Genomic DNA, 135,338 nt, shown 5'->3' on the forward strand with positions numbered 1-135,338 from the left:
ATACCAGGATTTGAATTAGAAGATGCAAGTGTCCAACTTCAATTTGGTTTCTAAAACATGTAGTTAAAGCACCTTAATGCTGCAATAATAAATGAAAGCTTGAGATTCATCACGTCTCATGCCAGCTGGGTCAGAGGATGGCTGCCTCCTTCAAAGGATCAGCTACTTTTACTTTTACCGAGGTCCCCAGCCTACCCTTCCCTTTCATATCTAACTGTCTGGTGTTGGAAAGCGTTTGGTTTGCAATCCCTGCTTACAGGCTGTTTTATTTATTATCCATGGAAAGACATTGGCCTTAATTAAATTACTTCCATCCAGTGGTCCTCTCTGATGGAAGAGGCACAGATTTCCCAGTTATTTTCACCAGAAATGCATTTTATACTCTTATTGGGATTAAGCCCTGTAGCTTGTGAAACAGCAAGTCTATTAGGTTCACAGAGAAGATCTGTCTATATCAAAGACATTCTTGTAACTCAACTAATTTTTGACACTCAGAAACTAATTTTTGACACTCAGAAAATAGAGTACTTCAAATGATTAAAATAATTAGTAAAATTCTTTGTCTTAAGATTCTGTGGGCTCTCAGGATTTCTAAAGTCTTCTCTACTGTGAGCTAATCCACCCATGTCAGCCTCCACTGCTTTTGCCATGTCATCTCTCTAAGCAGGACAGTCTCCTCGGGCCCTCTAAATATTCAGAATCTTTCTTTTTAGACTCAGTTTAATTCTCAGCTTCTGCCCTGGCTAAGGGGACAACATTATTCAATTTGTCTGTGACAATCCCAGAGGAATTATTAACAGTATTTCTATTGTTCTCAAAAGTGTCCATGTTTGAGTCCTACCCCCAGCAACCTCAGTCCATAGTGATACCTGTGTTTGTGATGATCATAACACAGAAGGGCCCATGTTCTAGAGTTTAACAATTACAATTTTCTTATTACATAGCAGATTCTTTGAGTAGAAAGATTTCTTTTTATCAACATCAAATATAATGGGAAAAAATAAGAATACACAGAAAAGCTATACAAAAAAGATATTAATGATCCAGATAACCATGATAGTGTGATCACTCACCTAGAGCCAGAAATCCTGGAATGCAAAGTCAAGTGGACCTTAGAAAGCATCAATATGAACAAAGCTAGTGGAGGTGATGGAATTCCAGCTGAGTTATTTCAAGTCATAAAAGATGATTCTGTGAAAGTGCTGCATCAATATACCAGCAAATTTGGAAAACTCAGCAGTGGCCACAGGACTAGAAAAGGCCAGCTTTCATTTCAACTCCAAAGAAAAGCAATGTCAAAGAACGTTCAAACTACTGCACAATTGCACTCATCTCACACACTAGCAAAGTAATGCTCAAAATTCTCCAAGCTAGGCTTTAATAGTATGTGAATTGAAAACTTCCAGATGTTCAAGCTGGATTTAGAAAAGGCAGAGGATCCAGAAATCAAATTACCACCATCGGTTGGATCATTGAAAAAGCAAGGGAGTTCCAGAAAAACATCTACCTTTGCTTAATTGACTATGTCAAAGCCTTTGTGTGGATCACAACAAATTGTGGAAAATTCTGAAAGAGATGGGAATACCAGATCACCTGACCTGCCTCCCGAGAAATCTGTATGCAGGTCAAGAAGCATCAGTTAGAACTGGACATGGAACAACAGACTGGTTCTGAATCGGGAAAGGAGTACATCAAGGCTGTATATTGTCACCCTGCTTATTTAACTTCTATGCAGACTACATCATAAGAGATACTGGACTGGATGAATCATAAGCTGCAAGCAAGATTGCTGGAAGAAATATCAATAACCTCAGATATGCAGATGACACCACCCTTATGGCAGAAAGCAAAGAAGAACTAAAGAGCCTCTTGATGAAAGTGAAAGAGGAGAGCGAAAAGTTGGTTTAAAGGTCAACATTCAGAAAACTAAGATCATGGCATCTGGTCCCATCATTTTATGGCAAATAGATGGAGAAACGGTGGAAACAGTGACAGACTATATTTTTGGGGGTTCCAAAATCACTTCAGGTGTTGACTGTAGCCTTGAAATTAAAAGATGCTTGCTCCTTGGAAGAAAAGTTAGGACCAACCTAGACAGCATATTAAATAGCAGAGACACTACTTTGCCAACAAAGGTCCATCTAGTCAAAGCTATGGTTTTTCCAGTAGTCATGTATGGATGTGAGAGTTGGACTATAAAGAAAGCTGAGCACTGAAGAATAGATGCTTTTGAACTGTGGTTTTGGAGAAGACTCTTGAGAGTCTCTTGGACAGCAAGGAGATCCAACCAGTCTATCTTAAAAAGTAAATCAGTCCTGAATATTTATTGGAAGGACTGATGCTGAAGCTGAAACTCCCAACACTTTGGCCACCTGAAGTGAAGAACTGACTCATTTGAAAAGACTCTGATGCTGGGAAAGATTGAAGGAGGGAGGAGAAAGAGACGACAGAGGATGAGATGGTTGGATGGCATCACCGACTCAATGGACATGAGTTTTAGTAAACTCCAGGAGTTGGTTATGGACAGGAAGACCTGGCGTGCTGCAGTCAGTGGGGTCGCAAAGAGTCGAACACAATTGAGTGACCGAACTATCTGAACTGAACTGAATATTCTATTGTTTTTATATGCCATATTTGCTTTTTTTTATATTTTATTTTTAAATTTTAAATTTATTTTAATTGGAGGCTAATTACTTTACAATATTGTGTTGGTTTTGCCATACATCAACATGAATCCACCACGGGTGTACACGTGTTCCCCATCCTGAACCCCCCTCCCACCTCCGTCCCCATACCATCCCTCTGGTTCATCCCAGTGCACCAGCCGCAAGCATCCTGTATCCTGCATCAAACCTGGACTGGTGATTCGTTTCATATATGATATTATACATATCTCAATGCCATATCTGCTGTATCTGTTCCTCTGTTGATGGACACTTAAGTTGTTTTCATAACTTGGCATTATAAATAATGCTGCTGTGAGCATTGGGGTACCTGTGTCTTTCTGAATTAGTGTTCTTGTTTTTTCAGATATACACACAGGAGTCAAATTGCTGGGTCATATGGTAGTTTCTATTTTTAGAGAGTAGGTTTACTTTTGCCTGATTTTTTTCTTGCTTCTAAGTTAGTCTTGACTAATTGTTCCTTTTACCCAAGTTCAAAGTGCACATTCCCAGACTAAGCACGGGCTGCTATATAATTAGTGAAAACATATGACACAGAAGTCAATCCTGAGAAACAGTTCTCTCAAGGTCTATTAAAACATCTTCCAGATGAGTGTTCACAGCAAGTGCTTGAATATATGAGAAGTTGAATGATTCTGTGTAAAATTGTCTTAAAGTTTCCTGTATATTATTTAGACTGGATTTCTTGATAACAATAGATTGCGCTATTTTAGGTAGCAATTAGGTACTATTAGGTACCTATTTTAGGTAGCAAATCACTTGAATACTTATTTAGGTTGATTTTGGATAGTTTCTTTTATTTTTTAATGGTATTTTTTGTTTTGTTTTTAGGAGAAGCATAGCCTCAAAGGTTAGAAATCTCTAGGTTTTTCTAGAAATTTCTGAGGCTTCAACATTTTTTCAAAGGAAAAAGTTAACATGTGTTCTGAAAAGAAACTCTAAATCAGGACTGGAGATACAGGGAGATAAAGAATGTAATAGCTGGAAGAGATATGAGATCATGTAATATAAATCTTTGACTTTTAAAGGATGAATAATGAAGGCTGCAAGGCTAAGTTTACTTATTTGGAGGTTGCCCACAGAGAATTCGTTAGGCGATGAGGAAGGATGAGAGGCTCTAGTCATAGTCATCTGGGGCTTCCCATGTGGCTCAAGTGGTAAAGAATCCACCTGCCAATGTAGGAGTCACAGGAGACTCGGGTTTGATCGCCGGGTCAGGAAGATCTCCTGGAGAAGGAAATGGCAACCCATTCCAGTATTCTTGCCTGGGGAATCCCATGGACAGAGCAGCCTTGAGGGCTGCAATCTGTAGGATCACTGAGAGTGAGACACGACTGAGCACTCACACACAGCCACAGTCACAAAAGAGTTGAAAAATGGAAGGAACTTTCAAACTTGTAGTAACTACGCAGGTACAATACATATTTAGTAAGCAACTGGAATGCTTCTCTCAACATGAAAAAGTTGACCCATCAGCTGTCTCAGTGACATATTAACTAAGCCAACAGGAAAAATTTAAAGAGCAAAGGTAAGATGTAAAGAGTTATCATGAGGCTGCCAGACCAAGAGAGTGTTACTATAAGAGATGAAAATCAAGCACTAGTCTTTTATAAAAGCATGGATAGGGGACTGGCAGATGGCTGCCTTGGATCCTTTAGATATGGAGTGAAGCTTGACATTGAAAGAGATTAAATTGACCATTAAAAGACAAAATTTATATACATCCAAAGTTTAGAATGATGCTCCAAGTAGCATGAAAATCGGATGCAGAGACTTGAAGGTGTAAGAGACCATGGGTTTTGTTTCCAGTTTTTAAAGGAATCTCCACAGTGTTCTCCACAGTGGCTGTACCAGTTTGCATTGCCACCAACAATGTAAGAGTGTTCCCTCTTCTGCACACCTTCTCCAGAATTTATTGGACTTTTTAATGATGGCCATTCTGACAAGCAAGAGATGACACCTTATTATGGTTTTGATTTGCATTTCTCGAATAATGAGTGATGTTGAGCATCTTTTCATTGACCCAGCAATCCCACTGCTGGACATATACCCCAAGGAAACCAGAATTGAAAGGGACACACATACCCCAAAATTCATTGCAGCACTGTTTACAATAGCTAGGACATGGAAGGAACCTAGGTGTCCATCAGCAGATAAATGGATCCTTAAGTTGTAGTACATATACACAATAGAATATTCAGTTCAGTTCAGTTGCTCAGTCATGTCTGACTCTTCGTGACCCCAAGAATCGCAGCACGCCAGGCCTCCCTGTCCATCACCAACTCCCGGAGTTCACACAAACTCATGTCCATTGAGTCCGTGATGCCATCCAGCCATCTCATCCTCTGTCGTCCCCTTCTCCTCCTGCCCCCAATCCCTCCCAGCATCAGAGTCTTTTCCAATGAGTCAACTCTTCACATGAGGTGGCCAAAGTACTGGAGTTTCAGCTTTAGCATCATTCCTTCCAAATAAATCCCAGGGCTGATCTCCTTCAGAATGGATTGGTTGGATCTCCTTGCAGTCCAAGGGACTCTCAGGAGTCTTCTCCAACACCACAGTTCAAAAGCATCAATTCTTTGGCGATCAGCCTTCTTCACAGTCCAACTCTCGCATCCATACATGACCACAGGAAAAACCATAGCCTTGATGAGATGGACCTTTGTTGGCAAAGTAATGTCTCTACTTTTGAATATGCTATCTAGGTTGGTCATAACTTTCCTTCCAAGGAATAAGCATCTTTTAATTTTGTGGCTGATCACTCAGCTATAAAAAGGAATGCATTTGACCCAGGTGTAATGAGGTGGATGAAACTGGAACCTATTATACAGAGAGATGCAGGTCAGAAAGAGAAAAACAAATACTGAATATTAACACATATTTATGGAATTTAGAAAGACAATAACAATGATCCTACATGCAGGGCAGCAAAGGAGATATAAATGTAAAGAATGGACTTTTGGACTCAGTGGGAGAAGGTAAGAGTGGTATGATTTGAGAGAATATATTACTATATGTAAAATAGATGATCAGTGCTTGCACTAAGTTTGATGCATGAAGCAAGGCACCCAAAGCCAGTGCTCTGGGACAATTCAGAGGGATGGGGTGAGGAGGGAGGTGGGAGGGTGGTTCAGGATGGGGAAACACTATGTACCCATGGCTGATTCATGTCGATGTATGGCAAAAACCATCACCATATTGTAAAGTAATTATCTTCCAGTTTAAATAGATAAGTTAATTTAAAAAAGAAAGGGAATATGGGTTTTATGAGGGGGGGAGAATAGACTGCAGATAATTTGTTGGGAAACTGCTTTACAGAAAAACATCAAAGATGAAACAGGGCAGTGCAGAAAGATGAGGCTGAAAACACAGACTGGCATTCTATTCTGTAAGGCCTTTCAAATTATGTATGGATATTGGACATTTTTTTTTCCATAGTGAAGAGGCACTGATATGTCAAAACAGGAGAAAAATGTGGTCAGATTCTTTTGGGAAGATCTCTTTGGTGTCATTGCAGAGGATGTATCATTGGAGAAGGTGTTAGGGATGGAAACATAGACCAGTTATGAGGCCAGTGATAGTAAGGGAAGGCGAGTTTGAATAGAGAGCAGTGGTCATGGAGATGAGGGAGACATGAGATTTGAGAGCATTGCAGGGATAGAGAAGAGGCTCCATGATGGACGAAGTGGGGAATGGGGATGAGAGAATAGAATTGACATAATGTCCGGATCCCTGGTTAATGGGGACTGGGAGCCTTCTTGATGCCGTGAAAAAGTGACCCTATGTTCTAGTTTGGGACTCTCCTAGTTTTAGTACTGAAAGTCTCATGTCACAGAAGACTCTCAGTCCTGGGAAAACGGGTACAATTTGTCACCTTAGTTATGAGCCTGATATGCTGGCCCCTCAGGTCACCACAGACATCTTCATGGCCACTAAACTGCCACTCTGCCCTCAATCTCTGCCAAGTTTTCTGAATTAATGTATTTGTATCACACTCACAGTTCCTGATCCAGGAATGGATTACTCACCTGGGCAAGACAGCTGCCTCAGCTCATGGACGAATTGGCTGAAGACCCTCCTTTTGGTGGCTGCACCCTGTTTACCACATTCCCAATGAAGACAAGGCAGGACACTCAGAAGTGACTCTGGCCCCTGTGTCTTTAGGTGGCCTCAGGCTTGGAGCCCTGTGCCTTCCTCACTGTGTATGTGGGTGCTCAGTGGCTCAGTCATGTCCAACTCTCTGTGACCCCATGGATTGTATAGCCTGCCAGGCTCCTCTGTCCATGGGATTGTCTAGGCAAGATACTGGAGTGGGCTGCCAATCCTCCCTCAGGGGATCTTCCCAACCAAGGACTGAACCCGCATCTCCTGCATTGGAAGATGGATTCTTTACTTCTGCTCAATCATGGTACCCAATTATGCTGTCTGTGGGAAGTCAGATTAGTGGTGACTTGGGGGCAGGGGAAGCACCAGCTCTGGAATCACACAGGTCTGGATCTGAACTTCGTATGAGCGACCTCAAGCAATTGACGTAACCTCTTGGAGCCTCATCTGTAACAATGAGACTTTTGTTGGAAATCAAAGGCATGACAAAATATAAAATACTAGCCATCAGTAATTTGATTTATTTTACCTTGGTCTTTATAATTTCAGATGATGTCTCCCCCTGAGGAGAGAGGCTGAGGTTCAATTCAGACTGTCAGCCTTGGTGCTTCCTGGTCAAGCTTCTCTATTTTCCCAGCAGACTCTACTGGAATCACTGAGTGGCTGCTGTTGAATATGCCCAAGAGGTAACATCCCTACAGGAGTAAAGAAAAGAATGAAAAGCCTGGAAGAAATCCGTTAGGAGTTTCCAGTACTATTAGGTTCACACTGACTCCACATGTGATTTTCTGGATGTCTATTTATAGAGTCACACACAGGCATTCACACATGTTTAATATTGATAACATGTCTGTTCTAGAAAACATGAGCGTCTCTAATTCTTAAATAATGACTGATGAATAATCCATTTTTCTTTGGTGAAATCAGTGACACAATAATAGCCAATGCTTCTTATCCAGACAAATGCATATTTTGAAGTATAGAAGAACTGATTGGTGAAGTTGAAAGTAACTTACACCTTAGAAAACACCATTTATGTCTTTTTTACCATTTATGCAGCCAAGAAGTAGAAAAGTAGACATATTCATATGTGCAATCTAAATTTCTGTGAAGGACAATTTCAACAATTTTATAGGAAATGTGATTTTATGCTCAAAGACATAGGAAAAGACCATCCTGATTGTCAACAAGGCAAAAGTCATTGCTATTAACTTTATATCAGTAAGTGAGATGTCAATATTGAATCAGATTCTAGAATGGAGACATTCTAGAAAGGGAGACAGTTGAGTAGGCCTGAGTTCATGACAGTATCCAAAAGCTACTTTCCACTGCAAAAGTGTCAGCTTGAAGGAAGGTACTTGGAGAAGGGAATCTGTTGAATACATTATCAATTATTTTGAATAAAAACATGGAGGACACTATCATTAAATATGTTTATAGCATGCATATGATAAATGGCCCAAGTCATGGCAATTTAAAGTATGTGTAAAAATCTAACAAGATGGAAATTAGTAGGGAAAATTTGTGTGTTTATTAAGATGACAAGCTAGAGATTACTTAGCTACAGCACATATCCAAATTTATGGCATAGCAAGGTAAAAATATTAGAGCAATGAAATGGGGTGAATGTAGCTGGCATTGCTCTAGGAATCACATCGAGAACCAGGGAGGTGATATTCCAGTTCTGCTTCTGTGTGCCCAGCAGCATATGCAATAGAGCATGAAACTCATGCACTAACCAGGGCTATAGAATAATAAAAAAAAATAGTCCATGTCCTTAATTTAAGATGATCTCCCAGGATAGCAAAGAAACTTAAAATCTGAGACTGAGACAGTGTTGAAGCAAATGGGTAAGGGAAGAGTTCAAATATTTAAAGCTGTCATATGCAGGAGTAGCTTGATTTTCCCCTTAGTGGTCCCCCAAAGCAGAATTCAAACAGTAAGTGGAAGCTACAGGAAGGCAAATTTTGGCTCAATGTCTAAGGGGAGAAATCTAAGGAGAAGAGTGGGGCTATTTAAATATGGAATGAGGGGTGAATCATCCATCATTAGAGGCATTCAAGAATGGGCTGGGAAAGAATGGGTTTTTTTGTTTGTTTGTTTTGGCACTAATATTTCCTGTGAGACTGGAAGAATTTTCCTACCCGGAGATGCTATAATTCTCTAAAAGTAGAGAAAAACGCATTTGATCAAGACTTTTGCTGTGAAATTTTATAATTTATTTTAGGGACTATGAAAATGGAGATTATTATGAGAGACAGCAGAGTACTCAGGATTAATTGCTCTCCAGGAGCACTTGTCTTGTTCTTGGCTATGTACACACTGCCTTCCCCATTGGAGAGCAGGTCCCTTGTGAAGAATCTGATGATGTGAAGAAAACGCAGTCTCTCATTCACATCAATGTACTCACTACAAGAGTCCATTTTTATCAGTCCCATTTCTTTTAAAACCTCCTAGAATTCAAGCCATTCCTCACCCCTATTATTTTATATCATGTTTATCCAGGTCAAAAGTGTTAATTAAGCTGAACCCTCATGGCTTGTCCTCTAATGTGGTTTAACTCTGCTGCTGCTGCTAAGTCGCTGCAGTCATCTCCGACTCTGTGTGACCCCACAGACGGCAGCCCACCAGGCTCCCCCATCCCCGGCATTCTCCAGGCAAGAACACTGGAGTGGGTTGCCATTGCCTTCTCCGGTTTAACTCTACAGTCCTACAAATGAAGAAGAGAATGTTGTTCTGAAAATGTACCTCTGTGAGTCTTTGAAAAATGGAGAAAGCCTAAATAACTTATATTCTATTCTTTGCACTGATCACTGAGGAAGGCTTTCTTATTCTTTGGAACTGTTAATTCAAATGGGTATATCACTGCAAAATCACTGCAGATGGTGACTGCAGCCATGAAATTAAAAAGATGCTTACTCCTTGGAAGGAAAGTTATGACCAACCTAGACAGCATATTAAAAAGCAGAGACATCACTTTTCAACAAAGGTCCGTCTAGCCAAGGCTATGGTTTTTCCAGGAGTCATGTATGGATGTGAGAGTTGGACTATAAAGAAAGCTGAGCACTGAAGAATTGATGCTTTTGAACTGTGGTATTGGAAGGACTGATGCTGAAGCTGAAACTCCAATACTTTGGCCACCTGATGTGAAGAACTGACTCATTGGAAAAGATCCTGATGCCTGAAAGATTGAGGACAGGAGGAGAAGGGGATGACAGAGGATGAGATGGTTGGATGGCATCATCGACTCAATGGACATGAGTTTGAGTAAACTCCAGGAGTTGGTGATGGACAGGGAGGCCTGACGTGCTGCAGTCCTTGGGGTCACAAAGAGTTGGGCACGACTGAGTGACTGAACTGAACTGAAATAACTTATCAGAATAAACATTGGTATGTTTCTTCATAAAGCTGTAAGTAAGGCACATACTTCCTTCCCCTAAGCAATAAGTTTCCTCTATAAGCAACTATTTGGACCAAAAGCCACCAAACTCAAATAGTAATGGAGAAGTCAAGTGGTAAAGAGCAGTGACTGCTGTAGCTATGCCAACAGAAATTTACTGCAGGAGGGCACCCTGGCTGACTTTCTGTATTCATGTTAATGACACACTTAGATAAAAATTAGGTAAAAAATGAAATATTCCACACTTAGGTAAAAATTAATTTCTAAAGAAGATGGGTCAGCTTGACAGTAAGCTGGATTGTGTCAATGCCACTCACTACACTTAAAATGAAATCACTGTTAGAAATTTTACCTTTTCATTGTCATCAAGGCCAGGAGATGTATCAAGCTCAAATGGACAATATATTTGGAGGCAAAAATGAAGGGAGAAATACCAACGTTTTTCCCAAGAGAGAAAAATGGACCCATTTGTCTATGAGCAACAAAACAGTGAATTCATAGCAGCACTGAGATTCCTAGGGGAAAAATTTGACCTTTAAATTGGTCTTTCTGCTGCTGCTGCTGCTAAGTCACTTCAGTCGTGTCCGACTCTGTGTGACCCCATAGACAGCAGCCCACCAGGCTCCCCCGTCCCTGGGATTCTCCAGGCAAGAACACTGGAGTGGGTTGCCATTTCCTTCTCCAATGCATGAAAGTGAAAAGTGAAAGTGAAGTCACTCAGTCGTGTCCGACTCTTAGCAACCCCACGGTCTCTCTGGCTTTACACAAAAGCAGTTTCTGATTGCCTATTTGAACCTTATAAAATTGTTATGACTTCACAAAAGGAGCGAACACTTGGATCCGCCAGGGTCATAGCATGGTTCTATGTGATTTATGTCATTGAATCTTCAGCTTCCATTTTTTTTTGGAGTCCTAGAATTATAGCAATCCTCTCACAGCACCTCAAACTCTGATCTGCCTTCCACTCAGGGACTGACAAGAAAGGCTGCATCTGGGAGTCCTGGTTCACCTCTGAATTCCCTGGAAATTCTCATAAGGAGTCCCACACTGTCTCCTATGTGAAGACTGCTGGAATAGGACTATTACATAATGTAACGAGGCAGGGTGGTGAGGGACAAGCAGGGAGCAGGAGGACTCAGAGTTCTAGACATTCTTGTATAGCCTGATTAGGTCTCCTTTTCTAACAATGGGCTAAGTATTCTGGTATGTCTTTTCTCTTCCCCTCTTTCCAGCATCCCATGCCTCCTCCCTCCATTCCTGAATTTTCCCCTCTCATCCCCCAGAGAACTCAAGGTAAAGACATAGTCAAGCTTGGTCAAGAGGAAAAAACCTCCCATCCACCCCAGTGGAGGGTGTGACTGGTTGTGTATGAGCAAGAGTACTAAAGTGTTCAGGCAGCTGCTGTTCTTGCCAAAAATAGATCCTCCTCTTGTGGAATTTGCTTTGCTTCTCAGTTCATGGGAGTTCAGGTCACCACCTCATGGGACACAGTTCAATCTTCATCTGTTCAGTCAGGCATTTACTTCATGGTATTAGAGGAATGATTATTGAGGTTGTGGTTAATAATGAATGATACCATTTTAGGAGTCCAGGGAGTGGTTCATGAACTTGGAGTCTCTAGGGTAGATTACCCTATCCTGGATAATGCCTTTATCCTTTAGTTTAGAAAATGAAAATCAAAACTGATACAGTTAACTGATGTGGACCTGGAAATTTCACTTTCATCAAGATAGTTCATCACCTTAAAGAATAGAAAAGTAAGCATGAAGAAATAAAAAATGCTAAAAAGTGCCAAAGTAAATGACTGCTGCTGCTGCTGCGTCACTTCATTCGTGTCCGACCCTGTGCAACCCCATAGATGGCAGCCCACCAGGCTCCCCCATCCCTGGGATTCTCCAGGCAAGAACACTGGAGTGGGTTGCCATTTCCTTCTCCAATGCATGAAAGTGAAGTCGCTCAGTCATGTCTGACTCTTAGCGACCCCATGGATTGCAGCCTACCAGGCTCCTCCATCCATGGGATTTTCCAGGCAAGAGTACTGGAGTGGGGTGCCATTGCCTTCTCCAAGTAAATGACTACTGGACGCCAATTAGGAGGGGGAAAATTATCTTAGTTTTCACAGTATCTGAAAAGGTTTTAGGGCAAAGCTCACATATGGAACTCAGGGAGTAAACACTTCACAGTGCGGTGTCTGGAAATGATAGAAGTTATGATAATAACGAGAATACATAAATGGGATACATAAGTGAGTTTCAAAAAGAGGAACTAGTCAAGGCATAGAAGCAAATGACTGTGAAGAGAAAATACTTGCATACCTGCCTCGATAGTGTAAGAAAGAGCAATTAAGTAAAACTGGCATGCACTTTGAACTCAACAAATTTTAAGAATGAAAACAGGCACTCATAATTGAAGGAAATGCAATATTTTTATATACAAATATGCCTGACTTCGGAGAAGGCAATGGCACCCCACTCCAGTACTCTTGCCTGGAAAACCCCATGGACGGAGGAGCCTGGTAGGCTGCAGTTCATGGGGTCGCTAAGAGTCAGACATGACTGAGCGACTTCACTTTCACTTTTCACTTTCATGCATTGGAGAAGGAAATGGCAACCCACTCCAGTGTTCTTGCCTGGAGAATCCCAGGGATGGGGGAGCCTGGTGGGCTGCCATCTACGGGGTCACACAGAGCCGGACATGACTGAGGTGACTTAGCAGCAGTAGCAGCATGCCTGACTTCATTCACCAACAATAAAAGCATGTTGATTCTTTTTCCTTAGTCAAAGCATACACTAAGCATACACACTTTTTATCTAAGTATTTATGGGTACATTTGCAATGGAGAAATATTCCCCTGTTGCACACACCATATGTAGTTTTTCTTTGAAAACCTAAATATTTAACTGAAGAACTGCTCCTGTAATCCATACTATGTAAGCAATGAGGTTAATTGGTTCCTATCTATCTGTACTTATAGGCCAATATAGAGAAATTTTTCACTGAGTCAAGCGAAAGTCCCTTTGCTTGTCACTTTGCTAGGGACATAAAGTAAGTAAACTAATATCCCCGTTTATTCACAGAGTTAGCAAGTTTATTGAGGATTTTAGATTGATATGCATTATTAAAATAGTAATTAATGTCAGATTTTCTACTCACAAGCTAAAATGCATCTTACAGGTACTATGTTAATGATTCTCAAATTTTAGCATGCAGGGAGCCAACAAAACATGACCCAATAGGGCAGGGACTCTGCACTCTTGTCAAGCACTCTAGGTTATTTGAATACAGTTGGCTGGAGGAGCTTCCCAGGTGAGTCCATGAAGACTCAGAAGTTGTCAGGATGGATTTATAGAAAGCAGCTGATTTGAGATGAGTGTACTGGGTCAAATTTCAAGGATAGTGAGATTTAAAGACAGAGAGGAAAGTCTTTTCTTAGAAGAGGGAAAGGCCTGAAGAAGAGCACAAATTTGAGAGTAAATGTGGCATAATAAAGGGCCAACCAGAAAACAAGCCTGAGAGAAGTATGAAAGTTGGCACTAAAAGCTGGTTTCCACTCCCCTTACATGAATTATCTACACAACTCAGGTGTCTAACGTCTACACGAACATAACCAGAATATATACCGAAGGAATCTTTCTTTCTCTTTATGCCTGAACCTGATTTTCACATATGTGCTTAATCGCTTTGTCATGTCCAACTCTTTGCGACCCCTTGGACTGTAGCCTGCCAGGCTCCTCTGTCTATGGAATTCTCCAGGCCAGAATACTGGAGTGGGTAGCCATTCCCTTCTCCAGAGGATCTGCCTGACCCAGGGATCAAAGCCAGGTCTCCTGCATTGCAAGTGGATTCTTTACCATCTGAGCCACCAGAGAAGCCTGATTTTCACTTATTATGCCCAATTATAAGGCTTGATGGGCATTAAGAATGGAAGCCCTAGAGCTACAATTGCTAAGCCAACCAAATTGTGTACCTGTAGACAAATGCTAGATTTGATGGGTTAGTGTTTAGTGTCAAATTAATAGTTATTATGGCAGAAGAATGGCATAGTACCCCGCCAAAAAAAAAAAAAAACAACCAAACCCACATCTTAGGTGCCAGAAATAACTGAATTTAATCATTGTCATACCACTTACTAGTGAAGACATTAAAGTTGGTCTCTTTGGAATTTTAATTTCCAAATCTGTCGAAGAGAATTATAAAAGCACATACAATTCCTATGTATTGGATTTTGAAGAGTGAATGAGATGGTAAATCTGACAAAGTAGCTGGCAGTGAATGAATGAACAATATTTGTAATATTTTCTATTTATAAAGATGTTTTAAATGGATTAATCCATGGTTATACAATGATATGATTTGTTTTAGATTAGATAGAGAAAACATCACAATTGTGATATAGGGCTTCCCTGGAGGCTGAGACAGTAAAGAATTTGCCTGCAATGCAGAAGACCCAGATTCCATCCCTGGGTTGGGAAGATCTCCTGGAGAAGGAAATGGAAACCCACTCCAGTATTCTTGCCTAGAGAATCCCATGGACAGAGGAGCCTGACGGGCAAGAGTCCACCAGGTCACAAAGAATTGGACACGACTAAGAGACTAACGCTTTCACTTCACTTTCATTTTCAAAAGAGATTTACACTTTTCTGTGCAAATAAGAGGTGAAATTTGACAACTGTATAACTGTTTAGCAATGTGATGTGTTGTGAAATACACCTTAAGATACGTTTCTAAAGGGCCCAAAGTCTCCCACTCGAGCTTCACTCCCTGCTGGTGCTCACAGAGGTATCCAGTCATATCAGTCATTCATGGTTAGTGTGAATTGTTTGGTCAAATCTTGTGACTTAGTGACAGTGGAGAGAAAACTCCTGAAACAGGAGATTGGCTGGATGTAAAGAAAAGATAGAACCATTCTGTAATAAGGAGCAGCCACAGAAGATGAAGCTGGCTAGATCCTCAGGCCATCATAGGGGAGGTCCTGCAAAAACTGGTCTGGTGAGAAATGGGAACCAGAATAAGAAAATGACGCGAAGAATGGAGGCCCTGATGAAACATCAAGTGTTTTTCCTGTCGTCTCCTTCTCGCGGGAGTACCACCGTTCCCTGCATGCATAGGCCTTCATTTCTATTAAATATCACACAAATGCCTTTTCCTTTTTGGTGTCATCTCACAGAGCAAAATCTTCTATGATGAGAAAGTGAGGCTCAAATGGTCTCACCAGGTGGCCAAAGGAAATCTGAGAACAGAAATGATTTCTCCAAAAAATATATATTAAAAAAGCATGCAATGAACTGCACAGAGTATGATACAGGAAAAAAAGTATCAAAGGTGTTTAAAGTAACTCGTTCCTTTCACGTGATTTTTAACACTATGATTGCTGCTCCTTTACTCACTATCTACTATATTATTTATAATTACCCTCCTTTTTTTTCACCTGAGAAACTCAAGATGTAATGTGCCTTTCTGGTTTGCAAACTTTTTTTTTCTGTTTACTATTCTGATTTTCCTGAATCACTATAGATGATATATCTTTAGAAATTTAGACTTGTAGAGGGAAAAGGTGTTTTCCCATCTACATTAACAATACAGTGAGGTGAGTTTTGTTGAAAGAATTCTCTTTCTTGATGGGAAAAAAAAAGCAGAGTTACATTAGTGGGGAATTAGAAATAAGATATACATGTTAATCATAGATTGCATAACAGTAAAGTTATTTGTCACAAGAGAAATTGAGTATAGGATGGTGCAGTGGCAAAGAATCTGCCTGCCAATGCAAGAGACGCAGGAGATGTGGGTTTGATCCCCGGGTTGGGGAAGATACCCTGAAGTAAGAAATGGCAACCCACTCTAGTATTCTTGCCTGGAGAATCCCACGCACAGAGGAGCCTGGTGAGCTACAGTCCATGGGATCACAAAGAGTCAGACACAACCGAGCAGCTGAGCACACAACACACACAGAAGGAAATGTGTTTGGTTTATACCCAGGGCTAGTTTAGTTGAGGTTCACTGGACGATTAATTTACCAGACAATGAGAAACTAATCAATGACTCCCTAGCCCTAAGGTGTTCCAAAACATACCCTTGCTATTGCTGTCAGAACAGTTCCCATCCACACACACACACACACACACTCTCTCCCTCTCTCTCTCCCTCTCTCTCTCCCTCTCTCTCTCCTTGGATGACCCTAATGACTCATCTCTGCACAAATTTCCTGGTAATTATCTAGTCAATCCAGCCAATATATCAGCACAATAGTATCAACTCAATCCCGAAAAAGTCTTACAGGTGAGGGCTGTAAAACTTTATGATAACTTGGTTTCCTATCCAAAGAGAACATAGCGTCCAAGAAATACATAGAACTGTGCATTTAAACAGTGAAAAAAGTATTGCATACCTGGGTGTGGTATTGGGGCTTCCCAGGTGAGATGCTAGTGGTAAAGAACTTGCCTGCCAATGCAGGAAACACAGGAGACACAGCTTCGATCCCTGGATTGGGAAGATTCCCGGGAGAAGGACATGACAACCCACTCCAGTATTCTTGCCTGGAGAATCCCATGGACAGAGGAGCCTGGCAGGATACAGTCTATAGGGTTGCAAAGAGTCAGGCACAACTGAAGCTTCTACATAGTATGTACGCACAGGTGTGATATTGGGGATCTATTAGCTATCAGAAGCATCGGTATTTATCTTTTGAATGAGAACAGAGAAGTTCTGAATGAGAAGTCAGGAGCTCTCCTCGGAGCCAAACTCCACAAAGCCAGTGGACTCTCAATATCTTATCTGAGCAGGCCCAGGAAAACCCATCTGTACCCAAAACTTGCCTTTCACATTGGAATTCCTACTCCTGGGGTTGCTATTTCAATTCACAAACTGAAAATGTACTTCATTGGAAAGGATACTGGAGGCACCCAGTAAAGCCTTGCTCAAGGTGCCACCCAAGGGTGGAGCCTCAAAATCAGGGGACATCAAAAGGTGGGGAGGAACCTCCTTGTGGGCAGATTCAATCCATCGCATGGTTTTGCCTCCCAAACTTAGACAGTTTCTATTCCAGTTACAATACACAAACTAAATAAGGACAGTTTTTGCCTTTCAAGAACCCTAGCAGAAAATGGTCTTTGATTTCTCACACTCTTGGTCTTATCTCTCCATGTGAATTGTGACAGTAAAACAATAAAAATTGAGATTTAATTTTAACTCATGTTGGTGAGTCTGAGGCAGTAAATGAAGATGATGAGCTAGAGAAATATTAAGCCAGGTCGGTTATTTAATGCCTGCCCTTTATTTGAGGAGAACACTATTGAAGGCACCTGTGCAAGACAATGAAATTCTTCAGTTATATTTTAGTTTATCGCCGGCTTCTCCTTATAGTTTTCACTCTGTTGATTTTATTGCCATTGCCACTCATCCTCCGCTCGAAGGTAAGGGATGGGCTGGTGGGCTTTCTGAGGTATCTAATTGTCCTTTATTGTTGCTATGCAATTATCTGTCTGAAAGGGTGGTGACACCTTGGGCTTGAAATCAGGATGGTTGTACATTGTATTTTGCCCATTTTTCTCCCTTTTAATGATTAATGCTGTTGATTTTCAGTGTGATTAACTAGAATAATTAAATAGTATATTCAATCAGAATTGCTCTCTGCTTGGCGACCAGATAAGGAGAAGAAAAAACGAATCATGACCCTTGAGATCCTGTTGGTCAAGTTATCAATCTCCAGGGAGCATCCCAGGTTAACACAGCCCCTTGCCCTGAGACTAGGCAGCAATGTGGCACTGGGGGAAAGAGCTCAGAGGACAACTGGAATTCCTAGGGGTGATCTGTGCTATGTGCTTAGCCTCTTCAGTCATGTCCAGCTCTGTGACCCCATGGACTGTAGCCCGCCAGACTCCTCTGTCCATGGCATTCTCCCAGAAAGGTGATCTAGCGCAAATTAATTTACTGGGCACTTCCATGCTTTGGTGTAGGCCATCGAACCCCCTGGAAGTGCTGCAGCCCTTGGGGTCACAAAGAGTTGGACACAACCTAGCAAATGAACAACACAAGAACATGAGAGAAGAAGGCACTGAAAGCAGGAAGTAGTTTTCCTTGTTTAATCAGAAAATCTAACACATTATTGCACATGTTCTGATCGTTTGAGATTTTATTTTTTTGTGTGTGTTCTTGTAGGGATTTTTCGGTTTCCTTTAAGTATGGTCAATCTATTAAGTGTGGAAATATAAACCCAATGCATTTTTATTACCTTGGTAAAATGATTTGTATCTGCAAACATTTAGTGAATACCTTATTTGTGACAGGTGTGACAAGGGTCTCTTGGTGGCAAGAGAACAGTCTCCAGAGCCAAGCTCTCTGCTTTAGGTCCCAGGTTTCCACTTAGAAACTGTGTGACCTGGAAAAATTAATTGCCCTTTCTGTGCTTCTATTTTCTCCTATGTAAAATTGGGATTGTAATGGGCTTGTTGTAAGGATTAAGTGAATGAGCACTCATCAAGAACTTACTTGGAACTATGGCTGGCACACAGTATGTGGGTTACTGAGAATCTCCCCAAATCTGTTAACCCTACGATGGTGCAGTTCCTACCCTATGATGCCTTTTCTCTGAGTAGAAGAAAACCTTCCTGAGGTTCTTCTCTAACAAGTATTAACCAAGGTTATATGAGTCTGGGTAAAAATAGAACCACAGTGATTGTAACACTCCAGCCTCCCTCAGCAGTCTGCCACTGGTCTGAAGGAAAATTGTCGTTCAGTCACTAAGTTGTGTCTGACTCTGCAACTGCATGGACTGCAGTATGCCAGGCTTCTCTGTCCTTCACTATCTTCTAGAGTTTACTCATATTCATGTCCTTTGAGTCAGTGATGCCATCCAACCATCTCATCCTCTGTCCCCTCCTTCTCCTCCTGCCCTCAATCTTTCCCAGCATCAGGGTCTTTTCCAGTGAGTGGGCTCTTTGCACCAGGTGGTCAAAGGATTGGAGCTTCAGCTTCAGCATCAATCCTTCCCAATGAATATTCAGGGCTGATTTCCTTTAGGATTGAGTGGTTGGATCTCCTTGCTGTCCAAGGGACTCTTAAGAGTCTTCTCCAGCACCACAGTCCAAAAGCATCAATTCTTCAGTGCTCAGCCTTCTTTATGGTCCAACTTTCACATGTGTACATGACTACTGGAAAAACCATAGCTTTGACTATACAGACCTTTGTCGGCAAAGTGATGTCTCTGCTTTTTAATAAGCTGTCTAGTTTGGTCAGCTTTTCTTCTAAGCCTTTTTCATTACAGTGTGAAGGAAAGTGAGATGAGATAATGGAAAGTCCTTTTTGGTTCTGCCAAGTTCTTTACCAACAAAGCTGGTGAGGGGCCTGGCCTTGGCTGCCCACAGCTTCAAGCTGTCACCTGGTGCGGGGTAGTGGGAGAAAGAATGACCACCAGGGGCCTCTCAGGCTGGGTCTCTCTCAGCACTGAGGTCTCATAGCACCCTGAGGTGGGAGGGAAGAACTCCCCTCCCCCACTTTTTATCAGACATTGTTCTGAACCTCCAGATTCTTAGAGAATTTCTAGTGAAAACAGCAGGCAGCCTCCATTGTCCTCGGTTTGGTGGGTTTTGTTTTCAAATTCCAAGTGATTCATCCTCCCCTCTTCCCCCTGCCCCTCCTACCCCAGCTAGCTCTGAGGACTCCTCTGAGTCTCTGGCGGCCACTAGACGACAAATGTGAAGTACAGACACAAGTCTCTCATCTGAATGCCTCCTCCTCCACCCCCTTCAAAGATCATCACTCCTTTTCGTGTTCATGATGGCCTTCTTTTTTCAACTCCCCTGGTCCTACATGTCCCCCAGACCTGGCTGACTCTTACCATGAGTACCTCCTGATTCATACCCGGACCCCTGCTATATTTTAATATTTCTGGTTACTCTCAGCATAAAGTCCTTACTTATGGCTGAGAAAGCAAGTTAAACCAGTCAAGACAAACTTTGTCCATGACTGTGTATCATCTGTGCTGCTCCTTTGACATATACATGCTTGACACTTTGCTTATCTTAACATAATTTTCAAAGAAAATGAATATAAACTCTTTGCAAGAGAAGGGCAAGTAAATAAATAAAAAGCAACGTTCTCTGTGCATGATTCATTAACCAGAAAAAGTGTACTCTTGCTAAGCAATGTGGTCATTGATTTTTTTTTTTTTTTCCAAAGTGCTATGTCAAGAGTACATTAGGTCTGTGGGGAAACCTGGCATCAAGTTGCATTTGATGAACTCTGTCCTCTTTCTTTTCTCTCTAATCAACTCATTTATTAAAACTCAATTAACATTATTGGGAGGATTTTTCCAAGTACAGTAACATAATTTCCTCTTTTTTTGCTACTTTAAATGCATATTTAACCATTCAATCAACTGTTAATTAAACTCACAGTATATTATTTTAACTGTTGCTTACAATGAAAGCAGAACTTTCTTTCAGAGAACTTAGGACTTTAGAAGGTATAAAATTTAAGTAGAGGCTACTTTGATATGGGTTGAAATCATTGTATTGTAACTTTCAGGCTACCAAACTGTGAAGCCTGTACTTCTAAACACATAGTAACAGAACAACTAAAGAGTTCAAGCAAACAAAAAGTCAATTTTGCTTCATAAAAACACAATAAATCTATATGATGGTGGAACTAATAAACAATAAGTTATTGACTGATTTTTTTTTCATTTCCCTGCTGAATTTTGAGTTGCTTCTGTAGACAGGCCTTAACCCTTAGCTTAATTCAACCTTAATTAAAAAATGGAGCTTCAAAGATGAGAGCCCGTAAGTGGCTTTATCATGTAATGTTCAAAAAGGAGGGGAAGGGCTTTGCTTTGCAGAGCTTGCTTCTGTTCCAGGCATTCTACCAGCTGCTTTATCCAAGTTATCTTATTTAACCTTCATTACAAACCAAGAAGACAATCATAAATGTCCTAGCATTCTCATTTTACATTTGCAGAAATTGATGTTCAAAGACATGTGACCCAGCAAAGGCCACAGGGATGGGGTTGAAATGGGATTTGAACTCAGGTTCTGTCAGAACTCAGAATTCATGCTTTAATAGTGGTTTGGTTTTACCCTTTTCTATATTTTGTATTTTTGAAGACTTGCCTTTTATTTTAAATAGTCACAAAATTTGTGGCTTGATACTCATTTAGCAACAACTCAGGCATAACGCCTCACCCATAATGCTTTAGAGAAGAGGTATATATTAGCCACTTCCTTGATTGACCTCAGGCAACTCAACTTCTTAAAGGTAGACAAGTGCAGTAATTCTAAACCCTGGGGATGGACCTAGGAGAGCTGGAGGAAGGGTCTCATGTATGTCATCTGCTGAATGTCCCAGAGTCCCAGCTCTACAAGCTGGTGCAATCAACTTCTCAGGATGTGATCCCCCTTCCCTTTACACTGGATGTTTACCACGAGTCATGGCATTAAGTTGGCATCTTAAAATTTTTAGATGGAAGAGATTTTGCAACTGTGTATTTTCATGTTTTCATGGAAATAATATTTTATAGCAAAAGAAAATATGCATCACTCCAGAAACCTATGGGTCTAAGTCAGACAGAAATTCAAATTGAGTCCTTATGAATTAGGTATTGTAATTGGTCAAATTTTGAAGATTAGAATTGGAGATAGAAACAAGTCAATAGCTTACCAAAAACAAAAAACAAAAAAAAAAAGAAAAAAAACACAAACAATAGCTTACCAATACGTGGCTCTACAGATGTCCAGCCAACATCTGTCTGACTCCAGAGCCATGATCTCAACCACAGCTAAATATCTGTGTCCTTATGTCTTCCAAGGGGAATAAGTATACTCCTGATACATTGGTATAAAGGTCACTTTACTGAAGGAATTTTATCTTCTTATTGCTTTACATGAAACATCAGAAATACTGTCCTTTTAATCATCACATAAGTGTAAAGGTAGTCCCAGTCCTTCCCCAGTTAGTAGTTGGGTGCTATGTGCTCAGCTGCTCAGTTGTGTCTGATTCTTTGCAAGCCCCTGGACTGTAGCCCTCCAGGCTCCTCTATCCATGGGATTTTGTAGGCAAAACTATTGGAACGGGTTGCCATTTCTTCCTCCAGGGAATCTTCCTGACCCAGGGATCGAACCCATGTCTCTTGCATTTCCTGCATTGGTAGGTAGTTTCTTTACCACTGAGCCACCTGGGAAGCTCCCAATTAGTAGTTAGTGGTCAGTAAAAGAAGCCTGTGATGTAATTGATGTTTATGTAAATGAATAAAATTAATCATTGAAACTGAATTTTTTTCTCTTTGGAGAGGAACTATCTTAAATATTTCCAGATAAAAACTTGTTAAAATTGGCCTAGGCTACATGCCTTAGTTCCACTGATATTCCCCGTGCAACATTATTCTTTTACGACTATTTTTAGCAGCTTGTTAATTTTATTCTTCTCAGAACTCTGTGCTATTTCCTTGCTTATTTTTCTAGTTCTTGGCTCTTTGTATTTCTTGTGATGGAACAACATGATAAAAAGAAGGCCAGGTTTGTCTGACGAGTCGTAAGGGAAGAAAATTGAACAATAATATTTTCTGTTTGCAGAGTGCGTCTCTTACTGGCATGTCAGTCCCCCTGGTTTATGTGTTCATTATGGATCCCCGCTTTTTTCAGGAAGACAGTCCCACAGATATTGAGCAGCATTCCCTAGTTGATTGGTTGTAAATCCAAGACCAGATTTCAGGTTTCTGTCAGATACTTCAGGATTTCTCGGGAAAATATTTTATGCCAGGAGAAAGTTGAAGAGAGGAGAGGGAGAGTCAGCTGAACAGAGTCTTAGTACGCTGTACCAGCCCCAGTCAGCGATGGAAGAAACACGGCTGAGAGGGCCACCTCTGCGTGGCCACCTCTGTGTCTGTGGCTGTCGTGGGCTGCTTCTGTTTCTTCCACAGTCTATGCCTCTGATGCATCTTGAATCTTGAAGTTATAATAGAAATTATGATACGTAAAAGAAATAATACATAAGGAGAGACTTAGGTGCTCCATCTGGAAAAACTAAACAGATGGGAGAAATATAGCACTTGTAAAGAAATGTAAACCTTAAAGGGATAAAGGCTCTGATGGAAGAGGGGAACTGATAGGTTGAGAAGCCTGACAAAGGAAAGGAAAATGAGTGGGAGAGAATTTTAAAAGACCACAAGTGAGAGAAGAGGGAGGAAAGGAACTCTGAGAAAACATAAGGAACTTCTAAAGGGGCAAATGAAATTGGATATTGTTTCCAATGTTGGTCTAAAATATTGTAGGGATTTAAATAAAGGGGTGTGTGCATGCTAAGTCATTTCAGTCACCTCCGACTCTTTGCAATCCCATCGACTGTAGCCCACCAGGCTCCTCTGTCTATGGAATGCTGCAGGCAAGAATACTAGAGTGCGTTGCCATGCCCTTCTCCAGGGGATCTTCTGGACCCAGGGATTGACCTCACATCTCTTATGTCTCCTGCATTGGCAAGTGGGTTCTTTTACCACTAGTGCCACCTGGGAAGCCCAAGATAAAGGGGTAAATGCTATAAATGCCAAGAAAATGAGTATTTTAGATACAAAAGAGCATCAGAATGATGGAGGGCAAGAAAAGAAAGAAAACATAGAATCATGCTGATGGTAATGTTGTAGGAGATGAACAAAACCAAGAAATCCAAATGTGATAAATACTTATTTCATGAATATTTGATGAGAACTTTTGAGGCCCAAAGTATGGTGCTCAGTGAACAGTAGCATCTTATGCAGCTTAAATTAATGTTTCTGCTTTCAAGTAGCTTGCAAGGTTGCTGAAAAGTTAATATATACCATGGCCAGCATTCATCACAAAATAAGGTTGTATATAAATCCATGCCAGTGATGGAAACAAATCACGTATTTTATCAGCGTGTAGTTAAAGGGTGAATGTATCTAGGGAAGCAACATTCACCATCCCCTCCCATTCCCCTACTGTGCACGGTCCCACTTGCCTACAACGAGCTGCTCCTTCTATGTTCTTTATGTCAGAGAATCGGCTACCCCTCATCCAGGTCTGCAATCTGTGCGTCACGTCAGATCCCTCAGCTTTTCCTAAGCCCACATCACTCTGTTTACGTTGCTTTACCTCCTGAATCCACCTGCCTCGCATTGAATCTTCATTTCCGTTCCTGCTGGCACTGTTCTCCTCTAGGCTGCCTTCATCTCTCTCTTTCATAGACCATTTCATACTGTTTCCCCCTGAAGTCTCCTGCCAGAGGACTATTTTTAAAATGTCAGCCTCATCCTATTGCATTTACCGCTGCTCCTAATTCTTCCATGGGCTTCCCAGGTGGCTCAGTGGGTAAAAACACAGGCAGATGCGGGTTTGATCCCTGAGTTGGGAATATCCCCTGGAGGGGCACATGGAAACCCACTCCAGTATTCTTGCCTGGAGAATCCCATGGAGAGAGGAGCCTGGCGGGATACAGTCTGTAGGGTTGCAAAGAGTCAGACGCAACTGAAAGGACTGCAACTCACTGGTACTACTTCTTCTGTGGCTCCCTTTTGCGGAAAGGGGGAAATATCTAACAGAACTTGTAGATATGACGGATCTTGGGATTTTGCCATTTCTTTGTCCTAATAGCCCTCCCCTTAGAAAGCATCACTACAAACAAAGCTAGTGGAGGTAATGGAATTCCAGTTGAGCTATTTCAAATTCTGAAAGATGATGCTGTGAAGTGCTGCACTCAATATGCCAGCACATTTGGAAAACTCAGCAGTGGCCACAGGACTGGAAAAGGTCAGTTTTCATTCCAGTCCCACAGAAAGGCAATGCCAAAGAATGCTCAAACTACCGCACAATTGCACTCATCTCACATGCTAGTAAAGGAATGCTCAAAATTCTCCAAGCCAGGCTTCAGCAATACGCGAACCGTGAACTTCCTGATGTTCAAGCTGGTTTTAGAAAAGGCAGAGGAACCAGAGATCAAATTGCCAACATCTGCTGGGTCATGGAAAAAGCAAGAGAGTTCCAGAAAAACATCTATTTCTGCTTTATTGACTATGCCAAAGCCTTTGACTGTGTGGATCACAATAAGCTGTGGAAAATTCTGAAAGAGATGGGAATACCAGACCACCTGACCTGCCTCTTGAGAAATCTGTATGTGGGTCAGGAAGCAACAGTTAGAACTGGACATGGAACAGCAGACTGGTTCCAAATAGGAAAAGGAGTACGTCAAGGTTGTATACTGTCACCCTGCTTATTTAACTTATATGCAGAGTACATTATGAGAAACACTGGGCTAGAAGAAGCACAAGCTGGAATCAAGATTGCCAGGAGAAATATCAGTAACCTCAAATATGCAGATGACACCACCCTTATGGCAGAAAGTGAAGAGGAACTCAAAAGCCTCTTGATGAAAGTGAAAGTGGAGAGTGAAAAAGTTGGCTTAAAGCTCAACATTCAGAAAATGAAGATCATGGCATCTGGTTCCATCACTTTATGGGAAATAGATGGGGAAACAGTGGAAACAGCGGCAGACTTTATTTTTGGGGGCTCCAAAATCACTGCAGATGGTGATTGTAGCCATGAAATAAAAAGATGCTTACTCTTTGGAAGGAAAGTTATGACCAACCTAGATAGCATATTCAAAAGCAGAGACATTACTTTGCCAACAAAGGTCCATCTAGTCAAGGCTATGGTTTTTCCTGTGGTCATGTATGGATGTGAAACTTGGACTGTGAAGAAGGCTGAGCACTGAAGAATTGATGCTTTTGAACTGTGGTGTTGGAGAAGACTCTTGAGAGTCCCTTGGACTGCAAGGAGATCCAACCAGTCCATTCTGAAGGAGATCAGCCCTGGGATTTCTTTGGAAGGAATGATGCTAAAGCTGAAACTCCAGTACTTTGGCCACCTCATGCGAAGAGTTGACTCATTGGAAAAGACTCTGATGCTGGGAGGGATTGGGGGCAGGAGGAGAAGGGGATGACAGAGGATGAGATGGCTGGATGGCATCACTGACTCGATGGACGTGAACTCTGGGAGTTGGTGATGGACAGGGAGGCCTGGCGTGCTGTGATTCATGGGGTTGCAAAGAGTCGGACACGACTGAGCGACTGAACTGAACTGAACTGAATAGCCCTCCCCAAAGCCCCCAATATCTAGTTCCTTCATTCACATTTCACTATCTATGCCCCTAGAGTACCCATGACTATTCTTGCCTTTCTGAATTTCATGTGGTGTGTCCTCTTCATGGAGTGCCCTCTCACCTCTCACTCCTCTCACCCTGTGCTTGCTAGGAAAGGGAGCTCAGGCTGTGATACAAACAGAATCATTCTCCATGCGCTCACTGCATGATTGTGAAGACATCAGCCTCCTCTGTACTGTGTATTCCATTTTGCCTTTATCTTCACTTCCCCCTCTACACTGCAGATACTTCAAGAGCACGGAACATGCTGTTTCCTTGTTTCCTCTGGCCCAAGCACAAGGCCTGACCTACAGTAGATGGTTGATAACTGTGCTGAACGAATGGATTAAAGATCTCTCATGGCAGAAGGATGCAAATACCTGAGCTAGATCATGTAGGAAGCAGAGGATATAGGAGCAAGGAGATGATGAAAGGAAGGAACTTCAAATAGAGTGTAAGAGCCACTAAGGGTCAGAACAAGAATGTAGGTAGATGTATCAGGTGAATGGGGATATGTCTCTTCCACGAAGCTCTTCTCTTCAAGATACATTTTTATACTCTGTTTGGTAATGATAATGTAAGTGAATGTCTACTATCTGTTTGGTAATGATAATGTAAGTGAATGTCTACTATCTGTTTGGTAATGATAATGTAAGTGAATGTCTACTATCAGCCTCCAACAACCATTAGAGTAGTCAATATTAACCCCATTTTACAGATGAGCAAGCAGATACTCAAAGAGGTTAAGCAATTTGCCCAAAGTCACACGGTCTCTAAGGGGAGTGAGGATTTACAAACAAGCTGTCTGACTCCCAAACGCATCGATGCTATTGCTTCCTTACTGCGATTTACATCAGATTTTTAAAAGCTTGTGCACTGCTGTTCTTGCATTTGTAATTACTAGAACACATATTGAGATGAGGTCTCCCACTGGATGGCAGAGCAACCGTGACACAGGGTAAACAGATCATGTGAGCAAGAAATAGACATTGGTTGTTTCAAGTTGCTGAGATTTAACCTAGGCTGTCCCATCTTATCTAGCATATTCTGAAAAACTCCATAACTGGTTCTGTCACACTGACCCCTGGTCCCTGCCCTCATCTCTAAATTGAATAAGACTCTTACAAGAGTTTTGAACGTTGTCTGTGAATTGGCTGCCCCAGGCTCAGCTGAGGTACTTGTGGGTGTGAAGTCCAGGATGCTGCACGGTTAAGACGCATCATGACTCTGAAGCAGTTAACCCATGGCCAGCATTTTTAGTCACACCCTAGCATGTCGTCAGGTTGGAGAGCAAGGTGATCTCTGGCTGTTTCCAGTTCTGCTGTGTGCGTGGGATGTGAACACAGAACATCTCCATTGCTAATTGGTTTCGGAAGTTAAATGAAAAGGAAATAAAAATTCCCTTGTAATTGACATAGTGGAGCTGCTAATTGCCTTCCCTTGCTACCCATTGGGCTGAAAACGAATAAGAAATGCTAATTATTTTTCCTTAACTTTGTAGTTGAGCTTCTTACTCTCCGTCTTCCAATCTGAGGCCAGTTGGAGTCACTTTAAGGTTTTCCGTTAATATGGATTGAGTCTTGAGAAATTCTTGCCACAGTAGGAATTGCAAAGCCCTTTGCAAAAATGCAAAGCCCTGTACAGGCTCTGTCATATAATAATAGTGTTTTTCTTGTAGCACACAGATTCATAATGCGTGATTTTTCTTTCTCCCATCTTAATTGCTGTGCGTTCTCTTTGAAAATCAAATGCTGTGACTGAGGCTTGTGATCGGTCCTACTTTTCTCAAGCTGTGCTGAGAGACCGTACCCACATATGTACTAATTCCACATACGCCAAATTACTCCCTAATATCAGTCAGTGTGTCACTAAAAATGAGAAGAGGTGAAAAACTGTATTTTAAAGGCTAATTTATATTTCAATTCTATCCAGAACTATAATTTAAAAGAGAACTGAGGTGATTTTTAAATATAATCAACCACATTTCCCAAGATAATTTGACACTCAGAACTTTAGTCAGAGGGGAGTCATTATCCACATTGCCTTGTCATAGCAGCATTTGCCTTTTCTGCCTCTGTAGCAAGTTCCTGGCTGCACTTACTTGGGGTGGTTAAAACTAGATACAATGATGATATTGTGAAATGAGGAAGTGACCCTGGCAAGTAAAAGGTTTAGTTCCAATTCAAGCTTATTAGCAAAAGAGATGAAAACCTCAGGAGAACTATAAAGACGATTTACCCATCATCAGTTCAGTCGCTCAGTTGTGTCCGACTTGTGGGCATCAAAATATCCAGTAGATATTTCTTTTCTTCAAGTAGAAAAGAAAATAGAAAAGAGAACAAGGAAAAGAAAAGAGAGTCCTAGACTAAATAATTTATGCCTAGTAGAATACAGGGATCTTCTATCTTGGGATCAAGGTTTGTTGTTTAGTCACTCAATAGTGTCCGACTCTTGGACTGTAGCCCTTGGACTGTAGCCTGTCAGGCTCCTCTGTCCTTGGGATTTCCCAGGCAAGTTTACTGGAGTGGGTTACCATCTCCTTCTCCAGAGGATCTTCCCAACCTAGGGATTGAACCCTCATCTCCTGCATTGACAGTTGGGTTCTTTACCACTGAGGCACTGAAAAAGCCCAGGGGTCAGATATCTGAATAAAAACAGTGGTAGAAAAGACACAGAGGAAAAAAGCTTCAATCATTTAATAAATATTATCGGGCACTTACTATATGCCAACCATTGTTTTAAGTGCTTGGAACAGGGTAGTAAATGAAATATAGGATGTGCTCTCATGAATATACTTGGGTAGAACTCTACTACATATTATTAGTAATGTGATTGTTGATCCTTAATTCAACATGGAATTAAAATACCTACTTTATAGAATTTGGGGAAAGACTACACAAAACAAGTATTATATGTGGTATGTCACAGGCATTCATAAATGTTATTGTCCCCTCCTCTTAATCAAGTCAGAAGAACAGATTTGTCTCTTTACTCAGCAAATATCTTCACCTTTGAAATAAGGTTTCCTATCTATAAAGACTATGGTCAGCAGTCTGGATGAAATTTGTACAATGAAGTCCCCTCCACCCTATTCTCCACCATAAACACAACGCTGATAAACATTTTGATAAACCAAAATGGATCAGAAAAGCAAGCAAGGAGAGCAAACATGAGAAGTTGTGATCTAAAGTGCTCCCACGTCATTCTGGGGTCAGAATTAATTTCAGTGTCACAAACTAAGTGCTAGAGAGTGATTTTCTTGGCAGCTATGAATGACCAAACAAAAAAGCTAGGCTGACCGCTGTCTGTGGAAGCATTCAGAGGAAGCAGTTTCTGCCCAGCCCCCAGCCAGAACTGACCCAAACTTCCTGATCCAGCGAGATGGCCGGATTTGCATTGTTCTGGCAGGACTGAACCTCAGGCTGACAAGATAGAGCACATACTGGACTGCAAGCTGGGACTGGCTGTAGGCAACTGTAAAACTTTTAGGAGTACAGAAGGAAACAATACAGAAACAAAACAACTACATGCAGGCTCAATCTGAAAACAAAATTTCAAAATGCAGTAAGACAATCAAGAAGATCTGACAATGAAACCAACACGGAGATGGAAACACTTCAAATAGGATAAAAGTAATAGGGAAATCAGTAGATGAGAAATGGGGGAAGGGATCCATAATAAGTAACACGTTGTTTTTGAAATAGAAATGTATCAATTACACCAACAAATTGAATAATCTAGAAATGGATAAGTTTCCAGAAACATACAACCCATGAAGATGGAGTCATAAACAGAAAATCCTCAACAGAGCAATAAAGAGTGTGAGGTGCTTGAATCATAATCAAAAACTTCCTAACAAAGAAAAGCCCAGGCTCAGAGCTTCACTGGTAAATTCTACCAAATATTTTTTGAAAGAATTAATGCCAATCCTTTCCAAACTCTTCCAAAAAATTAAAGAGGAGTGAACACTTCCAAACTGATTTTATGAGGTCAACATCCTGATACCAGAGTCAGGCAAAGAGTTAATACAATGAAAGACAATCACAGGTTCATATCCCTATAAACATGCACATAAAAATCCTCAACAAATACTAGCTGATCAAACTCATTAGCACATTAAAAGGATCATACAACATGACCAGGTGGGATTTATCCCTGGGATACCAGGATGATTCAATACACACAAATCAGTTAATGTGGTGTATCACATTAATAGAATGAAGGATTTTTTTTAAAAAATTACACAATCATCTCCAGCTGCATGCAACAAATTCTGGTAAATTCTCTTTTCATTTTTTTTCTGTTACAAATATTTTCTAATTTTCCTGGTTATGACTTAGATACATCCATCATTTAAAGTAGACATTTACTTTCCAAATACATGGGGTTTTCAAAGTAAAAATAATTATCACATGACCATCCCAATAGATGCAGACAAATCATTAATAAAATTCAACATCCTTTCATGATAAAAAAAAAAAACTCTCAACAAATTGAGTGTGCAAGGAATGAACCTCGGCATAATAAGGGATGTATATAACAAGCCCGCATATAACACCATCCTCAATGGTGAAAAACTGAAAGCTTTTCTATAAGATTAGAAGTAAGACAAGGATGCCACTCTTACCACTTCTATTTAATACAGTACTAGAAGTCCTAACTGGAGAAGGCAATGGCAACCCACTCCAGTACTCTTGCCTGGAAAATCCCATGGACTGAGGAGCCTGGTAGGCTGCAGTCCATGGGGTCGCTAAGAGTCAGACACGACTGAGCGACTTCACTTTCACTTTTCACTTTTCACTTTCATGCATTGGAGAAGGAAATGGCAACCCATTCCAGTGTTCTTGCCTGGAGAATCCCAGGGACGGGGGAGCCTGGTGGGCTGCCGTCTATGGGGTCGTACAAAGTCGGACACGACTGAAGCGACTTAGCAGCAGCAGCAGCAGCAGCAGCAGCAGGAGTCCTAACTAGAGCAATTAGGCAAGAAAGAAAATAAAAGTCATCAAATTGGAAAGACGTAAATGATCTTATGTGTAGAAAACCATAAATACTCTACAAAAAACTTAGAACTAATAAACTAATTTAGTAAAGTTGCAGGATACAAAATCAATGTTAAAATAAATTGTTTTCTACATGTTAACAACTATCAGAAAAGAAAGTTAAGAAACCAATCCCATTTAAAATAGCATCAAAAATAATAAAATACTTAGTAATAAACTTAACCAAGGAGTTTAACCTTCTACACCGAAAACTATAAAACACTGATGAAAGAAATGAATGGAGACACACATAAATAGAAAGACATCTCATTTCATGGATTAGAAGATTTAATATTGCTAAAATATGTCCATCTACCCAAAGCAATCTACAAATTCAGTGCTATCCACATCAAAATTGCAAAGTTTTTTTTACAGAAATACATAAAACACCCTTAAAATTCATATGTAATCACAAAACTTTGAATAATCAAAGGTATCTGAGCAAAGAGAATAAAGCTTGAGGCATCACACTTCCTGAGTTCAAAATACATGACAACACTACAGCAAATAAACAGTATCGTACTGGCAGAAAGACAGATACTTAGACTAATGAAACAGAATAGAGAGTTCAGAAATAAACCCATTCATATATGGTCAACTGATCTGTGACAAGAGTATCAAGAATATGCAATAGACAGAGAACTTGAATGCACATTCTCCAAAGATAATATACAAATGAGCAACAGACAAATGAAAAGGTACTCAATATCATTGATCATCAGGGAAATGCAAATCAAAGCCACAGCAAGTTATCATCTCACATCTGTTAGGATGGCTTTTACTTTTTTCAAAAAAAAAGATAAGTGTTGGTGATAATGTGGAGAAATCGGTACCTTTGTACACTGCTAATGAAAATGTAAAATGATGCTGTCACTATGGAAAACAGTACGGAGGCTTCTCACAAAATGAAAAATCGTTACCATATGTATGATCCAACTATCTCACCTATAGATATATAGCCAAAAGAAAAGAAATCAGGATATTGAAGAAGTATTTGTACTTCCATGTTCATTGTAGTATTATTAACAGTATCCAAAACATGGGAATAACCTAAATGTCCATGGGCTGATGAATGGATAAAGGAAATGTCGTATGTATAGACAAAAGAATATTATTCAGTCTTAAAGAAAAAGAGGCAATCCTGTCATCTGCAGCTACATGGATGAACTGGGAGGATATTATGCTGAGAAATAAACCAGTGATGGAAAAAATACTTATGATTCCACTTTTATGAGGCATATGAAATAGACAAGCTCATAAAAATATAGAGTAGAATGGTGGTTGCCAAAAGTGAATGGATGGGGAGTTGTTCAAAGGGGAAAGTTTCAGTTATGCAAGATGAATAAGTTCTAGAAATCTGCTGAACAACACGGTATCCATAGTTAATATTGTACTGTACACTTAGAATTTTTAAGAATGTAGATCTCATGTTATGTGTCTTTAACACATACACAGAAACAAACAAAACCCAAAATGGGGCCTGAGGAAACTTTTGGACATGACGGATATGTTCATTACCTTGATTGTGGTGATAGCTGCACAAGTATCCACGTATGTCCAAAACTCAACAAATTGTATACAATATACATGTACAGTATTTTGTGCATCAATTAATCCTCATTTTTAAAAGAAATATAAAGCAAGAACAGGCAAATAAAAAAAATGGCTAGTTAGAAATCACAGAAATGAAAAAGTCTTCTCTGAAATTAAAAAGAATTCAAAATTTAAAAACTTAAGATGAAACTATAAACTTTAACCTGAGTATACTTGAAGACATACTCAGTGAACTAAGAAAGAATACTAGGAATTCACCTAAAAATCAGACATAATAAGTAAACACGTTTTACACGAAAGAATGATTTGAAGGTAGATTCAGAATCCCCAACACACATGTGAAAGGTATTCTTGAAAAAGAGAGACTAGAAGAGAGATTATATTCAGAGTAATAATGGCTAAATTTTTCAGAATTAGAAAAGATATGAATCCTCAAACAGACCATTTCCAAGTAAAAAATAATTTAATTAAATATTAGTCCATGTTTAGATACATCATAAATGAAACTTTGAAGGAGAAAACCATCGAAGGAGACAAATTTAAAGCTACCAAACTATAAAGAGAAAAAAATGTATACAAAAGGATGATAATTAATTTCTTATTTTTTTTCAACAGTAATGAAGATATCTAGTAAGGATTCAGTTTAGGTCAGTTCAGTTCAGTCGCTCAGTTGTGTCTGACTCTTTGTGAACCCATGGACTACAGCACGCCAGGCCTCCCTGTCCATCACCAATTCCCGGAGTTTATCCAAACTCATGTCCATTGAGTCGGTGATGCCATCCAACCATCTCATCTTCTGTCGTCCCCTTCTCCTGTCCTCAATCTTTCCCAGCATCAGGGTCTTCTCCAATGAGTCAATTCTTCGTTATCAGGTGGCCAAAGTATTGGAGTTTCAACTTCAACATCAGTCCTTCCAATGAACACCCAGGACTGATCTCCTTTAGAATGGACTGGTTGGATCTCCTTGCAGTCCAAGGGACTCTCAAGAGTCTTCTCCAACACCACAGTTCAAAAGCATCAATTCTTTGGTGCTCAGCTTTCCTTATAGTCCAACTCTCACACCCATACATGACTACTGGAAAAACCATAGCCTTGACTAGACAGACCTTTGTTGGCAAAGTAATGTCTCTGCTTTTTGATCTGCTGTCTAGGTTGGTCATAACTTTCCTTCCAAGGAGTAAGCGTCTTATAATTTCATGGCTGCTGTCACCATCTGCAGTGATTTTGGAGTCCCCCAAAATAAAGCCTGCCACCATTTGCACTGTTTCCCCATCTATTTGCCATGAAGTGATGGGATCAGATGCCATGATCTTAGTTTTCTGAATGTTGAGCTTTAAGCCAACTTTTTAATCTCTTCTTTCACTTTTATCAAGAGGCTCTTTAGTTCTTCTTCACTTTCTGCCATAAGGGTGGTGTCATCTGCATATCTGAGGTTATTGATATTTCTCCCAGCAATCTTGATTCCAGCTTGTGCTTCTTCCAGCCCAGCCGTTTCTCATGATGTACTCTGCATATAAATTAAATAAGCAGGGTGACAATATACAGCCTTGACATTCTCCTTTTCCTATTTGGAACCAGTCTGTTGTTCCATGTCCAGTTCTAATTGGACGTACAGGTTTATCAAGAGGCAGGTCAGGTGGTCTGGTGTTCCCATCTCTTTCAGAATTTTCCACAGTTTGTTGTGATCCACAGAGTCAAACGCTTTGGTATAGTCAATAAAGCAGAAATAGATGTTTTTCTGGAACTCTCCTGCTTTTTTGATGATCCAGTGGATGATGGCAATTTGATCTCTGGTTTTTCTGCCTTTTCTAAAACCAGCTTGAACATTTGGAAATTCACAGTTCACATATTGTTGAAGCCTGGCTTGGAGAATACAAGACCCTTATGGAGAAAACTACAAAATATTATAAAAAGAGTTTAATGAATACCTAAATGAAAGAAGAGTTCATAGATGAGAATATTTTAAGGCCATTTCTTATTTTATAAATTTCATGTAATTTGAATAAAAATCTAAAATTCCAAAAGTAGAAGCCTAAAACTATCAAGACAACTTTGAAAAATTATAAAATATGGGACCTGAGTTACCGATTGTAAAACTGATTGAAAAGCTGTAGTAGTTAAAAGAGTTTAATAATTCTGCAGTTCACCACCTATTGAAAGGTGGTGGGGGTGTAAGTGATTGAGATACAGAGTCCATAAACGCATGTGTCTGCATTTGTAGAAATTTGCCACAGGAGATATGTAGTAGCATGAGTTAGTGGGCAAATATGGACCTTCTAATTAAAAAGAAATCAGGACATTTTGATTATCCATTTAGAAAACAGGCACTGGACTCCTATACAAATCAATTTAGGTCCACATTTGAAAAAAAAATTTTTTTTTTAATTTTAGAAAAAAAATATGGGAATGCAATATGTATAGAAAGAATTTCTCATACAGGATAGTAAAAACACAAAACATAACAGAAGGGACTTTAAAATAACTGAATCAAAATTAAAATCTTATCATCCAGAAACACAGTAAATCAAATTTCATAGATAAGTCAGAGGCTAAGAATAATATTTATAAATATACATATATAAAGAAATATTAAGAACCTAAAAATAACCTCACAAATTCACAATAAAAAGAAACAACAGAAACACGAGAAAACACCATAAACGAGGTAATTTTCGGGAGAGGAACAATTATGTTCAACAACCATGAAAAAATACTTCAATGGTATTCAGGCAAATGCAAATTAAATTAAGAAGAACTTTCCATACTATCAGACTTCAAATAAATAAATTACTCCAATATACCAGTGGCTGGTTAAATGGAACTTTCTTACATTTTTGGTGCTAATACTGTATAAACTGATGCAACCGTCTTGCATAGCAGTTGGGCAATATCGGTAAGGTTCCAATGCATCCTTTCCACTCAGAAATTTTGATAATTAATTTCATATAATAGCTTAGACAATTTCTTTCTTATATTCACATATAACTAGGTATAAAGATGTTCTTAGCATTATAATAATGAAAAATTGAGGGAAAGAGCCCTAAACAGCCATCAATAGAAAAAAATGGACAAATGAACTGTAAGATATTTGTAAAAAGAAATTCTATATCCATTTAAAAAAATTAACAGTAAGTCTATATGTATCAACATGAACACATTTGAAATCAATAAAACATTGAGTGAAAAAGCAAGTTGAAAAATCACACAGAGTGAAATAAGCCAGAAGGAGAAAAATAAATATCAAATATTAACACATATATGTGCAATATGAAAAACTGGTATAGACAATCTGATCTACAAAGGAAAAATAGATGCAGTTGTAGAGAACAAATGTATGGCTACCAAGCAGGGAGGTTGGATGAACTGAGAGATTGGGATTGACATGTAACACTACTGATAACATGTATAAAACAGATAACTAATTATAACCTACTGTATAGCACAGGGAAGTTTATTCAATTCTCTGTGGTGATCTAATGGAAAGGAAATTCAAAAAAGAGGGAATTATGTATATGTATAGCTGATTTACTTTGCTATACAGTAGAAACTCACACAATATTCCAATAAAATGCTTTTAAATATGTATGTGTGCTAGATCACTTCAGTCATGTCTGACTCTGCAGCCCAATACATGGTATTTTTCAGGCAAGAATACTGGAGTGGGTTGCCATGTCTTCCTCCAGGGGATCATCCCAACCCAGGGATTGAACTGGCATCTCATGTCATACACACCAAAAATCTTTTTTAATCTCAAAACCATATGTTGTTTATTAATATAGTAATGTCTACATGTAATAAAATCATGAATGCATGGATAGAAACCCAAATGAGCAATCAAGGGTTGATTCTGGAAGGGTAAAGTAAGATTTGCAAGGAAGAGCAGGTAGGCAGCATTTTTTATTACCCGATATTTTACTCAAATGACATCTAAGGCCAAACAGGTAAGAGAATTCATGAGATGATGCAGAGGTGCCAGGAAAAACTGAGAAGCACGAGTCAGTCTCTAAAGGGGAATTATTGGAGTCCTCAAGTCTGGAGAATTGTTGACTTGGAAGAATATGATCCCAATGTTACCAAAATCCTCAGTTTTTCAAGAGGAGCCAAAAATTTGAGTTTTGTTTCTAATATGAAATCTGCTGGTTTGCAAATCTTGACTCAAATGTACACACGCCACCCCCCACCCCCCACCACACACACACAGTTGTAAGTCAAATAAACTGCATTTTCTTCTTAGATGTGGTCATCAGTTTGCAACTGTTTAGTCTACATAATCAATCTAGGTTTAAAGTGTCCATTCCAGAATATGGTCACAGGCAGGTAGAAGCTATCACTTAAGAGTATTGGAGGCTCACTGGGATGACTACCTGTTAAGGATTAGAGTTTAGAAAACCAGTGTATGAGGAGCAGGGATCAGAATTCATATATGAAGAAGGAATGTAGATAAGACTCTTTAGAAATATTTTAGGAAGTACTGGAGTGAGTCATATTATAGTTAAAGTGAAGGTGGCCTTCAATGCAAGTTTTGGATTCTTTTCAGTAAACAATTCAAAAATTACTCACATGACCATTTTAAATTATGTATGGGCCAGTTAAAACATGAAAGATGTCTTGACAAGCTAAAGATTTAACACTTGAAATTTTGCCCCCAAATTTGCCCCATCTGAGCAGACTATCAATGTCTAGCTGAAGTAGACCCATGTGGAAATGAAATTTCAACACTATGGCAGTGATTTTGTGTGGTAAACAGAATTTGCTGGCATCATATTCTTTTTATTTTTCTGATGTTTTAGCAGTTCCTTGTAGAAGGGTGCTCCAGACAGTTGTCAGGGTAGCTAGTCCCAATCCAGCCTCATGCAAGGGAATGAAAAAAATGAATTAAATTTTTGGAAAGTCAACTGGTGTTGGAGCAGATTTGCCTATAGTGGAGGAATTGGAGTGGAGGCTGAAGGGTAGAGTCGAGAGGTAAAACGACAGTGGGGTGGATCAGATCAAGAGACTGGTTGAAAGTGGAAATGTTAGTTGTTCAGTTGTGTCCAGCTCTTTTGCGACTCCATGGACTGTAGCCCGCCAGGCTCCTCTGTCCATGGAATTCTCCAGGCAAGAATACTGGAATGGGTAGCCATTTCCTTCTTCAGGGGATCTTCGCGACTTAGAGATCAAATCTGGCTCTCCTGCATTGCAGGCGGATTCTTTACCATCTGAGCCCCCAGGGAAGCCCAAGAGACTGGTTGGCTGTGATTAAAAGGCAAGATAGTAAAAAGGTCCATTTTATCTTTGAAATCTAGGTCCTTGTAAGTATGATAGAAAACATAGAGTCACAATGAAGAGTGTGGGGGTTATACACGTGTTTTAATAGGCTTCCCAGGTGGCACAGTGGTAAAGAATCTGTCTGCCAATGCAGGAGATGCAAGAGATGCGGGTACAATCCATGGATTGGGAAGGTCCCTGGAGTAGGAAATGGTAAGCCATTCCAGTGTCTTTCCTGGAAATCTCCATAGAGGAGGAGCCTGGCGGGTTATAGTCCATGAGGTCACAAAGAGTCAGAGATACGGCTGAGAGGCTGAGCACACACACATGTGTTCTAACTAAGAGAAAAAGCAGACCTGGTCTTTCTCCAACACTGGCATTTTAAGTTAAGCACATATTCACAGATTCTCTCCAGAGCAAGTCAGAGAGATTTAGTCAAGGCTCAGCTTTGTTCCACTGTTTTATTGTTTGTCAAGATTATAGAGGTAGACTTTGTATAAAATTGTCAACATCAAAACACCTTTATTCTTTCTCCTTGAAAAAGCACAATAAAGATATGACACAATCGTGTCTTATTAAGAATTTCTTCGAAACTCCCTGAAAGTGCAGGAATGCTGGGTGAGTTAAAGACCAGGCCCAGAGGACTCACCATGAGATAGATGAATCAGAGGGCAACAAAACTAGAAATGCTACTGCTTTGGGAAAACCTTAAATAAAAGACCTCGTTAAACTCAGACAGCAGTTTGAGTTTTTTAAATTTGTAAATTTTGAGTTTTATAAATTTCTAAATTTTTCAAATGCAGCTCAGAATTTGCAGAGATTAATCAATGTGAGAACAAACATGTAAGATATGCTGCCCTTTATTAATCATTTAGTACATAGTGGCATCATATAAAAATTATTTATGTAAGCCAAGGTAAAAGTGTTAGTCACTCAGTCATGTCCAACTCTTTGTAATCCATGGACTGTAGCATGCCAGTCTCCTCTATCCATGGAATTCTCCAGTCAAGATTACTGGAGTGGGTAGCCATGCCCTTCTCAAGGGATCTTCCTGACCCAGTGATTGAACCCGGGTCTCTTGCATTGCAGGCAGCTTCTTTACCATCTGAGCCACTAGGGAGGCCCAATATAAGGATAAATTTCAACCATTCTTTAACAATGCCCTAAGCCAGAAACCCACAGATTTACACCTGGCAAAGCAAAAAACTACATTAAGAGCCTCTATCCTATTTAGTTCCCTGTGTCTCCATAGAAGCTCAACTGTCTTTCTAAAAAAGCCAAACAGAAGACTCTTCGCCTCCAGGTCTGCATCACTTAGGAGCAAATTCAGTCTTATCCATGCACATAACTAGGCAGTGTCCTTCTTTCTATGCAAAAAAGTACATCTAACTTTTTCTTCTGGATTGACTTCCCTTTTTAGTACAGAGAGAGAAAAGTTGGTGTGCATGAGTCCCACCAAACTAGAAACAAGGAAATGCAGTTAAAAGGAAGGGTGTGAATTTTACAAGCCACAGGAAAGTAAGGGCTGCTGCTGCTGCTGCTGCTAAGTCGCTTCAGTCGTGTCCGACTCTGTGCAACCCCATAGACGGCAGCCCACCAGGCTCCCCCATCCCTGGGATTCTCCAGGCAAGAACACTGGAGTGGGTTGCCATTTCCTTCTCCAAAGCATGAAAGTGAAAAGTGAAAGTGAAGTCGCTTAGTCGTGTCCGACTCTTAGCGACCCCATGGACTGCAGCCCACCAGGCTCCTCCATCCATGGGATTTTCCAGCCCAGAGCACTGAAGTGGGGTGCCATTGCCTTCTCCAAAGTAAGGGCAAACACCCATAAACGCTGACATGAGCACAGAAAATTGACGACATACTGTTACCTAGTTTGAAGGAAATGTGAAGAAAATATAACAAACGAGGATGTTTTTATGTCATTGGTTTATTATGTGTATTAAATTTTGACTCTTCAGTTCGGTTCAGTTCAGTTGCTCAGTCGTGTCCAACTCTTTGTGACCCATGAATCACAGCACTCCAGGCCTCCCTGTCCATCACCATCTCCCAGAGTTCACTCAAACTCACGTCCATCGAGTCAGTGATGACATCCAGCCATCTTATCCTCTGTCATCCCCTTCTCTTCCTGCCCCCAATCCCTCCCAGCATCAGAGTCTTTTCCAATGAGTCAACTCTTCGCATGAGGTGGCCAAAGTACTGGAGTTTCAGCTTCAGCATCATTCCTTCCAAAGAACACCCAGGACTGATCTCCTTTAGGATGGACTGGTTGGATCTCCTTGGAATCAAGGGACTCTCAAGAGTCTTCTCCAACACCACAGTTCAAAAGCCTCAATTCTTCAGCCCTCAGCCTTCTTCACAGTCCAACTCTCACATCCATACATGACCACTGGAAAAACCATAGCCTTGACTAGACGGACCTTTGTTGGCAAAGTAATGTTTCTGCTTTTCAATATGCTATCTAGGTTGGTCATAACTTTTCTTCCAAGGCTTAGAGACCCTCAGAAATAACCATTTGCTGCCCTATTCTAAGGTGCAGAGACCTGCGGAGTTTCTTCTTACTTTCTCTATTCAGCAAATGTGACTGCGATTTGAACAATGATTTCTCAGCCTTGTTATTTCACCTGACATATTGCTTTTGTTCTGTCCAGGAAGCAGAATGTGCCTACACCCTCTTTGTCATCGCCATATTCTGGCTGACAGAAGCTTTGCCTTTGTCCATAACAGCGTTGCTGCCTGGCTTAATGTTCCCGATGTTTGGGATCATGACTTCCAAAGAAGTAAGTTCTCCTGCAAATGTTTGACTTAATTAGATTCCCTATTTTGTGCTGATACTTCCAGTGAGAAAGTTGTATTTAAAAGGAGCAGCACTCTATCCTAAAGGAAATCAACCTGAATATTCATTAGAAGGACTGAAGCTGAAGTAGAAGCTCCGATACTTTGGCCACATGATGAGAAGAACTGACTCATTGGAAAAGACCTTGATGTTGGGAAAGAATGAAGGCAGGAGGAGAAAGGGGCGACAGAGAATGAGATGGTTGGATGACATCATCAACTCAATGGACGTGAGTTTGAGCAAACTCAGGGAGATAGTAATGGACAGGGAAGCCTGGCGTGCTGCAGTCCATGGGGTTGCAAAGAGTTGAGCACGACTTAATGACACAACTTAGTAACTGAACAACAAAAACATCCTGTTGGTAAGGCTTCCACATAAGTCCTCCAGACTTCCAGCTATGCCTTGCCTCTAGAATTCTGCATATGTGTCCACCTTCAGGCTGTGGTTACTTGAACTGTGAGTGTCAGTAGAAGAAATGCATGTCTGATCTTTCCAGGCTGTGATCTATGCCCGGTGCCTCCCTCCTAGCAAAAGGGCCAGTTCTTTCACATCCTGCATCAGCTTTTTCTAGTCAACAAAATTCGGCCTCATACAGTGTTGGAAAAGTAATTTTTTTTTTAATGAAGAAAAAGCTTCCCTGTTTGCTTTTCCAGAAACCTGCCATTTCAGAAGATAAAGCCAACGTAACTTTCATGTGTATTTCCTTTTTGTTCTTACTGAGAGGAGTTTATTCATGCTGAGAGGTGTTTCTTACCTTTACACAATCTAAGGGTACTCATCTGAAGAAAATGGATTCAGTTTCCCATTAAAAGCATGAAATGCATTGAAGCCAGAATATCTGTCTCCATGCAAGTCTCTGCCACTCAGCATACAACTGCCTAGACCTCAGCTGAAACATTCTCAGGAAAGATGGCACATTCCAATGCCAGGCATGTAATTTATCCCCTGTATTTCTGTCTTCTGCTTGGGTACAGCACCACTATCATAAAGTTCATCTGTCCAATATTGTGGGTGGAGATTTCTTTAAAAAACTAACCCATGACACAGGTCTTTTTTTTTTTTTTTTCGTAGTTGAAATATAACCCACAATACAGTTTTTTGTGTCCCCTGCCCCCCGTGGGAGAGGATTTCAACACAGCCTTGTGATTCAATTTAAGCCAAGTATTTCGTAAAGTCAGGACTCTTGAATATCACTATGAGGTACTTTAAAATAAGGTTTCTATGATTAGATAAGTTTGAAAACTATGTAGCATAGGGTATCCCCCTCTTTGAGAGTGAGAGTTTACACTGGTGTTTAAAGATTTGGAGAAGGCCTACAAGAAATAAAATTGTAGAATCTTAAGAAATTCTGTTTTCTAAACTTATTTGACCACAGAAACTTTTTTTGAAAAAGAAAAATATTAATGTACCTCTCAGAGAATTCTTTTGTAAATCCTGCTACAAATGGTTGCCCAAGTGTCTGTATGCTCTACTAATCGCCATTCAAAATACAGAAGAATGACTGCAGTCTGGGCATAATGAAGACATTGGTGAGCCAGAGCTTGACCTGAGACTTTTCCTCATCATAGCCATGGCCAGTCTGCTATAGGATTGCAAACTAATTAGCCCCAGTTTACAGATGGAGAAACTAAGGAATAGAAGGCACATGCCTGAGGTTACTCAGGTATGTAAAAACTCAGTATATGGGTACCCTCTCTCTATGTATATTTTTTCTTAATACTACTTTTTCTGGATAAGAATGTGGAACTGATTTACATTTGTATTCACATACATCTGCATTCCTTCCAACAAAATAGAAAGATTATGTAGTTGAAGGTCAGAGTTAGGAGCAGCAAAATAATGCCTTTCTGGTGCAATGTTGTTTTTCCCTCGTCAGCATAAATACTCACGGGTTTAATTGTAATTTCAGGTGGCATCTGCTTATTTCAAAGATTTTCACCTACTGCTGATTGGAGTCATCTGTTTAGCAACATCCATAGAAAAATGGAATCTGCACAAAAGGATTGCTCTGAGAATGGTGATGATGGTGGGTGTGAACCCAGCATGGTAAGTACTGTGTTTACTGCTCCAGGTTTACATTCCATACGGACCATTTTTGTACAGAGCAAATAACCAGATAAGTAATGCACATCCAGGCAATCATTTGTATGACAGTGTAATTTCATGATTTTTTTTTTCCCTCTGCAAAAATGAAAGTGATATAAAGGGTACTTGAATTGGAGGTGAAACAAACTTTAATTTCACTGCAAGTCTAATTACAGGGAGATTGGAATAAGTGCACACAACTCTTTCACCTTTTATGCTCTGTAAGAGTCAAAGCTGAGAGAAGCCTGAACCTCAACAAACAAGATTGAAAGACTTCAGACTAGCTTTCAGTACTATCTTGTTTATTGGGCTGATTACACATTCAAGACTTGTTGAAGAGTATCCTTGATCATCAGGAAGGATGTTAAGAACCAAAGACAAAGACGTTTACTGACAAAATACAAATATGTGCAGAAAAATTCCAAGGTGAACATTTCTCTTTTTAAATGAATTGTTCCAGAGTAAAACAATCAATTAAGAAGTTTCATCTATAGAATGTGAAATCACTCATTGGACTGATTTTGCCCACTAAAATAAATTTTGCCCACCAAAATCCATTACATTAATTGGCCATTTTGGTTTTAATTCTAGCTCTTGTTAGGAACATAGATGGAAACTAAAAAAAAAAAACACAAAAAACAAAACTCCAGTGTCATAATCATTTACATAATGGCATTATGCTTTAAAACCTTAGGTGATTCTTCCCAGCTCATCTTTCTTAAAACATAAGAAAATTTATTGAATTATGCTGCATAATTCATGTCAGGGTATAACAATGTCTGTGTTTATCATTTATGGGGCACACTCTTTTGTAAATAGAAAAAGCATTCAGTATATCAGATGAAGCCTATTTTGTACAAACATCTGTAACTTAAAAATTTTAGAACATGTATGTATTAAGGACGTTTCACTCTTAAAATGAAATGGTGTCCCATGCGCTTGAAGTGCTACAGAAATGTGTCTCTTTTCCTTGGCCATCTGCTCACTGGCCCCAGGGGGTAGAGTCTGCACAGTGGGTCAGGGTCCTGTCCATTTCACCACTAAGTGATTTTTCAAGTTAAGGTATTTTCATCACAAAAAAGTTTTACCAGTTCCCAATCTATTTGTACTGAGAGATTTGTATTGAGAGATTGTTTTGCCAATGCCTTAAGTTGAAATGGTTTCTATTTTTTAATTAAGAATAGTTTATTGTTTAGGCAGTTTTCTTAAAAGTTTTGTTTCATTTTTCACATAGAAAATATCCACCTTATCTGTAGTTGGAATGTAGAATGTGAAATTTTTCTTGTAGATCTATTTCAAAAGAAAGAGAATTTCATAAATGGTTCTATATGGAAAGACATGCATCTGAATGATATTCTCGGACCTCCTACTCAAAAGAGATTGTGTTTTTTCCCCCAGTTGTGATTCTGAAAGCTTATAGACATGGTTTAAAAGCTTATAATTTTAGGTATGTTATTTTTTAAGGGAGAAGGATTACTCTATTTGTATGAGGAGACAATGTAATACATCCAGCTCTTGACAACAGGCAGGAATGTCAGATTCAGGAGAGCATGAATAATTGAATCTACAGAAAATTCTGAAACCTCATTTTAGCTAGTGATTTTAACCATTTCCTCTACCCACCGTATACTGAACCAGAGTAATAAACAAGTAAAAAGCAGATTTATAAATATTAACCTCCTTCCTTGCCCTTGTTCTTCCTTGGCACATACACAAATAGAGATATGACCCAAATATAAAAGAAAGAATAAGGGATCCTAAATGCGAATGCCAATTTCACCATATTTTACTAGTATTTGAAGATGGGCCATCTTTAAAGGGCATTTGAATATTGGTATAATATTATAAGCTGTTACACCATCTACCAACTTGCAGTTTGATTATAAGTTTTATCATTTTTTCTGGTTTGGAGAGAAGACTCTTACAGTTTCCAGGGAGACAAACCTCATAATAAGTCCTGTCTTACATGTGCCATTTGGATTTCTACCTGTCTATCCTGTTTTCAGAGTTCTTTACCTGGATGGAACTTTAACTGTCTTTATGTTTTGTAAAAACGACTTCTCAACTCACAAACAACATCCTTTACAGGTAAGTACTACAGAGCTGGTGAAGCTAGAGAGCACAATTCATACTGAAGGCCCTCTTGTTTCAGGCTGTCCTTGGGGTTCATGAGCAGTACCGCCTTCCTGTCGATGTGGCTTAGCAACACCTCTACTGCTGCCATGGTGATGCCCATCGTGGAGGCTGTGGCCCAGCAGGTCATCAGTGCAGAAGCAGAGGTGGAGGCTACTCAGATGACTTACTTCAGTGGATCTACCAACCAGGCACTGGAAATAGATGGTATCACATTTGCTTTGGCCACGGTGGGATCTAGCTATCTGGGCAATGGGATAAACTCAAGGATTATATTTTGAATTAATTATCCATACAGGCATGATATGAATTCAACCTTACTCTACCTCTATTTCCCAGTATTTATACAAGGGAGTTATATTACCCAAATATTTTACCTTCAATTAATGGCTGAATTTACATTCTCTGACAAAAGGGGAAGAAAAAGAATGACTTTTCTATACTTCAATCAATCTGATAAAACTCTCTTTTATGTCTTTATCAGTAGACTCAGGTTACTCTTTTACCCTGAAATGACTTTCCTGCATAATTTGTGAACCTTTAATTCCTGTATTCTATTTGGAGACAGCATCACATTCTACCTTGGTTATTTCTGGTTCTGATAAACTGCTTTGATTTAGTGAGAAAAATGTTGGGAGGATATTGGTGTTTGTAAAACACTTTATTATGATGAAGGTTATGTCAGTACAAAGTGAATTGGTTTATTTTCAGCCTCTCATAATGCTTCCACCTTCACACACACACACATACACTGATAATCCTTCATTTTAATTTTTTTTCTATTTAATGTTTTGCAGAAAGTATTAACGGACAAGAAGCAAATGAGAGAAAAGAGAAAACAAAACCAGTTCCAGGGTAAAGAATATTATTTTGATTAGGATTTTCAGAATTATATTTTAATGAAATTATAAACTGGGTAAATTTATTTTTCAGATACAGTAATGATGCAGGGAAAATTTCAAGCAAGATGGAGCTGGAAAAGGTACATTAAATTTGATTCTCTCTAAATAATTATACATGAAATTATATTAGATCTGCAGTTAGATATGTATGCATTTTAAAATCTGTTACTTGCTTCCTTGTCTATGAATTACTTTACTTGCCTACGTCAAAGCATGGTGTGATGGTTTGATAAGCCTTCATGGGTGGACTGAAATCAAAATCCTCATAGAAAAAGTTTTAGGCTCTGAAATCAGCATCATTTTCTCTTTTTAACAGATACCATAGTGATGGCAGTTTGCATATGTAATTTAAAGAAATATAATGCTAGCCTCAGAATATTGTTTCATTTTCTTATCAAAATCTTGCTGCCTTTTTATTAAGCACATTCTATTACTTCCAGGTTATGAACTTACAGCAACTCCTATTCGTATAATTACAACCCAGTTATCTTTAGTGTCCTTCTTGCTAGTAAATTCTAGTAGAATTCATAAGCTGCTACCGTCAAATGAAGATGGAGGCACTGTTTGTAGCCATTCTGGCTATTAAAGGAAGGAATAAGACTTTTGTAAACTATCCCGTAGAATTCATTTTCCCAGAATAAATCAATATAAAAATACTATACTAGGTTTTACTGGGAGAAATATATCTCAAGACCGCTGAAAAGTAAACCTGCACAGAAATAGTCCTACAGTAACCATGGCATTAGAAATATGAGAGTGGGGCATATGTTCCTTCCTCAGGCTATAATGCATTAGCATGCAACTGAATAGGAAAAAGAAAACCATCTTGTTATTTACAGAAATCTTTAAGGAAGAGTGATTTTTATGTAAAGAGAAAACTAATGTAGTGATAAGTTTTATACCACTAGCTACAGTGTACTTAAGGGTTTTTAGGATGAGAATTCAATACCTATTTCTGAAAATATTATCATCTTTAGGGAGGGAAATAATTCTTTTAGGACATAGAAAATCAGCAGTCTGCCATGTGTATTACAGAAAAATGCATCAGAAATGAGCTTTAAAAACTGTTGGGTATACTTGCACTCACTTGGTAACTCTCTTGGGGTCATCTTTAGAAACCCAGTTTTCTGGTGTGATGCTTAAATTTGAGATCAAGACCCTTCCAATGGTTTGGTTATCCAGCACTGTCCCAGGCGTGGTAGGAAAGTCTATGGATGAAAAGACCTCCTCTTTACCATGAGCAGCTCAAAACAGCAAACTGTGACATAAATACCACACCAAGGGTATACACAGAGACCAGATCTCCCAGAAGCTGAAACAACTAGCTCAGTCTGGGAATATTGCCAAGAGGGAATGCGAGGTCAAGAAATCTGAGTCTGGAGGGAAGATGGCACTCACAGTCAGAAATATGCGCCCTCCATGTGTGCAAGGACCAGGCCTACTTTGCTCCCCATTTAACACCCTACCACATTCCTCTGCTGACAGAGAGTAAGTATTCAATAGATAATTATCTTGGCTAATTAATGAAGGAATGAAAAAAGAAGAGGTAATGTAATCAGAGAATACATAAAATTCAAAGACCCCAAAATGTAGAGAGGGGATTTTTCAGGAAGCATGTCCAGTGTAGGTGCCAGGGATGAGCTGTGGAAAGTGAAATGTTTGGAGAGGTTGGGCCAGGTGAAAAATAGTAGTTTGTGCCATGCAAAGGATCCTAGTTTATCTTAAGGGAAATGGAAAGCTTTGAAGCCAGGAGGCAGTATGGTAAATTCTGCCCTTTGAGAAGCTTACTGTGGGAACAAAGTGAAGGACAGAGGGTATGGGCCTAACTGGACTTTCTGATTAATATGACTCTGTGGATGGAAGTGATAAAAGCATGGAAGATGCCTCTGTTACAGAAAGATAGATAAAAGGAGGTTTGTGATGCCACTGAGGAAGGAATAAGTTTTCAACAGGGAAATGTGAGATAACTGGGGTCTATTTTAGGCAGTAAAGATAATAAGTTCTGAGTTTGGTAGAGAAGAGCTAGGCCTTTGAACAATGATTCTATGGTCATTCTATAACTTCATATATAAAATTTTAGCTTGGTGTAAAAGAAAAATTAAGGGATAACTTTTTGCTCTAATAAAGTGCTATTTATAGGGGGTCACATGAAAGTATTTTTCACATACTGTACATTTAAGATAGATTTTTATTTTTGACAATTACAAATCTCAGATATAAACATAGTAGATTATTATACCATGTTGTTATAATAAACTGCACCTGTTCTTGATTTAAACTGGATAATTAAAGATTAATGATTATGTATGTATCTACTTGTATCCACTTAATCTAGCTATAAAATGGAAGGAATATTTATATTCATAATGTTTCAGTCTTCTGCTTTTTTCATCAAGTAGATAAGACATTTTATTGAATTAAATTAAATCCTGTGTGGTTTGGCTTTGAATGTGAACTACAAGTCAAAAAAAATCCAAATACTCTTTTTGAGAGAGGATGGTTTAAAATAAATTTCAAAGAAGAAAAAGAAGAAACAAAAGGACATAGAGTTTTTTGGTAATTTATACCATTTTGCCATGTTTTTACACATTTGAATCACCAACATGTTGATTTGATACACCTACATATTGAAAAGTGATCACCATCATAACTTTATTTAACACCTCCATCATATTATATAATTACCATTTATTGCAGTGTGAACGTTCAAAATTTACTCTCTTAGCAACTTTCAACTAATGTATATAATGTTATTAATTATAATAATCCTGCATTAGATACCTGGAACTTACTCATCTTAAAACTGGAAGCAGGTACCCTTTAAACTTTATCTCCCCATTCCCCCTGCTCTCCCCTCTAACCCCTGGTAAGCAACACTCTACTCTCCATTCTATGCGTTCAGCTTTTATGGATTTCCCATATCAATGATCGTTGTTGTTATTTAGTCACTAAGTCCTGTCTGACTCTTTTGCTACCCCATGGACTTTGTCCTACCAGGCTCCTCTGTCCATGGGATTTCCCAGGCAAGAATATTGGAGTGGGTTGCCATTTCCTTCTCCAGGGGATCTTCCCAACCCAGCAATCGAACCCACATCTCCTGCATTGGCAGGCAGATTCTTTATCACTGAGCCACCAGGGAAGCCCCTGTAAAAGTGTTACCATGCAGTATTTGTCTTTCCCTGCCCGACTTACTTCACTTAGCATAAAGCTATTATAATGATTGCCATTTCAGCAGTTTGAAATGATAACTCACTGTGCTTTTGATTTGCATTCCTCTGATGATTAGTGATGTTAAGCACCTTTTCATGTACCTGTTGACCACTTGGATGTCTTCTTTGTGAACTTGTCTTTTCAGTTCCTCTGCCTGTTTTTCAGTTGGATTGTCTGGGAGGTTATTCTGTTTGCTTGTTTGATTGGTTGGTTGTTTTTGCTAGTGAGTTGTATGAGTTCTTTGTAAACGTTATCAGTCCTAAAATTCTTGTTACTAGAATTGCAAAGTATTGGTATAGATGATAATGATAATTTGATAGTAATTTTCCTATTGCTGCTGCTACAGCAGCCAGTGGTGATGATTATATGTTGGTTTTGAACCTGATGGATATTCATCAGTTCCTCAGATTTCAGAAATGATTCAGGAGCTCTCCTATCTGAGTCTCATTCCTAAGCTGCATACATGAAAAAGATTCACAGTGTTCCCTTTTCACCATAGGCAATGGCCCAAACATTAGCAGAGCTCCCTACTCATGCCCAGAATAAAAATGGTAGGTAGGTATTTAGCCCATAAATTCTTTATTACTCCAAAAGTAGCTGAAATATTTTTAGAGAAGAAAAGGAACAAGAAGAAAGGAAGATCCCAAAAGACACTGACATATATGAGGGAATATTTGTCAGGTTCCAGTGGAGCAGTTAGAAGACCAATCATCACTCATATTATTTCCATAAGAAATGAATTTCAGGTATCCAGAAATCAATTTTTACATACCAAAAGAAGAATCAAGCTGCTATGTTTTTTCCTTTTTTCAAGCACTGGTATTAATCAAAGAAATATCTCAGATTTTTACACTGGCTCAATTTCTAAACCTCCAGGCATCTTTGAATGAAAGGAATTGGAAATTCAGTATGTTTTTAATGAAAGGCCTAAAATAATTGTTTTCCATTCATCTTATATAATTTGTAGTTTCCCCAAAAGGAAAAGTTCAAAGGAAAATTTCCTTGAACAAATTGAATCTTGCTTTTAATTAGATGTTGTTTAGTTTGGTGGTGAAATCCTTATTATTCGAAATCGAATTCTATAAAACAGCACTCTCTAATATTCTCTAAGAATTCTAAGACCCCTATAAAAGTAATAAGCATGGTTCATACTATCATGGACTAGGGGTGTTATTTCTGCCAAGTAGGGAGATATCAATTCTAGAATATCTGGCCCCTAGATCAAATGCGGAAATGGCATTTTAAATTAGGTCAGGTAGGTGCTACAAACAGAAGTTCTAAATTGCTTTTCCCTTTTCCTAGACCAGGCGAAGTTAGTTGGCCAGCAGAGCCAGTTTTTAGCACCGCTGAGACCTCACTTGACACAACCTACTATGGGTTTCCTCTACCCATCCAGCCAAATTCTGCAGGTTATAAAGATGTGAGCAGAGAGAAAGAGAAAGGCTATCACATACCCTTTAGGAATCACAGCATCACCAAAAGGCAAGAGATAACAAGGGTTGTTGAAGAAAAGGGAACCCCTATGGATTGTTGGTGGGAATATTAACTGGCGCAACCACTATAGGAAACAATGGATCAAAATACTAAAACAGGATCTAGCAATCCCACTACAGGGTATATATTCAAAGGAAATGAAAACAGGATCTTGAAGAGATATCTGCACTCACACTGTAGCATTATTCACAATAGCCAAAATATGGAAAAAATGAATGAATGGATTAAGAAGATGTGGTATGCATATACCATGGTATATTATTAAGCCATGAGAAAAAAAAAGGCAATTCTGCCATTCCAATTACATGGATGAACTTTGAGTGCAGTATGCTAAGTAAAATAAGCCAGGCACCTCCTCCTAAGTCACTTCAGTCGTGTCCGACTCTGTGCGACCCCATAGACGGCAGCCCACCAGGCTCCCTCATCCCTGGGATTCTCCAGGCAAGAACACTGGAGTGGGTTGCCATTTCCTTCTCCAATGCATGAAAGTGAAAAGTGAAAGTGAAGTCGCTCAGTCGTGTCCGACCCTCAGCGACCCCACGGACCGCAGCCTTCCAGGCTCCTCCATCCATGGGATTTTCCAGGCAAAAGTACTGGAGTGGGGTGCCACTGCCTTCTCCGAAGCCAGGCATAGAAGGACAAATACTGCATGGTTTCATTTATATATTGAATCTTGAAAATAAAAGTAAAACTCATAGAAATAAAGAATAGAAAATTGGTTCCCAGGAGCCAGGGGGTGGGAGTGGGTAAATAGGGAGATATTAGCAATAGGGTATAAGCATTTGGCTATAAGATAAATAAGGTCTGAGGACCTAATATAAAACATGGGGACTAGAGGTGATACTATTACTGTATGGTTGAGATTGGTTAAGGGACTGATACTTGAATGTGTCACCAATGAGAGAGAGAGAGAGAGAGGAAGTGGGGGACACATGCTGTAACTGAAGTATTTAAGGGCTGGGTGGGAATAATCTTTTCATAATGCATATGTAGATAAGATCACCATGATGTACACTTTAAATATCTTATGATTTTATTTGTCAGTTATACCTCAATAAAGTTGAAAGAGATCATAAGATATTTAAAGTATGCATTGGTGATTTGAAGAAGTATTCATGGTGAAATGGTTTCCCCTATCTGCTTGATTGGCATATTGATTGCCTCACATATTTATCTTTTTTTTTTTTTTTTTTGAGAGCATTTAAGTTCTACTCTTGGCAAATTTCAATTGTTGAGTGTAGTGATGTCACCTCTAGTCACCGTGTCTAGTCAATGGCTTCTCAGTCCTTACTCATAGCTGAAAGTTTATACATTTTACTTGGTTTTTTTTTAACTTGGCAGTTTTCTGCACCTCTGGGAACACAAGATGAAGTTGAAGTTTTAAAGGAAATTATAACTATTCTGCTCACTAATCCAATTTATGAGAACTCATGCCATTCAGTTGAGAATCTGGAAGCCTCATTATCAATGGTATTAAATCGGAACAAGGGATGATATTTCTGACATATAGTGGGATTCAGGTGGTGCTGATTCAGGTACTGGGATTCACCATGCAGGTGGTGCTTTCCTGGTGGCTCAGTGGTAAAGAATCTGCTGCAATGCAGGAGACTCAAAGATCTAGGCTCAATCCCTGGGTCGGGAAGATCCCCTGGAGGAGGAAATGGCAACCCACTCCAGTGTTCTTGCCTGGGAAATCCCATGGACAGAGGAGCCTGATGGCCTACAGTCCATAGGGTCACAGAAGAGTTGGATACAACTGAGAGACTAAATAACAACAATAAAAAATAGGTGGTGAGGTGAATTCACTTCTGAATAATTTATTTTGACATTCATAAAAAAAGAAGAATCATAGCAGCAGCCTGTGAGCACAGCCTCACTCAAGATTTTAACGTTTATTGTAGTCAAAACCCTAGCTGGGCTCCATTGGTTTACTTAGCTGGGTTTCCACAAAACATTTTGTTATTAACGAAATAATTGACTATTGATAATGCATTTTCTTCTATATATCACTTAATTTTGAACCACAAAAACGTGGTTCTTCACCTTTTATATTGTGGAAATATTATCTAGCAAGTATCATGAGCTTTGCCATGTTGGAAGTAACTGTACTTTCCCCTAACTGTACAGTAAACCTCCATAAAATAAACCTCCCATAGAATTTATTCTAATACTGTGTTTGTTTTGTCTCCTAAAATTCTCAACAATATTTTTCTTTTCATAGTCCAATGATATTCCCTAACAAAAGGGTACATTTATTTTGTTCCCAAATTTTTTCTCATGTATCTTGATTGTGAAATATTTTAATATATATATATATATATAAAGAATGTAACAAAAATTTTAAAGAAGATGATAAAATGGTTTATATCAACACCCCAGCTTAAGAAAAAGGACATAACAATTTCTAAAAATCCCCATGAGCTCTTCTTTGATTCCATTTCCTTTCCTCACACAATCATATCCAACCCCTTATGGAGGCAGCCACAGTCTCCAGAATTTCAAGTTAATCATTTTCTTGTTCTCTTTTCAGTATTACCGCTTCTATTAATTACTTCTTCATCTCAACAAACACCCAAAATAACAATAGTTTTAATAAGATAGAAATAGGCTGGTATAATGGTTCCACAGTCATGATGACCTTGACTATTTCTATTTCTGCTCTGCCGTCATCAGCACTTGACGGCTACCTCACGCTCAAGATGGCTGCCTTCTTGCCCTCTGTCCATTCTGTCTTCCAGCTACTGGGAAACAGAAAGGAGAACTCGAAAGGCAGAACAGACATATACTTAGCAATTCTTCCATTACTTTCCTGGGTTTAGAATTAGTCACATTTCTAATTTCTCCTTGAGTTTTAGTTGTATTTTTCTAGGAACTTATGCAGCCATCTCAAATTTAGTTGCATGTTGTTTTTAATAGTCTCTTATTACCTATTTAATTTCTATAGTATTTTTAGTTATATATCTTTTCATTCCTACTATTAGAATATTTTTTTCCAAAAGTGTACATTTTATAAGTCTGCCAAAGAACCAACTTTTGGCTCTTTTGATCCTATTTCATGTTATACATTATTAGTTTCTTCTTTTTATTACTTTGTTCTGTCTACTTCATCTTTCCATTTAGTTTTGCTACTTTTAAAATATAAATTTGCATTATTTGTTTGAACTTTTTCTTCTCTTCCAAAGTAAAAATTTGAGGAGACAAACTTTCTTCCATTTCTTCCACTTTACTTGTATTCTATATTTTTCAGTTTTTTGTGTCTTCTGATTTCCATTATATTAGTCTTTGATCCATGGGCTGCTTAGATGTATGTCTTAAATTTTGAAATAAATGAAATGTTTGTAGCTGCTTCTTGTTTTTTATTTCTAACATAAATTCCCTGTGGTCAAAAGCTTGTCTGTATGACATCAGTTCTTCTAAACTTGCTGAGGCAGATTTGTGGACTAGCCATGGCCAATTGTGATAAATATTTCATTTTACTTAAAAAGAACTGCATATTTTCAACTTATTGGGTGCAGTATTTTCTAAGCCTTTTAGATCAAGTTTGCCAGTTGTGATTTTCAAGTTGTCTGTGACCTAACAATTTTTGTCTGGCTAGCCAGCAACGAATGCAACTGTTTTGTTAACATCTCCCTCTATGATGTGAATATGTCTATGTCTCCTGATCTGTCAGTTTTGGTTTCTGTATAATCTTAGATTATTCAGATTATGTTATTACACCCCTATAAGTTTGGAATATTTATATATTCCTGGCTAAGTAATGCTTTTACCATTTTGCCTGTCCCTTTTAATCAATGGTCGGAGAAGGCGATGGCACCCACTCCAGTGCTCTTGCCTGGAAAATCCCATGGACGGAGGAGCCTGGTGGGCTGCAGTCCATGAGGTCGCTAAGAGTCGGACACAACTGAGCAACTTCACTTTCACTTTTCAGCAACTTCACTCCCACTTTTCAGCAACTTCACTTTCACTTTTCACTTTCATGCATTGGAGAAGGAAATGGCAACCCACTCCAGTGTTCTTGCCCTGGAGAATCCCAGGGACAGGGGAGCCTGGTGGGCTGCCATCTATGGGGTCTCACAGAGTCAGACACGACTGAAGTGACTTAGCAGCAGCAGCAGCAGCAGTTTAATCAATGGTAATATTTTGGAATCTTAGTGTTTGTCTGATGAAAGTGTAATAGCAATACTAGCTTTCTTTAAGCTAGTGTTTACTTGGCATTACTTCTGTCCTTTCAGTTTCAATAGTTCTATGTCCTTATACTTTAGATGTTTCTCTTATAAAAAGCATATTATTGGCTTTTGCATTTTTATTCAGGTTAGAAAATTTTGCCTGACAAGATTGATCCACTTGAACTTTCTGTGACCTTATAAGTTTAGAGTAATTTTTAGTGCCAGATTTCTATGTTTTTCAAGTAATTATTCTTTCCATCTCTCTTTCCTGCATTATTTTGCAGTTGTTATCTTTTTGTTCTTTGGTTTTTTAATATAATCCTACACAGACACACACACACACACACACACACACACACACACACACACTTGTACTGATGTCCTGTGCTGCTATGTTATTTATATTTCAGTCATTTTTTACCACTATAAAAGAGCAGAATCTTTTTTTCAATAGCATGTATGTTTTGATTTTTTGTTCTTCACTAAGAAATTACAAAGGAAGCTTCTAAATACTTAACAGGATATAACATTTTGTAAAATAAATAATGGATTTAATTGATTTTCAGCATTGATGAAAACAGAATTTTTGAAAAGTCCTGTTTTCTGTGCTAAATTTTAAAAACCTATTCATTATACTATTACTATTAATGTATAAACTAACATCCTGATTCACACTATGCATCATAATTCTTTATTAACTATAATGGATAGAAATCCTCATTCAAGGAATCTTGCTGATAACTTCAAATTTGTTACCAGCTCTTCTGAGTCATTCAGGTTATTGCTGATTAGATCCTTACCAGATCTTCATGAAGAGTTTACATCAAGGGCAGGAGAAGGATGTCCTCTTACATTTTCTTGTGTTGTCTTCATTATAGGGTTTTTTTAAGTAACTTCCTGTAGAAATCACTTAAAGCTAGAAGCACATTGTGGAAGGACTGGTTGAATTAAAGCTAGAAAGGATCATTTGTTATCCTCTTAACCAAGACCATATAAACTCAGCACGTCAAGAGTGAGCACGGTTGCATGGCCCTACTGTCACTGTCTATGCACTCTGGAGCTTTCCTCTCCTTTCCCTGTTTTCTCCATCATCCCCCAGAGTGGATGCCATCGAGACACGAAGGTCAATTTGTGCAAGAATTATTAGTCAAGAATCATTTATTTACTTGTATTTTAAAGTTAAAAGAGAAATATCACATCTTCCAATAAGATGGCAGATTAAAAAGGTCCATTTATCTTCACTCTATCCTGAATCTCATTAAAAAAAGAACAGACTTTTTAAGGTAAAGTCACAATTATAAAAATGTCAAGTGAGAAGATGACAGCAAAATCACTTTGGAACCTGGAAAGTTAAAGAATAGGTGGGAAATGCCTCAATTAGTCAATGAAAGTGGAATTCTAGTTAACAGTGAGGAAAGAAAATAAGCAATCGAATTTACCTACCAGTAGCCCTCAAAGTTTTTAAAATGTTGAAAAGTGAGGGAACTTAAACAATTGTTTAAGAAACAGTTGAATACACAATTTTCTCCCGCAAGTCTCCATGGATGCAGCTGTTCCTCCTCCACCAAACAGAAGTGTAATCTTTAGACAGGTGACACAGAGGGTAAGGAGAACTCGATGCAGTTTCAAATTGGGGATAATTTCATGATGAAAACAGAGATACCGACTGACCATTTACATGTTGAATGGTGAGAAGCCTGCCTTCTACCCTGCTAGCCCCAATAACCAGACCTATTCCCTCCTCGTGTCAGTAGGCAAGAGAACAGGGAGGTTTTTCTTTGGGCAATGCAGCCAACATAAGAGAAAAGATGAAAATATATGGCATTGGGTTTTCTCCCCAAAACGCCCCAATCAGATGATACTAGATATGAGCCCACATTCACCAACAAATCCCAAAGCACATATACGAGGATTCCAGCCAGCTTTTCACTGCGTTAAATATGAGCAAAGCACCAAAGTTCCTGGATATCTGAAGACAGCCTCAGGTGTGGAAGGGAGAGACTTAAACAAAGAAAAGGAAAACAGAAACTTGCAGGAAACAGATTGTGCAAAAAAGATGAAAACAGAAGAAAAGAAGCTATCATTAATATATTCAGAGAGGGAAACAAAGAATCTGCATTCATGAAATATGAAGGACATTCTATAATAGAGGAACAAGAAGCAGAACAAATATAAATAAAATAGGGAATGAATTTATAAAATACTAAATACAATGTAAAGATATGAAATATAAGTAGAAACTTTAGTATAAAAAGAATAAGCAAGATGAGAAAAGATAGGAGTTTCAGAAAAAGAGTAGAGAAAACTGAGAAGATTCTATCAAAATTCAAGAAAACTTCCATAATGGAAAAATATAATTTTTATGACATGCTCCCACTGGGTACCAGCAAGATGGATGGGACAGATACACATAGGGAAGGACATTGAGAGTTCAGAATACAGTGAATGAAGAGAAGACCCTAAGAGTTTCCAGAAAGAGAGAAAAACCGATTCCTTTGGATAGAAAACATGAATAACAGAAGACTTCTTTAGAGCAACCCTGGAAATTCACAGGCAATCAGGGAAGAATGCCTTCAAAAATCTAAGTAACATTGTTTACAACCTAGAAATCAATACCCAGTCGAACTATCAATGAAGGAAGAGGGTAGACTTAAGTCTAGATCACTCCTTGCAGGTCTAGAGGAAGAAAGGGACTAGATGTAGGACAGACAGGAAAGCCCTGAAGAGGTGTCTCTAAGACAATGGAATTGGTAGAATACTGTTGTAGATTAAATATCCATCTGCAGTGCCGGAGACCTGGGTTCAATCCCTGAGCTGGGACGATCCCCTGGAGAAGGGAAAGGCTACCCACTCCAGTATTCTGGCCTAGAGAATTCCATGGACTGTATAGTCCATGGGGTCACAAAGAGTCAGACACGACTGAGCGACTTTCACTTTACTTTGTTGTAGATTAGGTATCGCATCATTTTCTTTTTCAGACAAAACATTTAAGTAACCAGGGAATATTTCGGGCTGATTTAAGGTATCCACTTAGAAAACTAATCAAGTAAGCAGGGGACACAAAACAGGAAAAGTAATATATATCTGATTTCTCAGTTGTTAGGAGATCTCTAGACAACATTCTGAATGCTGAACTCTGCTCTAAGCAAAATTATATGATAGCCATAATGGGAGGGTGATGGAGACTTGAGAAGTCTTAAGTGTGTTCAGTGGAGGAGGCTGTGAAAGAAAGCTTAATTCTCATCATGTAACATAGTGGAATTTTAACTCTAATACCTTCAACAGATAAATTAAGAAATGGTACCACAGGAATAGTATTAAAGTGCAAAAAATATTCAAAAAGAGCTGGAAGATTTTAAACTTTCACAAGCAGAAAATGATTAGTAGGAACTAATATTTTGTGCCATTAGCCTTTCATAAACATTTAAATATAAATATAACCCATAATGTTTTTATACCACACTCACCCAGTTGAATTATTTTGTACAGAGCAGTGGAGACTGGTATAGTCCATAGTGATTCCCTTACGCATTATTATAAAAGCACCATGGGTCGCTGTATAACATGCCCCCAGAATCCACAATCACTGCCACCAGGTGGCAATAGTGAGTTATATCTGCACCTGCAGGATTTCTGTTCTGAAAGGTCCCTGGAGTACTACCCATTTCGCGGTGTCTTAGGATTCTGAATTTGGTCATGTCCTGGACAAGATGTTTCCAGTTACTTGAAAGAAGTTGTAGAAGACATACTCACAAGGTCGGTCTTAGATGTCATATATTGTGGGAACTACAAATGTGTGATGACAGACTTGGGATTGAATAAAAATACACTAGGTTCCAGTTGCTGTTGTGAAAGCAATATGAAAAGCAATTAGAGGTAAAGTTTTGGGTATAGGTTAAAAAACTCACATAAATGAAAAGTGTGTTCTGGAAGGTAAGATGACACAAGGGAAATCACTGAAAGGAAACTCAGATACACAGATCCGCTGCATTTCTGCTGTGACCATTATGTCACATTAAGACTTATTTTGTTCTTCTGAAAATGTAGGTCTTTGTATCAGATTATCTCTAAATATCTGTACTCTATGATTCTTTTATATATTAAAAAATTATTTATTATTGTGGAAGATACAAACAGCATCAAGAAAGTAGCAGGCACTCTCATATCTTGATATATTTCATTTCAGTATAATTTCTTGGCACATGTGTATTTGTGGATAAATTTTTTATTTTTTAAAAATTACATCATTCTATACATTTAGTTTCATGTACGTCTCTCATCAAGAAACATAAAGTAAGCTCTTTCCTGCTCACAATATATCCTTGTCTCTGTCCTTTGTCCCAGCGCGAGCGATTTCCTCTGCCCACTTTATCCCTGAATGTCTCCAGCTTCAACCCTAGATGCTTTGCTTCTCCCTTTCTTGCTTTCATTTTTTTTTCCTCTCCCAATTTGGAAGAAAAGATATCTCACACCACATAAATTCCTGCTCCTCTCGTAGATAAATGTAGTGATTAGTTCAGATAAATCTGCAAACATGTACTCTCAGGGTCTGAATCTTACTGTCTACCCTGAGTGACTTATTCCAAGTCATTTTAAGATTAGGGTCAAACACTCTAAAATTAGGGTCGAACACTCTAAAATTAGGGTCAAACACTCTTGAAAGTACTGTCTTGAGCAGATCAATTTGCTAAGGACTCTCCTACTCCTTTTTAGAGTTTCTGTACCAATCATTGTCTTAATTAGTGGCTCATTTCAGACTTTCTTAACAGCTCTATTTTCCTGCCCATTGCTCTCTACTACTGTCTCTATGGTCCTCAATCTTTGCACCTTACTACAGTATCATCTTTTCAAGCTTTTCCTCCCACCTTCAATCTTTCAGGTATCAGAATCTTTTCCAGTGAGTCAGTTCTTCGTGTCAGGTGACCAAAGTATTGGAGTTTCAGCTTTAGCATCAGTCCTTCCAATGAATATTCAGGACTGATTTCCTTTAGGATGGACTGATTGGATCTCCTTGCAGTCCAAGGGACTCTCAAGAGTCTTCTCCAACACCACAGCTCAAAAGCATCAGTTCTTCGGCACTCAGCTTTCTTTATAGTTCAAATCTCACATCCATACATGACTACTGGAAAAACCACGCCTATGACTAGACAGACCTTTGTTGGCAAAGTAATGTCTCTGCTCTTTAATATGCTGTCTAGGTTGGTCATAGCTTTTTTTCCCAAGGAGTAAGTGTCTTTTAATTTCATGGCTGCAGTCACCATCTGCAGTGATTTTGGAGCCCCAAAACATAAAGTCTGTCACTGTTCCCATTGTTTCCCCATTTATTTGCCGTGAAGTGATGGGACCAGATGCCATGATCTTAGGTGTCTGAATGTTAAGTTTTAAGCCAGCTTTTTCACTCTCCTCTTTCACTTTCATCAAGAGGCTTTTTAGCTCCTCTTCACTTTCTGCCATAAGGGTGGTGTCATCTGCATATCTGAGGTTATTGATATTTCTCCCAGCAATCTTGATTCCAGCTTGTGCTTCTTCCAGCCCAATGTTTCTCATGATGTACTCTGCATATAAGTTAAATAAACAGGGTGACAATATACAGCCTTGATGTACTCCTTTCCTGATTTGGAACCAGTCTGTTGTTTCATGTCCAGTTCTAACTGCTGCTTCGTACAGATTTCTGCATACAGATTTCTCAGGAGGCAGGTCAGGTGATCTAGTATTCCCATCTCTTTAAGAATTTTCCAGTTTGTTGTGATCCACACAGTCGAAGGGTTTGGCGTAATCAATGAAGCAGAAGTAGATGTTTTTCTGGTATTCTCTTGCTTTTTCAGTGATTCAAGGGATGTTGGCAATTTGATCTCTGGTTCCTCTTACAATAACCCAAGTCAGAGATAATAATGACTTAGAGGAAGTGATCGTGGAGATGGGAAAAACCAGCAGAGTCCAGACATTTTTCAGTAGATATGATTGATAGAATTTAGTGGGATGAGAATTTTAAGGACAAGCAATGTAGTACAGTGGCTAAGAGCGTTGTGGGTATGAGCCCTGCATGGTCTCCAAACTTAAGTCTGCCATTTCCAGGCTCTGTGACCATAAGCAAGCCACTCAGCCTCTCTGTGCTTCACATTTTCATATGTAAAGTCGGCAGTACTGCTCTCATTATGTTGTAAGAAAAATGCGAATTAAAGCATTTATTTGATTTTAACTTAAAGCAGTGTTTTTATATACTCAGTGCACTCTAAGTGTTTGTAATCATGAGGGTGGTAATGCTATTATCTTCTGTAGATGATCCTGAAGAAGAGGATTTGAGGATGGAAAGAATGAGTTTGGTTTTGAACATTTGGGTATTGGAGTTTTATCTGAGACATTCAAATTATGTTGGACAGTCTGTTGGATTCATAGGTAAAAGGAGAAGCCTGGCTGAAAACAAGTTAGGTGGTGTGATTTTCTCTTTCATTAAACCAGTGAAATGTATGAAAATCCCTAAGGAGAAATATTACTGTGAGAAGAGATAAGCAAGTACCTGTGACAGGGTTTCAGGAAACTCCAGGGTTTGTTTGTTTTTGGCTATGCTGGGTCTTTGTTGCTGCGAGGGTCTTTCTCTAGTTGCAGCAGGTGGGGGCTCCTCTTCGTTGCATTGCACAGGATTCCTATTGCAGTGGCTTCTTCTATTGGAGAGCACAGGCTCGAGGGCACCGAGCTTCAGTAGTTGCAGCATGTGGGCTCCGTGGCTGCGGTTCCCAGGCTCTACAGCACAGGCTCAAAAGTTGTGGCCAGTGGGCTGAGTTGCCTCGAGGCATGTGGGATCCTCCTGGATCAGGGATCCAACTCTAGTCTCCTCCATTGGTGGGCAGATTCCTTACCACTGAGCAACCAGGGAAGCCCAGGAAACTCCAGTTTTAAGGATGGATCAAGGAGAATGAACAGACAAGGGAGACAGAGGAATAGGCAGAGATGAAGAAGAAAAACCAGAAGACTGAAATATCACAGAACCCAGAGAAGAGTTCTCCAGAGAGAAGGAAGCATCAACTCTTTTAGGTGCTGCTGAGAAGTCTCCAGGGACTTTCCAGGTGGCGCTAGTAGTAAAGAACCTGCCTGCCAATGCAGGAGACGTAAGAGACACAGGTTCGATCCCTGTGTCTGGAAGATCCCCTGGAGAAGAAAATGGCTACCCATTCCAGTATTCTCGCCTGGAGAATCCCATGGACAGAGGAGCTTCGTGAGCTACAGTCCACGATGTCGCAAAGAGTCAGACATGACTGAAGTGACTTAGTGTGAACGCACAGGAGAAGTCTACAAACCTGACACTGAACAATAGCTACTGAGTTTGAAATATGGAGGTCATAAACAATCATAGCAAGTGCACGTTGAGTTGATTGACGAGAAGGAAGCCAGATTAGAAAGGTTAAAGAAATGGAGTAGGTGAATACAGGCAATTCTTTTGTGTAGTTTGACAGTGAAAATGGACTTTTGTAATTAAATAGAGGATTCTTCATTCCAGCTAATGAAATGAGGTTGCTTTTTTTTTTTTTTTTTGCTAAACATGACTGAAAAACTCTTGACTAAATGAAGTGACCCAAAAAGTTATAGATTCTATTCCAGATTTCAACAATCTGGATAGCAAAATCAGACCAAGAGAGTGTGTTAAATGGGGCACAAGTGAGAGAAGGAATGAAGTTGCTTTTGTCGTGCACCTTAAGAAGTTCTATCCTAAAAATAAAAAATTAGAAATAGTGATTTTTTTCAGATGGAGCCACTGGAAGATGTGTTGTCCAGGAATTAGAGCACAGGGTGACTGAGGAAGAGCAGATTGAAGGTCTCTGGAAATGAGATTTAAAAAAAAAAAATCTGTAAGGCTGGGATCTCTGAGGGGTATTTATAAGATGGCCCAGTTATCCAGATGCTTGATAAGATTTTCAGAATGGAGGAGTGTTGTGGGCCAGATGGGAATGTCATCTTAATTGATAGCAGTGGGTGATCAGGAGATCAGAACATCCTATTCAGAAGAATGGGCAGGGAAAGAGATAGCCAAATGACATGAACTTAAAGAAAAACTGATTTATTCTCGTGTCAGTAGGAGATTAAGGTACTGAAAGAGGGTGGGGAACAAAGAGGACACTGACTCCATCTCTCAATGCTGAAGTATAAAGGGTTGAAAACGTTCAATTTCAAAAGTAGTGGTATCTTCTGGAGAGGACCAGTTAAGATGCCAAAGTAGAGAAACACTCCCAAAAGAGATTTAGGAATTCAGTGACCATGTACCACCAGTTCAGAGGGAAAACCCTGGAAAGATTTGGGAGCACTGGAGAAAGGAGGAAAGTAGGTAAGAGCTGGCTCAGGAATAAGGAAGAAGGATTAGTGAATGAAACTACGTAAAGGTATTTCAGTGGTTACACATTTTTTCTTGTTAACATTTCTGTTGATGGAGAGATAAATGCTGCATTATTGGGCTGCTCTGACAAAATACCATAGACTGGGTGACTTAAACAACAGGGATTTGTTTCTCCCAGGTTTAGAACCTGAAAATCCAAGATCAAGAAACCAGCAGGATTAGTGTCTTATGAGAGCTGTCTCCTTAGGTTGCAGACAGCTGCCTTCTCTCTGTGGTCTCACATGGCAGAAAGAAAGAGAGAGAAATCAAGCTCTTGGTGTCTCCTTTTGTAAGATCTTTAATCCCATCATGCCAGGGCCCCACCATGATGATCTCCTCTAACCCCATTACTTTCCAAAGTCCCAGTCTCCAAATACCATCATATTGGGCATGAGGGCTTCAACATATGAATTTGGGGGTGGGATGGACATAAATATTCAGTCCATAACAAATGCTATGACTGCTTCTTACGACTACAAATAGAGCTCTTCTCATGGTACATTTTATTGTTGAACAGAATTCAGGCACAAATTCTGGAAACAAGTATCGAACAAAGAAGGACCACATGATGTGTAAACTTATGTGCTTGTGCATTGCTTATTCTTCAACCATTGGTGGACTGACAACAATCACGGGTACCTCTACCAACTTGATCTTCGCTGAGCATTTCAATATGTAAGTAAAATGACTGGGTTGATGATTTGGTAAACAGACAGCACACAAATTATAAGAATTATTCTTACCTGTTTCAGAGAATCCAGAGAGACAGAGAGCTATATTGAGTTAATCCTCCTTTGATCCCCATCAGGACTGCTATAGGTCTAGAAACCTTCCTTCTGCTCCTTCCAATAGAGTTAGATATGTAGGACACAGTGAATTAACAGGTGTTGGTAGATTCCAAGGTCAGCTTGGATAAAATAACCCCTGGGTAATCACTCTCACCAAACACGTGTGTGGGTTCTCAGTTGCTCAGTCATGTCCACCTCGCAACCCCATGGACTGTAGCCCAGCAGGCTCCTTTCTCCATTGGATTTTTCAGGCAAGAATATGGAGTGGGTTGCCATTTCCTCCTTCAGGGAATCTTCCCAACCCAGGGATCGAGCCCACCTCTCCTATGTCTCGAAACACAGAAGACATGTTTTATTATAAATAATATTGCAAATGGTAGTTACCTAAAGTGAAAGGGATTGTTTACATGGGACAATTTGTGTAGGGTTTGTCAACTGACATTTAAACTTAAATGATGACTAGTAAACAGGATTGCCCATTACAGAAGATTTGGTGTTGGAATTGAAAAATATTTGAAGAATTGGGCAATTACAAAAAATAGTAATAAAGTATTCTAAGGACAGATATATGAATCTGAATATGAGTGGTGTGATGCTACTTCAGTGCAGAAAATTGAGAATCTTGGACACAGGACACTGGAGTTAAAAATTCCACTTTTCAGTCACAATAATAAGTAGTTCTTCCAAGACTTAATTTTCTCATATCTAAAACAGTCACAGTTCATATGAATATCGTAAGAATTAAATGAAGTAAACTACATAAAAATATTTGGTACTATGTAAGAATCATTGAAACAATAGTTTGAAAGTCCACAGTGTTTTGTGAGAGCTCAATCTGATTCTACACCCAAGGTATAATTTCAAGGACTAAGGACAGATAATTGTCAGAATTTCTGGAAGGTGGGCAGTGTTGAGGATGCCATGGAACAAGATTAACAAGATTTTTCATAGAAAAATTCAGGGAAAACCATACTCTAGGAAGCAGAGTCACAAACTCTGTGAACTTTCTGAGTTATTTGCAAGATGTTCCAAGAAATTCAAGATTCAAAAAATGTCACCCTCCATTCTGGAAAGAATGAGAACTTATATACAAAAAACAACCCTAACAGAGCAGTTTAGGGACAATGTGACACAGACCACCGGGTGCATTTACTGTGTCTATGAGTATACATCCATCGTGTGTACTCCAATGACTGACTTAGAAAAGAACCTTAGAAAGACATTTGGTTTATAAGTGAGAGACTTCTGAAATTCCCAGTGCCAGAAAGGATGTATTCAATGCATCTCCTAATTCAAGGCAGGAGATGCACTTAATCCCTTTCTGAAAGCTAGACTTGTATCTTTTCTCATGAATCCCCCAAAGAAAGAGATTCTACATCTCAGTCCTCTCTATAAATCTTTTTCTGAAATTTAGACCAAGTTTTTATTTTTACTTTTTTACTTTGTTGGTGTTAGAGAACTGCTGGTTTCCACCATTCCTGTGAAATGACTTGATATCGTCAAAATAACCATACTGAGTTTGCCCTTGGTCTTTGTGTTCTTGCCCGATGCATCATCAAAATTTTCTTTCTTTTATTTAACTGTTCCCTGGACTCTTTGAATGTATTCATCCATTTTTCAATGACAGATTGAGGGCATGTAGCACTTGGAGCAAAATGTTTCAGTAACTATTTTCCCTAATTATCTGATCTTGTAATTCTCCTAATCATGGGAATTTGGCCAAAACATTCTTTTTAGAAAATGCTTAAAATATAATTAGAAATTTAGTGATTTTTTTTCCTTCAAGTTTTCTTTAGCATTAAGAGTTATATGAAAACTGGAAAACTCAAAATATCCCTTCTTGATAGAAAATATTGAAAGAGAAGGGGCAAAACAACCTTATGTATAATTGAGAGCAGATGTATGAATCTGAATATAAGTTAGTGCTGTGATGTTCCTTCAGTGCAGAAAATGGGGAAATGTGGATACAGTCAGGGCACTTGAGTTAAAAATTCTACTTTTCAGTCACTTATGTTGTGAATTTGAACAATAAAAAGTAAATAGCTTTAAAAGTATATAGTAATTTGCATAATAAAAAGTAAATAGTAAATAAACAGACTAAGTATTTAATGAATGTTTTCTTAAATATTGACCCTAAAAATACAACAGCAACCCAAAGCAACATTGGAATGAAATGCATTCAATTTCATTGAAAAAAGTTCCAGAAACTTAAAACTACATGAAATAAAAAAAAAAGGTTTATGTTCTATGTTCAGATGTTTGGAGCCAGAGAGAAATCATCCTTTATTTCCAAAGCCACTACAATAATCTCACCTTTTCTCCTGACACTTCCTGCCATCTTTTTGAGCAATACCAATGATCATTTGTACAAGTTCATTTTAGGTCTTACCAAACTCTGAAGGCTACATTAGCCTGAGAGTCAATGATTTCCTGCTTTTGACACTTAGAAAAAGGTGCTATCTTACAAGTAATCTAAGAGAGGAAGCAACTGGATAATACATTTCAAAGCCTTATCTATCTAACTGTTTATCTATTTACTTAAATATAAAATATATTTATGTTTTATGCATGTACTCTTTTGTTTTCTTTTTTACGTATGGAAAATAAGAACAACAAATTCTGAGAAACCTAAATTTTATCCTGTGCAAATAAAAACAGATCTTCATCCACTCAGTCAATCAGTAAACATTTGTTGAGAATTGACAATGTGCAAGGCATGGTTTTGAACTCTTTTGAAGGATACAAAAAATAAAACCTACCAGAAAGAAGATTCTAGCTCATTGCCTAGGCAAAACATACATATACAGAAACCATTAACAATTTTAAAACAGAATAACTTGTTTTTTGACATACAGAGAAGAAGGTAAAGTGACAAATGACAAGTATTGAGCCCTTGCCAGATGAATTGCATATATTATAGTGCACACGAACCCTTATATTCTTGCTGTGGAAATGGTATACAGTGGTGATTAAAGGCATTGACTCTGAGATTCAAATGTCTATATTCAAATACCAGCTCTTGGACCAATAATGTCTTTAAGCCTGTTATTTTGCCAGAAAAAAAAAAATGAGGATAATAATATCTCTCTCTTTCTCTCATAGTTTCAAGTTTTACATAAAATAAATACCACTTAGAATGGTGCCTAACATAAAGCATGTGCTGTATAAATGTGGGCTATTATTAGTAGAGTTGAAAATTTTGATGTTTAGCTTGGTAGTTTGCAGACCAGATCAAGATCAGTCAGACCCCAAAGTCTATCTTCCTAAAATATTACCTCCCTAGAAACTTTTGAACATATGTCTTTAAAGAAGACTCTAGTTGTGTGCAGTACCTCTAATCACTAGAGAAAATTCGTCTGCATAACCTGGCCCAGTCTTAAACCAAGTAAACAGTAAACACCATGCTTATGGAGGAAATGAATGCAAATAATCCAGAAAATCAAAGTACATAAATTCTGTAATCAGTTTTTCCAGGAAGTAGTAGAATAGCCTGTGCATGTCTTTACACAATTGAGAAGAACAGTGTGCAGATTGATTGGCATTCTAAGAACCTGGGGACAGGAGACCAACTAGCAGGCTATGACCAACTTGTTGACAAATGATGAGAGGCACAAGCAGGTGAGTCATGAAGTGATGGGTGGATTTAGACTCAGGGTGCCATACAGTCAGAAGGTGGTGAGTGACTAGGCATGAGGATTTATAAGGGTAAGGAAGGGTTAAGGCAACTCTAGGAAATTTTGACGCTAGGGCTATATGTCAATAGATGGTGATTTCATAAAGTTTTAGAGAAGACTAGGCACATTCATTAGAGAAATAAATAAATCTTATTTTGGATATAGTGAAGTGAACTGCTCAGAATCTACCCACAAGGAGATTTTCAGCAGGCATTTACAAATTCATTGTTCCAATTAGCTATAAATTTGGGACTATATATATGTGTGTGTGTGCTTAGTTGCTCAGTTGTGTCTGACTCTGTGACACCTTGGACTGTAGCCTTCCAGGCTACGTTGTCCATGGGATTTTTCAGGCAAAAATACTGGAGTTGGTTGCCATTTCCTTCTCCAGGGAAGCTTCCAGACCCAGGGATCGAGCCTGCATCTCCTGTGTCTCCAGCATTGCAGGCAGATTCTTTACCTGCTGAGCCATTAAAGAAGATATATATATATATATATATATATATATATATATATATATACACACACATACATACACACACGTGTATATATATTCATAGAAATTAAAATCTTGAGTGAAGCAAGGGAAATATAGGGAGAAAAAAGATAAGAGAATTGAAACATGGAAAGATTCTTAGGAAATACTGACAAAAAGGAAGATGAGAAAAGTTAATCAAGGTAGGTGAAGAACCAGGAGCATGTGGGATTTTGACAGATGGAGGGGAAGACCATTTTCCAAGCAGAGAATAAGTCAGGAGCACACAATGTGGTGGAAGGGTCAGGTAAGATGATGGCTGAAAAGAGGCTTTTAGTTTTCATCAGTGACCTCCAGGAGGGCAGATGCAGGGGAACAATGGGGATTAGGGCAGAATTCAGACTAAAGAGAGTGAAGGAGTGAGACCATAATGAGAGAACAAGGCAGCTAGTTTAAATGATTGTTTCAAGTTTAACCCAAAAAAAGAAAGAAAGAAAGAACAAGCATGGTGTAACCAGAGGCAGAGTGTTCCTTTAGAATAAGGGAGGTATCAGTTTGGTTTTACACTCAGGCAAAGGAGACAGTAAAAACAGATTTGTGAGGTTTGCAGGGAGAAGAAAGAGAGAGAAAAAAATTATTAATTGGCTAACAGTCAATTAATGGAGGTGGAATGGGATAGAAACAAGGGTAAAAATGTCAGTCTTGGAAAAGAAAGATGTGTGCTCCTGAGTGATAATGAGAGGGGACAAGTGAAGAGAGATATTTCAAATCATGTATATACACACCCTTGTTTCACAGATGAGGAAACCAAGGCTCCAAGAGTTTAAATGATGATCACCAGTCAGCGGAGGCACTGGGGGGTGTAGGCAGATGGCCTGAATCCTGGTTCCCTTTTTGCTCTGCAGCCTCATTACCTCTCCCACCATCTGGGAGGGGGCCATGTTGGCAAAATTTTTAAAAATCAAGTTTGCTGCCAGTGACAAGTAAAGACTGCATTGGTATTTGCATTCAGGTATTGCACTTTCTCAGAGAGTGCAATGGCAACCCACTCCAGTACTCTTGCCTGGAAAATCCCATGGGCAGAGGAGCCTGGTAGGCTGCAGACCGTGGGGTCGTACAGAGTTGGACACAACTGAAGCGACTTAGCAGCAGCAGCTGCAGCAGCATTGCACTTTCTTTTTATAAAAGAAAAACATGCACACATAAGAATTATTTGAAAGAGTGGCAATGCTGAAAACATGGCTATTTTGACTGAACCATCTCTTTTTTGTTTTGTGTGCTAAGTTGCTCAGTTGTGTCTGACTCTTTGTGATCCCATGGACTATAGCCCACCAGGCTCTTCCATCCAGGGGATTCTCCAGGCAAGAACACTGGAGTGGATTGCCATGCCCTCCTCCAGGGCATCTTCCCAACCCAGGGATCAAACCCAGGTCTCCCGCACTGCAGGCAAATTCTTTACCAACTGAGGAACCAGGGAAGCCCTTGTCATCCTAAGCTGATACATAGCTTAGCAGGTGATTTTCAGAACAATACTAATAAGACTGAGCCAATTATCTAACTCAACCACAAGGTATGACATTTCTTGCATCCTTAATCTTTGAATCTATAATGTGTGGCACCGAGATTCTGACTCCCTTGTGCTTAATTCACCATTAGTTTTTGACTTACCCTTGGAATAAGGCATTATGGAAATATTGTTTTCTGTATTTACTGTTACAGTCTTATAGATTCTTTGGATTTTTATTGGCTCCCATTAAAGAAATACTGCTTGCTTGATGTTCTCTACCTGACCCTTCTGCTCCACTGATACACTCTTCCAGTTGTCATCCAATCTCCTCCTTTCCTAATATATTGTTAACAAATATCACCCTGTAATTAACTCACTTCTTCCTACTCTGGTTCTTTAAAGACCTGTGGCGGATTCATTTCGATATTTGGCAAGACTAATACAATATTGTAAAGTTAAAAAAAAAAGACATCCAACTCTGCCAGCTTTTCTCTACTTGTATGGATGCTGTATCATTTGAAACTGTTCAGTTACTCCAAAACTTACATTCCAGTCCCATCTCTTCTTATCAAAGCTATATTCACATTTCTATAAATTTGTCTTATCCACGCACACCCATAACCAGCATGCCTGATTGCAAGCTTGTAAAAGGTTTCATGAATTATTGAATTATAATAATTATTGAATTATTATCTTCTTCTTTTAGCCCCCAAGGAGCACAGGTAGGTGATCAATAAACATTGGTTAAGATGAACTGAACCAAGACATGAATGAAGTGCTGATTGTTCCTGGGAATCATCTAAATAACTGAATAATCTTTTGATATTAAAATAAAGTTATTAAGGGAAATATTATTAGGGACAATTATTACTTTCATAACAGAGGAGTTTTGCTGCATCGATATTACTTAACAAATCCACCAGCTATTAGTTAAACACAAAAAGCCAATCTATCATATTAAGAATAGAAGATTATCACAAGTAAAATTTCACAGCTTGCTGATTATCAAAGTATATTATTCAGCTTGTGGGCGTCAGCTGTGAAATGTGTGGGTATACAAAGCAGCTTGGAAGGAAGTTGAATTATCAATAATTAGCACAGTCACTGTTGCTAATTATATGTTAAATAATAACTATTGTTGCTTCACAAACCAAGAAATATGTTTATAGGCGCTCTAAATTCAAAGCCCACCTCCCTAACCTCTCTGCTTAGCTAATCACAGACGAAGAAGGTAAGCCAGCTACCTAGCAATAGCCACTTTCAAAGCTCACCATGATTTTCTCCTGCAGAAAAGCATAATATGTGTTTCTAAGAAAGAATTTCTCTGGCAAATAGTACAGAAGAAATTTGGGTATTGCAAAGTTTAGACTTGGTTGGTTCAGATTCAACTTTGCCATATATTAGCTTAACTTCTACAAATGTAAGTTTCTTCCATCTGTAAAATGGAGGCAAAACTAGAACATACAACACTAGTATGAAGATTAAATGGCATACTGCATTCGTGGCTCTTAGCAGAGGGCCTGGCAGGTAGGAAATTGTCAATAACCCCAGCCATTGTCGTTGCTGCTGCTTCAACTTTTGCTCTTGCTGTTAGAAATCTAAGTCTGGTTCATGCGTAAAAAGTAATTAATATTTGAAAAGAAACCTCTGGAGGTACATAAATGCAAATCTGAAAAGTGGCTTTGACTCAGAAATAATCAAAATAGTCATTAATCAAAAGGACTGTAATCAGTGTGGATATCAGCTGATCTTGCCCTTAGTGGCCAATACCTGTTTCAAAGCAATAAATATCCACAATCACACACATTCTTTTGAGATCAGTGCTGTGTATTTAATTAGCATTATTTATGATTTTGTACTTGGACTTAAGAACTGCATCTATAGCACTGTCTTCCTAAATTTCAACACTGACACACTCGTATGCTTCAGGTCAAAGCATGTCTCTCCTATGTCATCATTCCTGTGGGGTTCTAAAATGTCCTTAAAACATCAAGTCTGCACTCTAGTTTATGGATATTTTGAAATATATATGGAATTTTTTCTTTTCACTTGGGAGGACATTGAGGACACTGGGCTTTAAAGAAGAGAGGTGGTGTTTTCAACAGTCCTCCTGGGTTTAAATATCCAGCTTGACTGTACACTCTGTGACCTTGGGCAATCCACTTAACCTTCTGAGACTTTGTGTTTTCTGTGTAAAATAAAAATATAATACATGCCTACAGGAATTTTGTTAGAATTAAATGTGCTTAACTCATTCCTGCCCTTCTGCCTGACCTCTAAGACTTAAAGTGCCCTGGTGTATTTCCTTTTCCACTCATCTCCACTGATTCCTGAAATTGACACACCCATTTCCATGGTTTCTAAAGCTACCTGTGTGTGGGTAACCATCAATTTCACATCTCTAACTGCTCTCTCAATTCCAGATTCATCTATCTAACTGACTATCCACCACAGCCACCAGGAAAGCTAAAGGGCACCTCACATGAACACCCTCACAGCAGCATTCCGATCCGCCAACCTGCTCTTCCCTCAGATTCATGTCAATGAATAGTACCCTTTCCTACATTGTATGCCAAATATTTGTAAAATCCACTGCCTTCTCTTCATCTATGCTGCTACAAATCTAAATGAAGCTAAAATCTACTCATCTCCCTACTCCTCTGCAAACCTGCCTTGGTCTTCTAACAGATTCCATGTGTATGTCTCCTACTGCTATGCTACAGATTACCATAAACTTTAGCAACTTAAAACAGCAGGAATTTATGACCTCATCATTTCTGTAGATCAGGCATCTAGGCACGGATTAGCCAGGTCCTTTGCTCAGCTGAAGTCAGGGTGCCAGTGGGGTCTGCGATCTTCACAGAAGCTCAGAGTCCTAGTACAGGGTCATCCAGGTTGTTGACGGAATTCAATTCATTGTGTTTGAATCACTGAGGTGCCTGTTTTATTGCAGTCTGTTGGCATAAGGTCACTCTCAGCAACTAGAGGATACCCCAAGATCCTTGCTAGATGCCCCCCCCCTTCCTTTGGCATCTGGAAGCCAGCAGGAACAACTCTCTTTTAAGGGTTCCCTTGAGTAAGTCAGGCCCTCCCAACATAATCTCCCTTTTGATTAACTCAGAGTCAGTCTATTGATGGGAACCTCTGCAAATTCTCTTCACTCCACCCATTAAAGAACTTAGCCTCAGGAATAAAATCTCACCGTCTTTACATGTTCTGTCCACACAGAAGGGGAAAAGAATGTACTAAGTATGTATGCCAGGGGCAGGGTTCTTGGGGGTCATCTTGGAGCTCCACTTACTATACTTGGCTTCTACTCTTGTTACCATCCATCTTCACAATCCATCTAGCTAACATGTTTTATGAAATTCATAAATTTACATAGACTTTAAATTAGATCATGTCACTAGCTTACTTACTATGTTTCTATTACTCCTAATTGCATTAGTGAAAGTGAAAGTGTTAGTGGCTCAGCTGTGTCTGACTCGTTGCACCCCTATGGACTCCTCTGTCCATGGATTTCTCCAGGCATGAATACTGGAGCGGGTTGTCATTCCCTTCTCCAAGGTATCTTCCTGACCCAGAGATTGAATTTGGACTTCCTGCATTGCAGGCAGATTCTTTACCATCTGAGCCACCAGGGAAGACCAATTGCCTTAGTATTAAAATCCAAATTCCTTCTGATGGCCTACATGGCTGTATATGAACTGATCCCTAGTGGCTACTTCTTGGACTTTATTTCATGAGACTGTGAACTTAGCTCACCACACACAGCCACAATGGTCTTCTGTCTAATCCTCAAACATCCCCAAATCATTCCTACCCCAGGGCCTTTGCACTTGATATTTCCTCTGTCTGGAATACTATTTCCCAGTTATTTACATGACTAGCTCCTTCTTGCCATTTAGATCTCATCTCAAATTTTATTTTCCTTGGTCATGCTACGTAAAATTTCTCCCTCCACCTAATCTCTTTTTGTCACACTATTCTGTTTTATTTTCCAATTCATTATATGCTTACTTGTTTTTCTGCCTGTGTTCTCCATTTAATGTAAACTGTGAGAGCCTGAACTGTGTCCATCTAATTCACTGCTATATCCCCAGGAGCTGCAAGAGTACCCAGTGCATGGTAGACACAAAACTTACTGTCAGGTGAAAGAAAAGGATTCCATCAGAATTAAATGTAGTTAGCATGGTTTATACCCACTCCAGTGTTCTTGCCTGGAGAATCCCAGGGACGGGGGAGCCTGGTGGGCTGTGGTCTATGGGGTCGCACAGAGTCGGACATGACTGAAGCGACTTAGCAGCAGCAGCAGCAGCAGCATGGTTTATGATAGAAGAAATCTCTATTTGCTTTAGGCAGATACTTGCAGTCCCTTCATTTATGGACTATACATGCATGCATGCTCAGTCGCGCAGTCATGTTCAACTCTTGTTACCCTACAGACTAGAGCCCTCCAGGCTCCTCTGTCCATTGGATTTCCCAGCAAAAATACTAGAGTGGGTTGCCATTTCACCCTCCAGGGGATCTTCCTGACCCAGGGATTGAATCAGCATCTCCTGCATTAGCAGGCAGATTCTTTACGTCTGAGCCACCAGGGAAGCCTGTTATGGAATATGAAGGAAGTGGGAAAAGAACCACCACTATGAAACTAATCCCTTCTAGGGTGCCACTCATTCCATTTTCATTCAAAATATTTATACCTCATAGTGTTTACTTTCTTACTACTGAACAAAAAAAAAAAAAAAGGAAGAAAAAAAAAATTCTAGAGTTTAGCTTTTTTAAACTTTCATTTTTTTAAATGGCCTATCCCTCCAGGCAAAAATTCTGAAAAGCCCCACTTCCCTCAAATCTCACAGAATTCTCCGCAATGGGTGGGGAGAACAAAGCAGCCTGATTTCAAGGTATGGGCTACAGACGGTGCAAAATGAAACTGGGTTTGGGGCATTGTTTTGAGCCTAATCCATGCAGCATTTCTCATTGTCTTTAGGCTGAACAAAACAACACAGGCCACTGACCTGTAATCCAAGTCTAGTAAATTGATGGAAGATAAGCTTAAGCCTTTTCTCACTTATTTTCCAACTGAAAACACTGTTTTTTTTTTTTTTTTTTTTAAGCAGACAATTCTCTATAGAGCCTCATAGAGTTGCTAAAGCATTTTTTTTACATTAATCAATTTTATGTATTCTTTATCATTTTTTACTTATCATTTGCTACTTTCAAATGGCAAAACTGAGCTTCCCAGGTGACTCAGTGGTAAAGAATCCACCTGCCAATACAGGAAACTCAGGAGACGTGGGTTCAATCTCTGGATGAAGAAGATCCCCTAGAGTAGGAAAACGGCCACTCACTCCAGTATTCTTGCCTGAGAAATCCCAAGGACAGAGGAACCTGGCAGGCTCCAGTCCATGGGGTCGCTAAGAGGTGGACATGACTTAGTGACTAAACAACAGCAGTAACAATGGCAAAAGCATATAAGCGAATCATAGGATCACTTCAAGGTAGATAAAATCATCCTCAAGTTGCCAGTGCTAATTCTAGGACCCAGGGAGATCAGCTCATGTCTTGCAGACAACAAGAGAAATCTGCAGTTTTGAAAGCTTAATTTTGTTTTTTGTTTTTGTTTTTTTTTTAACAGCCTTTGCATTTCTTAGGAACCAGGCTAAAATAGCAGTGTTCTAAAATAAATAAATTTGGCTTATGTTGATGTGTGTAGCATGAAACATCTCCTTTATTTACATGATCTTTTTTAAGTGGCAAAATACAGTGTGATCTAAGTAGAAAAAAATACTGAAAATCTAGCATTTCTATTACATTCTTTCTATTTTGTGATTTCAACCATAATAAAAATATGTGAATGGTGTTTTTTTATTAATTCTGTATTATTTTCTGTACTTTTCTCATTTCTGACTCTGTTACTACTTCAAGAAGAAAAATTAAAGATAACTGTTTCTTGAATTTCCTTTTCCCCACAGTCATAAAATAGATAACTATATGAGAATTTAGACTACATTTCAAAACAATGATTGTGAGGTTACCAAAGAAACTGTACCTGAGGATTTTTGTTGCTACTGCTTTATTATGTGAGCTAGAAAGCTGAAAATAAGAGAGTTAATGGAAAAGTTGATATTTTTCACAGGACTTTTACTTATTTTTATCTGGTCCTGATTTATTCCATTTGAGCCCCAAAGCCCTGCCTAATTCTAGGAAGAAAGGTCTAGAATATGTCTGATAAGATGGTTGTAGTTGCTTTGGGGCAGAAGAAACAAGAGGGGAAAACAGCTTTGAGGGACAGTGTGGGTCAGATCAGAGTCCCGTCAGAGTCTGGGATGTCATCTCCCAAGATGAAATGGTGATGGACACATGCAGTTCTCTTAAGTCAATTTTCACCTGTTCCCAGGTCTGCTTGTTTGTCTTTCTTCACTCATGTACTGATGATTTGAATACAAATAACAAAACACACACACCCACGTGTCCCCATCTCTTGTGCAATTCCATGAGTATCAGGCACTGTGCTAGGTTCTTTGGTAAACACTTTCTCAAAGGGATCAAAAGTCATAATGTATCTGCTCTCATTTTTGTGAGAAGCATGAATAACCATGCAGTGACAGAATCAAGAGATGAGGAGCAAAGCTAACTCCTGTATTTAGTAGGGAATACCCCACCCCCGACCACCCAACATCTTCTTTCTTGGCTGCTATCGCAGGAAAGATGGGAAGTGCTGCTTCTCACAGACCATCAGAAACGATTCCACTTGTACTCCTCCCGTGAACACTTTTCTGTATTCTCACACAGGCGCTATCCTGACTGCCAGTGCATCAACTTTGGATCATGGTTTATAATGTCCTTCCCGGCTGCCATTGTTATTCTCCTCTTGTCTTGGATCTGGCTTCAGTGGTTTTTCCTAGGATTCAAGTGAGTACATATTCCATGTTAATCAGGTCTTTATTTATTGGTGTCTGGGTTCCATGTTCTCAGCCCCTCATCCAGGGCTTTTACACCTATTTCATGCATGCTGCATTTCTGTGTTTCTCTTCCCCACAAAACTGATACGTATGAACACATGCATTATGGATACTCTAGAATATCATCTATGGAAGAGATTTTGTAGACAGAAAGTCTATCTTGGTCTCCTCTGATCCTAAGCCATTAAGATATTAATAAGCCAGAAGGACATATGAAGCTCATTATGGTGAGGACCCAACCTGCCTGTTAAAGCAGAATTTTAAGAAATTTTGCTCCTCTCTTTGGTTTAATGTGTGGATTTCCTCAAGCTATCAAGTAACTTTAAACTGTAGCATGCAGAGCTTCCTGTTTCATCCTAACATTGTACTAACATTAACGTGCCCTTGAAAAACTAAAACAAAAATCTGAGAGCATGCTCCGTGGAAAGAACATGGATTGAGAATCAGGAGACCAGGGACAAAGTTGTGGCTTCTCACAAGACAGATGAGTGATCTTTGCAAGTCCTGATCCATTCTCAGTCTCAATATCTTCAACTAAGCCAGTAGAATTTAACCAGAAGACTTAACCAGCTCACTTGCAACTCTGTAATTCTAGTATGGATGGGCCCTAGTTGAATATAGAGAAGTCAAAGTAGGAAACACTGATCAATCAAGAGCCAGAGAATTTGCAGATGTTACCTTGGCTGCGACTGAAGTTAGTGGTTCATAAGTACCAATGAGTTACATGACTCAAATGCCTGCCAAGCATTTCAAATTATGCAGGGTTCTACAGCAAAATCTAAAATGCTGCCTCAGAGATTCAACACATATAACAATACCCACAAAAAAAGGGGAAAGGGCTGTTTATCAAATCTTCAGGATTTTTTTCATGAAGAAACAAACCAATTCAACTTCATTTTTTTTTTTTTTGGCCACCCTGAGAGGCATTTCCCCAACCAGGGATGGAACTCGAACCCCCTTCAGTGGACGTGCGGAATCTTAACCACTGGACCTCCAGGGAAGTTACTCAACTTTATCTTTATAAGGTTTTATTTAAATAACTTCAAGGACCTATGAATGAAACAGCATGTTATCCACTGCAGGGGAGACTGAAGTCAGCTTTCTGTACTTCCTCTGAATAGCCAAACACTCCTGTGGAGTCATGTTCCATACCCGTGCCCACATTTTCCAAGCTTCATCATGTAAGGACTGATATTCTTCCCTCTCCTTTCCTCTTCCTGGTTTTTCTCCAGAACTGCCAGTTTTGTTAGTAGTCGGGAGATAGTACTGATGGTTTTTTTGAACAATCTATTTGTCCAGATTGCGGGAGCAGCGTGAGGCCGCACTCCCGCTGGAGCCAATGTGTGGAATGTCACTGCCTACGGCAGGTGGGCATCAGAGGGAAGAGGCCAGCTGCATACTAAATGCCCCTTCCTGGAAATCCAGGCCTTTGGGGGTCTATTCAATTGCTCAGGTAACAACACAGGATGCAGGGGACTGGAATCCCAGACCAAAGGAGAAAGCATCTGGTCTCAGACCCCAGCTGTTTTGTTCTTTTTTGGCTACATATAATGACTTTATAAAATATGTAGGCGACCCTTATCATCATTTTGAAGTGGCCCACCACTTAAAAAGGAGAAATTAAGAAGATAATGGGCAGAGGCCCTGAAATGTGTTTCTCCATGATGAAAAACATCCTGTGAAGTGCATATACTAGCCAAGTCCATAAATCATGATCAGTGGCACGTTGAAACAGTCCCCTTGCTGTCCAGTGTTGGTTACACATGGCACAGATTTATGCTCCAGCTAATTTTTCAGTGTCCTTTTTGATCTGCCAGTGTGTTCACCTCCAGAGGTTTTAGATCAACAAACAGAAATGATCAGCCCCTCCCCTGGCCGGCCACCAGACATTCTGATGAGCACATTGGGTATTAACACAGTTAACTCACCCATTATAAATGACCCCAACCTATTTGGGAAGTGAAGCTCATCTGTCAGTGCCACAGGATTTATTTCAATGGAGAGGTTGATGCATTGTCATATGCTTCATCAGTTCCATTGTGAAGGCATTAACCTTCGTTTGTAGCAAAGACACTTTGGATTTTGACTTAACTATTGATTGTCCCCAAGCAAAGTGACAAAGAACATAGGCAGTTTACTGGGTAGAAAACAGTTTCTAAGAAGACTCTTCTTTAAATCTACTTAAAAAAAAATAATTCTATTGATGGCTCTCAAGGTGGTCCACAGGTTAGTTTCTTTTAATGGTAGAATTTATATTCTGACAAGAGGAAAATTTCAAGACTGGCACTAGTCAATCATTTAATGGAGGCTATAAAAATTAAATATTACTTTTTTGATCCTAAATGCAACAATGATCATCTAATCATGTTCATTGGGTGGGGGGTACATGTGGGTGATTATGAATGTGTAGGATGGATGACTTAAGAATTGAGGAATTTCTGCCCCTGCAAAGGTAATAACAGTCCAAACATATCTGAGTAACAGAACTGCAGAAAAATAAATATAACGTGTCTTCATGTGATAACTGCCCTCCTCCCCCAGTCCTCGTCCTATCTACTCTTTCATAAATAGCCATGTTTACCCTCAGCAATTTTACAGAAGAATATGTCGTTGCTTCCTTTCTTTTTTTAAAACTGCTTTATTGAGGTGTGCTTGACATACAAAAAGCTGTAGTTACTAAATGTATACAAAACTTACTGTGTTTGGGGATAAGCATACACCCATGAAACCATCATCAATATCAATGCCATAAACTCATCCATCACTTCCAAAAGTTTATCCCTACCCCTTTTGCTTTTTTCCCCGTCCTTTTGTAATAAAAACTCTTCACGTAAGATCAACCCTCTTAGCAAAATTTTAAGTATATTATTGTTGCTGTTCATCATAGTCTCTATTTGTACAGAGATATCCAGAGCTTGGAGGAGGGCATGGCAACCCACTCCAGTATTCTTGCCTGGAGAATCCCATGGACAGAAGAACTTGGAGGACTATGGTCCATAGGGTTGCAAAGAGTTGGACACGACTGAAGCAACTTAGCACAGAGGCATCCAGAGCTTACTTTTTCTGCATAACTGAAACTTCGTACCCTTTAGCCAACATCTCCTCATTTTCCTCTTCTCCTAACCCTTGGAATATACCATGTTACTCTCTCCTTCTATGTGTTTAACTATTTTAGATTCCACATAGAAGGAAAATCATGCAGTATTTTCTTTTCTGTGTCTGACATTTCATTAAGCATAATGTTCTCCAGGTTCATCCACATTGTAGCATGTATCAGTGCTTCATTCCTTTTCATAGCTAAATAATATTCCACTATATATGTGTGGAATAGTTTTTATTCTTTTTCTTATTCATTTGTCCATCCAAGGACATTTGAGTTGTTTCCATATCTCGACTGTTGTGAATAATGTTGCAATGAACATTTGAATGCAGATATTTATTAAAAATGTAGATGTCAGTTCCCTTTGGATATATACCCACAAATGCTTTCCATACCAACATATAACATAATCTAACTGAGCTACTCATATTTTCCAAAAGATAATCCATGAGAATCTGGCCAGTTTTCCATTTGTTTCTTCCTCTGGAGGGATATTTTTAAATCAAGATTTAGAGCAACACTTCACAAAATGCTGTTCAAGGTTTTGAGGACCCTGGACTTCAGGACAGAAGAATTAGTCACAGGAGAAAGGGGTCACTAAAAGTAAGCAGCTAAAAGAAATAGAGACTGACCGTTACTGTTAGAAGTAAATTGGAAGATTATCTGGTTGATGCCATTAGAACATAAGTAGTAAAGAAATGCAAAGAAAAATGTAATAGAATAGGTTTTATTTCTGAAAATAGACCTAGTTTGGACTCTGTTCATGATCAGTGTATGTGACTTGTGTGCCTAAAGTATAACTGGAGTTTAGCATATTGTGTGAAAATCGATGGATCTAGCAACCAACTATCTTGTAAGCCTGACAAAGCTACTGTAGAGTTAATGAGTCAAGTATTTACTCTGTATGCCAGTGTTTAGAATTACTGCCCACCCCCAAATACATGCTACAGCCCCCATTCTCTAATAATTCTCACTAGTGAGATAAAACTTTTCTATGAAAATTAACAATCACACTTAAGAAATATATTAAAATATTTAACGGTCAGGTATGTAATAAAGTGTTAAATTAGACATGAGTGGCACATAGCAAAATTCCAGTGATGCCAAAGGACTTGGAAGAGCTTAGCAGATGATGTCATGGGAGTTATGGAATGACAGTTAGGCATCGAAAATTAAGCAAACCAGGAAAAAACAGAAAAGAGGGGACAGAAAATTCAGAGAAAGAGGCAGAGGGATAGGCAAAAAGCACAGGTTTTTGTTACTAGCGGGGAGCTTTATATTTTCTGACACTTTCACACACATATCTTCTATAAAGGGAAAATTCTTTAACAAGCTTAATTATTCTTTTTAAATTAATTAATCAATTTTAATTGGAGGATAATTACCTTACAATATTGTGATGGTTTTTGCCATACATCAACATGAATCAGCCATAGGTATACATGTGTGCCCCGGATCCTGAATCCTGGTCCCACCTCCCTCCCCACCATATCCCTCTAGATTGTCCCAGAGCATCGGCTTTGGGCACCCTGCTTCATGCAGCAAACTAGCACTGGTCATCTGTTTTACATATGGTAATATATATGTTTCAATGCTATTCTCTCAAATAATCCCACACTCTTCTTTTTAGCTTTAAGGAGATGTTCCAATGTGGCAAACCCCCAACAGCCAAACAAAAAGCCTGTGCTGCATTTATTAAACAAGAATACCAAAAACTTGGACCAATAAGGTAAGATACACATGCACATGGACACACACACAGAGCGATGCAGCTTATGCTGCAAGTATTTGTTTAAAGACAAATGTGTGCATAATGGTCTATAATGTATTTATTATACTTGCTAAGGGCCCCAAGTGTTCTAACCTTTATCAATATAGCTCCACATGATAAAATACAGACCATGTCTAACTAAAACTTACCAGGTAGAAGGACAAGAAGCTGAAAGGCCCACTGAGGAGTAAAGCCCCTTTCTAACTGCAGATTCTCTTAAATAATTGATACATCCGGTTTTTACAGAGTTTGTGTTCTCCCTGACAACAGTTCAGGGAGCTTCTGCAAATGTTCTGACTGAGAAAATAAATGAAAGGATTGGAATTTTCCCACAGATATCAAGAAATTGTGACCTTAGTCCTCTTCATTGTAATGGCCCTGCTATGGTTCAGCCGAGATCCTGGATTTGTTTCTGGTTGGTCTGCGCTTTTTTCAGAGTAAGCATTACTTGTTATATTTGTCGCCTCCTGTTTTATACTCTGCTTTTCTCCTAAGTGGTTCCTATAACTCTGAAAGACTGTATGAGATTTGCTTTTCTTCCTTTCCATTGAAAAGATTTTTAAAATTCTAATCTTTTCAGGAAAAAAACAGTGATAAAGAATGAAATTTAGGGTAAGGCAGCAAGCCCAGGAACCAAACTGCCCTGTAACTAAGATAAGGCTTCTTCAGACAAGATTATTTTCTTCCTTACAAAATTAGAAGGATGATTTGCAGGAAAGCCATGTTTTAAGATGGTCAGGAGTATAGACCTTGGAGCCGCACTGCTTTGGTTCTGTTCTTGGCTTTTCCACTTACTTCAGGCAAGTCACCTACCTCTCAGTTTCTCCATCTGTAAGCTGAGGCTAATAATAGCACTTAGAATAGTGCTGTATCTTCCCACAAGAAGTGCAATACAAGTGTGCGCTGAATACCACTCAGTGCTTCCTAATAACCTGATATGAATTCATATTCTGTGGTTTTTGCCAACCTGTTTTTATTTCTATGAAGGGTTATTTATTTAGTTCATATTTTGTCTTTTCCTCTGTTGATGTCCATTTTTGTACTATTTCCCTATAAATCTGTCCCTGCCTCTATTTTATAAACAAGGAATTCTCTGAATAAGCAAGAAGACTGACTTTACAAGCTACTGTTAGAAGCTGGGTCAGAGTTAACTTTATCTGTCAGTGATTTATATCCCAGCAGACACTGCTGAGTCATGTGAAGTGAGGGGGAAGATTGTAGAATAATTTGCTAAATTAAGGACCATCCTACATGTTCGTATAAATACCTTGGTTTGAGATTCACGTTTCCAAATCTGTCTTTCACTGAAGTCCTCTGTATCCTAAATTCAGCAGATCTCTGATTTGAACTTCCTGTCTTACATCCCCCCACAAAAATCCATATAGTGGGGGTAGAAACTAAAAATGTTTGAGTCAAATCTATTCTACCCACACGGACTGAAGAAATTCTTGCATCAGAGGCTTCTGGTTATACAGGTATTGCCAACATTTTTTTAAAGCCACCAAGTGTGCTTGCCAATTCCTAGTGAGCACACAAGTGCAACAATTGCAGGGTGGTGCATGTTTTCAAGGATCAGCTGCAGCTTCATAGACTTTTTCTTTCCATTAGGGTGAAAACTTCTCATTTCAAGAAGTCTAAACAAAAGGCAATATCCAATCACTTACAGCAAGCTGTTCATAGCAAACTGTTGTTTAATAGTTTGATTTAAACTTTATGGTTTTGTAATAAGACCTAGACCAACAGAAAAAATGATTCTTTCTCCTTTTAAAAACGCCACTCCGATCATTCTAGGTGGGGAGAGTCCTAAACCCCAATGTGTAAAAACCAAATGAAATCAGACAATGGCGAATAAAAACCAGGCAGAAACCCCAATAGGACATTCAATATAATCAGTTTCTAATTCTCCTCCTTATGGGAGGAAAATGTAACTCAGATGTTTTGTCTGTAGCAGGAAGACAAAGTGTATTTGCTTTGAGGAGGCACCCATGTTGTCTCAAATTCTGAGAGAAAACAATAAGAAAAGAAAAACAGCTTTGAAAGAGGAAAGAATTTGCATATATACATCTAACTGGCAATTATGTTTTTAAATTGCCAGAGCAAATAAAATTTACCTAAGCTTAATATTTTGTAATATTGAGACAACCTTAGTTCATAATAAACTAAATATAAAATGATAATAGCTTAAAAAGTCTTTTAAAGATCAATTATTTCTGTATTTATGGCTTGATTTTATATGAAGTATATATACTCTAGAATATATTTGTAATGTAGAGATTTTAGACATTTAGAGTTTTCAATGCTAGAATGATAAATCAAGATAAATTGCTACCACCTCATGTTTTCATTCCATCTGTTTGAACCTGGAAAGATTTCAATATGTCTTTTCATATAAAACAAAATCAGATTACATGATGCCTGATTTGGCAAATTGCCTAATTTGGCAAAAATCCAACAAAAATTATAACTGAAATAAAAGAAATAAGGAACTATAAAATAATATTGGTAATATTTTTTGACTAAATTATACCAAGGCAGCATTTCACTCCACAATGAAAGAAAATCTATATTTAGGGAAAAAAGACTGCTTTATAAAATTGTCAGATTGAATGAAATAATGGATTTCCTTGATTATCTAGATTGTTCAAGTAAATTACAGGAATAAAAAGCCTCTTTACTATGTGTGCATTGCTGAGTTACAAGGTAGTAAAATAATCTTAGGGTACACACTCTGCTTTTCAGACTCAAAGATTCACTAATTAATATGCTGACTTTTAAAACTGATTTTTAATGATTTCTTCCTGTTTCATTCATATCTGGTCTCCAGGTGCTTCTTAACTGTTGGGGATTCTGGAAACCTGTCTTACTTGCAGGAATGGCATGGTATTTCTAAGACCCCATCTGTTCCTGAATAACTCTTAATTTGTATGGTGATCATCTATGAGCATCTCAAAGCCATTCTGATAATTAATATTCTTGATTGAGTTTCATAGGGTACAAAGCTTCAAATGAGTCTATTTCATTGGTATGATATGGCCAAGGCCTATAAACACAGAAGCAGATGTTCTATCTTAGAAAAACAGATCAGTTCCTTTTCACAATTTACAAAAGAGTTTTAAAAGACTTGGGAAACATCCATGCCTTGCCACAATTCAATAGTAGCCTTTTATAGACAATTATATAGGACTTGGCCTATTGTTTCAACCTCAATGCTTTGTCAATATGATTAAAAGAAATAATCCAGAGAAGAAATTATTTACCAGATCTGTCAGCTTAACCTGAAAGGGAACTTTTGGCCTAGCATATCAACATGTGTAAAATAAGGAGATTTTTAAAAATAAGGAGACCTATGAAAATAATGGGGATGTGGTCTGAGATTTTCATTTTCACTAAGTTTCGTTTTTAGTTGTGAATCCATAGACTTTAGAGCGGATTATCCAGAATAAATAACCAATACCACCACTCCTACTTCTATGCTGTTTCCATAATCAATTGGTGCTTAGTTCATACAAATCCTTGATGGCATTTTTTAACGCACACACTTATCTTTTTTAGGTATCCCGGTTTTGCTACAGATTCAACTGTTGCTTTACTTATAGGACTCCTGTTCTTTCTTATCCCAGCTAAGAGATTGACCAAAACTACGCCTACAGGAGAAACTGGTTGAGTATTATTTATAATTCTGAATGAATTTGACAGAAGAGCAAAAGTACAAAATTCCCTTGGTTTCAGTTAACTTGTAGAACAGAAGGAATGGACATGAACGCAGCTGCTGGTTTACATCTCCTGTTTACACACTGCAACCCCTGTTCAGACCGCACACTTCCTCTCCTCATACGAAGGACCATCTTACTTTGTAGAAGCTAGAAGTAGATTTCTTTACATACCATGGTTAGTTAGAGTTCTGCTATGGGTGATACTATTTGGTCTATCATAAGCTCATTGTCCTGGTCATAATCAGAAATAATCTGATTATTGACAAACACAGGAACAAGAACTTGGAAGTTATACTTCAAGATGAGCCTTTGGTAATAAATGCTGAGGATCTAAAAATGTGAGGAATTTCAAGGGAAGAGTATTTACAGCCTCATAGTAGCCTTGGAAAACATGCAGATCAACCCCACACTTAGCCATAACCTGGTGTCACAGAAGAAAGAAACCATATTCAATGGGAGATTTCATTGTCTTCATAACACATGGACAAGAAAATGTGTCTGCTTATTTGAGTATAAATACACACACACTTCTCATCCATGCCTATGCTTATACTAACACAAAATGTTTTGGGTAATCAAATTCCTATGTTGTCAATATAGGAAGATGGTTTAAAATTGTTTGGAAATAGGCTGGTAGAGTTGTGGGGTTTTGTTGTTTATTCATTCATTATTCATTGACTTATTTGCTGGGATGGAACTGGTTGCCATGCAGTTAGACTGGCCCACTTGACTTCTTGAGTCAGAATAGATGAGTGACTGATGAGTCAGATTTCCAGGACATGATATAAGTAAAAAGTATAGCATAGAAATGAATGCCTTTTGTTCTTCACTTGAGACTAGCATATCTCAAATGTGTTATAAGAAGGTTGTATAATATAGAGCAGAGATTCCCTTGAGACCCCGAGGTCTCTGACCATTGCAATCAAAGCCCTAAGAGCTTGCAGTAGTGTGTTCTGCATGGCTTAACTTCTCTGACCCCTACTTCTGAGTCCTCCTCTCAGAAAGAGCTTTGCCCTCTCCACCATCCCCTCTTTTCTCATTCTTTAACTCCTCTTCTCTGATAAACTGATTCACATTAGGTTTTAAAATGCAAGATAAGACATAAAACGGACTTCCCAGGTGGCTCAGCCTAAAGAATCCACCTACCAATGCAGGAGACATGGGTTCAATCCCTGGGTCGGGAAGATCACCTGGAATAGGAAATGTCAATCCACGCCAGTGTGGATCCACTCCAATCCCATGGACAGAGGAGCCTTGTGGGCTACAGTCCACGGGATCAAAAAAGGGTTGGACACGACTTAGCAACTAAACAACAAGAAGACATAAAACAATCAGTTTTACATGAGAAGAACAGTCAGACATGTTAGTATTTAACAGGATATATGGTCTTAATTCAAGCAGGAAATACCAAAGTTTCCATCAACAATGAGAGTTGGTTTGGTTTAAGTTTGTGGGAAGGAAACAGGAAGAGGACTTCTTAGTAATCTTAAAAGCTTACAATGTAGAAGTTTGCCTGATACACACAAAAGTTAAATGGGCACAAAATCCATGTTCATGGATGACATTATTTCTAAGCAAATCAATGGAGTTATCAGAACCCAAATATCAAGAGAAATCCTTGTGATTATTGCTTTATGAGCATTTTAAGGGTTTCCTGAATAATAAGAAAATTATTTAATCTGAACTTTGAATTATTTTAAACTGAAATTCTGGTGAATCTATCATGACCCTCCTCATGATTTGAGAAAAATAAAATATTCAAATAAATATGAGTGAATGATAATATTCCACAGATTCTGTCGAATCAATGGTGGATTGCAGATAGCCCAATGCACTTGTTACTCATGGTAGGCAAAGATGTTAGTGTAATGAATGAATGAATGAATGAATAGTATTATATATGATGTTATCATTTACCTAATTTTTTTATAATAAAATGCAAAAGAGTTTTCCAAGTTATGGCATTTTTCTTTTTTTATAAGATAATGTTTTACCTAGGCCAGGTAGAAATTATTCAAAGTCCAGATCAAGTTTCCTATATAAGAATAATACAGAAATATTGAAAACTTTTTATGAGATGGCTATTTAAGATAATAAGAAATGTCATATTGTAATATTTAAGCAATGTTTAACTGTAGGACTTTTGTTTTTCAGTTGCTTTTGATTACTCTCCACTGATTACTTGGAAAGAATTCCAGTCATTCATGCCCTGGGATATAGCCATTCTTGTTGGTGGAGGGTTTGCCTTGGCAGATGGCTGTGAGGTAATACTCTGTGTCTAAGATACTTAGCAGTTAACTAAACTATTCAAAAGAAGGACACAAGGACAGTCAAGCTTTTGGAATGCTCAACTTCAATCCATCATTGTAATGATGCAGATTTTAGTAGCCAAGCAGTAACTATACCACACAGATGAGGTGAGTCCAGAGTTCAAGAATTTCTGTGAGCATAAATCATCATGTTTATGATGTCTCAGCATATCAAGAGAAAAATAAATATAATTCTTAATCCATGAAATAGGATTAGAAGAGAAGCTTAATAAGAAAAATAACATGTAAAAGTCACTTATATAGAGACTCCTTGTAAAACATTTTTTTTTGTTTACACCCTTACCTTATCTCATGATGAATTTAAGTAGCTCTCAGATTTCTCTGCAATTATGTGCTCTGCTAAGTTGCTTCAGTCATGACTCTTTGCGACACTATGAACTGTAGCCTGCCAGACTCCTCTGTCCATGGGATTCTCTAGGCAAGAATACTGAAGTATGTCATGGTCCTAATATTTCCAAAGAAAAATGAGAAACAATAGAACTGCATTACATTACTTGTTACATATTAAATACATTAAAATTACTTCATATATGCTTATTCAATGAAGTCCAGAAAGAATTTCACATAGCCGTGTTTAATATTTATTATGTCTAATTTTAGGAGGGCTTCCCTGGTGGCTCAGCTGGTAAAGAATCCACCTACAATGCAGGAGACCCCAGTTCAATTCCTGGGTTGGGAAGATTCACTGAAGAAGGGAACGGTTACCCACTCCAGTATCCTGGCCTGGAGAATTCCATGGACTGTATAGTGTAATTTTAGGAAGAAATGAAATCATCATGAGAAATAAAGTTGGCTATTTCTTTGGCCCATCATCTATGCAGCTGATATAAAGTAAAAGTCTGGGGAAACCTTTGTCCCTTGAAATTGCCCTGGTTATAGGGTTGCTAGAAGAGGAATATCTTACCCTGAAATGCCATAAAAATTCTCTACTCTTTAATTATTCTGGACTTAGTAGCCTTCCATGAAACACTCAAAACTCATGAAAATTCCATTTCCTTATTCAGGCATCAAAGTAAAAGCAATGGTGAGAGAAATATCAGGTCCAGCCCTTCAATTTCCCTAAAGTTAAATTTTTCTGTTTTTCAAGACAAATAGGTACCTGTTCTGTCCTATTCTTGACAGTCTAAGGAAAGACTGTGTTTTGCTTCTGACTTTATTGTCAGTTTTTCCGTATGAGATTTGGATACTGAGTTTTCAGCAATTTGGTAATACATGAAAGTCTTAAAAATTGTGTTAACTCTGAGCGCCATTTGACTTGCTTCATAGACTGTTCAAGTACAAATGATAACAATAGAAGACAAAGGTACTTTTCTACTAGCTCAGTAGTAATGAGATCTGGTTTCTCAGAATAAATAACTTCCATTCCTGTATCGGTTAATTTGAATTGTGAGGAAGTCAGAATCAGCAATTTCAGTATTGATGTCAATATGTTCATCTCTCCTTCCCAGAATATCTGTCACTCAAAGTGGTTTTAAAAGCATTGGCCAGACCCTAAAATTGCAGTAGAAGGAAATTATAAGGTGTGGACTTAGACTGATTCACTAGATTCTCTCTCTGGAAGAAGTAGGGAAACCTTAGAGGGGCTCTACTTGGCTGTGAAAATCGTAGCACAAAGCCTCAGATTTCTGTGGGATGCCCAAAATCACCCTGCCTCTGAGTGGTCAGCTTGAAGCCATGAGCACAATGATATGATCTCAGTGGCTTCCTGAGGTGAAGGACTGTATGTGATGTAATCTTCTCCAACTGCATCTAATCTTACCTAATAAGATTAGGTAATCTAATTTTATCTAATACATAGGTAAAATCCATTCTAATTTTACCTAATACATAGGTAAAATCCATTATTTAAATATTGATGTATTTAAAGAAGAATTTGTGCTAATGTGATTTAAATGGCAAATAGTCTTTTTCACTGGAAAATCAAAACCCCAAACAAAAATATAAGTCAAAACTAGAAATAATATACATAACATCTGGTTATCAGATCTGGGGATGTTTTTGCCAGCTTCTGATCTTGTCATTAGAGCCTTTCTGATGTCCATACTACTTTGTCATGCGTGTACGAATTCACACATGCAGGAACTCAGTGAAATCTCACAAATGGAGGATTGTCCCTTCCATTTGTAGGAGAAAAACAGAATAACATATCTGTTCATCTGAGTGTGACTGATTTTCCTGTATTATGTACAGTGTATCTAAGGTCTAAACATCAGGCTTCTAAAGAACCCACTGGAAGCCACAGGAAATGGAGCAATAATTATTTGTACATCCAGAATTCTAAAAAGGTTGATATATCAAAGTAATGTGAAAAGAAAAGAAAGAGGTTTTCAGACATGCAGAGACTAAAGAAATTTACTTTCCAGGCACCGATTATCAGGAAGTTACAAAAGATGTGGTCCTGTGGGCCATCAACACAAAGAAGTTAACAAGACAGGATTCCCATAGCAGAAAGAGGTGAAGGGGATCCATAAGTAATGTAGTGAATAGAAGTCTCTTTATAACAGTAAAGTAGATCTAAAGAGCAACTAGTCCCAGTGTAGCAAGAGGAGGAAATATTCCAAAATCGACATCTCCATTAGGGAAAATTAAAAAGAACAATTACCTGAAATGTCTATCTACTTGTGAGGAGTTTTCTGCTTTTACTGGAAAGTGTACTGGAGGATTAGTGATGGGTGCTTAAAAAACTAAGCAAGCAGAAGAATAGGGAAGTCATTTCTGGGAAAAACAAACAAAAACTAAAACAAAACAGCTAAAGCAATCACAGTACACTAAGTGGCTCAGTTGTGAACCATATTCATATGATCATAATGGCAACATTTAAATATTGACTTAACCTAAAATGTTGATATATGAATTTAAGGGAAAGGGGAACAGGGACAGGAAATGTATGTATGATGGAAGGTTTTAGAAAACTGAATTTTCGTGTACATATTAGAACATCAGTGTTTCATCCCTGGGTCAAGAAGATCCCTTGGAGTAGGAAATGGCAGCCTGCTGTAGTGTTCTTGCCTGGAAAATCCCACAGGCAAAGGAGCCTGTCAGGCTATAGTCCAAGCAGTTGCAAAGAGTCAGACACAACTGAGCAAGCATGCTTGCTCCAAATAATGTCTAAATTTGAAAATTTAGAAATATGAAAAAGTAGAATTTTGTAAAATAGCTATCATAAACATAAACGTAGGAATAAATAGCTAATGTGAATGAAAGTTGTTGCCTCTGAGGAACACAGCTTAAACGTGGGAAGAGGAAGACCAGAAAAGATGCTCCTTTTCTTAAAGGCCTGTAGTACTACATGGCTTTTTATACCCATATATAGTAATTAGATAGAATTAAAACTTAACTGAAAAAAATGGGGGAAGACAATCCAAACTTCCTAAAGCTTGTTAGTGGTGTTAAAATAAGAATAACTAAGAACTTCACAATGTCATAGTCACCCAGATCTAACAAACCAGAGGAAAATATGAAAGATTAAAATGATAATTTAGAAACAGAGTCCTTAGGTCAAATAATGCTTTTTAATATATTTAAATTGTCTGATTAAATGAATTATTAATGAATAACACATATTGCAAATTTCTTTTTTAGGAGTCAGGACTATCTAAGTGGATAGGAAATAAATTATCTCCTCTAGGTTCATTACCAGTCTGGCTAATAATTTTGATATCTTCTCTGCTCGTCACATCTTTAACAGAGGTAGCCAGCAATCCAGCTACCATTACCCTTCTTCTTCCAATACTATCTCCATTGGTGAGTATTTCATTTATCCTATTTACTCTCTTCATTGAAAGAATAGTGTTCTACTTTGTGTGTTCTCATATTGTGGTGTAGAATCATTTGGGGCCTGAATTGTTCCCCATAGGGAACTTACAAGGTGGTCCTTATTCACATTGGTATTTTCTCAGGAGACCTCAACTCAGGAGAACTCTTTTCTTCCATGTTCAAGCAGCAGAATCTTAAGAGAACCCTCTACCTTCTTTCTGACGATAGTTTTCCTTTACAGATAAATGGGAGGGTCAACCCAGACCCTTTCTAGCTCTAGAAGATTTTGGGATTCAGTGCTTCCTGACAACTTTCATATTTAGATCTCTAACACTGATACTTCTCCCTCCAGAAGATGTCTTGATGTTTTGAGAAGCACTTGATATAAGTGATTTGCAAGGGAATAAAAAGCCAGGTTTACACCTCGGGCTTCAAGCTTGAATGTCTCCGACACAGCTCTGTACAGCCTAAGAAAAATGTTAAAAGATAAGTAAGAAGCAGATTTGCAAAGAGAGAGGGGAAAACTGTCTCTCTTCTCCACAACTAGATGGCAATTACGAGAAATAGCTTCAACCAAAATGTTTTTCTTCCCTGGGCAGATGATTTTGGTGAAAGGAAAACACTTCAGATGCAGAAAGATTGCCCTTCTGGAGTTGTTCTGCTACCAGCTCAAGGTGCAGACATTGGCATTCTCGAGTGGCTTCCGATTAGAAAAGAAATGCAGGCAGGTGAATGTTAGTGAAATACAATTTGGAATTTTTCAGGGCTTTATTTCTCAACAGGGAGCAGTTAAATAATTAAGAATAGTAGTAACTCTTCTGTGATGATCCCTGAGTAAATTTTAAATTATATAACTCACAGAGGCAGTAAGTTAATGGAATGATGAGAAACTTTGGAGCCAAAGGAACCTGAGAGCCTACTAAGCTCTAATTGCTTGCCAGCTATGTTTTTGGATCCGTTTACTTTACAGATTACTTTAGCCTCTGTGGACCTCAGGTTCTTCATCTGCTATTTGGGGCTATAATTATCATCTCTTAAGGCTGTAGTGAAAATTAAGTTGTATTTACAAATATATGAAGTTATTATATTATGCTATACATTATATACCATTAAACTTTATATGTATATATAAATATATAACTTTAATATATTATAAATAATATATTATATATAAATATATAATATAACTGTATATATATATATATATATATATACACACATATATATTTGAGATTCCCTGGTAGCTCAGTTGGTAAAGAATCTGCCTACAATGCAGGAGACCCCAGTTCAATTCCTGGGTTGGGAAGATCCCCTGGAGAAGGGATAGGCTACCCACTCCAGTATTCTGGTATTCTGGCCTGGAGAATTTCATGGAGGGTCACAAAGAGTCGGACATGACTGAGCAACTTTCACTTTCATATATAAATACTTACATATTATGTAGTAACGTATATAAACAGCATGGCACTTAGCACTAGATAAACAGTTGCTGTTTTCATTTTGTTTCTGAAATAAATGATACTTCACTTTCTTAATGAACTGAGTTATAATGCTTAAATGGATATCGATCACCATATAAACAACCAAAAGAAGATACGTTTTCTAAAAAATTTTAAAAAGTTTAATTATGTGTATAATTTTGTCTTTATATTTCAACTTGCTTCTGGGAAATTTATTATAATAATTTTGCTCATTTTGATGCCTATCTCAAAATTTTACTTAGACTCCCTTTTATCTTTTCCAACAGGCTGAAGCCATTCACGTCAACCCTCTTTATATTTTGTTACCTTCTACTCTGTGTACCTCGTTTGCATTCCTCCTACCAGTAGCAAACCCACCCAATGCTATTGTTTTTTCATATGGCCATCTAAAAGTTATGGACATGGTGAGTGAACTGAAAGAATGCTATCAGGTCCAGTAGACATTATTTTGTGATGTCTTGGGTTTTCTATCCTTTTATAAACTAATCAACTGCTAGGAAATGTATAGTTTGAGTCCTGCTTTGAATGTGAGTGCATGTGACTGGCCCTAGAATTGTTTTTAAGAGTGATAACCTGGAGCAAACATGCCATTAATATTTACAGTCACAAATACAGAGATACTGAATGCCCCAGTAATACACTGGAAGAGGAAGAGAGCATAGAATATACTCAACACGATGGTTTAAGCTTAGGGCTTGTCAAGATCAGGATCCAACTTGACCTGGCCAAATAGAAGTAGGGTTAATGAAATTTAGCAATCAAGCACTATGGTTTTCTATCACAAATATTTACACAACTGACATTTGCTCTGAATAAAATGTTGGGCTTAGTGCCTGACTGATGGAAAGTCATCTTTCTTTTTCTGATTCTAATAGTGACACCTGAAATAAAATGAAATGAAGTGAAATTAGCATAGCAAGGAATAATAGAAAATGTAAGTGACAAAATGTGCACATTTTGCCAAATACAAAAGTCATGGTAGTGAAGAACTAGTTTGAGAATATCTTGGTCTTCTCTCAAACTTGATCACCCACTTCTGAACCAAACCAAGCAAGAATATAACTAAAGGCTCTTCAGTGAGCCTGCTGTGCAAATGCAGTTCCAAGTTAAGCCCCAGTTCCTTCCTCCTACACAGATTGCTGTTCCTAAGCCCCTGTAACATAAAAATTCTGTAAATGCCTCTATGCAGATGTCACATAATTTACTTTGGGCTTAAAAATGTGCATAATATACAATATAAACAATGTGCTAGGTTTGTGAATTTAAAAAAAAAAAAACAAGATTCTAAAATAAATGAGTGGCTTGCATGGACAGAAACTCTATAATATTCATTGCTAGGCATCCCATTTTGCCTTGGGGCTTCAGAGAATGCTGAGATAGGCAAGCTTTCTCTGTAAATATCCAGGGAGTAAATATTTGAGACTCTGGGCCATAGAGGGTCTCTGTAACAACTACTGCATCATAAAAGTAGCCAACAAAAGCATGTACACAAATGGTCAAAATTGTGGTCCCAGGAAACTTGGTTTACAAAGCAGTTTATGGGCAGGAGTTGGCCAATATCTGCAATTTGAGATGGTTTAGTGGATACCAGAATAATGACATCAGAGCTAGAAGAAGGGGAACTTTGAGAAAGATGGGTAGAAGAGATATTAGATCTCTGGTAAGAGAATCCTGAAATGAATATGAAGGATTCAGTTTTCATATAGTGACCTGAAACATATTCACTGAAATACCAAACCACAAAACTCAAATCTTGATTTGACCTGAATTGGCAGATTTTTTAAGGGATTTTTCTCTAATTCAGTACATTCCTAAGAGAAACTTCTCTGATGCTGTCCAACTAAATGACATTTAGTTGGGAACAGATTCTTTTTTGGCATAAATGGAAGGACTTGTCTTATGAAACAAATAATTGATACCAGTCACTTAAGATGCATGTAAATCTGCATATGCCTTCTGCAACAGTATTCCAATTCTCCCAATTTGTTTTGTTTTGTTTTAGTTTTTTTGAGACTAACATTCAAGCTCTTTCATATTCAAGGTTAAAGCTGGACTTGGCGTTAATATTGTGGGTGTTGCTGTGGTGATGCTTGGCATGTTTACCTGGATTGTACCTATGTTTGACCTCCACACTTATCCTTCCTGGGCTCCTCCAATTAGTAATGAGACAACGCCATGACAAGCATGACTATTCTGTGGTGAGTTTTGGAAACCACTAAAAAGCCTTCACTGCAAACTTTGGCTCTAGAAAATTGATGATTCTTAAATCAGTCCTGGTGTAGTTGCTGTAGTTCCAGTGAACACCAAAAAATCTGTTTTAAGATGCAACCAAGAGCATCTGTGTGCCTTCATCAAGAAGCCTTCAGTTGAGATTTCGCTTAAGGACCATATGCATCCTACTTCATCACAAGAATAATTTATAACTTGACCTTCAAAGAAATGAGGTCATTTGCTCCATCTTACACTTTGGGTTCAGTGTAACATTTCAGATGTCCATTTATTATTTCAAAAACTTTCCATGAAGCTAGAAATAGGAAATAAAATACACAAGTTAATTAGGTACTTGTATAAATCATTTCTGTAGTGGTCTATAGTGTTGTCCAAGGGAATTTCCTGAAAAAAAAAAATCAAAGCTGTGGTTATCTACTGGTGCAAAAGAAAAGTTAAATTTAAATAAGGTGTACATCCCATCATCTAAAAAATATTCCAATCAGATTACTTTTGATATAGCCATGTAGTATAACAATTGAAAGTAAATATATATATATATATATATATATATATATATATATATAACTGAACCCACTAAACAACAGAAAACAGATAAGAATTTCCACTTGACTTTATGGTTCATACTTGTATGATCTCAGTGCACTGAGAAATGCATTTTGTTGCTCTACGGCTAAGGCTTGCTATGATTCCCACTAGCACACTATAGTTAGAAAAGAAAGCTAACCAGTATAAAACTATTAACACATTTGTCTATTAGTGTAGCAGTTTTGCTTAAGCCTTTATTTTATTTCATAGTTTTCTGTGATTGTGGGTTTCAGTCTGTCTGCCCTATTTCATAGCTACGTAATGTCATACGTAAAAACAAAAAGATTCAGAAATTTACATGAATTATCACTGTTTCTACAAGTTTAGAAAAAAGTCATATAATTCCAATCCATTACATCAATATTGAAAAGAAATACCAGAGGAAAATTAAAGAATAAAAGTTGAAACTGTTGATATATTCACAAAAGAGAAAAATAAGTTATCTATGGGGAAACCAAAATGGAAAAAGAACTGAACATTTAAACAAAAGTAAGAAGAAAATAGTCTCCTAGCATTCGGCATATGAAAGATCAAGGTCTATTGGCATTCTAAAATTAAACTAAAAGGAAACAATTCACAAAGGCAAAAGAAATGTGTACAGTTAGGAAAATATGGAAAAATTAAAACAGAACAATTCTCATGTTAAAATAAAATAGAAGACAAGGTTAAAACACACCTTTAATAGCTTCTTTAATTTTCAAAGTAGTCCTCAGAGATGGTTTGTTTTTTGTGTGTGTGTAAATAACATTATTTATAGTTATTCTTGAAAATTAAATATGATAAAGAGGGTCTTTTAAGTTATACATTTTTTAAAAATTATATATAATTTTATACATATATAAAATTCAAAATTCATAATTATTTTTTATTAGTCAATGCAAAATTTATAATTTTTTCAATAAAAACTGTGTCCATTTAATCATTACAATATAATATTACTGCTTTGTGTGTATCATCTCTGTTTACCCTATTTATTTGTTCCCTTATCATATGTTGCACATTTATTTACGATCCACAGTATTTATTACTTTTCTGCCTTTTGCTAGTCATTCAATTTATCACTGTTGAATTGTATGACGAATAAATTTTCATTATGAAGAAATGAAACGACTTTTCAAATTATAATGAGTACATTTTGCTTTCAAGAAAATAATATAAACATTTCAGCTTGAGTCATTTTAATGAATTACTTCCAACAGCTGCCAGCTGAGTACAAGAAAAATGATACTTAGTCAAAATTTGTTTAAGTGAGCCATATGGTTCTCTTGTTACATCTTTATGTCTAGTTGATATATCAGAAATGACTTAAGTCATCCATTTCACATTTGTCCCATTTATATCAAAGTTCTCAAGCTCTTTTAGTTTGAGAGGTATGCACTGTCTTTGAAAGTTTCCAACTGACAGCCCAAACAGATGATCAAACAAATCTTTGTCCTCCCACTCAAAAATAGATATCATTTTTGTTATTTTCTTGAGCTTTACTTAGAGGTTAACTAGAAATCTTTGTCACTTTAAATCTCTGTATCTTTCTCAGGGTTTGGATCTTGTCAAGATAATAGGGGCAATTTCACTAAATGCCTATTTACTGTCTGTTTCTGCAAGTGCTTGGAGGGCTCCCAGACACACGTGTTTCCTTTGCTTACCTCAACTGCCACTGTAACATGTCAGCACCCAGAATTCAGATTTCCTTCGTTTCAAATGTGTGCACTGTTTTCACCCTGCCAGGTCTCCAAGTCTTGGTTCTCTCCTTTTTCGGCCTAGGAGATGGGAAGGTAACTTTTAACCAGTTTTATGCACTGAATTTATTAGCAAAACTTGATAAAACAATATCATGGCACACTAATTGTGTCTGGACATGTGTACTATATGTTATTATATATCAAGATATATACATATATATACATAATCTATCAAGATTTTTTATTATATCTTTGCCATGACTAAATATTTAATAAGATTTTTTTAAAATTAACTTATTTATTTTAATTGGAGGCTAATTACTTTATAATATCGTGGTGGTTTTTTCCATACATTGACATGAATCAGCCATGGGTGTACATGTGTCCCGCATCCTGAACCCCACTCCCACTTTCCTTCCCATCCCATCTCTCAGGGTTGTCCCACTGCACCAGCTTTGAGTGCCCTGTTTCATGCATTGAACTTGGAACTGATCATCTATTTCACATATGGTAATATACATGTTTCAATGCTATTCTCTCCAATCATCCCACCCTCGCCTTCTCCCACAGAGTTCAGAAGTCTGTTCTTTACATCTGTGTCTCTTGCTGTCTTGCATATGGGGTCATCACTACCACCTTTCTAAATTCCATATATATGCGTTAATATACTGTATTGGTGTTTTTCTTGCTGACTTACTTCACTCTGCATAATAGGCTCCAGTTTTATCCCCTTCATTAGAACTGACTCAAATTCATTCTTTCTTATAGCTGAGTAATACTCCATTGTGTATGTGATTCTTGGTGATGACACTTTTGTTCCAAAGTATTTTTGATTTAGTTAATGCATGACTATTATCTTTACTTATGTGTGGATTTTTCCCAGTTAAGCATTTTTATTTTTAGAAGGGAGAGGATTGTACTAGCAATGAAAAAGTAAACTCAAACAAATGGTCAGTTTTATTACTGTAACATAATATACAAATAAAAATAGTTTAAATTGTTACCCCAGGGCAGCACCAGCTATCTTATTCCCATATGAAGTACTTTAGGCAAAGTAATAATATATGAGGTAAATTTTAAGGCATGCAAATATCAAAAATAAAGGTCCCCAGTACAGAGCAAGATCAGACTAGTCCCCGAATAAACACTAAAAACAGCATAAAAATAAAGTAGAAATTGAAAGTTTTTTCCAAATATGAGGACTTTCATTTGTCTAGAAAGAAAAAGACATGGGGTTTTATAGAAAGAAAGAAAGAAAAGGACTTTTCTTAGTGACAGTATGGTGTGTTGGAAGACAGAGGTGGGGAAGATCTTCTTAAGAGCAAATAATAATAAATATTTTATAAAATGCATTACTGTGTCAGCAAAATAATAATAATAATAGAAGTCCTTAAGAGAGAAGTTTGATTTAAAGAACCAGCAAAAATCCAGATACTTAAGCAAGGACTGAAGACAGAAACTGCTAATCCCTAGAGATCTTGAAATTTTCTTTGAATAAGTATGCAGGGTACAAGGGATGGGAGACCAAACTAAGACCCAAGCAAGTTAGGGGTTAAATGGAAAATTACGTGAAGATAGGATATCGTCTCAGTGAAAATGAGAAAAAAAACAAACAAACCGACTTTATAGAAGGAAGCATAAGGAAATTTAAATGTTTTGGCCTATGCACTTGGGAAGCAGTAAAATCTCCTTTGAAAATGTATAACCACGCAGGTTAGGGGCCTAAAGTCTGAGTATCAGTGTTGTATAGGAGACTTCAACCTGAATTTGCATTTTAAAGCAATCCTAGGTTGATAGTATTCCCAGTATACCTGGCAAAAAAAATAAAAGGAACACTTTTTTTCAACTTGAAGCTCAAATAACTTTTTGGTTTATCATCAAAACTCATAAATTCTGCCAAGACATAAAGTGTTTTGTGCAAGAAATAAACAAAAGAAATAGAATCCAAAGTGCAAAGACAGCATATATTCTAATCACCAAATAAAGAACATAAAGTGAAGATGCATAATGTTTGAAAATATAAAAGAGGGTCTTGGATATATATTATAAGTATGGTAAGCAGAATTCTAAAAATGTCCTCTTAAGATTTCTGTCTCCTAATTATTCAGTCAAATATTAATTTATGTACTAATATAAAGGGATTTTGCAGATGTGGGTGGTGGTGGTTTAGTCGCTAAATTGTGTCCGACTCTTTCTGATCCCATAGACTGTAGCCCTTCAGGCTCCTCTGTCCATGGGATTTCCCAGACAAGAATATTGGAGTGGGTAGCCATTTCCTTCTCCAGGGGATCTTCCCAACCCAGGGATGAAACCCGCATCTCCTGCAGGCAGATTCTTTACCACTGAGCCATTTGCAGATGTAGTTAAGCTTATTAAACAGATGACTTTAAAATAGGGAGATTATCTTAGATTGTTGTTGTTCAGTCACCAAGTTGTGTCCAATTCTTTGCAACCCCAAGGACTGCAGCACCTAAGGCTTTTCTGTCCCTCACCATCTCCCAGAGTTTACCCAAGTTAATGTCCATTGAATCAGTGATGCCATCCAGCCATCCAACCATCTCATTCCATGTAATCTGATTGAGGAGGGCTCAGTGTGATTATATGAGCCTCCTAAAAACAGAAGAGGAAGGCAGAATAGTCAGGTGGTAAGATGAGACAGAATGGGAAGTCAGAGAGATTTGAAACATGAGAATTGGACGACCCCGGCCCCACACACTGTTGCTGGCTTTGATGATGAAAAGGGTCACAAACCAGAGAATGCAGGCAGTCTTCAGAAACTGAGAATGGCCCTTCGTTAAAACCCAGCAAGGAGACAGAAGCCTCTGTCCTACAGTTGCATGGAACTGAATTCAGCCAACATGCTAAGCTTGGAAATAAATTGCTTTTAAGAGCCTCCAGTAAGGGTCACAGCCATGCAAACACCTTGATTTAGTCCAGTGAGACTTGTATTGGAAAATCTGCTAATCTATATAGTACTGAGATAATAATGAGTATTGCTTTAAGTACTACATTGTGGTAGTTTGTTTTGGTAACAATAAAAGACAAATACAATAAGGAACAAGAGACTGCAAAAAGTAACCAGATAGATATGCTGCTGCTGCTGCTAAGTCGCTTCAGTCGTGTCCGACTCTGTTCGACCCCATAGATGGCCTCCTACCAGGCCCCTCTGTCCCTGGGATTCTCCAGGCAAGAACACTGGAGTGGGTTGCCATTTCCTTCTCCAGTGCATGAAAGTGATAAGTGAAAGTGAAGTCGCTCAGTCGTGTCCGACTCGTAGCGACCCCATGGACTGCAGCCTACCAGGCTCCTCCATCCATGAGATTTTCCAGGCAAGAGTACTGGAGTGGGGTGCCCTTGCCTTCTCCGAATGTAAAATATATTTAATCATAATTCCAAGAGTAGATCTCAGATGGTAATGCATCTGCCTGCAATGTGGGAGACCCAGGTTCGATCCCTGGGTTGGGAAGATCCCCTGGAGAAGGAAACAGCAACCCACCTCAGGACTCTTGCCTGGAAAATCCTATGGTTGGAGGATCCTGGTAGGCTACACTCCATGGGGTCACAAAGAGTCAGACACGACTGAGCTTCACCAAGAGTAGATAATAAAAAGAATATGAGAAATGCTGTCACTGACGATATAGTGGGTGACAATTTTCCAATATTAATGAAAGAAACAAATCAAGTTTTTTAGAAAGCATAATGAATCCAAAGAAGGATTTTTAGAAAGGAAATATGCCCTCACCTACATGATAGTGAAATAGTAGAACACTCAAAAGAAAGAGTGTTTGAGCAAACTCCAGGAGACAGTGAAGGACAGGGAAGCTTGGCGTGCTGCAATAAATGGGGTTGCAAAGAGTCAGACATGACTTAGAGACTGAACAACAACAGCAGCAAAGGAAAGAAAAGAAGGACTTCCTTGGTGGTCCAGTGGTTAAGACTCATGCTTCCACTGCAGGGGGAGCAGGTTCAATCCCTCATCTGGGAACTAGGATCTCCAATACAACTAAGATCCCATATGCCACCTGGCATAGCCAAAAGAAAGAAAAGATGATAAAGAGAGAAAGAAGACAGACTACACCCAAGGAACTGTAGTTAGACAATTAAACCAAGGCTACATCCTCAAGAACAATTGGAAACAGTTAAGAATCTCCAAGAGCTAGAACAAAGAGCTATCAACCTAGAATGGTATATCTAGAAAAATCTATGTTTCAAGAATGAATGAAAACTAAGAAGTTTTCAAACCAATAAAAACTAAGGGAGCTTACCACATGCAAGGCTCGTGAAGATACTTCTAAACCATATATCAAAAGGAAAAGAAAAATAATTCAACACTGAAGGTGTGTGACACAGTAAGAAATGGTGAATAACCAAATGGGCAAATGTGTGGGTTAAGAAAAAAGCCAGAATTAAAGTACTGAAAAAGCATAAAAATGCACGTTCAAAGTATTCTAATGTAGCTCTCAACTTTCCATTTTTTCTTTAGAGCAGAACACTTAATTTAACTAAATCCAAGTCAACTTAGTCATTTCAGTGTTTTTTTCTCTATTTCATTGTTTAACTTAGTCAATTTAGGTTTTTGTTTATTAGATCCCATAGCTTATTCCTTTCTTGCAGTTTTTATCTAAATTCTGTGAACCTTGCATATGAAACTCGCCCTGGATGAGGCAAGTTTGAACATATGTAATATAGGTTTCATAACTTTTGCTGTTCTTGCCTACTAATTTTATCATTTCTGTCATTTCTGCTGCTTCTTATTGCTTGATTTTCCTCTCATTTAAGAACCATAGTTTTGTTCTTTTTCTTCCTGGTACTGTGTTGTTTTTTTTTTTTTCGGTTTGTTTGTTTTGTTTTCATTTGAGAGCCAGACCTTATTGATTTTACTTTGTTAAATACTAGGTATGTTTAAGGTATATTTTTATTTCTATAAATATTATTGTGTTATTCTGGGGTACAGTTACTTGGAAACAATTTGCTCTTAAGATTTATTGGGTAAGATGAAAACAACCTGTACTGGGACTGCCTTTCCCTCACTACGGAGACAACATCTTTCTCAGTGTTTTACTTGATGCTCTGTTACTTTTGAGGTTTTCCACTCTGATTGGAGGGCTTCCCTGGCAGCTCAGATAGTAAAGAATCTGCCTGCAATACGGGAGAACTGGGTTCAGTCCCTGGGTTGGGAAGATCTACTGAAGAAGGGAATGGCAACACACTCCAGTATTCTTGCCTGCAGAATTCCATGGACAGAGGAGCCTGGTGGGCTACAGTCCATGAGGTCGCAAATCATCAGACACAACTGAGCAACTAACACACACACACTCTGGTTGGAGCGTGAATTATTCCCAGCACTGTGTGAACCCTTGTGGTCACCTCATCTAATAATTTTAAGTGATTATTTCTTTACCTTCAGATAGTTTCCTGACAAATATGCTTTGATCAGTATTCAACAGAATAGGGGACAGGATTTCTGGAGAGCTTTCTGTCTATGCATGTCTCTCCTCTCTGATACTCTGCTCTGCAAACTATAGCCACCTGTCCTCCCCAGACTCCCAACTCCATCTCCTCAACTCAGGTTATCATCACCAGGTTCTGCCTGGATTCCCCCTTCTTTAAGCTGCTGCCTGGAAACTTTCCCTGTGCTATAAGTTGAAGCAATCATAGGGCTCAACTATTTCCTTCCTTTCAGAGCTCACTGTCCCATTTTGCCTGATAGCCAATGTCTGAAAACCGTTATTTCATAAAATTTTTCTTTTCCTTAGTTGTTTCAGGCATAAGAGTAAATCCTTTCCCTAATGTTGCATCTTGATAAGAGTGGAGGTCTCTAGAAGAGCCATATTTAAATTATCCCCTTTTCCCCCTTAGTAAACTGGGAATCAGAACAAACTAAGTTAATTGGCTGGTTCTGAAATCTCCAATTTTAATCACTGGTGTACAGTGCAATCTTAAAAAAGAGAGTAAACGGTAGATAAGGAGCCTCTAAAGTGGCATTTGGAGGCAGAAAATGTTCTTCTGTGAAAGCAATTTTGAATTTGTTGAGTTTGAGATTTATTCAACACTTATGAGCGAGTCAAGAAAAACTGACTAAACTCACTTGAATAGTCCAAATGTGAAGCTGAGGACTGTGGTCAGACCTTTGTTTTTAGCTTAAAATACAATGTTTCTATAAGATGAAATGAGTCTAGAACATACAAAAGCAACGTATAAGAAACTGTTTTTTCTTCAACTTCAATACTATGATAGCTACCTAATATTTATATCCTAAATTGTTTGATATTTATTTTAATTGAAGTATATTTGATTTACAAGATGTTAGTTTCAGGTATACAGCAAAGTGATTCAGTTATATATGCATGTGTGTTTTTCTCAGATTCTTTTCTCTTATAGGTTATTATAAAATATTGATTATAGTTCCCTGTACAATACTATTACTAAACCCAGGTTCAGCTGCTCACTGCTCAAAAGCCAATACTTGAGCGATAAGTGTTAGAAAGGAAAGGTTACTTTATTTTGGAGGCCAGCAACCAAGGAATAAGGTGGACTCATGTCCAAAAACCAACTCCCAATTGCCACTCAGGCAGCATGTGTGTGAGTGGCATGACGTTTAGTCATGTCTGACTCTTTGTGACACCCTGGACGGTGGCCTCCCAGGCTCCTCTGTCCCTGAGTTTCTTTTGGCAAGAATACTGGAGTGGGTTGCCATTTCCTCTTCCCAGGGTATCTTCCCAACCCAGGGATCAAATCCACTGTTGCATCTCCTGCATTTGCAGGTGGATTCTTTACCACTAGTGCCACCTCAAGGGCAAGCTTTTAAAGGGGAATTTCAAGGGTGTATCGGAGAAGGCAGTGGCACCCCACTCCAGTACTCTTGCCTGGAGAATCCCATAGGCGGAGGAGCCTGGTAGGCTGCAGTCCATGGGGTAGTTAAGAGTCTAACACGGCTGAGTGACTTCACTTTCACTTTTCACTTTCATGCATTGGAGAAGGAAATGGCACCCCACTCCAGTACTCTAGCTTAGAGAATTCCAGGGATGGGGGAGCCTGGTGGGCTGCAATCTATGGGATCGCACAGAGTCGGACACGACTGAAGCGACTTAGCAGCAGCAGCAAGGGTGTATTGGCAGAGGTAGGGGGCAGAGAAGAATAGTCAGCTCTGAGAATCATCTCAAAATCAGTAATGTGGTGGTCTGATCAGTGTCACCTGGATTGATTCAAGTACAGTTAATCTTCAGTTCTAGGATTAATTCCCATTTTTTGAGGCCAGTTCTCAGATTATTGCCAACATCCTCTGGATCATGGAAAAAGCAAGAGAGTTCCAGAAAAACATCTATTTCTGCTTTATTGACTATGCCAAAGCCTTTGACTGTGTGGATCACAATAAACTGTGGAAAATTCTGAAGGAGATGGGAATACCAGAACACCTGATCTGCCTCTTGAGAAATTTGTATGCAGGTCAGGAAGCAACAGTTAGAACTGGACATGGAACAACAGACTGGTTCCAAATAGGAAAAGGAGTTTGTCAAGGCTGTATATTGTCACCCTGTTTATTTAACTTACATGCAGAGTACATCATGAGAAACGCTGGACTGGAAGAAACACAAGCTGGAATCAAGACTGCCGGGAGAAATATCAATAACCTCAGATATGCAGATGACACCACCCTTATGGCAGAAAGTGAAGAGGAACTCAAAAGCCTCTTGATGAAAGTGAAAGTGGAGAGTGAAAAAGTTGGCTTAAAGCTCAACATTCAGAAAACGAAGATCATGGCATCTGGTCCCACCACTTCATGGGAAATAGATGGGAAAACAGTGGAAACAGTGTCAGACTTTATTTTTCTGGACTCCAAAGTCACTACAGATGGTGACTGCAGCCATGAAATTAAAAGAGGCTTACTCCTTGGAAGGAAAGTTATGACCAACCTAGATAGTATATTGAAAAGCAGAGACATTACTTTGCCAACAAAGGTTCGTCTAGTCAAGGCTATGGTTTTTCCTGTGGTCATGTATGGATGTGAGAGTTGGACTGTGAAGAAAGCTGAGTGCTGAAGAATTGATGCTTTTGAACTGTGGTGTTGGAGAAGACTCTTGAGAGTCCCTTGGACTGCAAGGGGATCCAACCAGTCCATTCTGAAGGAGATCAGCCCTGGGATTTCTTTGGAAGGAATGATGCTAAAGCTGAAACTCCAGTACTTTGGCCACCTCATGTGAAGAGTTGACTCATTGGAAAAGACTCTGATGCTGGGAGGGATTGGGGGCAGGAGGAGAAGAGGACGCCAGAGGATGAGATGGCTGGATGGCATCACTGACTCGATGGACGTGAGTCTGAGTGAACTCCGAGAGTTGGTGATGGACAGGGAGGCCTGGCGTGCTGTGGTTCATGGGGTCACAAAGAGTCAGACACAACTGAGCAACTGATCTGATCTGATCTCAGATTATATGAAACAGAAAAGCTTCTGTTATAGCTACAATGTGTTCATCTTTCTCCACCTGGTAGGGGCTTCAGTATCTGCAAAACAGCTCATAGAGTATGGCTCAGAATACTACCTATAGTCCTTCAGGACTAACTAAAGGTCCTTGATTTTGTTTAATAACTGCTACTACTACTACTACTACTAAGTTGCTTCAGTCGTGTCCGACTCTGTGTGACCCCATGGGCTGCAGTGTACCAGACTCCCCCGTCCCTGGGACTCTCCAGGCAAGAACACTGGCGTGGGTTGCCATTTCCTTCTCCAATGCATGAAAGTGAAAAGTGAAAGTGAAGTCACTCGGTCATGTCCGACTCTTAGCGACCCCATGCACTGCAGCCTACCAGGCTCCTCCGCCCATGGGATTTTCCAGGCAACAGTACTGGAGTGGAGTGCCAAACTGTTATTATTTTGCCTGTGTAAAGGCTCAGAGTTTAAAGTATAACAAAGTTCTAAGGCTAAGGGAGTGCTTAAACATAGTATGTCCTTGTTTATCTATTTTATATAGAGTAGTGTGTATGCATGCATGCTCTGCAATCCCATAGGCTGTAGCCCATCAGATTCCTTTGTCCATGGAATTTTCCAGGCAGGAATACTGGAATGGGTTGCCATTTCCTCCTCCAGGGGATCTTCCCAACCCAGGGATCGAACTCACATCTCCTGCATTGGCAGGCAGATTGTTTACCACTGAGCCACCTGGGAAGCCCCAGTAGAGTGTATATGGTAATCCCCAAATCCTAATTTATCTTTCCCACATTGTTCTCCTTTGGTAACCATAAAATTGTTTTCTATGTCTATGAATCTATTTCTGTTTTGTAAGTAAGTTTATTTGTATCATTTTTTAAAAGTTCCACATACAAATAATATATGATATTTGTCTTTGTCTTACTTCACTTGGTATGATATTGTATAGGTCCATGCATGCTGTGCAAATGGTATCTTTGCATTCTTTTTTATGCCTGAGTCATATTTCATTGTATAAATATACCACATCTTCTTTATCCATTTGGAGAAAACCATAATTTGAAAAGATACACACACCCCAATGTTCATGGCAGTGCTATTTACAATGGTCAATACATGCAAGCAAGCTACATGTCCATTGACAGATAAACTAATGATATAATTTTAAATTATTATTTTAATTTAGAACACAAGATTTCATGGCCATATTTGAAAGTAACTTAGGACAAATATAGTTTCTTGTTTTATGTAAGAAAAATTAGGGGATGTAAAGATTTAAATCTTGGAAAAATTGTTTAGAAAAATAAGTCAACCTCAAAGTTGGTTCAACTTGAGGCAGCAAGTCTCTGACAGAAGCTATGGTCTGACAGGAATACTTTATCTTCTCAGTAACAAGACTTTTTGTGGTTCATCTAACAAGTGTTAAATGAATAATAAATGATGTCAGGTTAGTCCTCAGGGTTTTGGGAAGTCATTTTTACTACAGTCCTTGACATTCCTCTCCATAAACTTTTATTCTCCATCTCAACTGGGAAAGTAATTGCTTCCGGTCAGAGTTGGGATATACTGGCTGTTTTCCAGAGTTGGGGGTCTGCTGGGTATGAATAGTTCTGTCCTCAGGTATCTGGGAAGTTGCTTTGGGATGCCCTGAACTTCCTTCATACAGAACCTACTCATGGGTCCTCCTTACAGTTTGAAAAGGGTCAGAATTCATCCTCAGAACTGGAACTTGACAGTCTCTATTACTGCAACTGTGGTTGAGGCTGTATTTGAGATTTAATGTGCTAGATAATTTATACTTCATGTTAAAGCCAGCTTTACAGTTAATACATTCCTGAAGGCCAGTGTTACTTATATTTACTTCCCCATTTATTTTTAAAAGCCATAACTATGAGGTTGTAAAGAACCTCGGTCTTCCCACAAGAAGAGAAGTCTCATTGGCCATGATTTACATTCTACCTCCTACCTCTGTTTTTTTTTTTTTTTTTATCTTCATATATTCACTTGACTAAATAATATAAACAAAGGAAAAAAAAAAAAAAACTCTATACAATTCCCTAAAACACTTTTGAACATTTCTAGTAGCTTACCTTTTAAAACCTGATAGTAAAGTACTCTACAAAATGTAAAGCAAGCTTTCAAGAAAGAGTATTCTAAACTAGCAATCCTTCATGTTTATTCTGAAAAAAACATATATGGAAAGCAGGCATGATAACTAAACAATCAAGTACTGGTTTCTATAATATGCTATTCCATCTTGTGCAGCTGCCTCTGAATCTATTTGCCAAACATGGATACTAAATCTGTAGTTAGGTGGTTCTGTGGATATAGTAAGAGTATTCAAAGAAGTTTAAAGTAGACTTCAAATTTAGATATATTTTAGTGACAAGACAAAGCTAGCATAGTTTATCCAATCTGACACATTATATAGACAAGGTCATTATGTCAAGGTGAAAAAGCTTAACTTAAAAAGATACATTTTTAAAGTGCACAGTGTGATGAGTTGATTTTCATATACTTTGTGGAATGATTACCAAGGTCAAGATAATGAGCACATTTATTACCTCATGTAGTTAACTTTGCTTGTGCATGGGTATGTGCCTGTTGTGTGTGTGTGGTGAGAATGCTTTTTAAACCTAATCAAAATATATGTTTTTGAGTGTCAAGACAGAAAGGAAAAACTCATACCTATTAAGAGTATTTAAAATGTTATTCCACAGACAGTAGGGTGCCCGCTAAGTCACTTCAGTCGTGTCCGATTCTGTGCGACCACATAGATGGCAGCCCACCAGGCTCCTCCATCCCTGGGATTCTCCAGGCAAGAACAATGGAGTGGGTTGCCATTTCCTTCTCCTAGGGTGCCTAGTGTCTTTAAAATCTCCTCCTCAACTCAGGATGCAAATATTTAGTGTACCCCTGTCCTTTGCCTACATCAATGGAGAAAACATAATGAAGACTGTAGAAAGTTTCAAGGTTTGCAGAAGTTTTCCTGGATGATCAGCCTTGTTTATTAATTGCTAATTACAAAGTACAGCCTTCCATCTTTTATTTCCCTGAGCTGGGTTCTTTTAATATCTCAGTTCCAAATGCATTATATCTCAAGTTTTTTGAAGAAAGATCTTAGTTCCAGTAGGATTCTTAGCGTTTCTAGTAACACAAGTTGGTCAGGTGTAATTTGAGGGACTCTTCAGCATTGGTGATGTTTGGCATTAACTAAGTGTTAAGAGTTTTGTGGAGTAGCTGTAAATATTTCTTACAGTGTTCTAAAGCCTCTCTCTAATAAGAGTAAATTATGGTTAAAAAAACACAGCAAATGTGGAGATGGAGATTGGGATGGCGGATGCTGTTGACAGATTGATTCTAGAGGTACAGGCATCACTTTCCATCTACCCCTGAGCTTTGGTGAACTGAAGGGATGCAAGCAGTGCTCTGCAGATGCAGAGTGGTACTGAGCCTCATTTTTCTCTTCCTGTTTTTATTCTTTACAATCCATCTGTTTTTCATTTCTACTATCTGAATGGCTGATGGAGTACCTTTTTAAAGCACTCAGAATGTCAGTGTGTGAATTGAAAGATGCATCACACTATAATTGCATGTTCTCAAGGAATTTTCATATTGTTAACTTTTATTAGAGTCTGATTAAGTGTCCCCTAAGAGACAAAGCCACAATATCAGAATTATCAAAGCAATCATCACCAGTATATCTTCCAACTCTTCACCATGAAGAAATGTCAGCTTGTGAGTCAGGAGATTCAGTACTTTCTTGTTGACAATTTATAATCCCTTTTTTCAGCTCTCTTAAAAAATATATAATATATATATATATATATATATATATATATATATATAAAACAAATGACAATTTAATCACACCCTCTGTCTCTCCAAGTATTGTTCTGAATTCCTGTAAAGGTAAGTTTAAAAATTCTCAGAAGAGTTGGAAAACCAGCTATTTCCCTTTTGTTTTTGTTGAGTAGCTCAGTCATGTCTGACTCTCTGCAATCCCATGGACTGCACCACGCCAGGCTTCCCTGTCCTTCACTGTCTCCTAGAGTTTGCTAAAACTTATGTCCATTGAGTTGGTGATGTCATCCAACCATCTTGAACTCTGTCATCCCCTTCTCCTCCTACTCTTAATCTTTCTCAGCATCAGGGTCTTTTCCAATGAGCCAGGTCTTCTCATCAAGTGGTCAAACTATTGGAGCTTCAACTTCAGCATCAGTCTTTCCAACGAATTTTCAGGGTTGATTTCCTATAGATTTGACTGGTTTGATCTTGCTGCTGTCCAAGGGACTCTCAAGAGTCTCCTCCAACACCACAATTCAAAAGCATCAATTCTTCAATGCACAGACTTCTTTATGGTCCAGCTCTCACATCCAGACATGACTACTGGAAAAACCACAGCCTTGACTATGTGGACCTTTACTCAGTTGTTTCCTGTTTCTCAGAGGTTAGAATTAGCTGTGGGATGATTTAACCCATTGAACAAAACATAAACCCAAAGCAAGACCTTGTGATGGGTTCTAGGATTTCTTCATGAAAATGCATCACTGTAATATATATTACTGTCTTTCTTAGGGACAAATGTTAAAAATCAACAATGATATTCTGGAAAAGACCATTTAGTCCACATTTTCTCTTTTGGGGAAAATATGAGCTCATAGAGATCTTTAATATGAAAATTTCATTCATTGATCAGTTAACTTTATTGAAGATATTACCAGGTATGATCATATGAGTAGAGTTGTGGAAGCCTGAGTGGGGAAGTAAGGTTAAGAGAGACTTATGTAAAAAGTGCAGTAAGATTTTTGCACAGTTTTATCTAAATATTATCAAAATTCTTTACATTTACTTTTATTGTCAAAGTTGTTGCTGTTCTGTCACTCAGTCGTGTCTGACTCATTGCAACCCCATGGACTGCAGCATGCCAGGCTTTCCTGTAGTATGATCATCTGATTTAAGGTTAGGAAGGTAAAGAACAAAATTCTAAAAGATGTATGCACCCTTATGTTCATTGTAGTGTTATACATTCCATATATATCAGTTTTATCTATTCAAAATTTTTAATTATGAAATACTCCAAACATATAGAAAAGTACTATTAACAACAATAGTGTAACCACCATCCATGGACCCATTGTGCAAATTTTAAAGCTTAAGAACTTAATTAATTAATTAATAATTAAATTGTTTTAAATATTTGTTCCATATATTTTCCCCAAAGAAATAAGCAACTAAAGCCCCCCTAACTACATCGCTCATTAATAGAAAAATGCAAATCAAACCTACAATGAGATATCACCTCACACTTTCCAGAATAGCTATCATCAATAAATCTACAAATAATAAATGCTGGAGAGGGTATGGAGAAAAGAGAATCCTCTTCTCTGTTGGTGGGAATGTAAATTGATACAGCCATTATGGAAACCAGTATGAAGAGTCCTTCAAAACCTAGGAATAAAACTACCATATGACCCAGCAATCCCACTACTCAGTGTATACCCTGAGGGAACCAAAAGTGAAAAAGACACATGTGCCCCAATGTTCATTGCAGCATTACTTACAATAACTAGGACATGGAAGCAACCTAAATGTCCATCCACAGATGAATGGATAAAGAATCTGTGCTGCATATATACAATGGACTATCACTCAGCTATAATAAGGAAGTCATTTGAGTCAGTTCTAATGAAGTGGATGAATCTGGAGCCTATTATACAAAGTAAAGTAAGTCAGAAAGAGGAAAACAAATATCATATATTAATGCATATATATGGAATCTAGAAAGACAGTACTGATGAACCTAGTTGCAGAGCACTCAGACATAGAGAACAGACTTATGAACACACAGGTGGGGGAGGAAGAAGAGACTGGGATGAATGGAGAGAGTAATATGGAAACATATGCACTACTGTTGCAAAATAGACAGCCAAATGGGAATTTGCTGTTATGACCCAAGGAACTCAAACTAGCCTCTGTAATAATCTAGATGGGTGAGATGGTAGGAGGCAGGTTCAAGAAGGAAGGCATATGAATAACTATGGCTGATTCATGTTGATGTATGGCAAAACCAACGCAATATTGCAAAGCTATTATCCTATTAACCTGAAACTCTAATACTTTGGTCACCTGATGCAAAGAGCTGACTCATTGGAAAACACCCTGATGCTGGGAAGGATCGAGGGCAGGAGGAGAAGGGGACGACAGAGGATGAGATGGCTGGATGGGATCACCAACTCAATGGACATGGGTTTGGGTGGACTCTGGGAGTTGATGATGCACAGGGAGGCCTGGCGTGCTGCGGTTCATGGGGTCACAAAGAGTCGGACATGACTGAGCGACTGACCTGAACTGAGAGTGTAAACATGTCCAGTTTTACTAGATATCACCTAGTTGCTCTCAAAAGTGGCTATAGTCATTTATTCTCCCAATAGCCATGTATGAAATTTTCTATTCTCTCACATCTTTGTCAACATTTGTTGTTAGACATTTCAATGCTTTCCATTCACATAGAAATTTTATCTCAATGTTACGTTAACATTTCCCTCATGTGTTGTGAGGCTGAGCATTTTTTCATATACATTTTAGCCCTTGGGATTTCATGTTCTTTGAATTGTCTGTAACTGTATTTTCCCCAATTTCCTAATATTTCTTTTTAGCATTTCTAATAATTATTTAAATAATAATCCTTCTGGTTGGAAACTTAAAAAGCTTTTCATGGTGTATTATCTCTGAATGAAATTGTCAATTTTAATATAGTAAAATGTGCTTTTTCCTTTAGCAGTGGTGCTTTTTCGCCTTTTTTGATCCTTATAGATATACTCTATGCAACTTCCTTAAGATAAACGTCCCTGCCCACAATGCCATAGAGCTATTCTCTTATGTCTTGCAGCAATGCTCACATAAGCAACATAAAATTAGTGTATAAATTTTTTCTTTTTATCTTTGTCCAATTTTATTAGGTTATATTACTCATATTACATGAGTTGGGTATCTTTTCTACTTTTTCTATTCTCTGGAATCATTTATATTAAACATAGATTGATTGTCATTCTTCTAAGAATCAGAAAAATTTACTACATATTTAGAATTTTCTTCCAAAATTTTATTATGAAAATTGCCAAATAAATAGCAAAGCTGAAAGAGTTTTAGTGAACATCCCTGTACCTACCACGTAGATTCTACCGTTAATGTTTTAGTCTACTTGCTTTACCACATATGTCTGTTCACCCTTCTATCCAATAAGATTTCCAGTTAATATAAAGCAAGTGGACTAAAACATTAATGGTAGAATCTATGTGGTAGGTACAGGGATGTTTTAATGTTATAAATCAAATCAAATTTTTAAAAGTTTGTTATGAGTGACTTTTGCTTTAGTTTTCAAAATTATTGGAATAAAGTTTTTAACATTATCCTTGTTATTTTGTCTATGGTATTTGTACCTACACTCTAGCTCTCTTTTTTGTTTTTATGAATTGATTGATCATAAGCTAGTTCACAAAACAAATTTGAATAAATTACAAAAAATTGATTTTAGACAGTGTATTCTAACCACAAGGCCATAAAATAAGTAGCTAATAACAAAGAGGTAATTCAAAATAACTCCATATTTAGAAATTTTAAAAACACTTCTAATAAATTTTAATACAACTTGAATTGCATATTATGTGGTTGTGTGTGTCATATATGTTCTATATGTTACTTGCCAGAAACAGGTTTATGCTCTCAGCATTTATTGCTCCTATCTGATCTGTGATTATATTCAATATGCATTTTCTTTTGTACTATATTTGTTCAGATCTCATTTTATGCACTTTAATCAGCCTCTACAGTTTTATTCCTATAGGTTTCATGCTGGTTTTATGTTATTGATGTCATTATCAGCAGAACAAACACTTTTCAGCTGAGCTACTCTTTATGTGAAATTCCATACAACATTCCACCAATTCACCATAATCAGCACACATCTCCCTTTGCTCATCTCAACATGGCTAAAAACTGTCATTCCATCTGTTCTTCCTGGGAGATGGCATGTATCATTGATTTTTCTTACTCAGATTTCTGTTCATGTTCAGATTGCCTATGCTTTTTCTGACTGAAAAGAGGTTCGTTGAATAGCATTTGCTGGACATGAAGAATAACCATTGTGTATTGCTCTTACTGGTATCTCAGAAAAATATAGTCCTCTTATAGGTAAATAGGTTTTTCCCCCAGATATTTTCCCCAAATGTGTAGAATCAACAACATGGGTACTTCTGGACTGAGAAGACTGCACTTATGCTTCTTTTATTTGGTTAGTCACAAAATACTTATTAGATTTAAAGCCGGATTGGGATTTAGCATTAATAAAAACAGTGTCTCATACTTACTGAGTGTCTATTGTGCAGCAGGCATGGTTCTAGGGGATATCCATGTACTCACGCTTGCTCATATATATGAGATGTGGATATTTTATTTCCCAATAAATCATAACAACACTTCACTTTCTCCCTATGGTGAGATACATCTGATGTTTGTCTTCCCAATTTGTTAAAAGTGGAAAATTTAATTTAGTTCAAACTCAATGTCCACAGGGCTAGTTATAAACAAGTTTTCATCATTTTCCTCTTGCCCTTTTGGTTAAGGTTAAGATCGCCACAGTATATTAGATTAACATAATTTCAGTTATTATTTGCATAGACCATGAAAAAATTCAAAGTCAATAAGGCATAATTTAATTATTTGGCCTTTAATATACTTAAAGTCTTGTCCCATTGACTATAGAAGATTATAAATAGTTCTCATGATATTTTTTATTATTTTCTTCTGTATTCATTTGATGCTGTTTACTAATGCTATATTCACTGCCTTTGTGTGCTTACTTAATGGCTTTTGTTCACGTTCAAATAGATGAGGGCAAATTATGTATATAGTCCTCATACATTCTGTGGAGACAGGATCTAGCTTTATTGTGCTTTCTTGAAAACTGAGATCTCCATCAGGGAACTGTTTCCTAATGTTGGTAACCATGTACTTGCCTTTCCTTGTTAAACTACATGATGTATCTATTGGTTGCAGAACCACCAAGTCCAGGGTTTTAACCTTTCATTTTTTCATGTGGGCCATTTTTTAAGTCTTTATTAAATTTATTACAATATTGCTTTTGTTTTACTGTTTCATGTTTTGCTTTTTTGGCCACGAGGCATGTGAGATCTTAGCTCCCCAACCAGAGATGGAACCCACAAGCCCTACATGAGAAGGCAAAGCCTTAACCACTGGACCACCAGGGAAGTCCATTAACTCTCTTTTGAGTCAAGTTCTCTTCTTTTTTAGTTCTTTTGAACTTTTAATTTTGTATTGGGTTATAGCTTTTCAACAATGTTGTGACAGTTTCATGTGAACAGTGAAGGGTGAGTCAAATTCTTCCAGCTTACTCTTGGTCTTCTCTATCATGGGCAAGAACTCCTTTTTTCAAATCACTGTAAAAATAAATGTTTGCTTTCAGCCAGGATCTGTCCCACATCCAGGCTTGTACAGCTAAGTGAAGAGGCAGGGGCCCCTACACCAACCATTAATGAAGAGAAGATGTAAAAGAAAACATGCAGCCAGTGACGTGCTTTAGAATTTCTTCTTTGAGGAGACCCTGTTCTTTGTTACACATCTGCTCATTTTGAAGAATTAGTTTACTAAATCATCTTTGAATGGCCTTCCTCTCCATTCAGTATAAATCAGTTCAGTTGCTCAGTTGTGTCCAACTTTGCGACCCCATGGACTGCAGCATGCCAGACCTCCCTATCCATCACCAACTCCTGGAGTTTACTCAAACTCACGTCCATTGAGTCAGTAATGCCATCCAATCATCTCATCCTCTGTTGTCCCCTTCTCCCACCCTTCAATTACCATCTTCAGAGTCTTTTCTAATGAGTCAGTTCTTAACATCAGGTGACCAAAGTACTGGAGTTTCAGCTTCAGCATAAGTCCTTCGATGAATATTAAGGACTGATTTCCTTTAGGATGGACTGGTTGGATCTCCTTGCAGTCCAAGGATTCTCAAGAGTCTTCTCCAAGGAACAAATATATTTTAATTTCATGGTTGCAGGCACCATCTGCAGTGATTTTGGAGCCCCCCAAAATAAAGTCTGTCACTGTTTCCACTGTTTCCCCATCCATTTGCCATAAAGTGATGGGGCCAGATGCCATGATCTTAATTTTCTGCATGTTGAGTTTTAAGTCAACTTTTCCACTCTCCTCTTTCACTTTCATCAAGAGGCTCTTTAGTTCTTCTTTGCTTTCTGCCATAAGGGTGGTGTCATCTGCATATCTCAGCTTATTGATATTTCTCCCGGCAATCTTGATTCTAGCTTGTGCTTCATCCAGCCCAGCGTTTCTCATGATGTACTCTGCATATAAGTTAAATAAGCAGGGTGACAATATACAGCCTTGATGTACTCCTTTCCCGATTTGGAACCAGTCTGTTGTTCCGTGTCCTAACTGTTCCGTGTGCTAACTGTCCTAAGAGTTCTAACTGTTGCTTCTTGAACTGCATATAGATTTCTCAAGAGGCAGGTCAGGTGTTCTGGTATTCCCGTCTTTTTAAGAATTTTCCACAGCTTATTGTGATCCACATAGTCAAAGGCTTTGGCATAGTCAATAAAGCAGAAGTAGATGTTTTTCTGGAACTCCCTTGCATTTTCGATGATCCAGTGGATATTGGCAGTTTGATCTCTGGTTCCTCTGCCTTTTCTAAATCCAGCTTGAACATCTGGAAGTTCGTGGTTCATGTACTGTTAAAGCCTGGCTTGGAGAATTTTGAGCATTACTTTGCTATTGTGTGAGATGAGTGCAATTGTGTGGTAGTTGGAGCATTCTTTGGCATTGCCTTTCTTTGGGATTGAAATGAAAACCGACCTTTTCCAGTCCTGTGGCCACTGCTGAGTTTTCCAAATTTGCTGGCATATTGAGTGCAGCACTTTCACAGCATCGTCTTTTTGGATTTGAGATACCTCAACTGGAATCACCTCCACTAGCTTTGTTTGTAGTGATGCTTCTTAAGACCCACTTGACTTTGCATTCAAGGATGTCTGGCTCTAGGTGAGTGATCACACCATCATGATTATCTTGATCGTGAAGATCTTTTTTGTATAGTTTGTGTGTTCTTGCCACCTCTTCTTAATATCTTCTGATTTTGCTAGGTCCATACCATTTCTGCCCATCTTTGCATGAAATGTTCCCTTGGTATCATTAATTTTCTTGAAGAGATCTCTAGTCTTTCCCATTCTATTGTTTTCCTCTATTTCTTTGCACTGGTCACTGAGGAAGACTTTCTTATCTCTCCTTGCTCTTCTTTGGAACTCTGCATTCAGATGGGTATATCTTTCCTTTTCTCCTTTGCCTTTCACTTCTCTTCTTTTCACAGATATTTGTAAGGCCTCCTCAGACAACCATTTTGCCTTTTTGCATTTCTTTTTCTTGGGGATGGTGTTGATCCCTGCCTCCTCTACAATGTCATGAACCTCTGTCCATAGTTCTTCAGGCACTCTGTCTATCAGATCTAATCCCTTGAATCTAATTCTTACTTCCACTGTACAATCATAAGGGATTTGATTTAGGTCATACCTGAATGATCTAGTGGTTTTTCCTACTTTCTTCAATTTAAGTCTGAATTTGGCAATCAGGAGTTCATGATCTGAACCACAGTCAGCTCTGGGTCTTGTTTTTGCTGACTGTATAGAGCTTCAAATCAGGGTTCTCAAAAACTATATGGTTGACATTTTAGTTCAGCTAAGTGTTTTGTGCATGTGTGTGAGAAGCTGTCCTGTGTGTTGTGGGTATGTCTGGCACACCCTCTAGATCTACTGTCTAGATCCCAGTAGCTAATGCCCTCCCTTGTGGCAACCAAAAATATCTCTGAACTTTGTGAAATGCCCCTACACAGGCAAAATTACCCAAGGCTAAGGACCACTGACTTATATTTAATTATGTATACATGTAATTGCAATTATAGACAATATTAACCTAATTTTGTTGTTGTTGTTTAGTTGCTAGGTCATGTCCAACTCTTTTGCAACCCCATAGACTGTAGCATAGAAGATAAATAATTACAGAAATCAGAGTGGCTGTTATAAAAAAATATGGTTTAAATTTTTATATTTAAAAGCAAATAGAATACTTTTAACTGATCATATTGACAAAAAGGTAAAATTATTTATGACCAAGAATGTTGCATTATAGCCACCTGGGTATAACAGCTAGCTGTCAGGCATTTGTATAATAGTAACTGAAATACACTTCTCATTCTTTTTTTTAATGATTTTATTTATTTACTTACTGGTTGTGCTGGGTCTTCTTTGCTGCAGGGGCTTTGCTCTAGTTGTGGAGAACAAGGGCTGCTCTCTAGTTGCAGTGCATGGGATTCTCATTACAGTGACTTCTCTTTGTTGTAGAGCATGGGCTCTAGGGCCTGTGGGCTCAGTAGTTATGGCTCCCAGCCTCTAGAGCACAGGCTCAATAATTGTGGCATATGGGCTTAGTTGCTCTGCGGCATGTGGAATCTTCCTGGATCAGGAATAGAACCCATGTCTCCTGCACTGGCAAGCGGATTCTTCCAGTGAGCCATCAGGGAAGCCCTACACTGCTCATTCTTTCCTGCAGCAATCGTGGAGTGATTTCCCTGCCCTAGAAACTGTGCAGAGGACAAAGATTCCAGCAATGAAAATGAAGCAAAACAGTCCTTTTTTTCAAGTAAAATGCTGCTTTCAAAGGTAGTTTTTTTAAGATATAATCTTCATCAATTTAAAGAATATAAGCATTGTATTGAATAAATTTTGTCAATTTCTCAGTTTTTGCCAAACTGCTATGTGCCTTGCGGTGTCCATAAACAGTAAAATTGCACTAATTTTACTGAGCAACGGAAAAGCTGTTGTTTAGTTTTCAAAAATTATTTAATAAGTCTTCTTTTTTCATTTCCTCGTGTTATTCAAACTAATAAAAATCTGCCACTTCAAAGTTTTAGAAATCAATTTTAATGCCTAGAAAAACATGATTTGAAATTGGCTCATCATTTGTTCATGAATATATACTTTTCTTAAATTTACATATTTCCTTAATATTACATATATATATTCAAAGCATAACCTGATATTACATGCATTTCGTTCATTTTTATGAATGTAGATTCTTTGTTTGACCATACCATGAAGTATTTGTATTTCTTCCACTGATCAACATCGAGAACATTTGCAATGTTTGTGCACTTGTGTGAGAAATTCTTTTCTGTAGATGTTTAGTGCTATATGACCATCTTCATCTTTACTACATGTTGCCAAGGATCCTTGAAAGTAGTTACATCAATTTCAACTCCAAATTATTACTGATAATTTCCCTCTCATTCTTTGCAGCAGTTAATACTTACAATTTTCCTATAAGCCTATAAGCCAATAAACCAATAAACCAATCTGGTGGATGGATAACTAGTATGGGCTTCCATTTGCAACCTCAGGCCCCACTAATGTTAGGAATGTTCTGTGTCCATGTGTGTTTCTAGGCTTTTTATCCTGTTTCATTGGTCTATTTGTCTGCTCCTGTTCTAATAGCACACTGGCTTAAGCAAAATGACAGCTAATCAAAAGAGCAATTCCTCCACCTATTTTGTTTGAAATTATCTCATTCTTTTCTCTCTCTTTTTTTTTTTTTTTTTTTTGAGGCAGCTTATAAAGTTAAAAAGTCTTCTTTAAACTGTCACCTTAAAAATCAACGATTTTATTCTCCTTTAAATGTGAAAGTCTCCTTTTAGTCAGATTTATGAATTGTGTCATATTGAAACTCCCTCACTTTACTTCTGTCTTGACCTCTAAGTCAGTGGTTCTAGATTAGAGGTGATTTTTGCCCTCCAGGGGACATTTGGCAACTTCTGGAGACATTTTTCATTGTCACAACTAGAGTAAAGAATGCCCCTGGTATCTATTGGATAGAGATCTGGGATGCTGGTAAACTTTCCACAATGCGCAGAGCAACCTCCACAACACTCTATTTGACCTAAAATGTCAATACCGCCAAGGTTGCAAATCTTAATTTCAGATAACATAAGGACATGTAGCACCCATTATGACACACACACATACATATCAGTGTTTGTATATGTTTGTGTGTGTATGTGTGTGAATGTATTTTAATCAGTACTTGGCCAAATACTTTCTTACTCAGTGCCCTTTACCTGAGATTCTGAAAGCAATTTACCAACATTATCTTGTTAATCCTGATCCAGTGCTCTAGAAATAGGTGATAACTTGATTATGCTTCTTTTATCAATTCCTTGAGCTTTACCAGTGTTCATTACAAAAGAAAAAGTACTGAAAAACTGTATCTCATGCAATTTTCTATGTGGTAGTTGATCTTCTCTTCCTTTCTTCTGCTTATAAAAGCTGGATGACTATTTTTCAGGCAAAATTTTTCTTCCTACTTTTCAGCATGCTATTGAATTCTAAGACCCTAATTCTTAGCACAGAAAGGAATCTAGTTTTAACATACATTTAAAATTTTTATTTTGATGGGTAGAATATTTTCATGCTTTAATGAAACTCTAAGGAAAAATTTTTACAAAAAACTGTAATGGTTTAGAAATTAGAATCCTCCAAGAAAGCAGATATTGTAAAGGAATTTACTAATCAAGATTAAAACAGTGCCAATAGGTTTTAGATTTCACTAGACTTCATTTCAAAACTTGATGTTTGAAAGCAAAACATTTTGCAGGAATTCTGAAGGGATTATTATGAAAACGTTTGATGATTCTTAAGGAACTATATATCTGAATGTGGCTATAAAAGAATATTTCATGCTGAGGTTATTGGTTGTAAAGGCAAGTCCATCATCCTTGTTCTCATAGCTGGTGGGTGGAGGTATACTCAAGAATGGGTCATAGTTAATTTTATATGTCAGCTTGGCTGGACCACAGAGTCCCAATCTGTGGATAAATATTTTTTCTGGATATGTCTATAAGAGTGTTTTTGGATGAAAGTAACATTTAAATTGCAACTTTGAATAAAGAAGATTGCTTTCCAATGTGTGGGTGGGCCTCATCCAATCAGGTGACATTCTAAATAGAACAAAAGACTGACCTCTTTTGAGCAAGAGAGAATTCTACAGCAGATGACCTGTGCATCTGAACTGCTGTATCAGATCTTCTCTCGGTCTCTAGCCTGCCAGCCCACCTGCGGATTTTAGATTTGCCACCTCAATAAACACATGAGCCAATTCCTTAAAATAAATTTATTTCTAAGTTATATATACATCTTATTTATTTTATTTCTCTGAAGAATCCTGAATAATACAATATGTAAAGAAGTGATTTATGATGTATAAGCAACATGTAGAAAGATAGATGGATAAACAAATACTTTGATCTAGGCAGAATTAGACACAGTGTTGAACAGCTAGTTGTGGTTTCTTGTATTCAAACTATTATTTTACATATTTTTTCCATCTTCTCTACTTTCAGATCCCATCATACATGCTGTGAGTTTCACAAACATGCTGAGATAAATACTACATACTCAGCTCTCCTTCCTTCCTGGACACGTGGGAAACTAGACTTCCTAGGAGTTCTTGCAGTTAGGGCCATCAGAGTGACTGGTCTTGACCAAAGAAATGTGCATGGAAAGGACTGTGTCATGTCCAGGATGAAGGAGTGAAAACCTCTCTGGGCAATTCTCCAGTCATCCTCTTCCTCTCCTGCAACAACCTCTGAAACCTCATGTTGAAATGTCAATGCCCCTTGTAGGAGAGATTTGTTGTGACTTTGTGGAGCAGAGCCTGCCTCTGTCTAGTTTTGAACATGTGACATGATACAGAAATAAACTTTTATTGTATTAAACCACTGGAATTCATGGCTAATGTTTTATCACGGTATAACCTACCTTATCCTGACTAATATATATGCCAGTGCTTCCTTGCTCACACTGTATAAATACTGCAAGGAAAGTCAATTGCAACTATATCCTAATGAAACATGATGGGATTCTCTAAAAGAACAAGTTGAATACATAATTAATATAATAAATAATTAACATAGTAAAGTTTTAATATTAGTATTACCACTGTTATTTGCTGTTTTGACTGAATTCAAATGTATTTAAATTAGTTTCTCTGTACAGACACGTCTCTTCTGTCTCACACTTTTTCTGACATTGTCCAAATAATTTTAATTCCCTGCACCACTATTTTCACAACATAATGGTATACAAATTAGAAAATTAACTAGTTTTTGGATAGTGTAAGCTTTTCAGAAGAAAGCACTTAATAAATGAAAGCATAAGTTTTAGCTGAAGCTGATCTTCCAAGGCACAAAGAAGTGGTGGTTACATCATTTTAGACACATATACGCGTCATAAGGTGATACAAGTTGACGTTATATACCTGACTTAGCTCTTTTTTCTACTTCCTCTCCTTCTAGCAATGATAAAACACAGATATTACAATATTTCTCTAGTTCCTGAGCTGGCCTTCCCACCTAGAAGACAGAGATTTATTTTTCAGGGGGGAAAAAACCTCACACTTTATAGCTCAAACGAAAAAAGGTCTTGGTCATTTGCACTGCTGGAATAAAACACCTTTCCAAACCTAAAAAGAATAAGAAGGGTGCTGGATTCATTTTACTCCCTGGGTGCAAGCCCTAGATCTAAAAATTCTTATTTTGTGATGTTGAACTGTTCATTTAATCTCCCTTACTTTCAATTTCCTTAATCTAAAAATACATTTATAAGTATGTAGTTATATGGTTTCATCTGGCACTTAATAATTACACAAAATTATATGTTGATGGAATAAATACAAAAACATATGGGTGGGTAGTAGTTATGAAATAAGATTGAAATAATGTTTATATAAAATATTTTCTAAGTGATTAGGTATTATAGAGATATAAGGTATTATCAATAAATAGTTTTGAAAACAATATTTTTAATGTTTGTTAGATATGATTCTAAACACCAATAGGTTATCAACGTAGAAGAACTCTTATGGAGCATGTAAGCATTTAGTGAATTACTCAAAAGTTGTGGAATTCCCTTCTGTAGCAGCCTAAACAACAGGGGCTCCCATGCCCCACCTCTGCCTAACCCTTGATATGCATGTTAACATCATATTTGAACTTCGAGATGGAGATGGAGTGTCTGCACTAGGAAGATGAAGGTTGGTCTTTTTAAAAGTAATGAATGAATCAGAAGTAGTTTGAGAGAAGCCAGAGGAAAGACGTCTGTAAACCTCAACCTTGTATCATACTCACCTCTCAGAGAGACTTCCCTGATAGCTCAGCTGGTAAAGAACTTTGCAATGCAGGAGACCTGGGTTTGATCCCTGGGTTGGGAAGACCCCCTGGGGAAGGGAAAGGCTACCCACTCCAGTATTCTTGTCTGGAAAATTCCATGGACTGTATAGTCCATGGGGTTGCAAAGAGTTGGACTTGACTAAGCGATTTTCACTTTCACCTCTCAGAGAAGATACATTGTCTTTAAAATTTCCATCCCAAGTTTCCCTTCACTCACACTGTCCCCATCCTCCAGGAAAACACCTGTTAACCACACTATTTCTATGAAGCAGCTTATAGGAACAACAGAGGATTTCATGCCTACACAGACATTCACATTTGGGCGTCAAAGCAAAAATTCTGCCAGTCAAATTGAACACATAAGGAAGATTTTATTTAAAGCTATTAAAACAGTTGCACAAGGCCAGACCTGAGTCTGAATTCATTGCTATTGAAACAAAAGGCAGGAGAGTTTTTAAGCAATGAGGTGAGATTATGGAAGAGTATTGGAGGACATCACAGGAAAGTTTGGTTAATGCAATGTCTGGAGCCATTGAGTTATTCCTCAGTTTGCAAATAAATGTTTTTCTCTGTGATTATGCCATCTGTGTTTGTTAATAGGCACCCATACTTGGTGGTTCAGACGGTAAAGGATCTGCCTGCAATGTGGGAGCCCTGGATTCGATCCCTGGGTTGGGAAGATCCTGTGGAGAAGGAAATGGCAAGCCACTCCAGTATTCTTGCCTGGAGAATTCCATGGACAGAGGAGTCTGGCAGGTTACAGTCCATGGGGCTTCAAAGAATAAGACATGACTGAGCCACAATACAGCCATAGATGTTAAATGGGACTTCCAAGGTAGCTCTAGTGGTAAAGAACCGCCTGCCAATGCCAGAGATGTAAGAGACCATGGGTTTGATCCCTGGGTTGGGAAGATCCTCTGGAGGAGGGCCTGCAACCCACTCCAATATTCTTGCCTGGCATCCCATGGACAGAGGAGTCTGGCAGGCTTTCATCCATAGGGTCACAAAGAGTCAGATAGGACTGAAGCGACTCAGCGCCCAGGCCATTTTAGGTACTACTGAACTAGAATGTCTCCACCATATAATTTTTGGCAAAACAAAATATAGTGGATAATGGACTCTTTTTAACTTCACACAAGAAGGTTTGGTCAAAGAATGACCTCACTGGGAGAAGTTGCTCCTCTAAGTTGGATCTCCACCAAGCGCATGTTGAAAACTCCATGATGCCAGCATAATTTTCCAGTCTTCCCAACTATTGTGATTAAAGCATAATACTCACTTTCATAAAATCGAGTCACATATGTGGTTTAAATGACCTGAAGAAACAGTAATTAGTTTCTGGGTACTTGCTTTATGCTCAGACATGTAAAAGAATCCTTGGACCCTGTGCTTCTTTTTAATAATGTGCAGTGATAAAGTTGCTAGCTTCTCTCCACTTTTGTACATCAGAATAAAGTTTCTTATAAAAAATTAAGGACTTTGATTTTCATTCGCAACTCACACCCTTGACATTTTTTAAGTTGAGGAGTTTATTTAATATCTTGCTCTTTAAACACAATTTGAGTTTCTTTAGGCACCCGGAAGCCAGAAAGCATCATATAATAAAATTAACTGCATTTTGAACCAGGCTCTAGGCTGCTTAATGGAAACTGAAATGAATTCCTTCCAAGTGGAAATCAACTCTCATCACTGTAACTGGGACCATCAGTCCCAACAAACAAAAGAACTATCTTTTGAAGAACAGTTTTCTGTAGATAAATCTCCCTGTGTATTTCTAATCATACTTATTGTCACATAAGCAAGCATGTTAGAAGCTCACTTCCCCATGGTCGGATCTTGATTTCCTAACACTCACCCTCAAGGCTGTTTGGATTAATCACCCATACACACACAAATTGTGCCTCATCAGATTTTTGCTACTGTCATCAGTCATTAAAAATGACCCAATCTCAAGATTAGAATATTGCTGTAATTGCTACTTCTCTAGGAATGGTTCAGAGCCAAGCATTCATTGAACTGCTTTCTTCTAAGAAATGTGGTTTCTTAGAATTCCTATGTGTTTTCTTGTTTTCTTTTCTGAGCTTTATTGAGATACATTTGACATGTAACATTGTGTAAATTTAAGGTATCCAAAGTGATGATTTGATATATGTATATATTGTGAAATAATGACCACATAGTACTAGTTAATGTCTCCATCATCTCACATAGTTACCTCTGTGTGTGTGTGTGTGTGTGTGTGTGTGTGTGCGTGCGCTGTGTGTGTGGTGAGAACATTTAAAATCTCTTTTGAGTACACAATACAGTTTTGTTCACTCACTGTAGTCATCAAGCTGCACCTTATATCACAAGAACTTATTTATCTTACAACTTAAATTTTTAATTCATTAATAGACTGATGTCACCCCATTTCCCTCACACTCCATGAATTTTGAGGGGAGATTATGCTCCTTTGGCACATGTTTGGCACTCAATTGAGTTAAGTGAACCAGACTGCAACTTTTAAAAAAACATTTTAATTGGAGGATAATTGTTTTATGATGCTGTGTTGGTTTCTGCCATACAACAAAGTGAATCAGTCATAAGTATACACACATACACACATACATATATTCTCCCCCTTGAGCCTCCATCCCACCCCTCTAAGTCATCAACATTTTGAAAACTCTAATTTCCCACGTTTATTTTTAACTCAAGTCTTAAAATTTCTGGGATAGTTAAGATAATGGCCATCTCTTCTGAAGGAAATGCTTCAACTACTGAGCAGATGTTTGGGGCTGGCTGTTATAGATCATAAAGTCGAACTGTTTTAAGTGTATGCTAAAATAATTTTTAGTTAATTTACAGTACTGTACAACCATAATCACAATCCAGCTTGAGAATATTCCCATCATTTCCAAAAGATAACTTTTGCAGGTTTTCAGTCAATTTTCATCCTAAATGCCACTGCAGGTAGCCATTCATCTGCTTTACACCTCTGGAGATTTGAATTTTCTAGACATTTCATATAAATGGAAGTACCAGAGATAGTATCTTGCCTCTGACATCTTTCACTTCAGACAATGTTTTTGGCTTTCATCCACGTTGTGCTGTGTATCAGTATTCCATCCCTTTTTGTGGCTGAATAATATTCCACTGTGTAGATGTACAGCAGGCTTTTTCTTCAGTTATTTATCTGTTCCTTAGCCCACACTTTCTGCGTGATGCTACCTACATTCAAACTGCCTCCTTGGTGTAATTAAACTTGGGCCTTTGGTGCTTCTGTTTCCAAATATGAGTGTGTAATACTGGCTAATTAGAGTCCATATAGCGTCTGCTCCTCAGGAAGTGTGGGTGTTTTCTTAAAGTGTCCCCTTTATTTCCTTCCACTGATGTCATTGTTTCTCAGAATAACCAAGTATAGTTAGCATTTATATCCAGTAGAATTCCTCTGATGTTTCTGTCACATGGATGATACTTCTTAGTTTCTAGCCTATATGATTTTGATACTATTTTACATGACCTTGGTCTTTTTTGTTGAAAATTTAGAAGTGTAAGAGAAAGATGCCTTTGCTCATTTTTCGCACCCAGCTTTACATGGATATCTTTTATGTAACACTTTGATTCTAGGGCAGCTCAATTTCTCATCCTATTTAGATAGTTTCCTTATAGATTTCCCCTACCCTGTTCACCTTTTGGAACACTCTTCATAGTTCTGGGTACTACAGCAGCAGATTTGCAGTGCCCTTTATAAATACATGTCTTCCTGGAAATAGACACTATCTGGACCAAAGCGTGCTGCAGAGATAGAAACCGAGTGTCTCTTTAAACAAATATTCTCAACAAAGGCATCTTAGTGAAAGTTTGACCTTGTTATCTTGCCAGGGGCAGCAAGATCTGCAGTGATGGTTTCCCGAATATCTCATAGTTTGACAAGCTGTGAACACCAGGAAATCTTAGTCATTATGCAAACCATTAGCATGAACCTTTTCAGCCCTCACCACTTCTGATAGATTTTAAGAACCCTCTTTCTTTGAGCCATCTCACCACCTCCTAGCTTCTGCAGCCCCACTGCCCTTTGGGACTAACTTGCTAACCCACAGCTTCATCCGAGAATGGACATATCTGAGTCATATGACTTCATCTGAGTCATATCTGAGGAGGCAAAAGAGGAAGCTTCCAAGCAAAGAACTTACTGCTCTGCAGTTTTTAAAAGTTGGAATCTACAAGATCAAAGACAAAACTTTAGCAGAGCATCTGGGGAGGAGAAAATCTAACCCTACAAAGAAAATAACCATACCCAGGACTATTACTTCCTTCAGGGCAAGAATCACACAGATTGTGTCAACTGTGGTGTCTAATGTACTGTTCAGCATACAGCACATGCTCAAATGAGTAAATCAGTCACTTCACTATTTTCTCTTTAATAGTTCCTCTTTAATTTAACAGTGTAATAATGAATACCTATGAAACCTAACTCAATTAAAAATGCTTTATTGGGCAGTTTTTAAAAGCTAGAGGCAAAATGCTTTCCCCTTAGGTTAATGTCTACCAAATAAAAAGGATGTTCAGTGACTAAAACATAAAGTCTACTCTATTTCAAACTGTACGTTAAGTAGGTCCCACTGTACATAACATTTGAATTTAAAAATTTTTTAATGTTCCTCATTTTATATTTGAAGGAACCATCTGAAATACATACTAAGCAGACCAAATCATACCTCATTTTATTAATGTGGCTCATGAGATAAAGAGCTGAAGTTGTCCAGACTGATAACCTTAAAACCCCAAGTGGCTTCTCCTACTGAGTTCAGAATGATCTGTTGTTAATGATTGATGAGAGATATTTTCTATACCTACTATGTTTCTGCTTCCTCTCGAGAATCACAAATTAAACTTCAAAAGAAAGCAAAACTGTAATAATTAAAAATGATACTGAACAACAGCTGTAAAATAAAAAATGCTAACAAAAGTATCTAGTCCCAATGCGTCTAAGTTGAAACTTAAGATACTTAGTATATATATACATATGGACTCTATTTTTCATTTGTTGTTTAGTCACTAAGTCGTGTCCGACTCTTTGCGACCCCATGGCCTGTAGCCTGCCAGGCTCCTCTGTCCATGGGATTTCCCAGGCCAGAATACTGAAGTGGATTGCCATTTTCTTTCTCCAGGGAATCTTCCTGACCCAGGGATTGAACCCGCATCTCCTACATTGGCAGGCAGATTCTTTACCACTGAGTCACTTGGGAAGCCCCTATGGACCCTATTTTAGCAACTAGATTATGATCACCTAGAACAGTTCTAATACATATATGGTGCAAGCTACATGTGTAATTTTAAATTTTCTACTCATATAGTTTTAGGAAATAGAAACAGGTGAGAGAAATTCTAAAATATATTTTATTTAATCCAAAATATTGCCACTTCATCATGTTATACAATCCACCCTCCTATCACATTTCAGATCAGATCAGATCAGTCGCTCAGTCGTGTCCGACTCTTTGCGACCCCATGAATCGCAGCACGCCAGGCCTCCCTGTCCATCACCAACTCCCGGAGTTCACTCAGACTCACGTCCATCGAGTCAGTGATGCCATCCAGCCATCTCATCCTCTGTCATCCCCTTCTCCTCTTGCCCCCAATCCCTCCCAGCATCAGAGTCTTTTCCAATGAGTCAACTCTTCGCATGAGGTGGCCAAAGTACTGGAGTTTCAGCTTTAGCATCATTCCTTCCAAAGAAATCCCAGGGCTGATCTCCTTCAGAATGGACTGGTTGGATCTCCTTGCAGTCCAAGGGACTCTCAAGAGTCTTCTCCAACACCACAGTTCAAAAGCATCAATTCTTTGGTGCTCAGCCTTCTTCACAGTCCAACTCTCACATCCATACATGACCACAGGAAAAACCATAGCCTTGACTAGATGAACCTTTGTTGGCAAAGTAATGTCTCTGCTTTTCAATATACTATCTAGGTTGGTCATAACTTTCCTTCCAAGGAGTAAGCCTCTTTTAATTTCATGGCTGCAGTCACCATCTGTAGTGATTTTAGAGCCCAGAAAAATAAAGTCTGACACTGTTTCCACTGTTTCCCCATCTATTTCCCATGAAGTGGTGGGACCGGATGCCATGATCTTCATTTTCTGAATGTTGAGCTTTAAGCCAATTTTTTCACTCTCCACTTTCACTTTCATCAAGAGGCTTTGAGTTCCTCTTCACTTTCTGCCATAAGGGTGATGTCATCTGCATATCTGAGGTTATTGATATTTCTCCCGGCAATCTTGATTCCAGCTTGTGTTTCTTCCAGTCCAGCGTTTCTCATGATGTACTCTGCATAGAAGTTAAATAAACAGGGTGACAATATACAGCCTTGACGTACTCCTTTTCCTATTTGGAACCAGTCTGTTGTTCCATGTCCAATTCTAACTGTTGCTTCCTGACCTGCATACAAATTTCTCAAGAAGTAGATCAAGTGCTCTGGTATTCCCATCTCTTTCAGAATTTTCCACAGTTTATTGTGATCCACACAGTCAAAGGCTTTGGCATAGTCAATAAAGCAGAAATAGATGTTTTTCTGGAACTCTTTTGCTTTTTTTTTGATCCAGCGGATGTTGGCAGTCTGATCTCTGGTTCCTCTGCCTTTTCTAAAACCAGCTTGAACATCAGGAAGTTCACGGTTCACATATTGCTGAAGCCTGGCTTGGAGAATTTTGAGCATTACTTTACTAGCGTGTGAGATGAGTGCAATTGTGCGGTAGTTTAAGCAAGTACATGCTGAATCGTCACAGGTGACTAGTGGTTTGGGAACTGGGTATTACAGATCTAGACTGTTAAATATGGTGGAAACTGTGCCATACTTAGATGTATATTCCCTCTTGCCCAACGCAGAAAGTACTTGATAAATAGTAAATGAATAAGCATTCAATGCATATTGTTGAATCAGTAGCTGGAGGAATATCTTGCTCGACATCACTGGACTTCTTCCATTTTTAGGATTTCATCAAGGTTGAGGACTTTGGGTCATTGTCTTCAAGTATTTTCTCCTACCTAATCCCATTTTCTTATTTTACTATTTATTTTTATTTATTTATGTATTTGGCTGCACTCAGTCTTTGTTGCAGCATGCAGGCTCATTTAGTTGCACCATGCAAACTCTCAGTTGTGGTTCATGGGATCCAGTTCCCCCACCAGGCGTCGAACTCAGGCCCCTTGCCTTGGAAGCTCAGTGTCTCAGCCACTGGACCACTACAGAAGTCCCTATTCTCATTTTCTTATCCTGATACTTCAGGAACACGTATGTCAAATTATTGGCTGTTGTCTCACAAATTCCTGAAGGACAATTCATTTTTCTCCAATCTTTTTCTTGGTATTTTTCTGACTGGAAAATGTTTATTGCTATACCTTCAAGGTCACCAATTCATCTTCCACTCCCCTAAATCTTCTGCTAATTCTAGTCAATGAATTTTCCAATTGAGGTACTGTACTTTGCACTGTTAGGATTTGTAATTTTTTTATAGATTTCATGTCCCTGCTGAGATTTCCTTTTTTAATTTTTTTTTAATTGGAGAAAAATTGTTTTACAAAGTTGTGTTGGTTTCTATCACACAGCAACACAAACCAGTCATAATTATACATATACCCCCTCCCTCGTGAGCCTCCCTCCCCTCCCCTCACCCCACACCTATCACAGGACACCAGGCTGGGTTCCCCGTGTTATATAACAAATTCTCTCTACCTATTTTACACTTGATAGTGTATATCTGTCAATGCTACCTTCTCCATTTGTCCTCCTCTTTGTTCCCTTATGAAGAAAATACTTTTCTTTAGTCATTTGAATACAGTTTCCATATTTTTTTGGTAAGCTTACTTTAAAATATGTGCCTGCTAAATCCAATGTGTGGCCTGTCTTGGAGGGGTGGAGCATTAATGACTTTTTCCCCCTTGACTTTGAGTCATGTCTTTTTGCTTCTTTGCATGCTCAATAATTTTTTATTGTGTACTGCAGTGCCTTTGAGGATGAATGCTGTAGAGACTCTGGATTCTTCCTGTGAATAGACAGTTCCATTATAAGACGATCACCTTGAACTTGAAAAGGCTTGCTCTTACATTTGTTTCTCATATATAATAGAATGCCCAAAATGTTTCCCAAACCCCTCTCATTCGGTGGTTCTGAAACTCCAAAGGCTATCTCCCCGGTTCCACTCTTTCTACCCTATTTGGGCAATGCCTAGAAGAACTTACTTGTTAAAACATAAATAAGAACATATCACTCCCCTTCCTAAATTCACCAGTAGCTTCTAATGGCTGTGAGAATAGAACCCTTCCTCTTTATAATTGTCTACGAAATGTGAGTGGCTTGATTTTTCAACCTCTTTTACCTCAACTTTCTTGCTAATTTCCTGCTCTCCAAAGCCTTTCCCCAGTTCCTGAAATATACCAAGCTCAATGCTGCCTCAGACTTTTTGCACATCTTCTTGTCTCCTCGAGACATTTGTATGATTGGACTCTGAATTCAATAAAAGTTTGTTGTGCAAGGTCTTATCTAACCTGCCCAGTTCACTCCAGACAGTCTCAGGTATATTGCTCTGTTTTAATTTCTTCATATCAATTATTATTACTCAGGATTAGTTGTACTGTTACTTGTTTACTTTGTGTCTCTCCAAGCTTGAAAAGAAGATTCCAGGTGAAGAAGGACTTTATCTGACATATTCCTACCACCCAAAACAGTATCTGAATCACTGTGAGTGTTCAGTGAATATTTGTTGAAAAACATGAAGGAATAAATTCTTTTCTGTTACCTTGAAAACTATCCAGTTTCGATAAATATCAAATAATATGCTATTATATATGGCAACATATATAATCTGTATTGCTGTACAGATGTCCAACATACATAGGTATGAATACAGGTAAACATGGTCCATATTTGAGTGTGTATGTACATGTGTGTGTTTAGAACCAGCATGACATTAAGATGGAATTCTGGTAACTATCCAAAAACCAACACAGCAACCTCAGAATTGAATTCTCTTTTCCTGCTGCCCCATGGGTCCAACTTCTGAGAAGGATAACAGGGTATTTACCTTTTTTTATCCTCATGACTGCACTCTGCCATCAGTGTTCCTTTCTTACTGCAGCTTGGACAAATTGGGCATGGGATGAAGAGATATTTCCTCCCTGAAGTCTCGGTGTTTCTGGATTTAATTCTGAATGTCTCAATCACACTGAGGTCTGCGAGTGCCGAAGAGCTCTTGCTGAAGTGCTATCAATGATCTCATTTGGAAAACGTTCCTTTATTAAGAAAGCAAATTTGGGGGTACATGGTAGGACTCAGATGCTGGATAATGAGGGGGTAGTCACCGGGGGAAGAGCCTACCTCTCTGCTCACCCAGCACTTGCTTCAGTGTCTGGCTGAAGGGCCTGGCTTCAGTGTCCCTCCTTGTGTCTGCCTCACCTCTCTGCCCTCAAGTTCACACCAAAGCTCTGGTCATAATGGCCAGTTTAGTCTGAGGCGTTGCTTTTATGTTTATACTTCATTGGTAACTTTACTTGTAGCCAGAATTCAGAGGGTCTGAGGAATATCTAAGTTTGGTAGGAACTCCGGGTCATCTCTGAGACCCACACTGGCTTAATGCAGATATTTCAGTTTTGCTAAACTGCACTTTACAACACCTGGTTGACTGGACGCCTGTCAATTCCCCTTAAGCCTAGGCAGAACACGTTCTGACCTTTCTGTAGATACGCAGGTATGATTTCAACATGTGAACTCGGTAACTAACTCCTTGCTTTCTCCTCTGTGACTGAAGAGCATCCTGCTACAAGAATAAAAGTGGACATAATTATTTCCTAATGCTGGATCCTGCAGACCATCCCATTAACCTAAGTCTCTGTTTAGCCCCCAAAGTCTGCAGACACTGTTACAATTCAGCATTTTCTAAGCATGAAACAATGCCCTCTTGCCTCAGACCTGACACAGTGATGATACCTGTGAAATTCTTGGTAGTATACAACTTAGAGCAGTGTTAACCAAACCTTGGCAGCTGAGTCTCCATGGGATGGTCTCAGCTACTGACAAGGTTCCAGTGTAATAATGAGTGTCAGAGACCTCGATTCAATTTCTGGGAGGGACTCTAATTCCTAAATAAATTGTGTGTGTGAGGGAGGAAAGATAAAAACGTGTTTCCAGCCTACAAGTCTGAAGTAAAACTTCTTACATCTTTCACTTTGGATATCTCACATAAAACTGCCTAAATCTAACTCAGCTGTGTGTGGGAAAATCAGACCAGAAAATTTGAAATACAACTTTTATGTGTATTTAGGAAGAAATGAGAAGATCGTCAATCAGAGACCAGGGACTGACAAGTCTCATTTCTTAACATATCAGTATACAGTTCAACCCAAGTTTCCCCCACATACATCCTCAGGAATTGCTTTAGGATCCACAGTGGCAGCTGAGCCTTTAATGAAAACAGAACAAATTTCATAAGGCCATTATGTTTCTAAAGAGACTCAGGTATATATGTGAGAAAAAAGAGAGCCAGAAAAATTAAAGACCAAAGATGAGGTCTATGTAAAGGTTTTGATGATTATTCAAATGAGTAAACCATTCGGAATATTTTCATTGTGTTTTTTACATTTAGAATGCGTGACAAAGTCCTGTTGATTACAAGTGGTTTAGTTTCCTCTTCAGTCCTCTAATACATTAAATTCCAGACATTGCCTTATCACAATGGTTGTAATTCCTATTCTAGATATGCTTCCATAATCTCCCTCTTGTTCTCAGGTGGTTGCCTTCTATTCTTTTAAAACCAAAAATCAAGCAGCCTGCAAAATGTGATGTTACAGGCTACCAATTTGATCAGAGTTGTAGAGAGGCAAAGCAAATAACAGATCTTAGATTTTAAAATGACCACGAGACATGGTGTTGACACATCAGCAAAACACCATATACACACCACAGAAACAGTTAGTCGCTCACTCATCTCTGCAACCCCATGGACCATAGCCTGCCAGGCTCTTCTGTCCATGGAATTCTCCAGGTAAGAATAGTGGAGTGGGTTACTATTTCCTTCTGCAGGGCATCTTCCCAGCCCAGGGATCAAACCCAGGTCTCCTGCATTGCAGGCTGATTGTTTTCTGTCTGAGCCACCAGGAAAGCCTGACACTCCACAGAGATCTATCTAAATATTTCTCCTTAGATTTCTACTTTTGAATGTACTGTGTGCTCAGTCACTCTGTCGTGTCTGACTCTGTGACCCCATGGACTGCAGCCCACCAGGCTCCTCTGTTCATTGGGATACTCCAAGCAAGAATACTGGAGCAGGTTGAAATGCCATCCTCCAGGGGATCTTACCAACCCAGGGATCAAACTAAGGTCTCTGCATTGCAGGTGGATTCTTTACCATCTGAGCCACCAGGGAAGCCCAAGAATACTGGAGCAGGTAGCCTATCCCTTCTCCAGATACTTTTGGATATAGGTAGTCAAAAACTGATCCATTTCTCTTTCCACACAATCCTTTTTAAGGCCTGATTTGCTTCTTCCATTTGCTTTCTTTCTTTGTAGGACTCCTCCTTAGAGCCCTAGCCAGCCTGTAAGCCATCCTCCTGCAACAAGTTCTTGCCCTGGTAGGAGAAACTACCTTCTGCTTGGGCTGGGTTTCATGGAAAGAAAAAAGGAAAGAAAGGAGGGAGGGAGGAAAGGAAAAAAGCAGCCTCCTTGGAATTCCCCAGCTTGAATGTATGAAGCAGAGTTTAGATTTTGGCCATTTTGAGTCAAGTGTAAAGACTATTCTTATTGACCTTTCAGGAAATATGGAGAAACCCAATCGCTCCTTCTGCCTTGAGGCCACCCCAGATGGTCCTGATTGGGAGTATTTTCTCCTCACTCAACTGTGGCTTATAACAGCATATTTGTAAAGTAACTACTTTCTCTTCTTTTTTATTTACTGCAAAAGTAATGCTTTCAGGAAATTAGATAAGGGAAATACACAAGATAAGTGTAAAGATATAAAACTAAGTTCTAAAGTTTCACAGTTGGTGTCCTGGCACCCAAGTGGATTTCACAGTTCACTTCTAGACCTAGGCTTTCTTAGGCTCCCTGGAGGCTCTCCTGTTCTCTGATTCTGGTTCCCTGAGACTTGGCAGAGGCAGTAAGGTTCCATGGTTATGAAGGCACCTTCTGTGGGTCCAGGCTCCCTGGAGGTTAGTTAGCCAGGGCTCTGTGACTCATTTCTGTAT

The 135,338-nt window shown here is 38.5% G+C and overlaps 1 protein-coding gene across 1 annotated transcript; it reads left to right on the plus strand.

The window, feature by feature from the left end:
• Window positions 1–17,467: 17,467 nt before the first annotated feature.
• On the plus strand, window positions 17,468–121,673 carry SLC13A1 (solute carrier family 13 member 1). The gene is made up of 16 exons (XM_027539119.1): window positions 17,468–17,594; window positions 40,808–40,936; window positions 42,902–43,038; window positions 45,230–45,417; window positions 46,008–46,065; window positions 46,144–46,192; window positions 63,865–64,022; window positions 76,587–76,706; window positions 81,487–81,585; window positions 81,963–82,064; window positions 85,180–85,286; window positions 87,495–87,604; window positions 91,253–91,414; window positions 93,174–93,311; window positions 94,949–95,105; window positions 121,298–121,673. The coding sequence occupies exons 1-15, from the start codon at window positions 17,496–17,498 to the stop codon at window positions 95,084–95,086; spliced, it is 1,794 nt and encodes a 597-aa protein (XP_027394920.1). The 5' UTR covers window positions 17,468–17,495; the 3' UTR covers window positions 95,087–95,105; window positions 121,298–121,673.
• The last annotated feature ends 13,665 nt before the right edge of the window (window positions 121,674–135,338 follow it).

The sequence above is a fragment of the Bos indicus x Bos taurus genome, chromosome 4 (assembly GCF_003369695.1).
Source record: "Bos indicus x Bos taurus breed Angus x Brahman F1 hybrid chromosome 4, Bos_hybrid_MaternalHap_v2.0, whole genome shotgun sequence".
In the NCBI taxonomy this organism is placed as follows: Eukaryota; Metazoa; Chordata; class Mammalia; order Artiodactyla; family Bovidae; genus Bos; species Bos indicus x Bos taurus.

Bases quoted from the DNA above. Each gene is read 5' to 3' on its own strand.
- SLC13A1 (XM_027539119.1), top strand. From the start codon at position 17,496: ATGAAATTCTTCAGTTATATTTTAGTTTATCGCCGGCTTCTCCTTATA. The intron at 45,418-46,007 runs GTATCACATTTG...AATGTTTTGCAG, and splicing joins CCAGGCACTGGAAATAGATG to AAAGTATTAACGGACAAGAA. The intron at 81,586-81,962 runs GTAAGATACACA...ATTTTCCCACAG, and splicing joins CAAAAACTTGGACCAATAAG to ATATCAAGAAATTGTGACCT.